At 40.9% G+C, this 144179-nt stretch overlaps 1 protein-coding gene across 1 annotated transcript; it reads right to left on the bottom strand.

The window, feature by feature from the left end:
* Nucleotides 1-39842: 39842 nt before the first annotated feature.
* Nucleotides 39843-112501, bottom strand: LOC117478925 (ephrin-A5b-like). Its single transcript, XM_034125887.1, has 5 exons — nucleotides 111659-112501; nucleotides 52816-53108; nucleotides 45221-45286; nucleotides 45019-45099; nucleotides 39843-44522 (listed from the first exon to the last, which is right to left on the bottom strand). Exons 1-5 carry the CDS (start codon nucleotides 111781-111783, stop codon nucleotides 44398-44400), a joined length of 690 nt encoding a protein of 229 aa, XP_033981778.1. The 5' UTR covers nucleotides 111784-112501; the 3' UTR covers nucleotides 39843-44397.
* Nucleotides 112502-144179: the final 31678 nt, after the last annotated feature.

Raw genomic sequence — 144179 nt, 5'->3', positions numbered from 1 at the left:
TGTTTTCAAACATGTGGGTTATCTAAAGTGCCGTAATCAGGCGGCGCTGAGCGACTGTGATTGCTGATGTTGTTGTTGTTGGCATCGCTGGCTCTCCTTCTCCACTTCTTGCAGACCTGGATCTATATTTAGAGAGCAGGGCTGTGGTAATGGGATGATAAATGGACTCGGCGAGGCCTAATTTCATGGGGCAGGAAATCACTGGAGAGAGGCTAAACTGTAGAGGCTGTAATTATCCCCAGAGAGAGAACAGTCACAAAGTACAATACAGGAAATGGATGGATCGTGATTCATGGTGGAGTAACATGTACATTCAAACAGTGACACCTTCACCTTCACGCGCTTGTGGTGTTCCTCAGGGGATGTATATATGTTTTTCCTTTAAATTATACACCATTTAAATGACCTCATCTCCTTCCACCTCTCTCACAGTTGGTCACTCACCACATGACGTTCATGCATGTATACGGTTTATATGTTAGCAGTGTTGGTATAGTGATATATTGTCTAGCCCGATGCATGTTGTTCTTTGGCACCGTGTGAGATTCTTTTGCTCCCTGTGTTTCAGCCTGTAAAATATCGTCTGTATGTTTTTGCATTAACGTTCGGAGGAATCTGGACATAAAAACCCAGTAGGGGAGACCGGGGTGTCGGTTGACTTCAGGTTTTTACAGCTGCTGTCGTGACATGAGCATTATATCAAATACTGTATGTACAGTAGCTACCGGAGAGCTTGGTTAGCTGGAGGAACTTCTCATGATTCATTCCTATAATTTGTCATTTGTACCATGAAATGTCTCCTCCAAATGCATTACATTTCCTCAGGTTAACAATGCATGTGCTTGAGCAACCTAATCTGTGTCCTTAAGGAATAATTGCTACGTCCATAAAACGTTATTACTATATTGTGCTTGAAGCATTGTTGAAGGTTTTGCACCGTAAACAATTATTCTATATTGCCTTGAAAAGACTGTTGCACTGGATGACGTGTTCCCATCGTTTCACGTGAACACAACAGGTTCCTGCTGCTGTAAAAACATATATATTTAGTTCTCCTTAAGTTGACCAAGCCGCCGCTGTATAGTCCACTAGAAAATGCACAGTAAAGTCTGGAAAAAATCCTAGTTGAATTATCTTCTAATAGCGTCACCGTTATTTCATTACAGTATTACATTAAAAAAAGGTCAACAAAGTGTTTATGCACCAAGACAATAGGTCAGTAAAATGATCAAAAAGTGGATTTTAAGAGAATAAATTCAGGAATTCTAAGGTATAATAAATCAACTCAAAACGACCAAATTGAGGACACGATGTAGTAATATAGAAAATACAGGACTGAAAAGAGATTCATCTTAACTAATCTAATCTTCCTAATCTTTGTAAGATATTTTTAAAAGTTGTGAAATTATGACTTTATATATTTTATTTATCCTTTTAAATGTTTTTAGTTTTGGCAATGTAGTTGCACTATATTGTTATAGAGTGTGATGTTGGGACTTGAATGAAGTATAATGAGATGTGAAAACTATTATGCTGTTATTTTTTAAATGGAAATTCATCCAAATATTGGAAAACTGGAGCCTCAAGAAAAAAATACATTACAATTCTATTTATGTTGATACTATTTTAAACATACGTTCAACCAAATGTTTGCATTGCCATAATACACCTGCAAAGCCAGGCCACTCAGCTGTTCTCTGTGTTGTTACACAGATAGATAGCCACCTGGATTTTACTCCGAGATAGACTTCATAAAGATAAACTTCTGAATTTAGAAAAACACCTATCTGATCCAGCAGAGGGAGCTGTTCCTCAGTTTGATCTCAAGTTCCTGACACAAGTGTCAACCTTATCTCTGCCAGCTTTTGTCAGCTCTGCCTAACAGCTATGGTAAATGTTTCACTCTGTTGGTGTGTGTGTGTTTGTGTGTGTGTGTGTGTATGTGTATGTGTGTGTGTGTGTGTGTGTGTGTGTGTGTGTGCACTATGTAATCCAAGCTGGCTGGTCAGAGAGCTGTTTGGCCTTCTGATACTCTGGAGTAAATATGAAAATAAAGCTTCACGCAGGAAAGCCCTAATTAGTCTGTCACTCTAAACTTACCGTTCAACCCCCCCACCACCTCATCTCCCCTCGTCCAACTCCCCATTACATCCCATCTTCCCCCTCCTCACCAGGCAGTATTTTCTCCCCCTGTCAGGGCTGGTCATGAGTGTCAGATTTAATCTGGTGCAGGGGTCGAGCGAGCCCCGGGGTGCGGAGAGAAACCCATCATTTTGAGTTTGTTTGTGTGTGTGTGTGATGGATAGAACAGATAGAGGAAGGGATTGGGCCATGGAAAAGGAAACAGCCTGACAAATTCAATAAAACACCTCTGAAGAGCGCCCGCCGCCGCCTTCTGCTTCACTTTGCCTCTCGGAATAAATATGAGTTTGTCTAAATTACCGTAGCGCATTACCGTTGTGCATAATTGTCTCATTTCTTTCCCCAAGACGTTCCTCCGTTGCGTTGTTTTCGCAGAGTGAATCCAATTAGAGGTGTCACCATCACTCACGGAGCGGATGATGCAGGGATCGGGATAGTTGATTGGTGGTTTGCGCCGCGATCGCTTCGATTATCCGTGAAAACCGACAGTTTCTATCACTCACCCCCAAATGAGGCTCCGAGAGCTAAACTTGAACCGAGAGGGGAAGTGAGACGTTATCTACGTTGCTAAAAGTAGACCCCATTTATTTGTCTTCCGGTTCCTTGTGGGGGTTGAAAAACAATATATTTATGGAAACCACATTCATCAACCAGTGCGAAAACAGATGCTGTGATTTTCCCAGATGCAAATGTAGTGGGTTCCTTCAATTATTTTAAAGTAGCCAATAACCTAGCTTTTTGACACAATTCACGTACGCACATCAGTTTATGCAAGCAATTTTACAGATATTGTAAGAAAAGGATCGACTAGCCCCATCAAATAAACATATTTAGGTAGAGCTATTCCATTTTGTCCCGTGTACCAACAAACACAATTGTGTGTTTGTGGAAGACCGGGGCGCAATGACCAAATGAGTCTTCTTGAAGAATCACAAAACTGCCAGTAGTCCAGGGTAGCTGACTGGAACGAAACAATATTTATAGTTTGAATAAGCGGTTGTAGACACATGATTTTACGCGCTCAAGTTCCATGTTGTCAATTTACATGCACATACTGGCACTACGGCTGTGCCCAGAGTAAAAAGTTACTTTTTCAAGTCAATAAAAGTCTAGGATTGTGAACGCCACGGACATCTCCTTCACAGAAAAGCAGAACATACGTAATAACATAGAGCATCTGATGTGTGTAGAGTTTGGTATGGTCATACTGCAACAGGAGCTGTCGCTTTTAGCAGATCTAATGAAGGTAAACAGTGGCTGACGTTATGGCACTGCACATCTCACAGGTCGCAGGTTTATCGTTCTTTCTGCCTTCACATGCTGCAGGGATTTCATGAAATAAATGAGTTTTTTTATATACTATCTATTGGAGAGGTGGGGCAGCAGATCCTGAAATAAATACCCACATTCAGTCATAGATCAGCGAAAACTGGTTTCCTGACTCTCCTGTTATGCCCATTTTGTCAAAGTAAATTGACAGTGGTTAAATAACATTTGAACCACAGCCGTGACACGTATGCACCCGTCATAGTTATGCTCCGTTACATTTGTATTAGGCTGGTCTGGGTCAGAGTCCAGGGCTGTACTTCAGTTATACTCCGTCCTTGGTGGAAGGGAAGCCATTGAGGAATCATGTTATTTCTTGATGCTGCAATGGCAAATTCTACTGGTTGTACAGGGCTGCTGCATAAAGGCTGGAGGAGAAAATGTGTGGTTGGACCAGGTAATAGAGGACATCCCAATCCTGTACAACTGAGCACACAAAGGTGAGGTGTGAGGAAGGGAAACTTTAATTGTAAATCAGAGTGTGGAACCATAGGTGTATTTTACGATTCCCCCACCATTACATTAGCTGTGGAAACAGGATAAGTGTTGCCTTCTTTATTATCCAAAAGGGGGTTCTTTTTTTCTTTTTCTTTTCTCTGCAGTGATATAGTGAAACGAAAAATAGTTCCTACTTAAAACTGGTCACAACAAGCTCAATGGATTATTTTGAGTAATTGGGTCATGATTTCCGGAAAGAGACATCGCTGTTGAGTTTTTAGAAAATTATTTCTGTGGCGCTTTGAGCACGACAAGCAGAGCTCCATTTAGTTCCTTCATATTGGAGAAAAAGCAGATATAGCATCTACAACCAATATTTTACACTCAGCAGCTCACACCTAAACAATCTAGATAGATAAATAGCAATGCTGGTACTGTAGGAGAAAATATATAGGAAATTGGGGCTAAATGTCCCCAAAATCATATTTTCTTTCATCGACCCAACCAAGTAGTTTTGTGGGCTTAATCCTAACTTGTTCTCTGGTGGTAGCAGATCGTTTTAACACAGTAGTTATAACCACCATGCATTATGTTGTTTATGCCTGATTTTCCTTTACTGTAAGATAGAAAAAAAGATGTATACTGTACTTGTAGCCTTTCAAAAACTACGGCTTTATTGATTTATTATGCACTTTTGGCGTGTGGCTACCCTTCCATTCTGTTTTTACACGCACATTTAAATTCTTAATCATTCTTAAATAGCTGTTATTTACATCGGTCACATTTCTTACTGCTCTGATGCCAACAAAAAAAAGGTCTGTAATTTGTAGTTAAATCAGTACTCTGCAGGTGTCAGTTCTTCAAAATTGTGTCCTGTGAATTTTAATCACTCTGAAATCAAGTGGAAAATAAAAGAAAGTCTGCTATTCTGTATCTGTAATCCATCAGTTTAAGAAATGTAAATTGGCCTCCACATTGACAACTAAATGGGACACAGTGAACCTATCATTGTGGAAGATAGTGGGAGGAAAACCAAGACATTTTCCCAGCATCTCTGTACGCCAGAAGAGAAAAACATGGATCCATTTTGTGAACTAAGCGTAAACACAACTGTGGGGGTCTGTTTCTGGGGGTCACAGATAAGTGGGGGGGGTGAGAGGTGCAGAGAACTGATGTCAGGGGCCGAGGGCCACGGCTCTCTCTAATCAATGGGCACCAGCCTTCAGGATGAGTGTGTAGAGCACAAACACATTAGATCCACTGAGATGAGGATCAAACTGACACTAATGATCCCCCCACAATTCTTCATGTGGAGTTAATTTCATGGTTTTCAAGTGTTTGTGTTTGCAAATTAATCAGCTGCTCTGATTCAGCATGCTCCCGTTGCTCTAAGATGACTGATCGCATTGAAATCTTGTTATTATGCACAACTTTGCACATTATTTAATCAAAAAAACACATGAGTGGAAAAATGGGGATTGTGCTGATGAGATCAATCAAATATGTGCTCACGAAGGTTTTAAACAATGTTTATTCTTTGTCGAAATCTACTTTTTTGGGAGAATTGGGATTTCTCCATGAACAATAGATCACATTGTTGTGTGTTTTATAAACAACTCGTACCAACAGAGTCAGGATTATCACCTGACATCTCTTTACGTGTTACTGAAAGTTGTAGCCTCTTTCAGCCAATTTCTTCAACCTTACGACCCACAACGTTTTGACACATTGTTTTTTTATAATTTGCTTGCGCTCTCATTAACATCATTTCCTGAAGCAGCAAATCGCAGACAAAGTTAAGGACTAGCTGGTGAACATAGTCCAACAAATGGGAGCCAAAGAGGCCGATATTTCCATCAGGAGATGGTGGAGACCAAAACAGAGCTAAAAGAAAAGAAATATTTGACTTGTCTCATCAATGTGTAAAACGCAACACATTCATTCATCAAGGTAAACATGAACTGATGCTGTTTTCATTTGTTTTATTTTCGAAATGAATAGTCTGTATTAACAATTGTACAAAATACTTTTCAAATAAGTCACATTTTTTGTCATTTTTAATCCAAATCTTTTGTCTTATGCTATGTTGAAATAAGCACAAGTAAGTAAGTAAGTAAGTCAGTAAACTATAACTATAACAGTTTTACAAAAACACAATAGGATATCCAACCCGTTATGCAGTTTGTACATTCCTTTAAAAAAATTGTATATGTATTGATAACACAAATGTGTGATTTTGGGCTTTATATACAAAAAAAACTGATTATCTTGACTTAATCAACTGTAAGCAGGCCCCAAGTGGTCTTCAAATATTCAATTGTTTATTCATTTGAACAATCATTTAATGTTCTAAAAATAACATCTCCAGAGATAGCAGAGAAACCTGGGTTGTGAATTTTAACTTAATTACAAAAATAGTTTTACTCAGTCTGGATTTTCAAAAGCTTCAATTTGTTTCTTTCATATTTCCTCTCAGACGTTTCATTTTTCTCCTCCACCTGTGAATTCTGCTCAATGTGCATAAACTACCTTGAACTGTTGATAATCAATGTTCACCCATAAAACTCGGTTGAGCTGCTCCCCGGGGCGAGGTGTGGTGGTGTCTTATTTATGCAATTCAATATGCGTGCGGAGAGAGTGGACTGCGGCCCCCGGGGTATCAGTAATCGTCTGGAATAACTTCCAATTAATGAGCCAGATGGTATTTTCACAGTAACACCTGGGATGTCCAGGCGCTCAGCAGGCAGGAATTAATTCCACTTAGAGTAATATTTCAAAAAGTGTTATCCCCTACATCCCTGTCTCTTCTTTTTCCCACTGCTTAACGCTGTAATAAATATCTTTGTCTAATAGAGCCGGTCTGATTCTCGTGCATAGGCCTCCTCGCGTTTCTTTAATCCTTTTGAAAGACATAACTGTCTGGGACGACTTCCAGGGAACTACAAGGGCTACAAAAATGGAAAATGGCAAATTCCATGTGTTGGTCTGTTTATAACTTAATATGCCACTCAGGCTCCTGCAGGGCCGAGTGAGCGCACACGGGATAAATCATGTTAGTTAGAAAAACACTGCAACATGACGGGATTAACCAGGAATGTGAGTGAAGGCTCAGCAGCGAGCTCAGTATTTTGTCTCGTAATTATGACTAAGGCCAATCAGTTTGCTGACCGACAAATACGTACGTCACTTGTTATGAAGGAGTCTCTGAGGGGCCGTTTGGAAAGGTTGTGTGCCACTGACTCTGTGCTTTTAAGGTAAGTTGAGTTAAGTTTCATTACTTTTAAATCATAAAAGAACCAAAAAAGATCAACCATATTCGAATCGGAAAACTACTTTGAAAGAGCGGCGGAAAAATGAAAAAAAAAACAGAAGAAATCAGCTCTCAAAAAAACCCACAAGAACATAAAAGAAAAAAAGATAATTCAAATAATATGTTAAAAAAGAGAATTATTTTCAAAAAGTAAAGAAAAACACATTAACCAAAACAGAAAAAAACAATAATCAAACAAAGCTCAGAGGGTAGATGTAACAATGTTGTAACTTCAGGGTATTAACCAAAACATTAGATTGAATACAAATGAAACTTGGGCTCCATACAAAACAAAAAGATATTTAAAAAGAGTCACGAAACTGCGAATCGTGTTAAATTACATGTTTACAAAGTCAGGGCCACGACCATAAAATCCAATGCTACAGTAGGTCTTTTGCTCCAAAAATCACTTCAGTATGGGTGGTATGAATGTCAGAAACATTACACACCAGACAAATAAGAGGATAAAATGACCAACTGGAGCTCAAACCGCAGCGCTGAGGTCCATGTCTTCACCCCGGGCTTCACTGATCTCTGACCAGAGAAATTAAATGAAAGGGAACACTTTGTAACATTTGTACAGTTTTATTTTTACAATATTATAGATTTTATGGCCACGGGGAGAAGAGTGGGGTTGTTCGAGAACATTTCTCAATTGATTTACCTGCAATAACACTATGGTTTTAGTTCAAGATAACTTTAGCAATGCTGTTGTGGCTCAGAAAATGAGCCACAAAGATTTTGTTTTTCTTGAGGCATTATCAAAAGGAAATAATCTGAGAGAACATCACTCTCTGTAGCCCCTTTCACACCGGCGCTTTTCCAGCTCCTGCTGGGAGCTAGAACCTGAAAAGCGCCGGTTTTTCCTGTTCACACCGCAGCGGCGGCGCGTCATAGCTCCGGAATGCGGTTCACTTCCAGCTCCAAAAAGTTGTCGGTCCAGAGGCAAGAGCTTTGGAGCTATGACGCGGCGTCGCTTACGTCTCTCTTACGTCCGTCGAGGCGGAGGCGGGGGCAACCTTTTGGGTATGCACTATTTTTATAAGAATATTGTTCATACCTGTTTATCTGTTTACATTCTGTGATTTGTATACAAAAGAAAACACAATTCAAGTCTGATCCAGTGATTTTATTGTAAGAGGCATGATACAAAATAGATCAGGTTTAACTGCAGTAATATTAGTGGTCCCCCATGTTGAAATACTCCATCAATGCAGATCTAACGTCAGCTCCTTCTTGTCTACCGTTCTCTGGAAAGGGGTGTAAAGGGGGTTGGTTGTACACAACTTCATGGCAATATTCAGTCGTCCCTTGAAAAGTCGTCCGATGCCTTCCATTTCGTCTCGTAAGAGGATAACCACAGCGAACAGCGCTTCAATACAATCGGCCATTGTTGTTGTGATTTCCGCGCGGTTTGGGTTTTAGGAAGCAGGCACATAAACGGTTACGTCATGACGCAAACGATGAGGCAATGACGCAGTACCATCCCGGCTCTTGAGCGGTGTGAGCGGTGTGAACAGAGCGGGAGCTGAAAAGGGAAACGGGAGCTGAACCAGAAAAGCTCTCGCGAGGAGCTAGAAAGTGAAAAGCGCCGGTGTGAAAGCCGCATGTATGAACTGCTCACAGATAAACTGGGGCTACCTGCAAGAAAAATATTACAGCAACAGTTCTTTAACAGGGAATCTAATGGCGCGTTTCCACTACAGCGCGGAGCACGGTTTAAGAGGGCTGTGACGTCAGCGGCCCGTTTTTGGTTGCGTTTCCACTTGGCCTAGTACCGGCCGGCGGGTCCTAATTCACAGTTTTTCTGGCCTCATAAAATCGTGGGTCTAGGGCCAGAGACAACGAGGCTGAGTCGGGCTGAGTATGCTAAACTAGAGAGAGAATCGCTGGCAAGGGGGCTACAACTACAACAAGATGGACATATTTGACCGTGATTTAATTGTAATACACGTTTCAAAATGATGCCGAAGTAACAACATACTGATACCGGTTAGTAAAAACCATGAATTAATGCTTTGACAAGTCTGCAGACAGACGGCAGGGAAAAACCTTTTAAAATGCGTGTTTTCTAAATGGAGATTGGCTAAGCTAACGCAGTATATGCTCCGACCGTCCACACTCACAACAACGGCCTATACAGACATAAATAAAGCAGCGACTGTATTCGCCATGACACAGGCAGTCTGTGGTTTGTACTTGTTTAACTTTTGTCTAGTTTCTGAACATATATGAGGAGCTGTGAGCTCTGAGTGCTAACAGCTAACGGCTGTGTTGTTTTTCTGGGGTTCTCATTGAAGATGACGTCACGGCTCCGCCTACACTGCGTTACTATAGATACTACCCCAGTTCCTAAACTGTAATGGAAATGCGCCATAAAGTGAGCCAGTCCTAACGAGGCCTAGCCATACCGAGCGAGGCCGAGCGAGGCCGTGTAGTGGAAATGCGCCATAATAGAAAACTGATGCCAAAATGAAACCTGCTGTTAACGCTAAACTCTCAAAAATGACCGCCATAAAGAAAAGGAATTAGTAACCATCCGGATCAGATAAAACACACACACAAACACCCACACACACACACACACATACTCTAGATGTGTCCCCTCCCCTTATGTGCCCATCCCCCCATGTGAATCACACCTGGCACACACAAACACACACAGAACAATTTGACACATTTCCCGCTCTTATGTGCCCATCCCCCCACATGGATCACACCTGGCACACGCAGTACATGTTCAGTGTCTATTCTTTGTATATTTACTGCAGTTGTTCATGTATACCAGTAGTCTGATACAATATTTACAGTTTGAAAGGGTGTTAAATGAAATTTGGTGATGATTAACGGTTTTTGTGTTAATGTAATAGCAGTTTAAACAGGACCGGTCAAATTTGACCGCGAACACCAAAGTAAGGGGGGGAAACGAAGACAATAGGAGGTTTAAAGCAATAAAAGGAAAAACACGGAGAATGTATGACTCCACTTTGCTAACTGCATCATCATTTGTGCGAACCGAAATGATTTCTCCCCGGGCATAAAGACATGTCAACTGCATAATACTGTCATCACTGCAGAAGTATAATCATTACACTTCAAGAGTAACATAATACCAAATATCTACACCAAAGCATTTGCCCCTGCTATGAATCTGAAATGCTTCATTACAGGAAAAGTGAGTTCCAATAATGGCATGTTTCGCCTTGATGTCTCTTCGGAGCGACGTTCACTTTATTGTCAAGTGCACAATAGGCGTGCTGTGATGAGCTGCCTTTGATGATCATAAATAAAATCAGAGCGAGTTTGTTGATCATCAGCAGGCTCATTTGAGTTTTTTCTCCTGCTCGTAATGATCAAAGTCGTCTGAAACACGTCTGCCTGGGAACTTCTCCATGTTGCCTTCTTGGTGTTTCCAGAGGCAAAGCTGCAGCCCTCCATATGGACGACATATGCAGCCGCTTATTTGCTCATGTAGAGACAGGCTTGCCTCTCAGCCTGCACTCTATGATGTAATTAGTAGCTTCCCCTGTCAAGAAAGAGGTTACTGTTTATCTTTGTCTAAGCCCGTCCATTAAATCATTATTAGCTGGCTAAATGCTGCAGGAGGAGTTTGCTTCCTGCGTGGCAGCTTCACTGAGTTATGGCCAAATATCGGCGGTGTCTGACTAAATTGATGGCTCTGGTTAAGCTCGGGCCGATCCATAAAAGAGCAGTTTGTGCACTGTGGGTAAGGCAGGCCTGGAAACATGAGGAAATATGAGATGGAGGAGGCAGTGAGTCACAGGAGGACACAGAAAAGTCCCCACATGAAAGCCAGAACAGACATTACATCGATCCATGTAATGTAATGTCCACCCTGAACACCGGGTATTACTTTTCAGAAGATTAATAAGAGAAAAAACTAGAAGCAGTTCTCCCAAGACCCTTTTTATGGCTGCATTTTTATTGAGGTGAAGCACTCAACATTTATTAAAAAAATATTAACCCTTTGAACCCCCTTTTACAAGCTCCAACTATTGTATCTAGATTTTAAGATTAAAGGCAACATGTTATACACAATCTTTTAGTTAAAATTGGGTTTGGCGTTTCTGTATGAACATGTTTACATGCTTAAATGTTCAGAAAGCACTTTATTTTCCTGTCTGAATATACCTGCATTCAGCCTCGGACTAAAACACTCAGTTTTTGCGCCTGTCTCTGTAAGGCCACTTTCCCAAAAAGGCGTCTGCTTTCAATGGCTTGTGAGACCTTAGGTAGTTCTCAAGCTGTGGGTGAGAAACTTAGAGGGGGCTTGGGGGGTTATATATTTAATTGAGCTTGCATTTGACAAACCCTCACCCTAACCCTTTTCACAATTAGCTTTGTTTATTGTACACAAACATTCTAGAGATGCATGGTCAAAATGAAAAATCCCACTTTTGTTGTTGCATGGAGAAATTGACCGACTTTTAACATTGTCAAAGATATAATTAAACAGGTTTTTTTGAAACAACGCAAACTTTTTCAAGAAGAAATGAAACAGGGAGGCTGTGCTGTCTGGGTATAACGAGTACCAGATAGGTTCAAAAGTTCTTAAAACATCCCATTTAGACGGCTGCGTCTGAAAGGGAATATTAAGAGAATATTGGAATTGTTATATGTGGAAAGCTAAGGAGTATTGCCTTTTTGAATAAGGTCAACATCCCAATAATGAAGTGTCTGTCTGAATATACTTTACCGGTAATTAGTCTAGAACTAAAATGCTCAATTTTAGGGCCTGTCTCTCTAAGAAAAATATGGTGCACCTAAGTTAGTTTTGAATGCATTGGTGGAGGTACTCAGATGGTTGGTATATTTGATTGAGCCTCCATGTGACAAACCCTAACCCTTAGCCTATTAACAATCAATCCCTAACCCCAGTGAAAACCTTAACCCTTTTTACAATCAGCTTTGTTTATTATACAGAAACCATAGGGTTCGGGTTAGGGTTAAACGTGTCCGCCATTGGTGGATAATAAAAAAATAAATCCCATTTAGACAGCTGCGTGTGGATGGGAATATTAATGGAATCGTTTTTATTAGACATTAAAACATTTTTGCAGGAATATTGTATTACGGATAAGGGCAAGGACACATGTTTGGTGCATGTAATCGAGTCACTATTAAAAAGTTAAAACTGATTTCTTTAAAAGGGACTGGTGTTGACAAGAGAACAGCTGTGAGTCATGACAACCTTTTGATATAAATGTGAAATATTAATACTTCCTCTCACTGTTTGATATCCATGGCTTCTTAGCAGACCTGCTGAGAACTCACGTGGAAATGTGCTTTTGTTTGTGATCATGTGTGTCCCTGTGTTTTTCCCAATTTGCCAGGAAGTCTGGCTCTGTGGGCAACATGCAGTGATGCATGCTGGGAGCCTAAGGCATGGAGATATTAATTATCTCAAGAGGAAACAAAAGATGGCTGGTTAACAGAGAGCAGAGAAGACGGAGACTTTTAAACCGGGTCATTTCTATTTGAACTAAATGAAATATATATACATACCATAGAGTACTCTGAAACAGACTTCTTTCTTTTATCTACTGTAATGGAAAACAGACTCCACCATCTGTCAGATTTATGGTGGTTCAGAAAGAAAAGCTTATGTTACATTTTCGATGGTCGATGAAGCAGGAAATGCCGCTTTGGGAATACGGTGGCCGACTCCATCGGCCAAAAGCACTTTCATTAGGAGAAACACGCTGCAGAATCAAAATTGATGCAAAAAAAGAAACATCTTCACCAACATGCGCAGAGTTTAGTAAAAGGGCTGCATCGATGAAACGCAACAAACACAAAACACTGCAAATAAAAAACGCTACAAGAAGCTCAAAACTAAATGGGGACACTAAAAAGTGACGCACACAGCTGGGACCGGAGCGCTTGTTGACGTTTGGGGAATTAAAAGTTGGCCAACTGTCACTCTCGCAGAGTTAGTCTTAGTTTCATTATTTAAAGGGGACCTATCATGTAAAATGCACTTTTGTACGTCTTTTATACATGAATATGTGTCCCCGGTGTTCCAGGGAACTCACCAAGTGTCAGAAAACACAACCCTCTCTATTTTCCTCCATACCCAAATCTCTAAAAAAGGGGCTGCAACAGATCTGATAAAAACTGATCCAGATTTGAACACTTTACTGACGTCAGGAAAGTGGCGCTATGGCTATTGGGCCAACTCTCCACCTATCTGGCGAATGTGGGGTTGGGCCACGGCCGGCCATTGCCACTCGAAAGCGCTGGAGACGCTGTAGTACATATGCCAGGCCTGTAAGTGGCGCTGTAGTCTGCCACAAAAGCAGCGAAGAAGACTTCCCGCGCATGGTTGCCATGGTTCCCCTTCTGTTTATTCTCCGCTGTGGCTTTTTTTCTCCCTCCCCGAGGCGGAGAGGTGGGTGTTTGTCATCTGCTGGTGGACTAACCGGAGAGAATTACAGTGCTTGCCTCGATGGGGAGGGATTGCTGCTGCTGTAATTCAATGCAATCCCTCCCCGTCGAGGCAAGCACTGTAATCCTCTCCGGTTAGTCCACCAGCAGATGACAAACACCCACCTCTCCGCCTCTTCCAAGGAACGAGGGGACCGTGCGGCAGAGTTTCAGTTAGGTTTTCTTTCGCCGGTCAAGATGTCCGTTAAAGTTTAAAGGAGAGGTGTCATGGCCATTTCCACTGATCATAATTCTATTGTTGAGGTCTACTAAAATAGATTTATACTGTGCATTTTTCCAAACTCACATTGGTTTCTCATACAGCATCTCTGTAAACTACGTGTATTCACTGAATTTCACTCTCTGCCTTTAACGGCTCGTTGTAGCTCCAACAGCTCCAGCCCCCACCCTCCCTATGAGCACAGTGTGCTCTGATTGGTCGGGAGGTTGTGAATCGCGCTGAGCTCCGTGGAGGTGTTGTTTCCTTGTTTAGGATACATAGCGAAACACAGCCAAACTCATCCTGAGCACACACAAACTCACATCCGAAGTAAAACCAATAAGTGTGGCTTGATATTGAGTAAGAAAAAGGTTGATAAACGCTGTGAGAATGGGTCTGCAGAGAGAATTTTGCCGCGATCCCAACTGTCTGTTATCAGCCTGCAGCCAGGGAGGAGAAATCAGCAGAGCTGCCTGCTCCCTGCACACAGATGTGTGTGTGAGGAAGTCCGTGGATTGGTCAATTTGGACCAATCAGCGGGGGCTTAACGTAACGGCTCCGCGGACGTAACGTAACGGCTCCACGGATTGGTCCATTTCGTTCCGGGTACGGCATGACATCATGCCGTACCCGGAAGAATCAAATGGACAATGACGTATCTCCAACGAGGCGTTTTGGGGAGGTATTTTCTGTGTTAGAGTTTTACTCGCTACAGGGTGTACTTTGAGGGTTTTGACTCTGCACACCGTTTACATGCATAAAAACCTTCATAACACACAAGGGGACGGGTAATAACTGGAAAAGCATGACACCTCTCCTTTAAATCTTCCGGACAAAATTAGAAAAGTGTCGGTCAAAGGTCTTCTTTGTTATTTATTGAGCTTTGAAACAAATGAATAACGACTCTATAGGCCTATAATAATATAATAAAACACAGAGGACGGAGATCTATTTTTCTCCCCCCTCTTCTGACTTGATCAGAGCACGCTCCCCTCTCCTGCAGGGGGGCGTGGTCAGCTGCAGCTCACAGAATCAGCCCCCTGCAAAAACAGGGCTGGAGAACAGCAAATAGAGCGAAATGAGGCATGCAAATGCATGATCTGTTTGGTATTTTGAAAACAGAAACGTATAAATATACCTTATATAGGTATGGCCCTACAATATATCATTTAAATATAGCATGATAGGTCCACTTTAAGTGTTTTGCCAGTTGAGGTTAGCCACGTTAACTTACATCAGATCTGTAACAATATGGGAAGGATTCATGAGGTCACATTGTTAAAATAAGCCAATAAAACATGTTGACAGATGGCCAACTTTATAATCCCTGAACGTCAACAAGCCTCTGTTGTTCCCTGCTGTGTGCGTCACTTTTTATTGTCTCCATTTCAGTTCAGTTCAAGATGCAGCATGTTTTTTGTTTGCAACATTTTGTACTTGCAGCATTTCGTTGATGCAGTGCCCTAAAGTAAACCCTGCGCTTGTTTCGTCAAGATGGTGACTGTTTTCAAAAATATTTCGCATGTGTTGTCAAGTTGGTGAAGATGTATTTATTTTTTTTTTAAGATTCAAGGCTTTTATTGTCATTCGTACATAGCTACAGTGTAGTTATGTCGATGAAAATCTTAGGTCCGAGGCTCCTCCAAGAGTGCAACACAATAAAACAGATAAAATAGTGCAAGTAAATACAATTCAAATTCATTTGCATGTGTTTTGGCACACTTGTGGTTCTATTTGCACAGTTTTTGAAAGTGCATCACGTTTCCCCAATGGAAGTGTTTCGGGCCATTGTAGCGTGTTCATATGTGTCGGCCATCGTAGCAAACAGACTAAACAACCTGTCAGATATTTGGTGGTACAATACAAAAAGCCCATATTACATTTACAATGGAATATGAAGCAGGGAATGCCACTCTGTGAAGATATCCCTGAACAAATAATGTTAAAAAAGGCAGAACTCCAAAGATGTAACTGAGTCTTTAATACAAGTTTATAAATTATTTTCCAGAGGAATGGGGGGGAGCCGTTTAACATCAGGTTTCCCATCAGGCAGTACACATTCATTAAAATGCTCTGAGCAGTGAATCAAACACATCAGCGTGTTTTCATCTGCTGTGGTATTTAAATTGATCATTATTTTGTAACATTAATATTTCATTTCCGCTGTCAGGGATTTGAAACGGGGACATTGTTATACTCAATAATTACTGAATGAGATTGATTTTTAATGCATTTTTAATAAAAGAGAAAAGAAAAAAGTGGGATTGAAACAAATGTACTCAATTAATTGTGACCGTTATAAACATGGTAATAGTTTATATTTATGAAAGTCATAACGAAATATGACATTTTGTAGTTGATCTGACGTTTACAAAATACTAATTTCTTCCACCAGTTAAGGAATAAATGTAACTTTTGTACCATTAAAGGAAATGATGCTGTGAAACCAAATTGACTGCATAAATCTAATTTTCAATGTAATTAAGGTGTCCAATCCAATCTAAATGGTTTAATTCATTGTCATTTTCATTTTCTTTGTTATCCTCCATACAATAAATACAATAGAACTTGATTGCTTACACAAAGTAGAATTTTGTCTCTATCTACACCGCCAAGATAATTACAAATGACATAATTATATATATCATTTAAATTGAAAACAACTTTTTTTTAAGTGCGAGGAAAGGCAAGGCAAGTTTATTTATGTTTCACATTAAAACCAATTTAAAGTACATTAACAAAATGAGTGCAAAAGAAACCGTTAAAAAATGGGCAATGTTTACTTTTCTATTTTGTAATAAAAGTTTACTTATATTAAATATGTCACCTGTCCGAACTGCACCACTTGTTTCCTAAAAAAAAAGCACCAAATATAAACAGACAAACTGTTCTTGAACATGTTCTCTTGTGCAAAATAAAGTTTTAAAATTGATTACATTTCTTTGGGCATCCTTTTTTTCCAGAACATTTAATTTGTGTGTGTGTTTTATCTGATCCGGATGGTTACTAATTCCTTTTCTTTATGGCGGTCATTTTTGACCGGGAACACCATGGGTGTTACAAAGTCGACTAAATCATCCAAAATTCAATGAAAGTTGTGATCAGCAATTGTATATGTTCAAATGTCTACTGTGAAGGATATCATAAAGCCTTAATGCAATCGAATGTAAAACTAAAAAGTTATAATTGATGAAAGTAGTAAATCGGTCAGATTTGACCCGGAGACAACAGGAGGGTTTGAACCGTAAACAATAACATTTTATATAAGTCTGAAACAGCACTAATATGCCCATAAATAGATTAAATGCATTGTATTTGTTAATCCTGACCATACTGCCAAAATAACTCAATTCTTGAAACTATCTCAGAGGAAGGAAATGCTAAATAAAAACCACATTACAATTTCTGTAATAAAAAATACTTACAATGTTCAGCCTCTGCATATATAAGGATTGAGTTAGACAGGCAGGCATCTTCCAAAGTTATTGTCTTTTCAGTTTATTACTCCATCTTTTGTCCACTTTCATTCAGCTGCAGCTCGGAAAGGAAACTTTGGAGACCCGAAGAGGAAATGTGTTAAACGGACTGTAACTTGGTTTGTCTTCCTCTGCTGAAGCCTCACAGAAGCTTCGGCTCGAGTATCAGTATTGATATCAGCTATCTGCTCCAATATTACTTGGATCGCCCCTACATCCCAGAGGGCAGCGATTCAAAATTACTTACAGGACGTAAAATGTATTAAACCTCTTTCTTCGTTGCTGATCCCTTCAGTTGGGTCTCAGGTTTCCTAGCCTGGCCTGCTAAAGTGTTTTTTTATTTGAAATAGCAGGGTTTTAAATTAGATATTAGCTCACTTTCTACCAGCGCCCTAGATTTTCTGGCTGCCAAACTTGATCCATGTAACCGCCTAAGGTAAGGACACAGCATATATATCTTAAAAGATAGAATTAAAGCTGTTAGCAAACTTGTATTTATACCCGATGTGTCACTATATCCTAATTATCAGTATAGTTTTTTATCATGTCCTGTTTTGCACTTCGCATAACTAGATTTTTTGGTTTTCCTTAGGTTGATCTGTATTGTTTCAAATGTTTATATTATCAAAGGCCTTTTCAAATTCCTTGCTTCTTTTTCACATGAACCAACACAATGTCAAAAGACGGCAGGAACAGTCATACAAAATGATTTTGATGATAGAAAATATGATATAATACAAATAAAAACAATTAAAAAAACAATAAGACTCATCAAATATATATTAAATTAAATGATTAATAAAACTGTTAATTAAATTATATTCTAATTTAATAATACTTAATTACTTGTCTAACTTCCCCATGTTAAATTATTCCCAAAAATATTGTTGGTCTACAGAATATATATTTGTTATTGTCGTTGTTTTGCATTTGTATCATGTACTTGTTAAATGCTTTTTATGGAAAACAAATGACTTTCGTCAGTGTATTAGCTAGTCTAGTGAATTCAATTCAAGATACAGTACCTTTGGAGGTCATGACCCCTCCGTCACACTTTCTGCTGCTTTTTTATAATCCAGACAGACACCTGTAACATGTCTCAAACTTTTCTTTAATCACCGTCATTGACACCTCCGTTCACTGAGCAGGTTCTGAGGAAGGGGATTTACTGGCACACTAAAAACCTGAAAGGTGGCAGCAGGATGCGGGCGGGAAAAGCCTCACCGATGCTCCGCAGTGACGAGGTGAGAGCTGCTCCCATGAGGCGGCGTAATGAGTCGGGCCGCAGCGGAGATTTCCGGCCATTAAAACCGAAACCCCGTGTTGGCCCCGGCCGTCGTTACGAGGCAGCTGCGTCTGTGGAGGCAGAGCTGACGCCGTTTGATAGCGTGTCTCCAGCTAATTGTGAGAACACTCATTGTGTCTGATAAAGAAGAACATAAATCACGAGCACAGGCTTGACCTGCGGCTGGCCCCGGACGTTTGGTTGTGGAAATTCTCAGGGGCCGACTCATAACGGCTAAGATCTCATTACGTCTCTGTCTTGACAAAGAGCCAGCAGCATCTTTGATACTGCCGGGAGACATGCCTTTATACACACTGCCTCTGTTCTTTGTGAAAGGATAAAAGCAACCCGAGACTGACACCAAATCTGCCGCTGATGCTGGCGGCCGGGAGTCCTGCCCACCTCCCTGATAATATCAAAGATCTGCCTGAAAGGAGGCCTGTAGTCCTTACAACTACCACAAGTGTCCCCTACAAATCACATTCAAGTGCAACTTACTTTAGCAGTTGTGCTTGAGGAGAAAAAGAGTTCTGCCTGGATTAAGGATCATTGGACAGAACCTTTTTTAGTCAGGAGTTTTCATCGGGATGTGCTGTACTGCCAACACTTGAGGGTTCTGTCAAAACTAACAGATTTGGTTCATTTGAGATTAAACAAAGTTTATTTGGGCTGGCTCTGTTGCGGAGCGAAAAACTGGACCAACAACACTTGATGAGTGATAGGATCTATAACCATAGCGAGGTAAAATCAAGAAAATAATGGAAACTCAAGGAATAACAATGTATGAATGATGTATATATATATATATTAATGCATTGGTAATCATTGTAACACACATGCATGTCAGCATGCAGTATTGGAAGAAATACTCAGCTCTTTTACTTAAAGGGGACCTATCATGCAAAATGCACTTTTGTACGTCTTTTATACATGAAGATGTGTCCCCGGTGTTCCAGGGAACTCACCAAGTGTCAGAAAACACAACCCTCTCTATTTTCCTCCATACCCAAATCTCTAAAAAAGGGGCTGCAACGGATCTGATCAAAACTGATCCAGATTTGAACACTGTCCTGACGTCAGGACAGTGGCGCTACGGCTATTGGGCCAACTCCACCAATCAGGAGGAGACAACCACGGCATTGCCGTTCGAAAGCGCTGGAGACGCTGTAGTACATATGCCAGGCCTGTAGGTGGTGCTGTTCTCACTGAATCAACCCTTGCTAAAACAGATCTAAAAAATGTCAAATTGAGCAAAATGAGGCATGGCTAAAATGCATGATCTGTTTGGTATTTTGAAAAAAAAAAAGTATAAATATGCCTTACTGTATATAGGTATGGTCCTACACTATATTATTCAAATATAGCATGATAGGTCCACTTTAAGTATTAAGTAGCAATAACAGAGTGGATACATATTTTCCATTACAAGTAAAATAATTAAATTTAAAACAAATGATTGAGTAAAAGTACACGAGTATAGCATTAAAACATACCTGCTACACCAAAGTTCTAATAACATCTTAAAATCAAGCTATGGGTCGTTAGGCCAGTTTCTAACATTTGAGGTGCAAATGTTTTTACTCCACTGCTGGGTGGTTTGTAATTATACTTTATATTGTATTAGTTTAGTGCACTTTGTGTTCATACCTTAAAGGCCAAAATAAATGGTCAAAACTTTAATGTATTCCTCTATAGTAAAGGAGAAGTATGAAGTAGCAAAAAGGATTTAATTAAGTAGGTAGGAGTACCTTCGAATCGTACTTAAGTAAATATACAGTTTACTTTCCACCACTGTCATATTAGTGATGGATAATCAAAAATAAGTTCCAGTAAAACAGATGGACAGATTTCCACACGTGGGTAAATGTAACCTTTTGATGCAGAAACACATCACCATTTATATCCAACCAACAACTTCAGTGAATCCATGTTACTTCCTACTACTGATACATATTATTGAACCAGAATGAGATGTTCAAATCAGGTAAAATCCCTGTGAATGCAGAACATATTTTGTATCGATGTGTCAACATGCTATATATTCAGAGAAAAAACATGGTGTTAAAGGAGAGGTCACATCTGCTTTGTTAGGTCAAGGCTGAAAATGAAAAATGCAATACATGACAACCCTAATCCCAACACATCACTCATGATTACGGCATATAAAAATACAGCCTTGAATGAATAATTGACAACCTAACAGAAGATGGATTGCTAAGAAAACACCGATTTGTGTTTATCACTGCTGTCATTGTCAGCACCGCTTCCTTCAACACAGATCACATCTTTCAAACATTTCACCTTTCAGCAGCTTCACAGATCATTGGCTCCTCTCTCGTGTGCATGGGAATACAGAGAACCGGGGAAATAAAATGTAAACATTTACAGATACACTATTGAGACATTGACCTTCGATTGGGTGTGTTTTTCAGAGTTCTGAATTTGAACTGTAGCAGCTGCATCAGAGCGATCCTTCACAGCAGCACATATTGGACTGAGGAAACCCAATTGGCTCAGCGTTAACTCCCAACTCTCCACATGCAGATGCTTGGTTAGGATCCCTTGGTTTCACTTTTTAAACACAACTGATACTCCTTTAGCATTCTTTTAACATGTAGGGTAGTTCAATAGACTTATGTAAGTTACATATTTTGCGTAACTTACATAATTTAAGTTTCCATTTCAATAAAACATGAAAAAGTGGCAGTACTCCACTACTCCCTAGGCGCTGTATAGCTGCTCATAATACATGGATCGGTAAAATGCAGAGGCTAAATTTGAGTGTGTGTGCAATGCTGTGTACATGTATGTGGACAGTTTAGAGGAATGGATTGGAATCCTTCTCTATTTTCATGCACACATACCTTACTTAACTTAAAATATGTCAACGTTAAAGGTGGGGTAGGTAATTTTGGAGAAACCAGCTTGAGTGCGCTAGAATTTGAAAATACACAGCCGGAAAAAATCTGCCACTTCCTTATAGAGCCCCTCCTCCAACACACACGAAAGCGCACATGACCAATGAGGGCACGAGATAAGTTTGTGCACAGATGGAAGGCTGACAGGCAGGTAGGCCATCCAGTTATTTTAGCCGGGCCGGCTAAAATTATTGGTCGTGCTTTTTACAGTATTACGGCTTCCACAGATGAAATTTTTTTATGTATTTATTGTCAAAGCACTTAAGATATTCATTGCTATCGGGATGTTAAGAGCATTCCATGGAATATAACAAAAAGTGTATCTCGAGCCGGTTTCTCAAACTTACCTACCCCACCTTTAAGTTTTGGACAGTGATATATTTGTACTTTGTTACCTTAGTTTTCCTGCCACTAGAGGCAGCCCTGCATGTACAAACCTGACACTAGAGCAATTTGTGGAGCGCAAGCTAACATTTCGATAAGAGGAAACAAGAACTGCTGATTTCACAGTTGAGGTTGGAGCTGGGTTTCACATTTCACGCTATACGTTGACTGAGAATGTACCTTAAGTTTGACTCATACGTGCGTTAGGTAACTAACAATAAGTCAACGTTAAGTTTTGGTTTTACTAGGGACACGGACACTGGCGTTTTTATAATACACCTGACTTCCTTCTTTATACCTATCAAAATAACAAAACTGACACTATAGGGGTACGTTGGGAATTGTTACGTTCAGGTACCGTACATAATGCTTTTTCCCCATGTAAACCTGGGGTTGTTATAGAGGGAGGGTCTCTGTTCCGCACAGGGAAGTATTGGTTTGAGGAAATGGTTGACCTTTGACTCTGGCTACATGCCTCCTAACTGCCAGTGGGTTTGACAGCACATGACGTGTTTCCAACCTCTCTTCAAACACACCTCGGCTGTCTCTTCCTCCTCCTGTACGTTCCTCCAGGACTTTGACACACGCTGTTATTCTAACACAGCTAATTTTCCTCCTGACACATAAGAAGCCAAGACAAATATTCCCTCTCACTCTGCTGTGTGAGTTTGGATTAGAGACTGGAGTTCTGACAGCATGGTATGGAAAAAGCACACTGGAACATTTCGCCACTGCGGAGAACTGCCGAGACTCATCTGGAAATAAAAGGAAACTTAATTGTTTTTGACGTAAAGTACACTCTCATTAGAAATGGTTGTGACCGTGTCTTTAGACGGCATGATTCACTATAAACTATGAATTATAAACATTTCCAGAACATTCCAGCACTGTGAGAATCAAGGCGTAGTAACATCTGTGAGACCAACACCCCTCATAATTTAACTTTTGACTACCAGACATAGGCAAATTTATCTTGAGTTTAAGAATGTTCTCGAGAATTTAGCAGCTTTTCAACATGCATTGAAAAGTCAATTTACTACTGTATGTGATTTATGAATTCAATGGGAGGCAGAGAGAGACGTGGGATATTTAATATAAATAGTTTTTCTCCTTCAATTCACTTTGAAGTTTTCCTTCTTCAAATGTATGAGAGAGGGAGACCTCAGAGGATGAACTGACGACCAGTAAGGAAATCAGAAAGAACATTTTTATTCAGAAATTCATCTGACCGTCAGAAACCGTCGCTCCTGACAGCTTTTCAACATTTTAGTTCTACATTTACTGACAGCTGCAGTCAATTGTTATGGTTAATTTAAACTTGGTTGGCTTAGGTTCGCTAGCGTGTGTGCAATGTGTGCTTTAGTACTGCTATAGTCTCTTTTGGATACAACTAAAACGTGCATACAATTATTACATAGGGGCTTAAGCATGTTTCACAAATAATTAGGGCTCACTATGAAAATATAAGTCAGGTGATACTGTAATTGTTTTAATAGACCAACCTGAAGAATAGTCTAGAAATATTATCAGATATAGCCTAAGCCTATGGTATTCCTTTATATTTGTCCAAAAACAATGACTATTCCACTCTGTTTTCATGATCCTTCATTACCAGGGACACATTTGAGCTTATTGTGACTCAATCCCACATCTTACTGCTTAAAATACCCAACCCTAACCCTAGACCCAATGCACCAAATGTGTTTTCATCCACCATTGAAAATAGTCTCTAACAAAAGCCCTATTACCTCCCTTTTGTGTATTGTCTGTTGAAATTACACGTCCCCATATGTCATATATTATATCATTTGTACGGCACGGCTCTAGTTGTGGAAAGTACCTGGTACTTTTTTTGGTAGCACTTTGGTCTTTCCAATCAAGCTGAGTCGATACTAGAAGGTTGAGTTAAAGGTCACCTATTATGCAAAATCCACTTCTTCATGTCTCCTCTACATCAACATGTGTCCCCTCTGTGTAAAGAGATTCTGAAAGTTTCACGAAAAAAGATTCTCTCTCTTTTTGTCCTGATCCATTTATATAAAAACCTGTCTGAAAATGAGCTGATCAGATTTTGGCCACTTTATGTCATAACGATGTGTTGGCTTGTGTAACCATTAGCCAATCAGCAACCAAGGTAACCCCCCCCCCCCCACCTTATCACCTGAATCTCCTCCTAGAGCACCATTGTGTTCTTTTTAACCAAATCTCTCTCACAGGGGCGTGGGGAGGGGCTCCTTATTTTCATCTAAAGTAACAGACAGAGAATCAGCACTTTTGAAACAGGGCTGAAACCAGTTGCGGCTCCAGAGTATTTCTGTTGGGTAATCTATGGTAGGGCTAACCCATACAGTGGTGGGGCTCAAGTCAGTATTTGCAATGTAATTACATACACGCTATATCGCCCCGCTTGACAGTGAAACGCCACGCGTGAGGTTTAGATTATTTCCCTGTCTCAATCCAAATTGAACTGTATGAAATAAAAAGGCACATTTGTCTTGTAGTAAATAAAAAGGGCGACCTGGAGCCAATCCTGCAATTTCCCCACAGGTGAAAGAGTTGACATGCTGAAAACCCAACCCCTGCAGGGGGGTCTGGGGGGATTCTCCCACAGGAGATTTTTTGAAATACTAACATAAAATACACATTCTGGTACTCTCTTGAGAAGAAAAATAAATAAATCTATTACTACACGACATATTTAAAAAAATGAATGCCATTTTTGTTTTGTGTTACTTTGTTCTGAAAGCTGAACCTGCTGCTCCTCATTGAAGAGGGAAGAGGGAAGAGGGAAGAGGCTGTGTGAATTACTTTACATTGTGGATAAGGGTGGATAGCCCCCATTGTTCTGTGTGTCAAAATGAAAGACAGCCCACACACCTATCAATCATCAAACCGTGGGGTCTTATTTCATTACGTGTTGATTTCTATCAACACGTAATGTTGTATCGATGTACAGAGATGTACTACCGCAAAAGTATTCTCCGTCCGGACTTCCTGCAACAACACCACGCCGTTATCGTGATTCTGATTGGCCAGAAGACATTATCAAAGATGTTTTATTGAGAAGACGATCACTACGTGACAAAAGTTTTCAAAACCGTTTCTAGTCTTCGGTATTTCCAGACAAGTGGCTACTGAAATCAATCTTACTAACTGCTGTCTGTGCAATTTACTCTGCGAGTTGACGGACTTTATTTAGCCTACTTTAACATCATTTTTCATGGTGGGGCTAAGGTGGGGCTAAGCCATTTCTTGGTATGGCTGTAGCCTATCCCAGCCATACCCTGGCGCCGCCACTGGCTGAAACAGCGGGTATTATGGGATGCTGCAATAATCTGATTGGTGTTTGGAGCCAAACACTTCAGAGACATGTTTGTATATATCTGAGACCTATAATATATTGATGAAAAACAGTATAATAGGGACCTTTAAAACACTGCAGACCACTGGGGTATTTGTCACCAGGACATTAGGAACTTTATGCTCACCCCTCCATTTAAAAGAAAAGCCTTTCAATAGAAACATATTTTTTTTATTCAGCAGTTCAAGACTGTGAAAAAGGGCAGCCACGCAACGCCATGCCATGCACTACACATTGTACAAATTATGAATTGCAGATGTTTCTCTGTTTGGTTGTGGATAAAAGGAGGATAATGCCATGGTAGTTTTACATGGCCATTGCTATGGTGATCTTCAGAGAATCCTGCCTACACAGAAGGGGGTCATGTGAAGTGGAAAATGATATAGAGAAAACGATTAGCGCTGAGCCGAGGCCAAAACCCTGAGTAAAATGTAGGCTTATCAGTCACGTGAGGTGCAGGACAAAAACGTAGCATTTCCTGCGCTTGAACAAAATGTGGCCCTGGGAACATATTCCAGACAGCAATTACATGTCCTTTCAAAAATAATTGGCTCAACAAATTAGTAGAATATGAATGTGAAACATTTACGTCACAGTGCATGTTTCACTTTGCCTTTTTTGGCAAAGGATTGGAATTGTTTGGGAATTTCTAATGAGTTCATTTGTTTCCAACACAAGGGCTAAAAGGAGTTGACAACACACAATATTATAAGAAACAAAAAAACTCTCAATACAGTACAGTTACAATAAAAATGGAATAGTAGGACCCAGATGAGGGTGTTGCACTTTTTCTTTGTACATGTGATGTTTCGGTGTGTTTCTTTCCGTTAACTGTCAAGTGGGAACTAAATATTTTTTGTAGTAATTCTTCGTGTTTCTCTTATTATCCTACGATACTGTGTGAATACGAAAATATGAAGAACAGACCATCTATTTCCATTTATTATGGGGTAGGTAATATAAGATTATTTTCTTCTCCCTGCTCCTTTTCGGTCAATGGTGTGTTAATAGAGATATGTTTTGTAAACAATTATTATACATTAAGTTGTGCATAGTACCATGAACGGAAAACAAATACAAATTAAATGAAAAGGCAAGAGAACAAAGCCCTACCACAGGTCCTTGACCAAGTTTACAAAAAAGTAAGTGAGGTTTCATTTTTCACTGGTGATAATTGTCCGTCTCGACCTGTTGAGCCCTGGGAGTGGTGCCTTTAAGTGCCACTGCATGACTAATGGAGCAAAGTTACTCATCCATCAAAGCATGTGAGCGGGCGTCTGCGGGCCACCATACGCTCAGTGGCACTGTACTGTAGCATGGGAAACAGAACCAGGTGTCACTTCACTGTAAAGCTATGCTAATTAGCCCAGCAATAAAAACATTCTGGCTAATTAACAAAGAAAAGGCATATAAAAGGAAGGAATGTCAAACAGAAGAAGCGGGGGATTTTGGGGGGGGGGGGGGGGAGTCGAAGTGCGGCTCACAAAGGGAAGGAATGTAGGAGACCAAACACCAGCTGAGGGTGTGCTGAGCGTGCTGCTGTCTGTGGGGGTTTATTTGTGTGTGTGTGTGTGTGTGTGTGTGTGTGTGTGTGTGTGTGTGTGTGTGTGTGTGTGTGTGTGTGTGTGTGTGTGTGTGTGTGTGTGTGTGTGTGTTTCAAGGTTGGTGTACAAGGCTGAGGTCATAGCGTCTGAGAATATACAGCCCTTCGACATGGGTCATTTAGAAGGCCTTTCAAAAAGCATATTTCTGGATGTAACAATGAGATGCATCTTCAATTTATTTTAGGACGTTTTTTCAGGGCTGTTTTTTTTCTTTTATATTATCACCACATACACAGTTAGAAAGGTTATGTTTGGTGGTTATATGTTTCTGCTCTTGAACCCAACTGCAAGAACCCAAACAGGGGAAAACCAGCTTCAACAATAAGAAGCAGTAAAATGGACTTACAGTAAACGTACGAACAGGAAGAACTGGATTCCTACATCTGTTTTTTAAACATGTGCCCTAAGTGTTTATAAGAGCAGGACAGAGAAACTTCCAGCATGTTCTGGCTTCGTAAGTGTTTGGCAGGGTATAAAACAAACAGGATCTATAAAGACCACGCCCACTCAGGTGACAACGGATCACAGGTGTGTCTTTTCCGAGAACTATTAGACACAGAAACACCTCAGCAATCAAAACAGTTTGTTTTTTTAATATGAAGGGATCACACAGTTTAGCTCAAATGTGTAGCAATTTACAACAAAGTGAGAAGATTAAGAAAAAAAAGTCTGAAAAAACTAGATACACTCATCTTTGTAGGCAAAACCCTGATCCACAGCTACAGATTAAGACATTTGAAAGATAAACAAAATTACAAGAACAAGAGAAATATATATTACAACATACTGTAGGCCCTTTTTATATCAGGCTTGCATTTTTTTATTACTTAACAGGATATATTTTTGTCTTTTATAAAATGTTTTTGTATTTTCTTGTATGCCATTTTGTGAACTAGGCAATCATACCGACCTGAATGAGGGAAAATATATCTAAAAATATATATATATCATGAATGGATAACCCCAATACAAATTACAAATTCGGTAAAAATAAGTAATTGAATACATTTTTCTATATAGGAAAAAGAAATCCGGAAAAGTATGTGAAATAAAATAAAATATACAAATTGATGCGTTTAATTGTATTAATTCGTTTATATATAATTCATCAAATGTTTAAAAAAAAAGACCTCTCTTCTTGAAATGTTTACACCTGGCATACATTTTTTATTTCGCTTCTAGTAAAAGAAAAAACATTTTGCAAATGTTCTTGGTCTGAATGCCAAGTAGAACATTTCCTTTATTTTTTCAAATGTGTTTCCCTTCTCTTCATCCGTTTCTTTACACATAATATATATTATAATATATATATATATATATATATAATATTGGAGCTGGTGTTTAACTGAGTATTTTAGCTGACAGGTAGAAAGTCTCTGATGAGCTGTGAACACACACACACACACACACACACACACACACACACACACACACACACACACACACACACACACACACACACACACACACACACACACACACACACACACCTGTGATCACTTGCCCTGATTGCTCGGCCTGCAGGTGTGGTCTTTAAAAGGCGCTGTGTGTTTCCTGCTCTGTAGAGCAGCCAGTGTGTTGGTGGTTTTCCTTTGAGCTCGCTTGTAAACCCACATGTGCCTGCTTTTAGATTGATATACTCAGAAAAACAGGGTCATGTTGAGCCCACTGTAGGATCCTTCAAGGTTTTAAACTGGGGAACATTGCAAGTGAAGTTTGAACATGTTTCCTGATGTATTGTGGGGAGGAAACATGTCATTTAACCAGAACAACTGGCGAAAAGCTCCAGCTGTTACAGCACCCCCCCCTCTTTTATTGGTGACTTTTACCAGTATTCTCCAGCCCAGGGGGATCTTTTAAGGTGTTGAAGGGCTCCTAATGTTTTTCTTTATAATAGTGAAAATAAATGAAGTAAAAATCCAAGCAAACGTTAGTGGTAATGAGGCAGTTCACTGAACAAACAACTGTTGAAAATGGAGCCGAGGCTGCAGTGATGTAACTGCCTGTTCAAAAGCAGCAGCACCTGTCAGCTGATCAAGATTCATTATGTCTTAGTAGATATTAAAGGTCCACATTAAGTGCAAAACCTTAATTATATGCCAATTAGTTCGCAACAGATCGGACAACTGTAGTGTTTTATTTTTTGGAAAGTTGCCTCAGATATCCACTGCAAAATAACCTTTAATATCAGCTTATGTTTTAGAGTCCTAGAATAATGAGGCATAAAGCTGTACTAGAGATTTAAAAATGATACAAAACATGTCATTATGCTGTCAGGATAGAAATAAATAAAGAAGAATATTATGAATAAAGAATTAAGCATATAAGGAAGACAACATTTTAGTTTTTGCAGACCTCCGTCAACATTTCTGCCCCTTTTACTGTAGCAATCCTTTTGAGTCTCTGTGCATACATTATTATTATCCTTGTGTGAATTCATATCAATCCCATCCTGTGTTTCACCCGTGTTGCTGTTGCTGCTAAGGCACTTGAATTCCCCACAGGGCTCAATAAAGACTTATCTTATTTAATCTTAGAAAATAAATATCAACCTTTACATTTTTCTTAAAGCAAATACATATTACCCGCCACTGAAAAAAGACCCCAAAAGATTAGTTGTCCTCTCTAGGTAATGTTTGACAAAAAAACATTTGCTCAACATTTTTAGGAAACATTTGAGCCTTTTATTTAATTCAACATTCTATATTTGAGACACGTCTTTTCCTACAAAACCCACTCTTAATTGTCAAGAAAATAGTTCATAGAAGTTTTGTAACAGTGTGTGTGTTTCGGTGTGTGCATTTGACCATTTTAACACATTGGCTAAAATGTGCATTAGTTTCGAACGACATGATACCAAATCCTAGATCTTACAGAAATTAGATGAAAGAGAGGACAGACAGTAAATAATCTCAAATTATACATATTTAACAACTTTAATGTGAGTTGACAATCTGTTCATACAGTGATTAATCCAAATACACTCACCTAAAGTTCAGTAGCATTTTCAGACCAGTCTTTCAGGTTTTCATCTGAGAGGTTTGCCCTTTCTCTGTTCCCTTTGACATTAACATTAAATGTATTTCATTATTTACTGAATGCATCACTGCAGAGTTTGAGCCCGGAAGGCTTAGCAAAAGAATGTACGTTCCCACAGAAAAAATAACATGTGACCTCCTGATGTTCTTAAGAAATAAGTCAACAGTTCAATAAATACTTTATATAGCTGTTTACATGCTTAAACAACATTTAACACATTGGCAGTACTGTACTCAAAACCATAAAGTAATGTGTGAATAATCGAAAATGGTGTCATTTACAAAGTCCACATAGACTGCACACTATCAGAACAAAGACCTTACAGTGTTGTGCAAGTTAGCATAACACATTATTCTCAGATTAAATAATACTTTTTTTCTTCCGCAGAGCAAGTGTTTTTATATCTCTAAATAATAAAGATCACACTTCAAATGTGTCCACAAAATAACCGCTTAAGCCATTTATTGGCCACTTAATAATAACGATAACCACTTAAAACCTCCTTAAGGCTGACAGGTCAAACTTGTTGAGATAAAAAAGTAAATGGGCTTAATTCGTATAGCGCTTTTCTAGTCTTCGCTGATTTGCCCTTTTACAACTCAACTAAGCTTTTACACATTTACACACACATTCATACACTGATGAAAGAGGCCATACAAGGCTCATCAGAAGCAACACACATTCAGATGCACTCGCACACCGTTGGCTTCACCATTGAGAGTTCAGTATCTTGCAAAAGAACACTTTGACATGTTTTAACGCAGGGCAAACTTATAACCCATGGGTTAAAAATAAATATGCTACTTGCGAAACTACTTGGTTGCAGATGTCGTCTCTCAACACAAACTCCAGTCTTGCATTTCAAGAGCTGGTTGGACTTTAAAAAATGCCCAGAGCTTTGTGCTGTTTCTCGAATCGTTACTGTACATACATAATATGCTATGTTGAGTGCATAAGTGTGTCCCAATGCAAAGCATGGCAAAAAATGCAATGCACTATGAGTACCCGGATGGTGCACTCATCAGTCAAAGAGTTGAGGTTTGTACGCTGGACACCTCTCAATCTCAATGAGCGCCATCTTAGCTACGTAACAGAAGTGGTGCGACTAGCCACGATTGCAGAAGCCACCCTTAATTAATTAATTGGGTTAATTGGGTTGTCTATTAAGGTGCATTCACATGACAGGCTCTGTGTTGACGTTGTGTTTCTTTGGAGAGAGCTACCCTCGTCGTAGCACACTGCAGGAAATTGACAGTTCAAATTATTTCGACTTTGATCTTGTTTACCACTGATCTATCGGTGCACATCCAATCAGATGAAATTTGAATGAAGCTGCGGAAGCTAGCAGGTAACCAACGAAGCACAACTTCGCTAGCTGTTTTCACAGCAAGCCTCTCCGCCAAACTTTGAAGTGAGCAAAGAGCAAACCGCATATCATGTGAATGCAGCTTTCTGATTTGCTACTGCGAAAAATATCCTTTATAGTAGGCTATAGCTTGCTAATGACGCTTTATCTAGCTAGGTAGCTAACAGAAGAGGTTGTCAGTTCTGGTGATGATTTGAGACAAGGAGTGAATGGGTTCTTACCCAGCCCATACTACATCCTGCAACCAAGTTTTATGAATATTCCAAGCTGAATAAATAACCCCTTTTCTGGAGGTAGCATTACATTTTTGGAAGAGACCATGGAATAAAAGACTGGGCTTCATACTGTGGCATGTTTACTCTGCGTCCATTTGTTATTTCCATAAACTCTGTACTCTTTTATTGCTGCCTCCAAGTGGGGTTGTGTTTCAGTCCATTTCAACATTTCAGCACAGCATGTGGCCTCATGAGTTTGTATATGTAAAAAGCTTCTGAAAGCTCCAAGTTCAGGACTGTTTTTTTCCCCTCTATTCACACACACTACTTTTTGTTCTAGCTTCTTACAAAACACTTTAATGCCAAACAAACCAAGGTAATGACTGCTCATTAAGAAATCCGATCTCATGAGTTTGTTTGGAAGGCAGCAGTTTACTTCTTAAGTAATATTTATCAAAGATTTGCAACCAGCTGCTCCAGATTTGATTCCCAGAACTCCAGTGGCTGTTCCAGTTACTTTGTACCACTTTGTACTAATTCTACCAGGGTAGCGGTCGTCTCCACGGTGACTGGTTGTGTACAGCGTGTATGTTAAAGTCTGTGTTGCAGAGCTGCCCTGTCTGTGAGCCGGCTCCTGGGATCTCATGCAGTGACATTGTTGAGAAGTGTGTGTCATCATACAGTAAGTGTGTACCTGAGCGCCAGGTGGCCCTCTGAGGCCCCGGGCTGCGAGAACACCTGCCTCTGCACCGCCTGCAGCTCCGTATTGTCCCATATGCTTCAGCTTCATGTTGTTGTTGTTGTGTAAGAGTTACTGTAACACGCTGCTGAAGGCTGTATGAAAGCATTAGCTGTATCACACCTAGTAAAAACACTGCATCAACCTTACCACTACTACTGCTGCAACCAGGGGCGGACTGGGACTACAAATCAGCCCGGGACTCTCGACTCTCGACCGGGGGGTGCTAGTGACTTATCCGAGCGGCCCACATCGTCCGACCGGCCCACTTCAGTACCGGCCCATCGGGATTCGTCCCGAACGTCCCGATGGCCAGTCGGCCCCTGGCTGCAACTACTTCTACCCTTGATATTCCCTATCAAAACTTCTACTATACTTCAGCTTTTGTCAAAGGTTGATCTTACAGATATCTGGTACTTTTTCACACAGCCCATTGGATTTGAATACATTTCACTTTATTTTCAAAATATGGCATAACCTTACTGTGTATGGACACTTTTGCCAAAACTTTTCAGAAAAATTGCATTTATCTCTGCCAGGCCTAAACGTGCCTTCAAACCGGTCTCGAAGCCAATTTATTTTTGGTGTGCCGCACTAAAGACATTGCAAACGCGCCAATAGACACGAATGCTGCTTCATTTAAAAATGTGTGTGGCGCTGTCTGCGAAAGCCAATAAAAGCCAATAAAAACTGAGATTTGCCTGCTGTCTACATTGACGTATTGCGTTGCTGAATCAGAAAACAAAACAATGGCCGCTGGCTGCATATTTTTACAGGTACCTTTAAGAAAATCGTCAAAAATGTGTACGAACAATGGACTGTCACTGCCTTATGTATGTCACATGATGTTATGTTGAGTTACATTACATCATTTGGTGTGTTGGAGCTTTAAATAAAATTTTAAACATATCGAAAAATTACTATTACATTAGTTCAAACGGTCACATTGTACTTTATCCCATAAGATTCTGAAAATGGCCTTCAATTATGATATTGTACAGTTTTTCTGACTTACTCCCTCTCAGCTCCATACAGTGTTGTATGGCGGGAAACTTCAGACATAACTTCCATTAACAATGTTCACAATACAGCAGCTGCTGCAGCAAGTCTTTAGGCTTCATTTTGCAGGGTTTCATATAACAATTGTTATTCCAACAGGACAAAAACACATAATAATGGGATCAATTGTAGACAAAATATCCTTATTTTGTGGCTCTATTGTAGAGAGGACTAACTAATAGCCGTACTCTTGTTATTGTTCTGCAGCAGAACAAGAGGACATTTAATAATATTGATTTTTTTTCCCCTCCCAAAGGTAAGGACTTTACCCTACAGTCCTGTATATGTCTGAATAATAGATTTAGCCCATTTCAAAGGCCTTGAGTCAATCACAGAGGCGTGCTCCGTGTTTTCTCTGGCTCTCTCCTTTCACAGATCCCATTCAGCTCGGAGCCATCCACAGCGAGAGCACGGAGCAATGAATATGTTCTATTCCACTCAGTCTTTATTTTTAGGATTGAGTAGACTTACAGATGGCCTACATAAAAACTGAATAGGGCTTCATTTTAACAGGGGGGCAGAGAATTGGCCGGCGTGCCATTGTGTGGTCTCTATCATGGGAATACGGGGGAGTCGAGTAATACCGCCTGTCCCCTCGCTGTCCGTATTCACACGGCCAACACGATTTTCCGTGATGATTTCTGAAATGGGTTTGTCCCCGGGGTTTGCGTCAGCGCTGCCACGTGGTCGAAGGTCGCCGCTTCTGAAGAGGTGGTGCGATTGTTTGGCTGCTTGATATTACATCTCACTCAGCATTCATTTGAACCCACGGCCCGTCGCCCAATTCCATCTGCAAAATTGAAGCGGACAGGAGTATAACTTTGAAGAGGAAGCAAATTAAAGTGGAGAATTAAAGTGGAGATATTAAGGTGGGGGGGGGGGGCTCTCCCCGTGAGATCAAATTAACACGAGCCACATGAGACGTTCTTAAGACCGAGACGACAGGAAAATTAATCAGGAAAATGAAGGGTTGTAAATTAGAAGGTGTCAAACTGGTAACATGCTAGTCCGTAAGTATCCGGAGATTTAAGTCTCGCATCTAATTTTGACCTCAGTGGTAGTCCGTCTATCCCCTAAGCTCTCATTCATTTTATATTAGCGTACATAAGTCTTGAAAATCCTTTTATCAGACAATTTTCTTCTCCACTTCCTTGTAGGCCGTCCTCTCTTCTCACTTCACTCCCACTATGGGCAGAGACAACCAGTATTCACTATTCTTATACAAACAACATCAGGCCTTTTGCTTGAGTGTGCTCTTGAGTCGCCCTTCACTTCTTTCTCACCGGCATCTCAGGCTGGAGCCACACGAGGACGATAACGCAAACGGACCGTAATCGTTATCAAAAAAGTATTCCGTCCACACGCAAGAGGCACCAGAAACATGTCTGTTCACACGAGACCGCTCGAAGGCGCTGGAGAAGCTGTAGTACATATGCCAGGCCTGTAAGTGGTGCTGTACTCCTGCCACAAAAGCAGCGAAGAAGACTTCCCGCGCATGGTTGCCATGGTTGCCCTTCTGTTTATTCTCCGCTGTGGACGCTCTGGCTCTTTTTCTCCCTCCCCGAGGCAAGCGTGTGCTCCCGCTGTAAATCCTCTCCGGTAGTCCACCAGCAGATGACAAACACCCACCTCTCCGCCTCTTCCAAGGGACGAGGGGACCGTGCGTCAGAGTTTCAGTTAGATTTGTTTTCGCCGGTCAACATGTCCGTTAAAGTTTAAATCTACTGGACAAAATTAGAAAAGTGCCGGTCAAAGGTCTTCTTTGTTATTAATTGAGCTTTAAAACAAATTGATAACGACTCTATATAATAATATAATAATAAAAAACAGAGCCTCTCTTTTCCTCCCCCTCTTCTGACAGCCCAGCAGCTGATCTCTGAGCAGGAGAGGTGGGGAGAGGCGGGGCTATTGCTTCAACGTTATCAGGAAATGATCGTATAGGCGTAAACACGGAGCCGTTTGCCCCCCCAGAGCGTTTTGTTTGCAGATCTACCCACCTTGGAGCCCGTTATCGTTATCGTTATCGTTTTCTGCGTTTCCATGTCGGCCTCGTGTGGCCGAACCGTCTATCTGATAGTGAACTGTAGCGGATACGACCGTTATCGTCCTCGTGTGGCCGGGGCCTCAGTCAATCATCATGGCGGATGTAAAGGGTGTTACAATTACAATCTATATCCTTTCAAAATAAATGCATGCAACAGGAAGTAAAACCAGTTAAAATCACACAATGTATCACTTAAAAAATAAAAGCGCACAAAATCAAATTAAAGAGCAGAAAACAAACCTAAAAAACATGCAATGTAAACTCATACTGCCTGTGCTGCAGCACCTCTTTTCACCCTCTGTCTGAAACCAGAGGCCAGTCTGCTCTGATTGGTTAGCTGGCCGGCTCTGTTGTGATTGGTCAACCGCTTACGGATGTACCACCCCTTAGCCTATCATGTACAAAGTGTTCTAGCACTAGCCAATAGAAACACAAGTGTTACGTAGTGATGTCATTATGTTACAGAAGTAAACAAAGGAGTCCAATGAAGGCGTTTCAGGCAGGGCGGGAGTGAAGGGATTTAGGATTTAAGCCTTTGAAGACCATTTACATGCACAAAAACCTATATAACACACTACAGGAAAGGGTAAAACCCCCGAAAAGCATAATAGGGCCCCTTTAAAGTTATTATTATGTGCAAGCTAGTCCAGTTCTTCCACATCAAAAGGGCCTCCCAAACTATTGAAACAGTGCATAAAAACCTTTAAATAAAACTATATACAGTAGCATTACGATTTCCCTTCATTGGAACCAAGAGGATTTAACCATTTAAAACAAGAGCACCACAAGTACAGTGTCCTCATACGTTTGGAGTTAAAGGGGAAAACCAACCCTTTGCAGCTGCTGTCCGTCTACACTTCATCCCCTCTCAGACCAAACAACAGCGACCAGCAGGCTCCACTCCCTGCAGCTGACATTGTCTTAAGGTGGCAGGTTGCTTCACAGCTTAGTTAATGAAAGCGACAATTCTGGCCTCCCGCTAAGGCTTCCACTGAGTGAGGCGTGCTGAAGATGCAATACATGACAGAAAACAGCTGCTAGTCCTGGACGGGTTTAGAGAAGAGGATGGAGCAACCTATTCTAAGGTTGTCTAATGCAGGATTACACACAGATGATCTGTTGTGAGCTCATGCATAAACACTCAAATGATCATATTGGTTAAAATGGCTCCAGATTTAGACGTTTTGTTTTGAATGGTTATGGCAAAATGTTCCAGTAAAACCGATCAAAACATTTTGAAATGTTTAGAAGAAGGCTGTTTTTATGCGGAGGTTCAGGGAGGAGCTGCATCCCTCATGATAATCAGCAGCTTTCACAGTCTTAAATTGATCTCTCTGAAAGCAGGGAAAATACAGTGAGTCTGTCTGCAGCTAATCCTGCGCACTGTAAACATGTTCCAGGTTTTATCCTCCATAATCTTACAGTAAGAGTTTTAACACAACAGGAATCCTAGAGTCTTAAACAGTCTTAATTGTATCCTCAAGAAAAAAGAGGCACGCAACATGATTTCGTGTTAACTGCTTTACACTGTGCTGCTAAAGGTTTACTGACAGAGACACACAGATTTCTAAATCAGAGAGGGAGAACAGGAAGTGGAAGTTGTAGACAGATATGTTTCCCTCAGACCCAACACAGAGATAACAGGAGGCTGGTTATCAGTGGGAAGTCCAGGTTCAGACATTCCCACAATGCAACATCTGTCAACATGGATCCCGTGTGGGAGGTAGCCACAATAATGGAAACGGCTCAGGGTGAAAGGACCAGTTACTAAAAAGTCTATAAAAGTTGTTTTTTAAGTTGATTTGAAATAAACGGTATTATTAGAGTTTCCATAACAACAGGAGACAAGAACTCAACAAGGTCAAAACATCTAAATATACCGATTGCAGATGCAATGCTAAAAATATTGTGAAACATTCAGAGTTTGCCCACAGGCACATTTTAAAGTATGTATACAACTTTGCTTCGGGTTTGAAACCTGAATCCCTCCTTCTATCCTACTGCATTGTAGGCCTAAAGATAATAATGCTTGCTTTACTCATGCTTAAAACTCAGATGAAAAAAGTAAATGTTGCATGTCAGTCTCTCATTTAAGTGTTATATTTTTTGTGTAATTTTTATGAATGTTCTTTATTTCAATCTGACAAACCGTTATCTCTGGAAAAGTGCATTTTACAGAACAGTAACATTTCGTTCACACTTTTCGAAACCTTGTCTCCTAGAAACAACCTTTATATGAAACTAAGTTGCTGGACAAAACATGATTTGAAGCAAATGTAATGCCAGTCTGAATTTAACATAGTTAGGAAATATCGTGAAATAAAGTATCTAGTTGTTGATGCTAAAAGTAACAGTAGCATATGGTAATACAAAATCAGATTGTACAGCATTATTAAACCAATATGGTTCTGTTTAGGCACTGGCGGCATTTTTTTAGTTTGCCTTACAAGTTTGATCCTGATGAACAGAATTAGTCTTTCTAGTTAGACATTTTCAAGGGTGTCTAGGTATAAATAACCTTTCTTCTTTAGCCACGGATGTTTGTTTTCTTACAGTTTCATGCTAGCTTAATGGAGTCATCATATTGACCCCCACTTGTTCGCTGTTAATGCCTTAGACAATGAACAGCTCTATTCACACATGGGATTAATTGGACATTACACAGATGTAGTACAAGAGAACTGCAGAGTAAAGTCTGTTTCATGTCTGGTTTACCCTAACCCTAATTCTTAACATTGACTGACCCTACGATCTTACCCTAACCCTAACCAAAGTTCCTCTGATGCCAAACACCTAAACACACATGAGATTCAAGAAGCACATCAGACACAATGTTTCATTCAGTCAAATAAAAACTGCCTTTGATCTTGATCCAACCAACGATTACATTTGTCTGCACAACAAAATTGGCAGAGCATCTCACTGTAGTAATATAAATGTCATTGCAGGCGACAGGGTTGTACCAGGATATAACTCAACTGGCGCAATACTGAACATTCAATCTCCTTTTATTGCATAGAAACAGTCAAATTAAAAAACATTGAAACCCCATCTCCTATAAATTACATTTACATGCTTTCGATTTGTATAGCAAAAGAACATGTAATTGCTACCTAGGTTATGTTCTGTGGCAGTGTTTTGTTTGAGTGCAGGAAGTCAAACATGTATTCACTGCGCAGAGCTTGTGGTGAGTTGGCCGGGTTGGATGTGGACAAAGAGTTTGACAGCAGAACGTGGGGCTGACATCTTGAGTCCTAAATGTGGTTAAATAATTGTTGGTAACACATCAATAGTAGTAAATATTTCAGTCTATTGCTTTGGACTTTTTCTGTATGAAAAACGAAAGACCGTGATCCTTCCCCAAACTTTAACCAAGTGCTGTGAGTGAACATCTCTATCAGCTTGTGTTTAACACAGACCTGCATTTAGGCCTCTAACCAAAAACAGGTTGAAAAAACCATTGACTTTGAGACGAGGGAACGAGGTCAAATCCTTAGTCATTTGTGTTTTAGGACTCATTCCTGTCTTTAGGCTACTTTTACCGCGTGTGATTGGTTATATTCAGAGAGAGACTCCATTCATTTATTTTAAACATGAATAAAATGTTGTTTAGACCCTCATCATGTCACTGTGATGTCACCAGATCATCCTGGACTTAGGAAACACAAATGTATAACTGAGATATAAACTGGAAGCATGATGTCTGGAAGCATTTCTCCTTGTCATGGAGGGTCTAGTGACATTTAATTTACAGTTATAGGATCTAATGGGAGTTTGACTCCTTGGAGGACAAGAAAATGTAGGATATGTTGCATCAATTATGAGCATCTTCTATCATCCTGTCTCTTGTGACAAGTACTGAAAACTATTTCGTCCAACACTAAGAGTTCATGGTTCGAACCATGACGAGACATATTTCCATCAGCAGCTCACTTTCTTTCCCACACCTCGGCTGCACCTGCATCACAATTGATAAAACAGGTTGTCACAGCGGACCGAAGAACAGTATGTTCATGACCTTCTCCTGGAGATGTCCCATTGTGTTCAAAAACACACAGTCTGAACATTATGAGGAGGTCTTAGTGACATGTTGTTGAAAGGTGGGGAAGTCACCAAAGAGACAGAAGGATGGAGAGAGATAGGAACGTGAGGAATCGAAGAAGACATCAGGAGAGGCAGGAGAAGATTGGGAGTTTTTCTGGCAGAGATCCCTGCAGCGCTGCACATTCTCACAAGATTAATTGAAGCTGTTTCTGTTTTTGTTTTTTCAGGCTGTGAATTACTGGTAGATTATAGAGAAACAGCTGTTTCACCCACTTCCCCGGACTTCGCCTGTGTGATTATGCATCGAGTGACAACCAAGACAAACACTCACTCTGCGCTGCCTTCACGCCTCCTTCGTGTTCATCCCGTTTCACAAACTGTCACTCATTTGCATTGCGATTAATAAAACAAATCAGACACGATCATTACAACGACAAAGAAATATTTATTAAATCCTTTTTTTAGTTGTTTGTTTTAGTTAGTCATAGCTGCTCCAACACGTGTATTTACAAAGAAATGGCATTTTTGTAGAAAATTCTAGTGAGGGATTGAGCAGGAAAAAAGACATTAGAATAGTTTGCAAGAGTACAGGAGAGGGTGGGGGGGGGGGGTCATATAGGCACAAGTTACACTTACTACAATGTCAAAGAAATATGCATTTTTGTGGCACAACCATGACAGGTTTGGAAAAAGAAACACAGTTGTGGCTGATAAAAACAAATGTAATAAAATGACAAAATGTAAAAAAATGATCACATCTTTATTCCCCGCTTTGTAAAAACAATATTACATATCACACTGGTTTGCAATGTGTACTTTCAGAGCAATGGCTGTTCAAATGGGGATGTCTGGCTTCGGACAAATGGGCTTTTGGTCCAATGGGACATTTATCTGACTATTGGGGTTTTGGAATAATGGGCAAACCCCCCACAATGCAGTGCAGAAGTTAAAAGCAAGGTCTTCTAAAAAATCTCTTGAAATAACCCTTGCAATATGTAATCACTTATTACAAAATGCGGGGAAGTTACAAAATGATGTGAACATTTATTACATTTTGTCAAATTATTAAACAATGTGTGCTTCCTTGGCTAACGTCAAATACACTTTCCAATGCTAAATGCATAACAAATGCACACTTTCGGTTTTTAATCCAAAGTCCTGCGACAAGGCGATTTAAACTGCTGCTTAGCTCGGACACAGCTGGAGGCGAAAGTTAGCAAAAGACCACAAGAAGACAAAGGAAATCTTGCACTTTAAAGACACTTTTGATGCAACAATACATTGAACAAGTGTGTTTTGGAGGGAAAAGAGATATCTTTGTTCTTGGATATCCATCTGTTCCTTCTTCAGACCCTTTAAACCATGATCATAACGCAACCAAACTGCATGATATGTGCCGTGTTCGCCCTAACGCATTTACAGAGGGGGAGGGGGTGCAATGTTAATCCTGTTTTTTTTTGTTTCATAAAAAAGACATATAAAATGAAACGAAGCATTTCCTTATATCAAACATTGATTTTTTTTTGTTTTGCTAAGAACATTAATGTGCCCTTCAAAAGAGGTGTGAAAAAGAGAAAGTATCTAACATTGTATGTTACAACAGACTAATTGTTGGATACACAGTATCCACAAAACTAACTGATTGGTTTTTCTCATCGTGGCCCGAGGCAATGATTACAGTTACAGTGGACTTTGAATGTTGGACTTAAAACATGGAGACTGGTAGGTGTGAGGAGATTTCTAATAATGTGGTAATGTGCACCCAGATTTGCTCCCAAACCTGAGTAATTCCTACCCTCAAAATACTTCATTTATTTCTTAAACTACTAATTCCTCCAAACCGTAAACTTATGAGCCAAAATGTCTTCAAACTGAAAGAACTGTTTTCAGTCCAACCCGCTACTTCAAGCTCAGAATTTATGACATTTAATTTGGGATAAGTCTATAGAGTGGTGCAGTAATGAGTCCAGTGGTTTTTTAAATGCAGTTGTGGAGCCTGAAATAAGGTCTGTGGTTAACACAAGCTTACAAACATGTGTATGCCACAAAGCTTATTCTCTGCAATATATCAAAATCCAATGGGATTTCGATATATTGCAGAAAATAAGCTTTTTTTTAGAGCCCAGGTCAACTTCCAGGTCGGCCTATAAAAACCCGTCATCACTGCACCACTCTATGTTCTTTATGTTTTCATATATGAAACAGAATAGATAGGCAATGAAAGTATCTGAGCTTTTTTTATAGAAAGTCATATCTCTGCCTCTATATAAATAACATTATTATAATTGGTCTCAAAATGATAACTATTTATTTTTGTATCAATACTTTTTCTAGTATATTTCTTTTTTTATGATATGACTTTGGTGAAATTATCCATTTATTCTCATTATGTCACAACCTAATACTCAATTGCACCGTATTAATGAGCAAGAACGGCAGGTATTTAAAAAAAACGACATGGGAGCAGGGTAGGTTTCACCTGGCAGTTATTATAATTAAATGTGAAGAGGAGAAAAGCTGGTTGGGCAAGCTTTCCATATCCTCATATTGTCATTATCAGAGATTGCAGATATTGGATCTGATGGCCTCAGGCGACAGATTGGGCGAGGGGAACGTTCTCTTTGATCAATTTAAAAGCTCACTTTCATTAATCCAACAACGTGATAATAAAATACTACCAGGTTTGTAATGACTGCTGGATAAGGTATAGGATTACGAGCTGTGATCAAATGTCACAACTTCAACAGAAATGCGTGTAATTGAAAACAATTATATTGTGAGTTCAGCTAACACAGTATACGTGATCATGTGCGATCACTTCCATCGGTCTCTCCAATTACAAAAACGAAAAAGTAGCTTATGTATACGCGTTCAGACAAAGTACCGTAACAAATGAAATGCGTTAGGTCATCTGTCCATAAGATTACGGGCATTTATATACATTCACAAGTGAATTTGACGCTTCAGAGGCGCGAGCCGGTCCGGAGTAAAAGGCCCATCGCTGAAAGGATAAAGGCGGGGTCACGCATGGCTCACGGACCCTGGTGTGCAGAGCAAAGCTTTGGTGAGCAGGCATATGGAGAAATGCAGATGTGGGGGTTTGTAAGATTGCGCAGCGTACTTGTCGGGATGATTGAAAAAGGATCACGAACGGGTTGCTTTAAATTAAGGAGCAGAGTGACACGTAATAATTAAAGGTGATCATCACTGTGTGAGACATTGAAAATTCCCTTTAAATTCAGATTTAATTTTTACAATTTAGTCCTTAAATTGACGGGGCTAAAAGCAATTCGCGACCGTTTCTTTACCAGCCATAATCAGTACCAGATTTCTGTGAAATATAAGTTAACCGCATGTTCCTGATTGAAAATCAAGACTATTGATCTCAGCATTAGCACTTCAACTCTTCACATGTTGCTCTTTTCCCCTCGGATCCACTTGCGCTGAATATCGGGACACATGCTGTGTGTATTCCATCTCTGCCAGTGGTTTTCCTTTTCTTCATTCTAAAAAAAGTATTTTACGATGGTTCCCCTGGTGTGTTTTCTTTCAGCTGCACTTCACGTAACATCAAAGAGGGCAAGTGAATCACTGCCCCCCCCACTACTACCACCACCTGCTCTGTAACTCGCTCACTCTAACATCTTTCGCCTTAGAAAACTTGTGCTGCTTGAGTCGAGGGAGAGTAACCCTCCTGATTAGAAAAAACGTGTATTTTTATTTTAACCTCATATTAGTCATGGACACATCCCTGAACTTGGTAGGAAACTTGTCTCTATATACAATAGTCGTGTTATGACAGTGATTCACAAAAGCAATAGTGTAATAGTAAAACTACGTTGGTGACATTTTTAATGACAATCGAAACACAAATATTCAACGATTTTTTTTTCTTTTTTTTTCGACACCCTGATAGCACATCAGACTTTTTTTTTCCTTCCTGGACTTTGTTAAAAAATTAGCGATCAATTCCAACAGATACATAAACTGAAGTGATTGTATCAAAAAAGCTGTGTAATATGAACTAACTTAATGGGTAACTGTATTGCCTTTCTACTGTACTTACAGACTAAAACCAGAGCAGAAGAAAGAAACACGAGGACTTCACAATAAATAGGAAAATACATTTTGCCTGGCAAAAAAACCATAACCACTTCTTCGCTCCGTTCAAATATTTTACTGTACACCCATGTTGGCTGCTACAATTGAATTAGGTGACATATTAAAATCAAAACACATTAATCGGTCATTAAATCGGCCCTATCCCAACACTAAAAGATGAGTGCTGCTTTAAATGTTCTAATTCTCAACAAGGGTCAGCTTTTAAATAGGGAGGGTTGAGTCATCAAAGTCCCGCCCTGCGCCCTTGGTGACCGTCTCCTAGCAACAACATCGTTCTCTTTTTTTTCCGTTAGCATGGTGGTGATGCGTTACTTCCAGGTCTTCCTCGAAAACATCTTCCATTTTGACGTGAGATATAATCATGATACATGTCGGGGGGTTATGTGATGTTTTCCTGAACACAAAAAAAGGTCTGTAAACTTTTTAAGGATCCCACTGTGCTTCATTGCCATTCAAGCTGTGTACTGATTGTGTAGTGTGTGTGTGTGTGTGTGTGTGTGTGTGTGTGTGTGTGTGTGTGTGTGTGTGTGTGTGTGTGGGTTTGAGATCATATGTGTGCTTGTCTTTAATATCTGTATACTGTGAGTAGTAGCAAGGCGAAAGGGTACGCATCTTTCACCTCAGGGTGCCTTGACCATCAGCACGCAGCAGAAAGTCATGAATCACTCTGGTTGGCAAGTCAAAAAACATCGAAGGCTTCAACATGGAAGTCCCTTCCTCTCTCTTTTCACATAGAGAGATTGTCAGTTTTCTTTTTTGTTTAAAAAAGTGCTCCTTTGAGGGGAGGGGTTGCAGGGTAAGGGCGGCCTGTGGTCCAATCAGGACAGTCCATTCCTGGCGGATTCCTCAGCCTGGGCGCTATAAAGACAAGATGGCCGCCAGCAGAATGAGGGCGGCGCTGAGCAGGAGGACTGAAGTCTGGCGTCGGCCCGCAGAGTTCACATCCCGTCGAGCCGCCTCTGGAGACTCGTGGCCGATGCCGTCTGAGGGGAACGGACGACAATGAATATAAATAGTTAGCTTAGCACGAAACACTTCCTTTGATCAACATCCTCTTATACATGTGCGGAATAAGTATTTGCAAAAAAAATGTCTTAGCTGAGTAATGTTGTTGCTGTTTCAAAAAACATATATAGATGATACCTACTAGATGAAAATAGATTAAATCTATTAAAATCTATTAAGTAAATACTTGCGTTAATGAATGATCGCAATATTTTTGAGTTTTTTTAAAATATATTATATATATATTATTATATTACAATAAGGTTAGTCAGGTTTTTTTTAGGGTCTAAACTGAATCCTCAACTTTTTGTACAACAATAACTAATCAAATACACACACACACACACACACACACACACACACACACACACACACACACACACACACACACACACACACACACACACACACACACACACACACACACACACACACACACACACACACACACAGTACTATATATTGTACACCAACCTCTGGGTTCTAGGGAGTTGTGACTGTTGTCGTCAAAGTCGACCCCTTCCTGAACGGTCCCGGGTTCTTTCACACAATTGTCTTTGGAAAACAAAGAGGAGAGAGGAAAGATTAGAGAAGTCCAAACGTCACTAGTCTAATGCCTGATCACAAGCTGGTGGAGGACCGAAAGGCAGAGAAGACTCAACAGTCTGAGACTCACTCTGAGGCCGGACGAAGACTTTGAGGCGAAGGCAGCTCCGTCTTCCTTTCTCGTCAGTGATGGAGGCTGTGGAGACATTAGACAGTCAGAAACAAACAACTCTGAACACGTGACTTTAACATTTCAAACTTCCTTGATCTCATCTAGGGTTTTGTGTTTATGGTTTGAATGGCAGTTTTATACAAAACACACATCATTGAGAAAACAGCTTTAGTGTACAAACCTTTAAATGAAACTACAGCAGCATTGCACCCTCTTTAGTAAATGTACATCACACTAGGGCTGCTCGATTATGGCAAAAATCATAATCTCGATTATTTGGGTCAATAATTGATATCACGATTATTAAAAAACGATTATCCATTTACTTTGAAAACATCAATTTATTGGAGAATTTTTTAGTTGATTACCCTAAACTTTAAGTATAATTCAACTGAAAAACCAATAAAAATACAATTTCATTTGAAAAAATAAAAATAAAAGTAATAATAATAATAAAAAATAATCGTTTTATTTCGATTACGTTGTTTTCGTAACCGTTGCAAGCCATAATCATAATTGCGATTAAAATACGATTAATTGAGCAGCCCTACATCACACTACATTACATTTCATTTAGCTGATCCAAAGCATTCAACCATGATAAAACCATGTCAAAAAAGCAAGAAGGTACATTAGCTATCAATAAACCAAAGCCTTGTAAATGCTCCTGCATTAGCATTAAAAAAGCTTCAGTAGTACATTCAGAATGTTTAATTAGCAGGTGCAAAGGGCTACTTTATTTTTAGATTTTACCATTCAAGACTTCAGCTAGTTTGTTCAATAAAAAAAGGGTCTTGTGAAAAATGTGTTTATATTTGTCGTAAGGGGAAAAAAAGTGTATTGGTATAAATACCGAAACTCAGAATTGACACCAATGGGGGCTGACCAAGCCATATAAGCCAAATCCATATAAAAGACAACCAACAAACTATATTTTGTACATTTCACCTCAAACTAACCTTTTGTGGCCCTTCATTTGCCTAATTTGACAACTCTTCTTTCCATTTAACCACAGTATTTTCATGGCATGGAATGTCTTGACTCAACCCAATCTTTTTGGTTTTCTGTTAGCAACAGTTGTGGATGATACCTGGCACCAAGCGAACTAATCAAATGACAAAGGCGAACTGATTGTCTAGTCTGATTGCAGCCTACGTTTTGTGGTCCACCTGCAAAGCCATTCAATATTCTCCATTTACATTCCATTCACAACTTCACCTGAGACCTCTTCACTCTAACACCTACCGTCCTAGAAACGAACAATCAGACAAGGTCAATTGTTTCACTCGAGCTATTCCACAAATATCTCCTTTAAATACAGTCTGAAGAGCCTTATATCACCTCCTGAATCCCCCTCTCATCCTGTCTTTCGGCTCCATATTTTACTCTATCAAACATCTCAATGTCACCCTCATATTCCCAAGTGTAATTTGACCAGGGGCGGTTACTTCTGCAGGTGAGTGGCATGCTGTTATGCCCACCTGCAAAATCTAATTTCCTCTGTTTCCTGCAATGATTAAAACATTTTTGTGCTGTGATTGTTTTGCAGAGCTAACAAAACTAATTAGTTTTCAACCAGTGCAGGGGGCCGAGTCGCCAACGGAGCGCTGAGGGTGTCTCCAGCTGTGACGAATGACTTCAACTTCTGTCTGAACATTTTTACGTTATGTCTGACCTTATGTTCATCCCAATATAGATTTTTCCTCTTTTCTTTTTCAGACTTTTCCTCTTGGGCCTCAGCACTCCTGACCCCTGTCATTTCCTGCTGCCTGCCGAGTCTCTCAAACTGCTCTTAATCTTGCCACAAACACAACCTGGAGAGTGTTCCTGACTGTGTGTTTTGGCGCATGCATGTATTGTAGTTGTGGTTGCATTTGAACAAAGACTAGCTGTAGTTTGTCCACAGACACCCATCTATCCCTCCTCCGTGTGATGGATTCTTTCCGTGCGGTGAATCCTGATAAAAGTAAACCATCAGAGTTTCCACTGTCGCCCATGACTCTCATGGCTCTTATTTCAAAAGCCACTTTATCAGATGCCGTGCGGCCGCTGGAAGAGATAAAAATCATCTTTAAGACTTCACCATGAGAGCGGGATTGGAAGTGAAGCAGCAGAGGGAGGAAATAAACGAGAGAATCGGTGTCAATCTCGCTGCTTCTGTCTGTGTCAGCGGGTATCCAGTAACTTACCTCACACTCACTGTCTCCGTTTCTGTGTCTGAACTCCACTGGCCAGAAGCCCCGTCTTTGTCTCCCTCTACGCCTCTCATGCTCCTTCTCTTTCCACGACTGTTGTTATCTCCTTCTGACTTACTTTAACTGCTGTATAAAGTCTACTCTTGCACAAAGAAACTATTGTCCCAGGCTCTTATCCAAGACGTTTCATTTATTTATAAGTGGATTATTATGGTTTCAACTAACAATGATTATGGCTGTCAAATAATCTCTTAATCAATTATAGATTAAAGGATTGATCAATTACTCCATTAAATGTAAACAAAAAAGCAGTGGCATGTGCTGGGGATTGGTCCCCTAGCGAAGGGCAAGGGGTTCGAATCCTGCATGTCACTTAAATAAAGGCACTGGTTGCCCAAAAAAGCATTTAAAGTAAAGTAAAAAAAAGTCAAATATGTCCATCAAAAGTTCAAGTAAACGTCTTCTAATTGCCTTCTTCGTTTGACTGATGGTTTATAAACCAAACTCAATACCTTTACAATGATATCAAATAGAAATGTATCAATTTTTAACATTTCAGAAAGTTTAACGAGTAAAATCTTTTCTTTTGATTGAAAAATGACTTTTCTTGAGGGGTTCATCTTTTGGTGACACATTTAGTTTTGATAGATATTTCTATAGGCCTGTAGCCAACAGCCTGAGAACGTTTGTGTTGTTTTTAAATCACAGTAATTAAATCAGTGAGCAGGATATATTAAGGTCCCTATAGCAACCATAGATGTATCCCGCTACAACCCAGACCTAAAACAGACTGACTGTATGTGTTAACTTAAATGTCAACATATTGAAATCAAAGTTAACAGCCGCTGTGACAAACTGTTCCAATTATGTCTATGAATAGCTTATTGCTCTAACACCTAAATACAAGCAGAGGTTTGTGTGTTAAGTCCTGCTATGCACCATTAAGTTATCATTGACAGAAACACAGTATTGTATGTCATGATTCAAGACTTCGCTCTCGGTGCAACAGGTACATTTTCTGGCCAATCAGCATGGGACAGGAAGTAAGATTTAGACCCCAGTAGCCTTTGCAGAGTATTTTCTGCGCACAGAGACGTAACGTATTATGACATACAGTAACAGTAGCTGCAGTTGTTTTTTGTAGATGTTAGAAAGGCCAAAAACAATTTCAATAAAAACGCAGCTGCTCTTGTTTTCCTTTGGAAAGCGACCATGGTATAAGCAGGATAATGCACCCTGGGGTGTCAGATATCGGTACATATCTTATGGACATATTGTTATTGCTTTGATCTAGCTTTTCTTAATGTGAAGACTGACAGTAGCACATGTGTTCAACCCTTTTGTGCAAGGAACTTTGGAATTTATTTTCCTGGAAAAGATTGTCAAACTGTTTAGCTGAGTTTTTTTTGGTTTTTATCAAAGTATATTCAGTATTGAGATACATGGCACTACTACTATTATATTTTCTTTTTAAGGACAAATGGCTACATCCCAGAAACTAAAAGGAGTACATTTAAATATTTGGTTGTCGAAGCTTTTGGAAGTTAAATATCTAAGATATGCACACATATGCAAAGTAAATGTATATGGTAACACATTTAATAAATTAAATAGAAAATAAATAATTTGTATAATTTGTTTACACATTTTCTTAACATTTTTCTAGAGTTTCGACTGGAAAGTCAGATTTCTATTTTTCTATTTCTCACCCTTTTAATCTTTTTCTGGCTTTGTGTCACACTGTCTTTTTCCCTTATCTCACTTTCTCACCCCCCCTGTACCACCATCCCTTCCTAAATGCAGACACACAATTACCCAACTGTCTCTCTTCCTTTCTCTCATGTCTGCCGCTGAGGTCAGAGTCTGGCTTTTCTATCCTCGAGCAACACAGCCGTGCTTCACCGGGGACTGTAACCCCATCTCCGCCTGCAACTCTAAACCCGGGTCATCCCGCCGCCCCGCGTCGCCCTGACAACGGTAAAACTCCCGGTCACACGCTCAGACACATGTTGCACGTTCGGTCATGTGCTGCATGACTCGTGATATTCGCACGTTCGGTACTGGCAGTACATGATCACAGAGAGCGGCTGGCGTGCCTGAGTAAGGCCTGGCTTTGGTGTGACTGTGAGCTGAATTAGACAGATCCTGAATTAAATTCTGTCGGATCAGATGTTTTTCTTCTGATGATCGGTTTATCTTAGAGAACAAAGCCCTTTGTGTCCGCTTCAGCCGCGAGAAGCTGAAGGGAAAGTGGCCGGGGAGCAGTGCTGGCGGGGTTCATGTCATTATCGATGTAGATCTGCACTGGCTGTACGGAGCGGAGCCGAGCGTTTGAAGCACGAGGGCTTTACAGGGAGACAGTCCTCTCTCTCACACAGGGAGAGCCAGACTCTCAACTGTCTCCTCTGAAAATTGGATTTCTATCCCCTGAGATTAGGATCAGGCTTTCCCCGCTCCACTGAGGCTCTATTAGAAAAACATGCCGCCCTCTGAGGGCCACGAGAAGCTCGCAGCGGAGACCTCGCCGTCATCCTGGTGACCTTTCACCTCCTAGGACCAGCCGCAGGACTGATCCCACACCGGGGTGGCTTTCCTCCGGGTGTTTGTCTGTCTGCCGAGGCCCTCAGCCAACTGCAGGTGTCATCTATTTGACGTGGCCCCCCCTCGCTCCTCTCTTTCCCTCCCTGCCTGCGGCGGACCATGATCACCATAGAGGACAAAGGAGTGTCTGTCTTCACTGACACAAGCACACATGAAACCCCCTCCAATGTGTCATTTACATGCCCACTTAACAGATTCCAAAACCATACGATACAACTCTGCTATTGTCGGGCTTTGTTAGTGGAGGAGACAGTGGACGTGTGATTTGACACTTTACTGTAACACAACCAGCATTTCTGGATGTGTATGATGCTGCCGGGAATACATGGATGGAAAAGAAACCAAATGGAAAATTAGTTTTTCATGTGTGACCAAAATAAAATTCAAAGCTCAAAGAAAGACTCATTGGGAAAGTATTTGAGCGATTACATGATACACTGTAAGCAATCAAAAAATCAAGAAAGAAGAAAAAAAAAAAACGATGTTGCTGTCAAGGTTTTTCTAAATGATTTTTAAATGAATGCTTTCTGTCTGACCCAGGGCCTTTGCTAACCTTAACCGGCTTGTGAGAGTTTTGCAAACAAAGGGATATATTTTAGACACGAGCATGGCACTCTGACTAGCCGATATACTTATATAGCCTTATTGTATTTATTTATTGAGTTATTTATTTAAATGAGTTGTACTCATGACAATGGAGACAAAACAATTCACAACATGTTTACCTGTCTGTCAAATACATATGGTCTGTCAATCACAGGTGCTTAGCATCCAATGCTTACAGTAACATGAAAACTAAATAATGTAACGCTAGAAAATCGGATTACCTGACATCGTCATATTGTCTTATTATTTTTCGTTATACATTTTCTTGAATCTAAAGATATTCATACAGCTCTTTACTTTTTTCTATATAACATTACACAGTGTAACTCTTACTACTACTAGACATACACATCTGCTTTAAAGTAGTAGTGTATTTACCTAATGTCTGCCACATAAATCAACAGTTTAACCCAGATGGATCAAGTGTTTCTACGTGGATCAAAAGGATACTTTCAAATGGGAATTCATTGGTATACCTAATTCTGGAAGCTTCTATTCGTTCCAACTTCAAAACGATGTAGAATCTGAATACAAACATGGGCATTATGTGAATTGTTGTAACCATAAGGCCTTCATATCTCTCCGGAGGTTTCTTTGTCTTTTGTTATATGGCTTTCTATTCTCAGATCCCCTGTTCTCAGAGGGAACATTAGTGTCTTCAGTGAACAAGGATCTGATGGATGAGTCATGATGTGAGTCAGCGAGAGATGGTCCATATGGCCACAAACTGCTTGAGGCCATATGAACTGTCTCTCTGCCTTTTCTTTCTGGAAGATCAATCATGATCAAAATCCGCAAGAACATTGTACTCACTCAATTTTACATCAGCCGGAGCCAACTTAACAAATCAAGCCGGATTAGGAAATCTATGACTGTTCTTATCAACATCCAAAGAGTTGCGGCAACGTCAACAATTCTCTGGCAGAAGACAACTACCCCAAACAATAGCGTCACGTGTTTGCAATGGAGACGAGGAGACTAGCCAATAGACACAGAAATCCAGCAGAAACAGCTAGTGAAGGGTAATACATCACCACACAAAAAACTGCAACCAAAATACAGCTTTTGATTCAGGTCTCATGACGACAATAATTTTAATGATCGTGTGATCCCAGATGCTCGTTTGTAGCACCGTCCAAGATCAGTGAGATCAAGTGTTGAATGACATGAGGAGGAGTAGGAGGAAGAATGATCCAGTGGGTGGTATTTTATCATCAACAACAATAGAACATTTTAATGAAACATCTTCCTTGAGATTTTAAACTCTAGCCGGCTTCAATGCAATCCTACAGAACTCCATTTGAGGTATTATTGGAGGTCAGTAAAGGGAGAAATAATGCTCCAAAGATACCAAATTCTGATTTGCATTAAATAAAAAACATCTCCTGGGTCTAAAAGTCAGGCTGAAAAGTTACTCCAAAACAAGACACTTTGTTCAAACTTCCCCTATCCAGTCACCGGTCTCTTTGGATTCTCAAACTTTAATTTGTACTTTGTTTTTTTGCCAAGGCTGTACTCCCCTTTCTCTTCCCATGACAACGTTCTTAGGACCACTGTGGGCTAAATACCCCAAAACCTACCATGGAGAGCACTGTATCTCCTTTAGCCCTTCTTTTGTGCCCCTGCAGGGCATTGACTTCACTTATAAAAACATGACTTCCCAGCTGTTTGTTTTCCTCGCTCTTCTCACGAGGAAGAGAAAGCTGAGCTCAGCCAGTCGGCAAAAAAAAGACACTTCAGGCGAGACCTCAACACAAGATATGTTTTGCTCCCTCCGGCTTGTATTTTGCCTTGACCTCTCATTCCAAGCACTTGCAAAACAAAACCAGAACTTTGCTGCTGTCTCTTTGCAAGATTCTAAGATGAAACATGTATTGATTTTCTGACATGACTCCTAGTTAAATGGCTGGACGTCATTATACATCTTTATTCGCTAGTGCTGATACCTGAGTTTCAGTCCTAATACCACAACTTTTTACCCTGCTTTGAGAAAACTAAACTTATTTCCTAAGCCAAAAGGTTAAAATATCTGACTTCATATTCTTTACCAACTTTGAGTAGACAAGTTTTTGATACTCTATATGCATTTCAATCAGTACCAAAGGCACAATCCTTTCTGCAAATAATACAAAGAGGTAAGAGCATACTCACAGATATAGTAGTACTCTCTGCCGGGGCGAAATTCAAAGCCCAAAGAGAAGGGGGTGAAGAGCTGGAACTTCTCTGAGAACTTCAGCGGCCCGTTGGGCGACAGAGGCCGGTTGCACTCCCAGCGTTTGAAGCCCTTGGCGGTGTGGTCGCAGGAGCTGTAGCCGTCATAGTTCACCATGTAGAGGACGTAGCGCTCGGCTCGATCGTCAGACACTGGGACGATGTAGTGCGGACAGTAGACGTCCAGGTAGTCGTTGATGCAGACGTCAATGTGGTAATCACCCCGGTAAAACCTTTAGGAGAAAGACAGAAAGAAAGGAATTTGAATATGTTGTTGAGCAGAAAAACATCAAATCTGAGTGAAAAAAGCCCCACAAGTCTTCTTCAGTTAAGAACAAGTCAGTTGGAAGTCTTTCAGGTCTGTAAGCCCTGATAATATTACACATTAAATTATTTTCTTACAAAGCTGTACATTTACAGGTAACACCTTTTTTTGGTTTTTAAGATAAGTATGAAAAGTCTGATGTAAATGAAGTCTAAAGTCCTTATTTGAGGTATTCTATGAAGTTTTTGACCACTAGTACCGCATCGGAGGGTGACGCAACATCCTTTCTTCCGGCTGTGTATTTTCAAATTCGAGCGCACTTCTCCAAAATTACCTACCCCACCTTTAAGGAAAAACATAATAAGAAACATACGGGCCCTTGTGCTTACAGGACTCATTTTTATTGTGGTTATAATACACAGAGTGGGCAGTTTTCTGAATGTCAGCAATAATACTAACATGATAAATCTATACTGGGAGGGTGATTGTTCTACATGTTTATCTATGCAAGACAATCCCCACAATACCATCATACAACACCTGCTCTTGACCCTTTTTAATGATTTATTTACCCAATGGAAATATGCTGAGCATACATGCTTTCTGCTGCAGCCTGCATTGTGTTTTCTAACATCCAGATCCCTTGATACAACGCTTTGCTTAAGGGTACATTGACAGCAGCTGCTTAAGTGGGAGGCTAGTTACTCATTGATTTGTATGGGGAGTTTCTCGCCATTACGCACCACAACGACGCGTTCTCCAAAGACTTGTGAGTGCTCAACGAGATGATACTCAGGGTATCTTAGCGAGGCCACAGCTGAGACAAAATGTCCCATATGTGAAACAGTGTGAAAGACGCGTCCGGGCTACGGCTCTGGTTCTTGTTTTCAGGATCTCATCATGTCACTCATAATCATCCCGAGGCTCCTGTGAGATTCAACAGTCTCCCCTTGCAACACAGAAACCTCTAGCGTGTGGCGTAAGCCATATATCAATGTTAGAGTTCAGCAATGACGATGACTTATGCTGGTGCTGAAATTAAAGTCCCCTAGCGTTACAGGGCTAATCCCCTGGTTAGCATGTGCCTTTAGCAGCTTGAAGAGGATCCCTCTGTAGAATGAGATTTTCATTAGCCCGATATGACAGCTTGATGGAGGAGCCCCTCGTGGAATCTCCGAGTCTGGGAAAATGAGGGCCGGTTTCTCAAAGCCAGAGAGATATTTTGCGCCTGGTGTTTACTGTAAAACGATCGGACAGGAGGAGGGAGAGAGAAATCCCAGGTATTCCTGAAGAGAGTGATTGGAAACACATATTCCCATAGGCGCTGTATAAGGTTGCATTTGTGAGGCTTTTAGCAGAGACAGATTAGGCCTGGACGGCAGGCCGGGTTGTGTCTCTGTAGCTGCTAATGGCCCACGGTTCGGTATCACTGACATACTGCGGATGTCTTCAATACTCCACCTCTGTTCATTGACATAGTGAGGGCCGTCAAGGGAGCCAGGACGGAGATCGTGGTGGAGCATGCAGACGGATGATGATCCGATACGGGGTGAACTCGCCGAAGCACCGCAGGGTTTTTTTCACCCTGACGTTCCACGGGGCCTTGATTGCCACGGATCAGATGCTACACCTCAAGTACCCGTCAGCTGATCTGAGGCCAGGTGAAATGAGGAGGGAGGGATTGAGACACAGCTGTTGCCTCTGACACATACGCACTGTGGTTCTCGGGAGGCAGCATAAAGGGAGGTGTGTGCGGGGCCGGCTGGGGGTATCATGTTGTCGTTACACATATTGTAAATGTGCTGCAGGATTAGTAGCCGTCCTACTGGGTTTGCATGAGCGGATGTGTGTAGCGGGGTGTCTTATGCCATATTCTAATCTTTTTCTCTCTCTAATTATAGTCTGGTCAGATGTGAAACCAAAGCCCTTGTTTTCTCTTCTTTCCCCCCCCCTTCAGCACCAGCTGAGCGCTCCGGCTCCAGGCAGGCACAGCATGGCCTCCCTTAGCCTTAGTTTCAGAGCTGCTTGCTGTTATTATGACTACAAGGGGTCAACCGGCTCCATGGTATCATGTCCTCAGCCAGGAGCGCTATTGGGTAGCCTGCTTTGTCCTCCCGTGTCTTTTCTAAGCCTCAAATGTTGGCTTCCACCTCACGACTGTCAGCGGCTGTCAATCAAACCTGACCCAGGAGTACCGGACGAGATTAGTTGGGATTAAGAAGAGTTTGTAACTAAAGCCTTTGTTAGGGAAATAAATTTAGGAAAGTGATGATAACCATGATCAGATACTTGTATTCAGATACATCCTGATTGTGTCTGACAGCATTTAATCCAGGCATCAACACGCATCTCAAATCAGTCTCCAGTGACCAACGCTCATCGGATTTCACTTCTGCACTCAATAGAAATATAAACACGGTTCGGAGCAGAACAGATCAGCAAACACTTAGGCTTCAAGCAGTTAGGCTTTTACAGTCTACACCTTTTGTAAGGTTCATAATGAATTGTTTTTGACGCAAACAGAATTCACTTTCCCTCCATATTAGTGGGGAGGTGACAAAAACTCAACATTGGATACATGGATCTATGTTGCTACCATTTCCAGGTACAGTAAGTGAGGCAATAAGAATAATATAACAAGAACAAATATTAACAATTAAGATAAGATGAGGCAGGGTTTGAGTTTCTATTTTATTTCGGGAAAAAAGGACTGTGGTGAAAAACAGGAGCTATGAAGATTTGTACGTCATGTTCTAGAATAGATCATGAAATATATCAGTTATTACTGCACTTGGACATTTTGAAGCTTTTACGTGTAACCCTAACGTGAATAAATACGACAAAAATGGTTGACAATTGTTTAGTTTGTATATAGTCGCTCCAATATCTTTTTACTTCCATGTCCATTTGTTACGACTATCTTGCTTAACATAATATATGAAGATCATACTTCTTTTTTGCCACAGGGCTTATTTGTGGAGGGAAACAGCGTGGGACAAGAAGGAGTGAATGAGGCGTAACATGACTAAAGAAAAAAAAACAATACAAATATTTCTCAGGTGGCTGGGGGTTAAATCTACGGCTGCAACCAATGCATCCCTGAGTATCTGCAAATGTAGTTTGGGCTATCATTTTCACATTCTTTCCTTGGACGCATATTTATTATCCCTCTCGATGTATGATGGCTCCACCAGAGATGGATTTGGATGGCAGTTCTGAAGAGGGTCAAATGTGGCCAAACATATGCGGCAAAGAGACATCCTAAATCTTAAATATGGACTGTAGGTGTTTGTTACAAAAGATGATAAAACGCGTAGTGAGAGCGGAGATGATCCAGATGTTTGCCACATGGAGGCCATAAGGGCTGGAAGGAGTATATTATTGATAAGACCAAGGGCCATAAACACACAGCCTGAGTCAAGATGTTCTGGAATAAGATGACATTTCAGCTCTGGATGTTTAATGGTTTTGCCTTTTGAGGGCCAGAGACTTTCTCCTACTGATCTCTAGAATATAAGACTTGACTAGACCTGACTGAAGTGAGAAACCTTTATTTATCTACCAAGCTATACACCGTTAGTACTCCTCATTGTCATCAGGGTTTCTTTATTCATTCCTAGCGAGATTTATTCATCAGTTTTTCTAAATGGCCTTGTTGTTACAGGCTCCTTAGCAAGTCATTAAGCCTTCACGGGCAATTTCAACATTTGTATTCTTCATAGCAGCAGGACGCGCTGAAGGCTGATTGACAGTTCGGGGGTTTTGAAAACAGGAAGACCAAAAAAACAAAACAAGACCAGAAGATCCAGCAGTTAAAATGTGTCATAATGAGCCGTTACCAAAATAAAAGCACCTTAATCCCGAATCCATTTGTCGTGGGGATTAATTATTCCTGATTGGCTCAATGACTCACGGCCAGTTGGAGGGGCTTATCAATGAATCAGTAACTGGATCTCTTAACAAAGCACACATTTAGGGATAATCCCTCTTTTCACTGAGCTACCCTCCTCTTGTTTACTTTCTTTATCCCCTTCTGTTGTGTTTGTGTCGCTCTGTGGCCCGGCACAGGTACGGGACAGGGGGAGCTAGTATAGGGGGAAACACACAAAGTGGGAAAAGACAGATAATAGGAAGGAGAGAAGAGAAGGGAGGGCTGGTGTTGGTTGAATTATAGGGGAGAGAATCAAGAAGAGAAGAATGAAGAAGACAAAAGAGTGTAAGAAAGTAAAGGCAGTAGAGGAAAGTAGGTGAAAGAAAGGAAGTGAAAGAAAGGACGTATGGCTGAATCTCCTACTAACATGCTTATCTACTCTTTAACTAAATAAACTGTCCTTTGTCTTAATTTGCTGTATATTGGTAGACGAGCTATTTCCAAGAAAATAAGTCTAAAGGGTTAAATGTTCTTTTTGCATTGTCCGGAACATATTTGAATTCTTTATGTATGAACTATTGAATTTGTTTTCATGAAAGAGAAAAACTAATATACTGCACATATGTCTGCCGGACTTTGATCAGGAACATGATGATATGCATCATATTTAGCTTCAAGAAACGTTTCTTTCAATCTGTTTTGCTTATTAAAATGGTCCTAAAAAGAGATAGTTGCAAATATTTACTAGGTTTAAAACTGTTAACCAAATCTCTAGATAAAGGATTAGAGCTCAGTTTGCTTTGTGGTAGCCACAGCCCTGAATAATAGGGAGATGCAAAGGGGGGGAAGGTATAGCTGAAGAAAAGTTAGCTAAGTTAGCTATAAACCTGTGGTCCTTTCAAAGAAAATGAAACAAATAGAAAAGAGAGAACCAAATGAATAGAATAGACTAAGTGGGGGACAAAAGTAAAAATCAGTAGAGAGTAGAAACGGGGTAAAAGCAAGAACACTGAGGAGCAAGAAAATATAAGTGATGTGAAAGTAAAACTGGTGTATGGGATAGAAAAGAGAGAACCATGGGAAAGAAGGGGGGTGTCAGGGAAAAGAGGACGGAAGAGAAGAGAGATTGGAAGGAAGGAGAAAGGAAGCATGTAGGTGAAGGAGAGGAAAAGAGAGCACAAGATACAAGGAGGGAATGATAGAAAAAGAGAACATTCATAGGAAGACAATGAAGAACAAAACAAGATGTCAGAAGGAAAGGAAAGAGATTGAGTGTCACAGAGCAGATAGGAGAAGTGAGAAAAGTAGCAAAAAATGACATGGAAGAAGAAGAATGCAGAGGAAAGTAAAAGGGAGGGAGGAGAGGATAAAGCTCTCCTGTTGTTTTCCTTATGAACACTGTTGGGTCAGACAAGGGGCAGCTTCTCAGGGTTATTTCACAAAGAGGGAAAAGAGGAGATGCTTTCAGCCCCCAGAAACACACTGTCTTAACACACACACACACACACACACACACACACACACACACACACACACACACACACACACACACACACACACACACACACACACGCTTGTGTCTGCAAACACAAACCACAGACCTCACTGCTGCTTCTATATCAAGTCCTTCAATTTACTCCTCCACAAACCCATGTGCACTAACTGCCCTTTTACACAACATCGAAGGTGTAGTTCCTTCAAACAGCCTCTAGGGGGCACTCTTTAGGGGGTGATCATCAGGCCTGTGATGTCACCAAATGGGGTCTGTCCATCCTGTTGCCCTCGGGGTTGGGAGGTCTCCATCACCCTCCCTCCACCTGTCCCATCATTCATAGCTTTCCGCCGCTGGGAAGTTTAAGCCATTATTATTTAGTTGGCTAATTACAGACACACATCTGTCCGTGGACTCACAAATACACACATTTTAAACACATAATGTGTCTGCCAGGGGGCTCGGTAAGACTGGGCGTTGACAGCGGAGGGATGGGGAAAACGGAGCCTGTTGTAGAGTAAAGACAGTTCTGTTTCTGGGGTTCTTTTTTCTGCTGGGAACAGATCCAGGGGAGGTGAATAATTGACCTCAGATTGGAAACACATTGCTGCTGGTGGGAAGGCACCTCGGATGGTTGAAAAATGAAACTGGGGCTTGAGAGAGGAAGCGGGATGACGCTCTTGTTTATGATCCTGGTGGTCCTGACTGTGCCAATCGCTAACTCGTCCTTCGGTGCAGCTGCAGACCCGCTGTGTGCCAGGCTAAGTGAGTCCATGCACACAGAGAACGCCTTATGTATAGCTTCATGTAGTCTCTCGCAAATCAGCCCCTGTTGCCTTGGTGCATTGTGTGCCAGTACAGGCTGTGAGGAAAACTGGAGACGGACAAAACAAGACTTCCTTTGATCAGCGTACTTCGAAAAATATAGCAATGTTCTCTACAAAGACATTACCGAACGTTAAATGTTTTTTTTCTGAAAACAAGCACTTGAGGTAAGGCTTTAGTTTATGGTTGCCGAACATGTTTCTTGGGGAAAAGCGCAGCGCAGTGCAGTGCGTTGTTAAAAGAAAGAAGGAAGTAGAAGAAAAGCCCCATATAAAAAAAGTACTCGAGAGATTTCGTTTTGGAAAAAGTGTGTCTGTGTTTAATTGTACCCTGAACAAATGTTGTATATCCAGCCGAACAAAACTGGTTTTATTTTGCTGCAAAGGTTTCTCACACTGAGTAAACAGTTGTCCAGTCATTCATATTGATGACATAAACGCTAGGGCCCAAAAGCAAAGGGTGAAAAGAAACAAACAACTTGCTTATTATTAAATATCTGAGATGTTGTTTCTCACTAACCTAGTATTATCAGCTGACCATTGTGTCAACTCCCTCAATAACATAGCAGGCTATCAGACTCTGAGATCTGAGTGACGTGACCCTTTAAGATGAATATTTTGGACCTGTTACAGACTGAGTCCGACAAGAGAGTCTCCCTCTGCCTAACATGGATGAGGCAGGTTAATTACTGGCAACGCTATTCTGGTGTCAAAAAGGTCAAAGCAGCAACAGCAGCATGGGGTTAGTGTCAGTCAACACACACACACACACACACACACACACACACACACACACACACACACACACACACACACACACACACACACACACACACACACACACACACACACACACACACACACACACACACACACACACACACACACACACACAAACAGCAGGATTCAGTCATTCAGTCAGTGTAAAACCCCAAGGGGCCGACATAACGAGTCATAAACCCCCTCTGTGCCAAAGATGGCTGTTGCCCGGGTTGCCATGACGCCAGTTTACGACAGCACATGTTCCAACCACAGAAACTGCCATCTTTTGACAAACAAATACCTGCCAAACCACTTTCCATCCCAACACTTTACAAACAGAAGCTTGGCAAGAACAACTTACGCACTAAGGATCCTTTAGCGCAATATTTGTATGTAGTCCTTCAGACATAGACAAACACATGGTTTAAGTAACGTAACGTATGTGACATTAGATCGTGAGGTACATGACATGACTTAAGTAAATAAGGGTACTAATGCCACTCCCAACACTCCACAAACATACTAGGAACCCTAGGCGTCAGTTTTAAACCAACTGAGTGCCTTTTAGTGCCATCTTTTAAAGTACAATGTAGTCCGTTAGACTTGAACACAATGTTAGCGTTGTGTTGCGTACATGACATACGTATGTTTGGTACATGACGCAAGTTAAGTACGTTATGGTACGGTAACGTTTTAGTACATTATGGACAACTCTGTGGCAGCCCCGAAGCTCTGGAACTCCCTCCCCCAAGACCTCCGTGAGTCTGAGTCCCTCACCCTGTTCCAGTCCCGCCTCAAAACCCATCTCTTCAAGTCTTTATACCCATAAGCCCCCCCCCTCCCCCCCCACTTCCTCCTGACTGCTTTCCTGTTTTTGTTTTGTTTTTGTTTTTCTGTTTTGTTTTTGTTTTGTTGTTGTTTTATTGCCTGTCCTTGTCTGTCTACCCTTCCCCAAATGTAAAGCGTCTTTGGGTTTTAGAAAAGCGCTATAAAAATAAAATGTATTATTATTATTATTAACTTGGTATTAGGAAAGTATCATGGTTTGGGTTCGAATATAAGTTTGTTTGTACAATTAGGGTTAAGGTTATCACTAAGTTATGGACAAGTTAAGTAGGCACGTTACGTACGAGACGTGAGAACATTACTTAACTTAAGTATTTTACATAACTAATGCTCATAAATGTCAGACACCATGAGTTGGTTTCACATGGGAAATATACTGTGTTTGCTCAACCTACGTCACCTGACTTCCTCCTTTACTTCCATCATAATTACGACCGTCAATAAAGGCAGCACTGCACATCCTTATTGGACGCTAGAGGGGTACGTGAATGCACACAGCTTAATTTCATTTCATTTCAAACCTTTATTTAACCAGATTGGTCCCATTGAGATCATAGATCTCTTTTTCAAGGGAGACCTGCAGAGCTTGCCGCATAGGGCCATGACGATGCTGCCGTATTTGACTAGTTGGGAATGAGCAGGTTTGTACATGCAAGCACGCATATACATGACCCCACACACAGGAACACACACGTACTCCTCTACCACCCCTAATGCCACATAACTCCCAGAGGCCCAGTGCGGGTCCTGTTAAAATAACCCACTAAAATATGTCCCATCAGCACCTGCCGGACATATATACTGAAGAACAATTTGCAGGATGCTACAGATCCCTGCACACACATATAATGATGATAATGAGTTTAATTTAACTTAATGCGGACGCTCCTGCAGAGCACACAGTCGGTGTAACCTCTGAGCGGCCCAACGTCCCACAATGCCTCCAGTCAGACGAGCTGCTCGCCGTGCTCGGCTGATATCGATCTGACACTTTAGACTCTGAGCTGAGGTCAGGGGTTAGTGACAGCCCATTATTCAGCCTCCGAGCCGGTGTTTGGCCAGTGTCTGAGCGCAGGTGATGGACTGACCTCGCTGTCGTCCATCTTGGGAGTTGCTAGGGATGGAAGGTGAAGTTTAAAAAGTTCTCCATGAGGCTTGACGCTTCCTTCACGTCTTTATTGTCTAGGATGGATTCCCGTCTCTCTATCTTCATCAGCCTCTTCAGGTGTATTTACTTTAAGGTCCCTGTTGGCTGCATTGGAGCTTTAAAGTCCATCACGAGAATCTTGTAGCGAGGGACAGGTTTTTGAATTGCTGTACCGCATTATCATGAGTGATTACACAATTCTATAGCTATTAAATATAATTACAGCTTCAAAGTTGTCTGCCTCCTCATATTAATGCAAGTGATTAGACACATATCCTATAATGGACCAGTACAACCAGAGGTATTTACGTGAGAGCTGCCACAGTACGGAAAAGTCCTTGACAGTTGACGAATGAAAAATGTCTCATTGTGTCAACACATCATTCTTATGGGTCCTGAATTATAATGCATCGCTAACTGCATAGTAAAATAATTTAAACATGTTAAGAAACAGCAAAACCGCTGTAAGTATAAAAAAAACATTGCTCAACACGAACAGGTTTTCTCTTTTTGTCATCATGTGACATATTTTATAAATATATTTCTCCCTACAATTGCTTCCGTATGTTGCAGTTTTTCCCTTTCCAGTAAACATTTAATTTGCTGTACTGTTGAATTCATGTTCATTTGCTCTGAGTCACTGCCATTCAAAACTAAAGGCCTTGTACTGTAAGTGGTTCTGTTTGTATCACATTGTCTGAATGGCCTTCATGTGAATGCAGTCGACCTGAATGGCCTACGCAGACCGCGTGGGCATTCGAAAAAGAACATTCAAATGATAAACAGAAGTAGAAGAAGTACTCAGATCTTGTACTTAATGTACAGTAAGTAAAAGCAAAAGTAACACTGTGTAGGAATAATCTGTTACAAGTAAAAGTCTAATAAAAGTATAGCACCAAGAATATATTTCAAAATATTGTTGCTGGTTTATAAAGCACTGAATGGTTTAGGCCCAAAATACATGTCTGATCTACTGCTAAATTATGAACCATCCAGATCTCTCAGGTCTTCAGGGACGGGTCAGCTTTCTGTCCCCAGAGTCAGAACTAAACATGGTAAAGCAGCGTTCAGTTGTTATGCTCCGAATATCTGGATCAAACTCCCAGAAAGCTGCAGGTCCGCTGCAACTCTTACTACTTTTAAATCCAGGCTGAAGACTTTTCTTTTTGCCGCTGCTTTTAATTGAAACTGAGCGGTTGTGTTTCGTTTTTGGTTAATGAACATTTGGGGCTAGTAACCCCAGGGAATCAGAGTCTGGGGACTTTGTCCTGGCTGATTTACTCTGTGTCTGCTGCTCGGGACGTATGTGCCATACAAGCGTGCACAGCTCATGTTCAGAGACACCTTAAAGAAAGGCATCAGTAAAGTGGAACTTCTGTGTGAACTATTCATATCTTAAACTGCACTGTAACTTTTTATTCATGTATTTTTTCTTTTAATGTTTATATTATTATCTTTTCTTTTTAATGACTGTTTTTAAATGCCTTTGTCTGAATGTCTTTCATTTTTGTAAAGCACCTTGAATTGCCTTCAAGGTGCTATATAAATAAACTTGCCTTGCCTTGCCTTACCAAAATATAATTAAGGTAAGTAAAAGTATACTCATTATGCACATTGGCCCATTTCAGAATAATATAGTGTATATCATATGTTTTATCAACATTATTGATGCTTTAAAGTGTTTATCAAAGTTGGTAAAGGTGCAGCTCATTGTAATTACTTTGTATACTGCAGGCAGGGTAGTTTGTTATTGTTACAATAGGTGTAATTAGTCTTATTTAAGTGAAGATTATATTTAACATCTTTATTACAGATCTGCAAAGGAAAAATGTTTTACCTCTGAATTGTAGTGGAGAAGAAGTACAAAGTAGCACATAATTGAAATACTCAAGTAAAGTCCCTCAAATTGTACTTAAGTACAGTACTTGAGAAAAGGTTACTGATGATAACTAGCATTCTATAGGGAGAATGAAAGAAGAATGCGTTAACCCACTAATGCACCCCCCCGCCCACACACAGCAACACAGGAAGGCCCCACCTGAAGCGTGCAAGACTAACATGGTCCCGATCCTCCCTTGCAGAGCCGAGACTCCGACCCCTGACCTCTCTCTCCGGGGGCGATCCGAGCCCCCTGCACTGCCCTATCACTTTACTGCACCCCAGGGAGCCGCAACACACTCTGAACCCACAACCAGGAGAGGGGGGCGGTGGAGAGAGAAACCCGCAACGTCTGGACTCAATCACCCGCCCATGACAAGCCTGCAAAGCTTTCACACACACCACCGCTGCATGCGCACAAACACACTCACACACACACCAACACCAGCACTTATCCACCAGTGAGGTCTCACACACATCAAAGTGCGGTGGGCCTGGCTCGGTTGAGTAATAGGCGTTCAGTGGGGAGATGGTGAAATGCTAAAAACTCGGGCTCGGAAAATGTGTTGTGTTCAAGGCCCTGAGAAGAAAGGGGGAGACAGAAAGGGTGAGGGAGGATTATAGAGAACGAGAGAGAGGGTTGGAATGGCAGTGGAGTGAAAGATCGACTGGTGAGAGAAACGTGAAAGAAGAAGCCAAAATGATGTGAGAACATTCGAGGGATGTGAAAAAAGGGGAGTGGGAAAGAGCACATCCCTGATTTAAAACTCCCATAGGTCCTGTATAAGAGCTTGGAGGTCTGTGTGTGTGTGTGTGTGTGTGTGTGTGTGTGTGTGTGTGTGTGTGTGTGTGTGTGTGTGTGTGTGTGTGTGTGTGTGTGAGAGAGCTTGTTTCGAAGACAGTTGAGTTTACTTGTATGGAATGGTAGCGGCAGAAATTGCAATAAGTGGCCTTGAAATGTGACATTTCGTAAAACATATGTGCATCTCACAGCTAACGGAAAATAAAAGAGTATTTTCTGAAACAACCGCTCTCTGCTTTTTTACCTCTGCACTAGTTCCATGATTACAGTGATTACTGCGACTCGCACCTCATGGTGGTCCCGCTAAGTTCTCCCGGTGAGAACTCTTCACATTTTAAGGAGATCTACATTGTTTTTATTAACAACAGAGGAAACAACCACAGCTCAGCTTAATATATGTATATTAAATACACACGGTATGTCTTCCAAATGTATGCATGCTGTAAAACTGCAAAAGAGAAGGATCTCTTGGAAGTTAAACTCTTAGAATATTCGTCTGGGGGGTCTTACTATATACTCAATATAACTCTTAGAAGTGCATTCAAGTAATCGTTTCAATTAGATCAAGTCAGGGGACCACAGTTATTCACAGTGGTGGCACTTCAATGCTTTACTTAAGTAAAAGCAGACTAAATCATATAGTCTAAATCCAAATAAAACTCCTAAATTCTAAATGGAATAAGCACATCATATGTTATTCATGTAAAGAGTACATTTTCTTTGATACATTCGACCAATGGTGATGCATGGATCTGAAAAAGAAACTAGAAGTTCTTGAATTAGCTTAAAATGACCAAAACTGTATATTCTCATTATGTTAATTATACATTTTCAGATAACCTATAAAAGATCAGTTTGGCAGAAACTAAAACCAGTGTTAAAATGTTTAAAAAACCCTCTTTAGTGCCCATTGTAAAGGGCCACAGTGGGAGAACGACTTAGGAACGCAGCTCCGTCCCCTCTACATCCCGCAGCAGGCCCAGAAAAAACAGCACATGTAACATCATGTAAGGGCTAAACATAGAAGTTCCCCGCATGCCAGCGCCGAGCCGTGCCACCTGGCATGCTCAATCTGCCCCCACAGGGCCCCGTCATCCCCGCCCCTTCCCCTTGACACTGAATGTCTGTCAAAGTCTTGTCCATCAGCCTGCAAACCGGAGGATATCTACGAACTGCGCATACCGCCTTAAGAGAAATCCGGCTCGGATTCACACACCTTTTAGAAGTCCGAGGCTCATATTCACGCCGTCCACCTTAAGATGCTGTATTTCAAATTCACACCGGCAGCAGCATGCCAGTGGAGGCCATGTTGCTCATTCACATATTCAGCATGGTGCAAGGCGTACAGTCAGTGAGGTAATGGCCGTCTTTTGGGACCTCCACTGGGCACATTTCAATGCATATAAAATGGTTTCCCACTGCTACACAGCATAAGTGGACCTGAGGGGTGCCTTAAAGTTTCAAACACACCAGAGGATATTTACACCAGAGGAAAACATTCAGAATTTATGACTGAGAGGTTGTTAGTTTGAATCCCTTATGAGGTGGACAATATGTGGCATGGAAGAGAAAGGGCAAACAAAGGGCCTCAGACAGACAGTTAATTCATTTTATTGAAAGTGAATCCCGTGTTAAAGCTAGTCCTCAGATCCTAATCCTCTTGAATCCCTTATCCAATCTAGGAGGATTAAATGTGCCAAATATTCAAATAAACTGAAATTGTTATTAATTAAGTTTTAAATAACTAAAACATAAAGACATTAAATGAACTAAAATATTTAAATATTTCTATGACCTGAACATTTCAACCAAATAAAAAAAAAGGGACACACCATTTGGAATCAGTTCTCGATTCCAGTTCCTAGTGACAGGTTTCTCAGAGCCTTTAGAAAACAAAACCATAACAGTCAATATGGCTAGATACCACTTGAGTAACAACATTCAGAAGCAGATCCAAATTAAATCCACCTCAAAACCTGACAGCATGTGCAATGTTAACTAAATGTCCATCTACAAACCGTCTCTGAGCCTAAAGCAGGGTGTTGCTAGCAAAAACTACCCTGGATAAATAAAGTTAAAAAGAGAAACAAACAAATCAGTCCGCCCACGTTTACATGCAGAAACAGCTTATATAATTCTGAGCAAAAGGCCACGAAGATCAACAGAAATTTGGCCCGGGACTAAACGAACCGGTCCGACAGGGCGGACTGGCCCAAACAAAATATGACCAGCTGCTTTCCAACAGCTGATGTGCATTAACCAAACCAAGCCCTGTCACATACAGAAACACGCCTTGCAAGTGTTTGATTAAACTCACATCCAGGAAACATCACGGGCACGTCATACAATTTATATCCGCTGCTATCTGAACTTAGCAACTGACCCTAGATCGGCTATCAGTGTGTTCCTCGCCACGTTGAGCGGCACCTCGGCTCAATATGGGCCAGTTGTGAAATAGCTAGATGGGAACCACATGTCAGCAGCTGCATGTCAGGTTGAGGAAGGATTTACTGCTTGGATGTGATGATGGAGAGGGCCATAAAGGAGAGATAGATAGCCGACTGATTTCTATCTCCAAGAACGGCTTCTTCACACCTCGCCTGAAGGGAAAGAACTTCAGACAGATGTGTTTCTATTTTCTGACTCAAATCACTTCTTCATTCCATTCACCATGCACCACTTTTCTTTTACAGTATGTGCCTGGGTTAAATTAAGCATTTCGCGGCAACCGATTCCTCCCCTCTGCTGGTCATTATCGCTGTGTTTTAGGGAGCAGACTGCAGCGATTAGCCCCTGCCGCTGAACCGTGGGCCACCTCATTTAACACACCACTTGATGTAATTGTTATTGGAGTGGAGATACTAGCCTGCTGTTCAAATGGCAACACTTCCCTCCTCTCTTTCTCACTCTGACAGTTACTGGCGACACCGTCACCACCTGCCCTTGTTTGTGAGTCAGAAGATTAGTGGACCAAAATAAAAAAAGAGAATTTGAGATTCTGTAACTGAGCTTGAACTGCTTATTCAATTAAAGCACGGAGGCATTGAATGGCATAATGTGAACATTGTCCATGCAGCAAGTCAACGTTGAGTTATCCGTAAAATAACCTAACCATATCGTTTTTTTTTAATTGACACAGAGACAAAGGGAGATATGAAGTTAAAAAATGAAGGAAGGAAATTGAAAATAAAAGATTTAAAAGAGGAAAAAGATCGAGCTCAAAGAGGGATGGTAACATATTCAGCGGGAGTCGGTGGAGACAGTTGGGTGGGAGGAATGGATAAATATACTTCCCTTCACTGAATGACAGGCATTCTCATCTCTAATCTACCCCCTGGGGAGAGAGAAAGAGCGGAGCATTGCCGGCCCTGCCATCTTAACCCTTCCTCTCTGCTCATTTTACACCACGGTCCCCGTCTTCATCTCTCCGCCTGCTCTTCATCCACTCGAGCTTCCATCGTAACCCTGCTTCTCTAATCGTTTTAATACTAGCCCTTACCCTCTGTCTCCTTCCCCCCTCTCGCTGCCCTTCCACTGCCATTACTAAACTCTCCCTACCTTCCTAAATGGCATGTGACCGCCATTACCGCCCCGTGGAAAGAGCGGCGTCATCATCTGTGCCATCATTTTCATCCATAACCATTAGGAGCGTTGTAAAAAGATACGACCACTCACACGGCCGTCTTCAAATAATGGAGTGGAGGCTCACAGTTGGAATGCAGCCGCTCGCCAGCATCAGCAGACGCTGTCATTACTTTTTACGACTTTGAGTACTTTGGCCCCTAATGTACATCCTTCCTGTCCTTCAGCGTTGGAACTCCTGGTTGGGGGGGGGGGCAAATTAGCGCCGGGAGAGACCGTTCGGTTATCATAACAGCCACAGGTTCGATCCCTGGACAAATGCGCAGAGCTGGATCCATGAGGACGTTATACGACCGGGGCGTGGCAGAAACTCAATAAACTGGTGATCATGTTTCAGTAGAATCACATCATGATGTAGCGAGGGTGTCAACTTGACATGATGCATGATCCGCTTGTGGAATTGATATGAATACAAAGAAATGCTGATGTTGCGGTCCGGGTTTGTGTTTGCAGTGTACATAAGAGGATGGTGTGTGTGTGTGTGTGTGTGTGAGTGTTCTGCTGTATTGTTATTAATGTCAGCATGGAGGATCAAAATGTGCTCTTGCACAGTGTACTAAATGTAATAGGCCTACAGAGAAAGAATAATAATAGAACCCATGGAGACTTGGTACGTTTCTCATCTACTCTTACACTTAATTACAGAAGAAGACGAGGAGGCTCTGTGAGCTGCAGGAACAGGAGTGCTAACACACCCACAATTATATGTTGACTATAACCACAAATAAAACAAAATACTGAAGTTAAGTGCAAATATATACTGTACAAGACATTCAACAATGTTACAATTAACAATTCTGAAAGGGTTTAATGCCTGTAATAAATAGAAAAATGCAGTTGCAGTCAAAAGGTAACCACGCCCTTAAGGATCGATGTTTTATTGTCTAATTTGCTCTAAATGGGACCAAAACTTACAATGTGAACATCATGCTGAATTGAAGAAGACTTGAATGTAGCGATTGAGACCATCAACTCTACTGTTAAAATGTTTACTCAGGTACTAAATCAAGTGAGAAGTAGGGTGAATTGTTTTCGTAGACTTCTACAATTGGACTTCATTTGAGAGCAGTGAAGTTCTCCACTGCTTGCCATTAGAAAGAAAGCAGGGTATAGGCATGACATTACAGACTTAAAACTCACAATATTAATACACAAAAAAGTCCTCCAACAGCACAAGCAAATCACACATACAAATCTGTAAAGGAAATACATAGCAAAGTCCGGATAAAAAACTCAAACATATGGAGTTGACTGAAGTTCGGCAGAAAAGTAAAGCATATTTTTTGCTTCCCGAGGCTAATATATACAGCATAATAAATGCCCCAGTGCTTCTGATGATTGGTTTACATCCAATGACCTCAAAGTGAACTACGGCCGCTCCAAAGAATTACGTCGGTGTGCGTGAAAGAGGCGGTTTAGGTAAGAGGGCCAGAGTTTAAAATCACCCTGAACCAGCATCAGTCAGCACACACACACACACTGCTGTACAAGGAGTACACACACTGCACTCACCACGATAACAGACACACACACTTCACAAGCTCAACACTTCCCAGAGAGTGTTTACCCTCCGCACAACGGGCAATTACATGGACAGAGAGGCTGGGAGCGGTTAAACCAAACCCATTATATCCCAAAGGCACAAATATTATGACATATTTCATGTTTTTCTACACAATGCTGTCTGGTTTAAATTAAATAATATCAAAGTGAACTACATAACTGAGTGTAGAGGTATATACAACGTTACAAAATAAATCCACTGAGGCTTTCATGAACTCTGTCAGTGTTAACATTTATCAAACCTACCATTTTCTCTTATTTTTGCAGTGTTTCTAAGGCACTTAGGTGAAGACTGTCATACATACACAACTGGTAGGATGGATGGGAGGTCTGGGACAAAAATGCACTGACCCCCATTTCTTTCCACCCTCTGTACAAGCCTCTGTGTTTGCTTTGAAGACACATTGTTAGGTAGAATTGAAAAAAAGTTGAGTTGTGTCCTCCTTAATCTCTCTGAAAATCATTCTCCATTCAAAGTACATTAAGCTTTTCTTTTATTATGTGTATCATTTAATTTGTATGCCTCCCTGTAGACACATGTTTCTGTTATAAAAGAAGTATTATGATGCTTTACTGCAGCAAAATGATTTATACACAGCATGAATATAGCAAGCACTTAAAGCCTTGCATTCAATATCCTACTTCAATCTTCTCTGTAACTGTTATGGCACGGCATTGTGATTTCTAAAAGTCAGCTGTAGACGTACAAATGATGTACCAGATGCTTAGTAGGAAATGAGAGAACATCTTTCAAGGCCCCATTTACAGATCAATCTTTTAATTTTCCTCTAATGACTATCGACTAATAACTCATTCTCTAAGAGCGTAAAAAAGGCTGCAGAAGTAGGATCATTATTTGTGTCTCTCTGAAAAATACAGTCATCCTTCATTTAGGATTTTGATCTTTATCTCATGTCTTTTATTGTTTCTTAATCTCTGGAGGAGCTGGTAGTCCATTGTTTGCAGCTTTATTTCTTAGTTTAGTTTATGTATTTGTCGGCCCCAAGTATGGCTGGCCCTTATAAGTCACTATAAAAAACGTTATATTGTGTTATTGTTGTATTTAACCATTTTGAATATTGATTCGTACTTGTACCTTTAATTAGACAATGATATGAGGAGATTGAAATGCATTTTAGACATGGGAATATAATAAAATGTATTAAAACAGAAGTGTATTAAACCAAAGTATCACAGAGAAGCAAACCTTTTCCATCCCTGTATTCACATGGACTTCAGCATCATTGCTAGTAACAGGTCAATGCATGGGAAAGCAGTTATGTGCTGCGAGGTAAGATGTCATGTCGCACATTCAACCTGTCCGGTGGCAGAGCCGGGTCATCACAGATGAGAAAAAAGGTCTCCGTTTAACACCTACAGGTCACAGTGTGCACCTTTCCTCTGCCATGAGGCGCTAGCTGAGCCTAACCCAGGAAGTAACCCGAGCCCGGCCCTGCAGGCGGCTAATCCGCCCCAACAAAGCCTCTGACAGCGCAGAGTGATCATCAGTCAGGTAAAGCAAACTGCTCTGGCCACTATACACACAGGTGGCTTTACTGACCGCTCCGTGTTTGAGTAGGTGTGTATTTGTGTGTTTGTTTTGGGGTGGTATGAGGTCCCAGGAAACGCATTTGATAAACAGTGTGTCACCGCTTGACAACGTGTGTGTGTGTGTGTTTGTGACTCGATCAGAGTGTGTGACATGTCCAGACTTGTTTCAAACAACATGAGACGGCAGAAAGACAGATGATGTCACCTTTTCTCACGGCAGGTACAGACCTAAATCCCCATAATCCCTCAAATGATTAAGCCGAGGTCAGTAGTTGTGACAGCACACACGCACACACACACACACACACACACACACACACACACACACACACACACACACACACACACACACACACACACACACACACACACACACACACACACACACACACACACACACACACACACACACACACACACACACACACACACACTAAAGCATTACTTTAAAATGTTCCCATATCTGTATTTCCTCTTAATATGATTGTATGCATCAAACACCGAGACACATTCCTTGTATGTAAAAAGCAGCTTGGCAATGAGCTCTATTCTGATCCTGATATTGATCGTGTCCTCCATCACTGTCTGCCCCTCTAAGACTGCGATCGAAATAAGTCTGAGACGTTACCATTTGATCCCTGACAAGTGTCATATGTAATAACTTATTATTTTGTCAATAAACCAGACCTCAGAGGGATATTAAACTGCAAAGACACTGGCAAAGATTCTTCATGCTATATTCTTATGAATCCCCCACATGCCCCATCCTTTGGCTGAAAGCAGTCATCTGGGTGGTGCACCTGTATGTGGGACTGAGTCAGAATAAACTACAGTGTGTGCTCATGGTAATGAATGAAGACAACAAACAGAAACAAGGATGGGCTAAATGAGGCTTTATCTGAACAGAAAATACTGTATCATTAATTTACTGTTGCTGTTTGTCTCATAAAATGCAAGAATAAGCCAAATGTTTTGATGGTAGGCGTTCATTATCTTTTATTGACCAATATATTTAGTCATATGAATCTGTCTGACCAACAAACTAGTTGTTTAAAACTGTACTTAATTTGCTTCGCCCTTATTTGCCTTTGAAAAGTTCTTATTTAAACAGCTAGTGTTTTAGACACAAACGACAATGACACCATTCTAGTCAGTAATTCAATCCTTCCTAAGTAAATAATAATTAAGATGTTTAAGGAGGAGCAGACCTTGGGGAAAATGGTGTGAGATTCAAAGAAAGTTATTTTCAGCAGGATGCTTGAGATTCTTAAAGAGACTCTGGTTAGCCGGAGGCAAAGCAACTATAGGAAAACAACAGATATAGCCTTCAACAAGCTCGTGAGAGCAATCTGTCCAGGTTTGTAAAGGTCATTTTTTTGGGCATTTTTGCTAGAAATTGGTAGAGGACCGCGCACAAATGATGGAACGTGAAAGACGTATGAAACGCATGCAATAATCGAACCCGGGACGTTGTGGGCTACCAATACTTCCATTCTTAACACATACAGGGAATGCAAGAACCCCCCCCACACACACACACTCACACACACACACACTGTCCGCTGCATTCCTGTGTGCCTCCTGGCTCTCGTCCCTCCACACTTGTCACCGCAGAGCGCAGGCAGCGCAGCGGGGCCCTCGGTGTGTGCCTGCCCGCCTGAAGAGGCTCTCACAGGCCAGTTAGCATGCAGATGGTGTCATGTGACAAGAGCCGGAGCACGATGGAGGCTGAAGACTCAAGAGTTGTTTCTTGAGGGTAAAATAAAAATAGTTTGAGCTTGTACTGACCCATATTGGATCTAAGTCTGGTTCATAGATGAATAGAATAAGAAAAATAAGCCTTTGTTGAATTTGTTTCTTGATTGAATAACTTATTTCTTTGATTGAGCTATAAAGCTTTTGCAATACAACTGCTGTAGCCAGAGGTGGAAAGTAATTGAGTACATTTCTTACATTATTTTTCACAAGGTCTTTACCACCTGCACTCTAAATAAGCTAGTAAAAAACCTTACATTATCATTCAGGTTAAATTTGTTTTGAGAAAGTAAACTATTGATATTACGTGAAATAATAATAATAGTGTTCATATTTCCAGAAAATATTGACGTTCATGCATCATTTGTTGGTTGGCTCAGACATTGCTAAATTCTACACGTTTTTGAATATCATTTTTTCTTATGCACTTAATTAAACAACAAAAAAGGGTCAAAACAAATCTGATCAAATATAAGGCTCTTCAGTGACACTATAGTCTGTAATGGGACAAATGAATACTAAACGCAGGGTTTGACAAGGTTGTGCTAAATGTGTGGATCCACAGTGTTTGATAACAGACAAACAGTGACATCTGGGTGGACAAAGCCAGGCGGACGGACACACACAGCGGTCGGTGATGTGTGTGTTGGAGGGTCTTAATTGGACGGAACAACATTGCTCTTTTCACCTCAGCAGAAGATGTGAAGCACGTTTCAGACAAACAGCACATGAGTGGAATGTAAATTACCTTTGTGACCTTTCACAACTATCACACTGTCTCCTCCTTTTGAGAAGTGGATATTCTTTTCAATAAATTGCCTGCCAATCACAAGGTATCACCATGTTTAAGCTAGCCGGCCTTATCGTGTTATTTTACTCTTAATATGACTTAATTTCCAAAATAGACAACGTTTTGTATAAAGAAATCCTTGATATAAGCAATTGAGACCATAGACTCATTAGGAAGATGTTTACTGAAGTGAGAAGTAGGGTCATTTTCTTTTCTGAGACTTCTATGAAATTCTTCTTGCAACTTTTTTTCCCATGTTGGTCTTATAAAAAATGAAGGTTTAAGGCATTGTTTTCACTCATCAGATATGTATGTTGGCCTTTCATCACCTCGAAAATCACACCCTAGTATTCCATACAGTATATAGTTTTCTATGGTATCAAAGTCATATCACGTTTTCTTACGAGTTCAACCTTCCTCTTGAAACCAAAGTCAAAATTCTGGCACCTGCACACGAGTGTCTGCCTTCGTGTCCAAGTGCTGCACTCGCTCTGAGATGAGGTACCCACAAAGGAGGGATGGATAGGGGGGATTGTAGAAGAGACAGAGACCCCACTAAAGGGTCACAAAGCAGCTGTGCTCACTTGGATTCATCATTCAAAGAGCGAGAGAGCGAGAGTGGAGAAACACTTGGGAAATAACAGACAGAGCTGAGATAATTGACTTTTCGGTGGTTTACGCACACAAACATTTGTCAACTAAAGAGTTTATACGACTTATGATAAGCAAGCTGTTACATGTATATTTATATGTAGCAGTGTATGTATAGTCTACGCTGCATGGTAAAGAATGTCCTGCTGTGTCTCTGTGTAGTGGATGCAGGGTCCTGTGTATGTGTTGCCATATGTTTCAGTATAAGCTGTTGTCAGAGAGTCCCTGTGGCAGCGTCATTAAGACAGATTCTTGCCTATTTAATGTTTCCGGGTGATGAATTGATGCTTTAATCATAAAACCCTTGCTTGTCAGACAGTTTGTATGCATTTCATTGTTCGCAAATGTAATGCAGAGCAAACAAGATGGATGATCACAACGCAGATGATTAAAACTTGTACATCTTAATAACTGGTAATGAATCTCTGAGAAGGGTCTTTAATTGTGAGATTCTTTCCGGCGTTGACTCATCCTGTATTTGTCTTCATAAAGAGGAATTTCCCCCTGTTTAGAATAAATATTCACCTCTCTGCTTCCTTTCTTTGAGGCGATGATCTGACACCGGAGATGAGAGCGCATACTCACACACACACACACACACACCTCCAGGCTGTTCTGCTTCTCATTAACACTGTAGTGAAGTTCACGGATGCATGCATACACAAAGGTATGCACACACACTTCCCTAGACATTTGCATGCACACACACGGAAAGCTCGCAAGTCGCAAATGAGGCTTCTTTCATCAGAATCAGTCAGCATGCTCATCGCCCAATATTTGACACAATTCTTCGCTTCTGACAAGCACATCACAGAAGGCTGCGTTCAATCACTCACTAACCTACTCTCGCAAACACTCCCGGGTTCTGCCAGCTTTGCCTCCGAGCCTCTGCTCTTGACGGAAGCACTCATTGCCTCGCCGTAAATGGATGAGAGCGTCGGGGTGGCCCGGCGGTCAACAGGACCGTCCCACAGATGACATGTCGCAGGTTTGGTGCCAGCAACGGCAATTTGCGCATCTGTGGCCACGCTAAGTGGGTGGTGTTGACAGTGAACGCTGCACAATAGGATGATATTACAGTCGATGAGTTTTTAAATGGCCCCGAGTGGATTTTATGGAACGGAGTTCGTCCAAAAGGTTGCTCCGACACCGTTGACTGTGGTAAAGAAACACACATGTCTAAAAGGGTAGAACAAACTTAGTGATAACAAATGATTCAGCTGTATCATCATTCTGATATCAGTGTTGATTTAAGGCCTTTTTCACGCCTTAGAATCCTGGCCAAGGTTTTCTGTTGTAACAATTGCGTGTGTCCTCTTTTTCTTTCTAGTCTTAGGGAGGTTTCACACATTTAGTTTTGGTTGAAAAGTCAGAAAGCCCAGACCAAACAAGGAAGTAAATATGTTCCTACTACCGCTACTCAAAATGTAAAGAGGAAAGCAAGAACCATGTGGTGCGTTCTCAGCTTAAGATGCTCCTGGAGCCGAACTGTTCTGGTGAAACAACATTTGCCAATTTCATCAAACTGTTTTGAACATGCCCAACGTAAAATGTCTTATATTGTCCAAGAAAATGCTCAAGAAAAGCTAGAAGACGGGCACATTTAAATGAGGCTCTTTAGGGGGGTTTTCTAGAACCTATTTTGGGTACTTTAGGCCACCCCAAGCTGCAGCAAACTTGCTGAACCATCTTTAATTTAATCCGTGAAGTGCCAGCTTCAGTTTCCATTCAGCTGAAGATCACCAGAATGCCAGGCACAAGGTTTCCCCCCCCCCCCCTTTTTAGTCTACTGTACCCCTCAAGAGTAAAGAATGTTGGCTGGTTTAAGGCAGGAGAGGAGGGAGGACTGGTGAGGGATGATGGGTGCCTGGGAGTCATGGAAGGGGGGGTGTCCTCTCTGATCGCTATAATCCGCATTGGTTTAGGAGAAGGTGTCGGCCCGGGGAGCGAGCCTGTCAGCAACCAGGGACTCCATCCTCTCCCTTTTATCCCTTCCCCTCCCTTTAACCTCCTTTCTCTGTCCCTCCATCCCTGGCCTTGCTGCATTCCCACATTCCTCAGATAAAACTGGCAGGTAGAGAGGGAGAAGGGGGAGGGAGAGTTAGAGGGGGCAGCTGTGGCTCGGGGCAGCAGAGGTGCCTTGGGTAAAGCCCACCACTGAAGCCCTGATAAGCGTATCTCCTTCCCTCATGTGTTTCAGACAAAACCCATTTGTTTCTCATCTGTTCCCCTGATTTGAGCCTGACAGCTCGGGGTGAGCTGTGGAGGACTTGCGACAGCGTGATGGAGGGGGAGATGGGGCAAAAAAAGTAAGATAGAGCGTAAAGAAAAAACGCAAAACGCCCTTCGTTTGCCACATCTGGTTGTTCGGCAAGTGTTCTCTACTTCAATCCATCAAACACAGCGTCAGACACCATTGACAGGATGGGGTTAATGTCGGTTTGGTGTCGGAAAACACACATTCTTTTGATGGACATCTCATGGGTTTTGTTGGATTTCTTTTGACTGCACCGCATGATCTTGACCATTGACAGGAACCAGCTCATTTGTTGTCATCATTTGACTGTGAAAACTCAGAGAAAGCAGTTTTTCTGGAAATTGGGTTAAGATTATAATCCCCACCAAGGAGGTTATATTTACGGTTAGATTTTCGGTTTGTCGGCAGGATTATGTATTAAATACTGACCTTATTTCCAAGAAAATATAGGGTTTAACATCGGCCAAGAAGCCATTGAAGCTGATTCGAATAAAGGAGTGGTTACTTACACTACTTTTCACTCTGCCTTGGTGAAGGTCTTTGCTTTCCGAATGTCCTTTCTCTTTGTTTAGATGACACACTCATGTTTTACTTTTGTTAGCATTGCGAGAAAGGGCATGGCTTCCCAGAGAACTGCACTAAAGTGTCCTTTCGTTTGTGTGTGGGTTCATCACTCATCATTCATGAGACCTTTTAACATTCCATATATATTTGCTCAATTGTTAATAAAGAAATGTAAAGACCTTAAACTCGGAAAAATGTGATAATTGAAGAAGAATGTCTTTCACCAAACAGTAGCTGTCCACAGTGTGTGCAGTCGACACGCACAAAAGACATGTGGTGTAACCTTGAACCGAGGCAGCTGTTGTGGAAAGCAGAAGGTTGCACTTATAATTTACAGTAGCGAGTGCAAAGAAGAAGAACTAACAAGGGGGGAAGAAGTGTGTGGTCCTCGCATACCTCAGCTGGCAGAGCATGGCACCGTTGGTGAGCCGGGGGCTGGCGGTGCATTCCTTTCGGAGCTACCAATGCTAAAAATGTGTGCACGCCTGGTACCATAAGGGACTTTGGATAAAAGAGCTTGCTAAATGATGAAGGGAACAAAGGAGAAGAAGAGACAGGAGGAGAACATGTTGGTGGTTAGTAAATGAACTCTCTCTCTCCGTGTTCCTGCCTTCATCCTGTTTTGTGTGGATGTCGGTCTCTCATCCCCCATAATCCCTTCCCCAAACACCGATGAGTAAATCTTGACACACAGCAACACTGCCAGCCTAGGCCCTGCCGCTGGGGATTTACTGCCTAAATAAACACACGTGCATAAAAAAATAATTGAAGCAATAAATACACTGTCATCTGTTACCAGGGATAGATCGTTGGAAGGGTTTCGATTCAGGTGCCAATATGACTGAAACCCTACCCTAACATAAACATGTTTTCTACTCGCCATTGTTTTCAGTTACTTAAGAGTCCAATGTTCTTATTGTCTGTACCCTTGGAATTGCTAAAAATGTGGATGCTAACAAAGCTCCATTATTCCGAAACCCCAATAGATTGAAACATGTCCGATTGGGCAGGAACCTCATTTATCAGTTATCCCGAAAACTACCACACATTCATCTGAAAACACACTGATTTTTATTCAAATCTAATGTTGAGAGGTGTAGTATTTCATACATCCTTCTTCTGTATCTTCTCTCTTTTACGTTGTAGCTAACAGTTTGAAACATCAATTAGGCATTGCTCTAAACTGCATTCACAACCATCAAAAGTTTTAAGTAATTGATGTAAAATGATCAATCTCACTAGATTTCTTAAAAGTATTTGGATTCAATTGGTAGAAATTGACAGTGGATTTAATCAATCCGCAATAAACCCTAATCCTTCAAAGAATATGTTAACACGATTACGAATTTGGCAACATTTGATGCCAACCTTTTGTTTTGGACATTATGCCGCGGACACATTTTAAGTTACCAAAAAAGTACCACGGTCCATTTCCATTACTTTTACAGATGAAATAACTGGTGGCAGAAAACCTGCATTCACTCCGGAGGTTTTAGCAGCCTGCACCTAAGATGTCACACTGCCTGAAATAATTTAATTAGCGTAGGTCTCAGTGGGGATTTTTAGCGGTGCATCAGCTCGATGCTTGTCCGGAGGCCAACATTCATTCTGAGGGCGACACCCGGTCTACAACCGAGTTAAAATCTCATCTAAGACGATATAAAGTTTTATCTTCCTTCTAACGTGATACACAGAGCCTGGAAAGACAAATACTTCCCAGGAGGTTACGGTTTTCAATGCAGTTTTCCTGCCTTCTTCTTCCCTTCTTCACCCTCTTCCCTGTAATGGCCGTGCCGCTTGCTGGCACATGGCCCAGGTCGATCCATAACCACCCATCTGGCATGTATGTGCTGTCTGTGTGGGTTTGTGATGAGCCTGTGATGAATCTGAAGGTGGACTTGAGCAGCGTATGAATGAATGTGTGTCCATGTGCATGTTTTCCAGGCACACCTGCTCCACATACAACCAGCGCGCGGCCTGTTAGCTGCTCTCAACACTTTGTATTGTGCAGTTAGCCAGCGTGGCGTTGCTAATCCTTAGTGTTCGGGGTTTAGCTGGAGGCTACCATGCCGCTGTCGTTACACTTGTGTGAATGGGAGTGGAATGTGGCACAGATGTTGACCTGACTGTTGGGCTGCATGTTCACTTGGCTCAAACATGGTTTGTCAATGTACCAAACTGTGTCACCATTTTAAACAGCAATGCATATTAAACACTGTGTTGTTGCTACACTGATTTCGTTGTTGGTTGCAGATCAAGAATTATCGTTGTATCAACACTGTGAAACAGCAGCATCGGAAGAACTTTATTATTTTAGTGCTAGCATGAATTATTGTAGGAATCAGAAGATGTTTCAGCATGTTTTCTTTTAAGTAAGCCCAGTCTTTGGTTGACATGCGGTAATGTCTCTAAAGAGGGATATCTAGGAAAAGCAACATTTCATTAAACTGCTGCAGTACCATGACTAAATCGTCAGTCTTCATGGCACATTTGGTGTGTGCTGCAGGCATCAAATGACATAACATGACGTGACACGGCTGGTGTGTGTTGCCCTTTAGCTACTGACATGTGGTGAAAGCCTTATGGGAGCTGTAGTTGTTGACTGTTTATACAAGTATACTGTGTTTTATGGTGAAAATGACAAGGAGTGTAATTTATTTTCAATTAAGTAGTAGACCAGTTTTCTTAGAACTTGAATACAAAACCCATGGAAGATGTGCCAGCTGAAAGATAAAAGAAGAAAAGGCTATATGAAAAAACTAGGTCTGTACCAATTGTCCTTTTTTACATTGGAAGACTTTTTAGAAAAAGCTTAGAATTTCTCCTTAATTGAAAAAAATAATCCTCCAATTGATTAAAGTCAGTCTTATTTTTAACTAATTAGTAATTTGACTGCAACATATTTTCTTTTAAAGGCTGAACACCAACAAATATGTATTTAAGTAGAATATTTCTTGAGATAAAAACATGTGGGGAATTTTGCAAATCATATCATCCGGTTAAATCTAAGCTATAATTCTATCAAATTATATAACTATGCAGAAAGTTTGGCTTTAAACAGAAAACATAGACATACAAAATCTGCACGGCATTGCATTGGTTGATTTTGAATTTGCATGTTATTCAACTCTTTATGATTTGGTATAACCCTACAGAAAAAAATAACAGTTCAGATGTTAGTTGAACAAAGGCTTGCTAGGAAAGATAGTGGCACTGTAAAAAGTAGTGGTGATTATAACACAGCCAGTTATTAGACCTGGTGTCTTCAGTGACAGAGCACAAATTAAACCACATGGTGTACCGTTGAAACCACAGGCCATCCGGGCACTCCTTAGACAAGCACCAGACTCGCAGCTCCTAAAACTTTCCAAGAAGAAAACACAAACCACTTCAGCAGGAAGACAATGAGGCCATAACTCTTCCTCCCTGAAAGCACGGCTATTATGACAGCGGGCCCATTAGCTAAATGGAGAAAGAGCATGTGCAGCATGTAGCTCCGGCTATATAAATCTGCATCCCTCACCCTGACCTCTAGCAGTCGCTCCCTGGAGGAGTCGACCTGGGATAATAACAGACACCCCCTGTTGGCCTTCCCTGGGTCAGGTCACCGTAAATCTGAGGCTGATCAAGACCAAGTGACACCCGGGAGCGTCCCTTATTTGCTCCATGGCTACGTGGCGTCGGCGGTCATGAGCTATGTCAAGGACTTTTTCATGACCAAAATGTGCTTAGCTTGGCAGCTGGTGGTCAGGAAGCAACCGGAGTCACGTGTCCTGGCTTTTAGTTTTCCACTCAGGATATTTTATGTGTCTCTCGAGTAGGGCCTTCAGCAAAGAGAGAGAAAGGAATTAACTGTGGCTAATAGCCATGTTAGCTAACGAGACACACGTGCATAGAGGTTACAGAATGACATCCCATCTCATGCTTCAAAACAGATGAGTCGCAAAGTAAAAAACAGGATGTACATTAAGACCTTCTTTTTCTGGATTTGGTGAAAATAAGGGTCTTAAATCAAACACTCCAGACGGCTTTAACCAGCTCTGGGAAGCTAGACCTCAGAAATCCCCAAGTAATGGCACAGATTCATACCAAAGACATGAGCTGGAATTCATGGACAACACATCCCGAGAGTGATGATGACAGCCGATCCCTTTCCAAGAGCTTCAGAGAGGAGAGGCAGCGCTAACATGTGCTCTGCCTTCTGTACATCTGATGTTCTTTAATATAATTAGGCAGGAATCGTCAGATGTATGCTGTACGCTTTAGGGCACAGACCCTTTGTTTGCTCAGTGAGCTGTAATTATTCACTGTAACTATTTAATCAAACAGTCATTTTATTTAAAGTCTCCCAGCAAATATCCAGTGACACATTATACTCACAATTTGATTATGTTTAATCTAATAGAGTATTAATTTAAAAAAGATGTAGCAGGTCTCCAAGATGTCATTTAAAATAGCTAATTAGGTCGAATCAAAACAACTTACTGGTTCTACTTGTCAGGATGGAAGTTTAAAAAGGAAACATTTCAAGTTAGCAATTAATATACTGTTGCATTAAGACAATTAATACTTTATCCTATCTTATATGATTAATTCCAACATTTTCGTTCATTCGGTTTTTTTCTTTTTCAATTATTTTCTCCTGCATTGTGTTGGATTTTCACGTCAACTATGTTTTTTAATCATAGGAAATTGGGTTGGATTCAAACAAACTGGATTTTTACCCCAAAGAGTGCTGTTCGCGTCCCGTTTAAAACCATAATTCAACATTATATTACTTAAATGTATGTCCAAAAGTTATTTAGTGTAAGAAAGGCATACATTTACAGCCAAAATCCTTACCTAACCACTACCTCACCAGATTATTTGAGTTTTTGTTCTGTTTCAATTGACAATGTATCAAACAATTTAAATCTGTACATTTCTGAGTAGAAAAAGTTACCCTTGAAACGTAATTGAGAATCTCGTTATGTTTTCAGGGTATTCATAGGAATCCAGGTTGCCAATGTGATGTTGCCTTATTGAACTACGCTAACCGTTGTTGAATAACAAGATGTAATAGAAGTTCAATAAATGATATTCAAACTAAAGATTCCCAAGTGTGTGTTCTTCCTTTCTCTAACTACTCTGCAGTACAGTACTGCTTTTTGGGACCACAGCACATCCCCATGTGCCGCTTCTCTCTAAGTGACCACAGTTCAATGACGGGACCCACCCCCTCCTCCAAAATGGACGTGGAGCATTTGATCAATATCAGCTGTCTGGCCGGGTCACCACACACTGCCAGCAGTCCTGTACCTTCAAAGAGCGTCGCTGACTGATGTATTGAACTGTTTTGGAGCATTTCCTCTGATCTGCTTTGTTTAGGTGTGAGTGTGTGTTTTTATTGACGATCTCAAGAGCAGACGGGGAGGACAGGGAGGAGGCAGAGACATTGTGATAAGGTCAGCCCTCTTACATCTCTGTGTGGTGATAAAGCAGGGCACACACTCACACACACACACTCAGAAACACTCAGACAGCCATACCAGAGCATCAAAGCCTGATAACACACGTCTCCGTTATCTTCCTGAGGCTTTGTATCCTGAGAATCCATCTTGGATCATCAATAGCCGAAAATGTAGATAATGGTACTGTATAACAAATGTAACTCTGCCTTCTTTTTGCTTCTGTCGTATATCACCGAAACGTATGTATGCTTCAATTTATCTGACATAATTAATTGTAACATCTGTAGCAGTTTTGGGCTTCTATCACTTGAAATGAATGATATGCTTCTGCCATATTACACAGTTTGTTTGCAAATGAACTCCTGTAATTAAACAATGCTGCTAATCTTTGTTTGTGAGAGGTAATAAACTGAAGGAATTCCAAGTCAAACCGTTTGCCTCCGTGTTGGAAACCCAGCAACAGAAACACCGACAAGGTAAACTGAAAATCCTTCGGCATTCTGACTAAAGCTCAATCCAGACAATAGTCTTATCCCTCATCCAGTACAAAGCCCATTCAGTCAGCTCTTTCATCTGCGCAAACAGGGCAGGGGGAACAGAAAACATTTGATCAAGTCAAAAGTTAATCTTCCAACAGTTTGAACTCGCTGAGCTTTGTTAAAATGGGACCACCAGAAAGTCTTATCGAAAGAAAATGTATTTTCTGTGCTGTAACCTGGTGTCCCTTAGTGATGTTTTAAGCATTTGTGTGCAGATTCAAAACTCTCCTCCTCTTTCCTCCCTTATCAACAGACACATCTTTAACTTATGGGGCTTGAAAGAAAATTCTGTTCATTAAAACGACATTTTAAAACGATCTACCTGGGAGCGTACAGTAGATCGTTCCCAGGCTTCTTTATAATCTGAGTCCTATGTTACCTGACTCCATATCCTCTTAATGTGACAGAGGAATTATGTTCCCAGCAATTATCTTCCCTATGTTCAATGTATGTTCCCTGGCCTAGTGATCCTTTACTACTAAATGTCCTCAAATGTGTAGGCAAGAACGTGTTTCTTGACCTTGATATCCATGCAGCAGTTGAACCGATTTGTACTATTCAGACCGCTTTTGTAATGTCCTCGTCCCTTTAAAGGTAGGGTAGGTAAGTTTGAGAAACCGGCTCGAGATACACTTTTTGTTATATTCCATGGAATGCTCTTAACATCCCGATAGCAATGAATATCTTAAGTGCTTTGACAAAAAATCCATAAAAAAATGTAATCTGTGGAAGCTGTAGTACTGTAAAAAGCACGACCAATCATTTTAGCCGGCCCGGCTAAAGTAACTGGATGGTCTACCTGCCTGGCAGCCTTCCATCTGTGCACAAACTTATCTCGTGCCCTCATTGGTCATGTGCGCGTTCATGCGTGTTGGAGGAGGGGCTCTGTAAGGAAGTGGGAGATTTTTTCCGGCTGTGTATTTTCAAATTCTAGCACACTCGAGCTGGTTTCTCCAAAATTACCTACCCCACCTTTAAGTTTAGAGCAAGAAAATAGAACCCCTTCGAAACAACTTCTAACCTTGCCGGTCTTTCTTTTAAGTGTATTGTCATACAACAAACTTAACAAGAAGACGCAAAGAGGTGGAAGAATTGTTGTGGTTATTTTCGTGGTGGTAACATATGTACAGTATGCATGGGGCCCGCAGGTTCTCGTCACACTGGACTCGACATATGTGAGGCCTTTCAGTTAAGTTGTCTACACCTCTAGGTACAGGAGAACTTGAGCTAACGAGAGCTCAAATATATCAACTGAACACGGGTGAAATAACCTTCCTCAAACTTTTTTCACACTCTTCTTATCACCCTGAGCCCCACTTTGGTTGATAAAGAAGAAATAATCAGCGAAAATTGCAAGTAAATTGGGATATACAAGCGTTATCTAGGTAACTCAAAGGCTTCCTTGAATAAAAGTCAAGAGAGACCCTTGGGTACCTTTGGGAAACCCAACTCTGAGCTACGCGATAAAAAAACTGGCCCTGGACCAGTTGATAAGGGCGTAGAAATGTAAGTTATTAAAGAGCATAAAATAAACAACCGGGCTAAACTCTTGTAGACTCTTCGGGCTCCCTGGCTGGCACATCGGGCAGCATCGCCACCTGATCCTGGAGCAGCCGTAAATCAAGAGGCATCCGAGACGCTGAGCTTGCGGGTGACACGAAGACGAGACCGCAACCAGACGGGCAGGAATGCTGATGTGTGTCTCTGATAACACACTCATTTACAGGACACACACACTCAGATCCCTGCACTTCTCTCAGCGTTCCCACTCGGCTCACAATAGAGCCCCACAAACTGTCGAACAAGAGGAGATCACAGGACGGCTGACATAGTTGTGTACACACTAATTAGGCACACTGGCACGACCACAATGGCCTTTTTCATATCCTGCATGCACGCTGTCCCACAAACAGGATGGGTATCAGGTTTGGGATCTCTGCCATGTTTGCTATGATACCCTCTTTGATCTGGGGTGAGAAGTTCTCTGCCCTCGATGAAAGAGGGAGAAAAAGAAAAAAAAGAGGACAGCCAGGGTTTTGGAGAAGGTGGCAGCGTTTGTTGGAGTGTTTGACAGTCGCAGTGTGAATGGAGGATGCTGTGTTTTGTTCCGGCTCTGGATGAACAGGCGTTTTGTCTGCCAGATGACATCTAGACAATGGCTGCAGGACGGGAGGGAGGAGCGGGGGGTGTTGTCGGCAGCGTTCATATGAGCGACGTGTGACGCTTTAGTGCACGGCTGAGGGACGGAGAGGTCGGCGGGTCAAGACCAAGTGACCTCTGCTGACATCGGGGCACGAAATAACATCCAAGGAGAGCAACCATTGACAACATTATGCTGGTTTTCCACCTTATTTAACATTATTGCCATCAGCCAGCCATATATCTAATGCTGTCAATGCTGCTCTGCATCGCTGTTACTGTTCGTCATAATTCTGTATAGGAGCATGAGCTGCATTACTAACATGTGAATACCGGTGTGATTTATGTTGCACCTTACAGAAAATTGGAGAGCAAAAAGTCCTAAGAAAGATCCAATTGTGATTTTTTGATTGGTTTGCCCTAATTTCCAAATCATAAATGTATTGCATTAACATCACCATGACACCATACATATCTAACAGCTTCATAACCACCGCTTTGTTGTTTTCCGAGTTGTTATGTCTTCAATTTTTTGACATTTTGGGGGAAATGCTTTACTGCTTTCGTGCAAACCGATAAATCTGAACACCAGGAAGACACGGCGCCTGGCCAAGAAACAGTCCAGCACATAACCCCCCATAAAAAGAGATTTGGTTACCTTTGAGCGTAACCAGGCTAGCAGTTTCCAGTCCTTGATTTACGGCTGCTGGCTGTAGCTTCATATTTACTGTACACACATGAAGGTGCTGTAAAGAGTCAGTCTCCAGATGTGTGTGTTGAGACTTCCTGCTGCCTGTTTGCCCTCTTATCTCACACACATATGATGATGACTGTGATAAAGTCAAAATATTAAGGGAACTCCAGTCAGGCAAGTTTTGTTGTGTCGAAGTTACTATGTGACTCAGGCAGGACTGCCAATGATATCAACAAACACACTTCAGAGACAAATCATCCAACACACACACTACCACACACACACACACACACACACACACACACACACACACACACACGTATGGATGATGTGGCGTCAGACATGAGATTAGGTCTTGATTCAGTGCACATGGCGGGACGTCGGACTATCTTAACTAAGGGTGACTCAGCGTCTCATTGGGAATGTTGACACAAAGATACAGGTCTGAGTGGATTCACTTCACTACACATTGTCAGAAAACCCCCACCCCCCACACAGTTTATCACATACTGGGGGGGGGAGGTGTTGGGTTTGAGTATAATTGTAACTGTACAAAACCAACAATCTAACTTTAACACCCAATCAAACGTGTGAAGGTGAGAAAGAACGCTGGGTTTGAACTCACACCTTCCATGTGTGCAACACTGTAAATGCCTTCCAGTAAAGACTGTCTGTTTGCCATCATCCACAAATTCAAACGAGTACAGTGTCGCCCACTCGATGATGACCGGCGTTTCACCCCAGTGAACCCTAACCCTGACCTAATTTATAAAGGGGGGGCATTGATTAGTTGAATAATCAATAACTCGATTGACAGATAAAGGATAAATGTAAAGCTATGTATAAGTATTTTCCATGGAAAGCTATGCTGGAAATGTAACGGTCCCCCAATATCAAAAGTAGAATGTCTTTTATTTTGTCCTTACCCTAACCCTAATTGAACGTGTTTGGACGTACACAAAAGGAAATTAAGAAATTATGATGTGCATTTCTCACTGAGGTTTTATAGACAAAATAGTAAATTAAGAAAATAAAGTGAATGGATAATGAAAAATGTTGTAGTTTTACACCTACTCAAATTATTTTAAAATGGTCCTATAATCACAAAAGTCCCACACATATGTCAATGTAACAGCCCTATCTCTTATTCAGCAGAAATGTGACTCGCTAATGGAGGAAAAGCTAGACCCAGTCCATCACGGGAATAGAGGCCATCATCGCGCCCTAATAATGGCCTTTATCCCCCCCCCCCCCGATTTAAACACCTCATCAAGCCAGCCTTACACCTCCTACGGAAATAGACGCTCTCTATAGATAGTAAATAAAATAAACAGTTGTGTCTCCGTCTGCCTGGCCGTAGAGAAGATGTCTGGGCTATCAGCTGCTCCGGGGCAGCGGTTAAAGGGAATCACATGTTTGGCCTGACATGAGAAAGCTATGTCATATGAGCGGGAAGACGTTGAGAAATAAGTGTGAGAGAAGAGGGGTGACTGGTTGCACTGGTTGCCTTCCAGCTTGACTTCAACTCCCACCTCTTTGACCGGCTAAGGGAGGTAAAGAGAACCAGATCTTTATGAGAGGGTTTACTGAGTGTAAAATATTGGGTGTTGATAAGGCGCCATGAGAGCCTGAGAAAAACGAACGGCAGAAAAGAAAAGAGCCTTGGTTTTATTTTTGGGATTAGTTTTCCCATCAATTTCACTCAAGTCTATAAAAGGTCCATTAAGGCGAGTCGAGTAGAACAGCGACAGAGGGCAACCTGACATCCATCACCTCTGCTGCTTCAGAGCCCCGCAACACACACCCCAAAAGAAAGCTAATGAAAGAAAGTTGGTGAGTTGGTGTGTGTTGGTGTGTGTTGGTGTGCACGCAAGCAAAGCGCCTTCTTTTGTGTACAATCCTATCAATGTCACAAAGGTTACGCTCCCTCAAGATAACCCGCGGAGATCGCCAAGTGCTCTGGCTCTTTTTGTGATTAGGTGTCAGCAGAATTTCCTTGGTGCGCAGACGACGGCTTTCATGTCGGGGGGTTCTCATGGGCTCACGGCCTATCGAGCGGCCCATTCAAACACAGTGCAAAGCAAAGTACACAATGTCTGTTTGTAGTCTGGTCACACAGGCGTGAGTCCATATTTATCTGAGCACAATGAGGTTTAATTTCTGATTTTGGCTGGCGTTAAAAAACAGCTATTTTATTTATTTTATTTTCCCTTTCACAAATCACATTGCGAGAATGTGTAGACCCTGAGGAGTCAAAAGTGCAAAATGTATAGCTAAATCCAAGGGCCTGGAATGACAGCTTGAACAGATTGGAGAGCAAACTGATAAAATCATAATCTTATTGTCTTAGAGCTCAAAATCCCCTTATTGAAAACATATCTACATATTTTGGAAAGAGGAATGCAACAGAAAAAACGTTTAGTATGTACAGATGTGGCAGGATTGGCCGTATGCTGTTTGGAAATGATACAGTCTTGGAGATATTTTGTTTCCTCAGCCACCACTGTGGACTGTGGTTTGGTTGGTATGTAATTTCTTTTTACATAAACTTGTCATTTAGTGCAGTAAACATCCTAAATAGACAAGTAGCTCCAAATGCAGGGCTCAGTATCCTTCATGCCTGCAGCTGATAATAATCACAGATCTTTTTTCCAGAATGTTTATTTTTCCTTAGTGCTTTAAAGTTTTATTGAACCCATGCTCAGCAAATAAAGATCTCACACATTTAAGAGTGTGTTGACAAGATTTATCCGTTGCAATCAATCAGCTTTCACACAGGGGTTTTTATTTCAAACAAAATGAAAAAGTGGGTCCAAACTCCTTACAAAAGTATTCTGTTCTGACACTAAATTATGATAAGTGACCCTATAAATGATGTGTAAAGTACTAGCTTCCTATAGTAATGGGCAGGCTAATGTCCTAGGTATTTTGATATGTATTGTGTGAATAGGTAAGAAAGAAAGTAAGCTAAAAAGATACGCAAAAATGTCCCTGGTCAACTTTTAGGGTACAAACAAAGTCCATCGGTTCCTCATTCATTTCAATGAGACTGCTCTGTTGGCACAATAAAGAATGCAGCACTATCGTCTGCAATATAGTGAAACCCGACTAACATTTGAATTGCAGTGTTGACCAGAATAACCTGCAAATACTGCTTTAATTTATCAGATGAAATGAGGATCATCATCATCTACTGTCGGAGTCGTTGGCAAGGAAGCTCCATTCAATCATGAGCTATAGTTTTATAAACACTGAGAGGTCTGGAAAAATTACTTTTTAAAGTCGTAAAAGTGTTCCTCATAGGAGTACACGCTGCTGTTAAATGTGTTAGTGTTTGACGTACCTATTAACGGTACTTTCTGGTTTGTTTTTACACCAGTGCAAGCCATTATGGTTTTTTAATGCAGTGCCACTGTGGGTCGTAACACAGTCTCTCCCTTAGCATTGGTTGCATTCTGGATGAGGCCTTCAAATGTAAATGTGAACGTGATTTACCATGGGAACTGCATAGCATTCTTCTTGTGTTGGAGGGCTGTGAAAGGAACCGGACTCGAGCCAGCTGAAAAGAACAGTGAGGTCTAACAGCTAAGGAGCGGCGGCAGTGAAGCTAAATTGAGAACGGCCATATAAATCTTGGCTTTTCAGCGAGCCACATCAACAGGCAACCTCACACACACATATTCAGATACATGCATGCACAGAACTTTGCACAGCTGATATGTTAAAGGGGCCCTATTCTGCTCATTTTCACGTTCATATTAGTATGTAGTGTCTCTACTGTGACACGTTTCCGTGCTTTAATGTTCAAAAAGCACTTTATTTTTCTCATACTGCCTGTGCTACAGCACCTCTTTTCACCCTCTGTCTGAAACCAGAGCCCAGTCTGCTCTGAATGGTTAGATGCCCGGCTCTGCTGTGATTGGTAAACCGCTTAGAGATGTCCCGCCCCATCACGACGATGTGCTATAGCCAATAGAAGCGTAATGGTTATGTAGTGATGTCACTATGTTACAGAAGTACACAAAGGAGTCCAATGAAGGTGCATCAGGCAGGGGGGTGTGTGTGTTGAGGAACACTTTGTGATTCTAGCCTTTGCAGACTATTTCCATGCACACAAATGTATAACACACTACAGGAAATCCCTAAAAGCAGAATAGGGCCTCTTTAATGGTTCAACCAGGGCCACTTTGGTAGGGTGCTCACACTGGACCCCCGAAAAAGCTCTAGTTCAAATGAAGATGAGTTCATGAAACTCTTTACCACTGAAGGGTGGCCTGTAACTGAACACTAGCCTGCCAGATAGCCAGTGTGTTTGCAAGCTTGGTGAAATGTGTGTGTGCAAAAGAGAGAAAAGAGGGAGTTGTTGGAAGACGGCAAGAGACAATGAGTATCAAGAGAGAGGGGGAAGTGTCAAATTCAAACAGCCTTCCTGTGGCTTATGTGCACCTTGACATGTCAGAGAAAGTGAGGCAGGAAGGAGCACGGGTGACTGTGTGAGAGCAATAAGAGCAGTGAACGAGTGAAAATGAACTAGCAGAAGAGGAGACAGCGAGAGAATCTCACAGTCGGAAGAGTGCGCGGCAGTAGGTCGGCGGGGAGGTGAGAGACAGCCGGCGGGTGAAGTGAGGATGGAGGAAGCAGGGGGGAGAGAAAGGGGATTTCCTGGACTGTGATGTCACAGGGTGGAGGCCTCCGCTACAAAGCTGACCCCTGAGTGCCCGGGCCCTTCTGATCCTTATCGTGCCAGCGGTGCTACTACACAGATCCAGACAGCTTCTCACACAGTTCCAGCTTGTATTGACATTGGCTTTATTTATGTTGATGGGGAATACCATTTTTAACCAAACTTGGCTAAAGAAAATCTCATAGTCCTATTCTTGTGTAAGATATTCCGTACAGACAGCAAATACGAGCTGCTGAGTGATAAAAACCACAGTAGAAATGACCTTGTTGAGATGTGGTATTTTTTTAAATGTGTCAACAAACTGGTGGCCAAAATAAAATAAATAAATGTAATTCTAACACTTTAGGTGCAGCACAACATCTTGGAACCAGAGGGTCACTTGGAGAGCGTGGACGTCCGCCAAGGCTGTTTCCATAAGTGAAAAAGTATGGGTGTATCTGCCCTGTGATTGGGATCTACCCCAAAATGTAATATTATTTTCCTTGGCCCATGTTATACCCTTTCACCATGTTGCATGATAATCAAGACTGTCATTTTTCCAATATCCTGCTGACAAACAGAGAAAAAAGCTGACTTCTTTTACCAATCTCTGCCAACATGGTGTGCAGCATTTACAAAGAGGAAACATGGACACCATCCAAGAGAATAAACAGGCTCAGGTACTTTTGGGGCTCATTAAAGAGTTTAACGATGTTATACACCCGTCATTAACATATTTGTGTGTTTTGTTCATCCGATTGGCAGCAGTGTGTGTTAGAAACTTCAACCTTTGCTACCACTTGTTTGTTTATTTCCTTCTCTGGGTTTTTCCAGCATGCCGCGGCTCAGTCAGCACATACTAACTGTAGGCCAAGGCCAAACACCCGCAGGGAGCGACCCTGTCCTCCACACCGCCGCCTAACACATCATGCGGCTTCCTTCTGCCTCCCACTTAACCCTCACCACACACAAATATGCTTCCTGCTGCCGAAAAGACACGAAATACGCCGAGACCAAACAAACATGGCGAGCTGGTAAGGAGATGCGAAAGAAATGTAGAACAAAAATGGTCAGAACGCTGAAAGCCCGGCAGGCTGGAGCGATGTTGGCAATGCTCCAACACACTCACACACACACACACACACACACACACACACACACACACACACACACACACACACACACACACACACACACACACACACACACACACACACACAGTCTGCAGCAGAGCGAGGTGTCAGAGCCCGTTAGAGGCCTTTGGCTGGACACAGCCTCAGAACAAGCTGGACAAAAGCGTTGCCTGTCTCCCCTCATTAAGTGATTTAAGATCCCGTGTTCCCCCGACTCCTTTCATCGCCGTCCAAAGTGAACACACTCAAAAAAGCCCAACAAGGCTGCCAGGTCCGGCTGACATGAATGGGGTGAAGAGGGGCAGGAAAGCCAAGTTCATGGCGGAGCACCGGGGTCTAAAGCCGAGCTATGCTAGCCATGCCTATTAGCTTGCACGCAGATGGATGTTAAAGGGGGGGTAGTAGCTTGAATAAACCGGGGTACGACGGAGGCTTGGCCCACAATTGGGAAACAGCGGCCACTTAATCCATTAACAGTTCTTCCTCCACAGAAGAAGCAACGTTTTCCCATGAAGCAGAAATGTGCTGTTTCCACATTCCTGGCTAACAAGACGGCGCGATCCGGGGAGGTTGGGAGACGACGGGGAGACGGAGGAGCTGGATGGAACATCAGAGCTACATCCAAAATCAACCTCATGAGAGTCGAGCCATGTCATAATTATGAGTGATTAAAGCCCACGATCGTATATCACACAGTTACCCAGATGTGCAATGAAAACTCCCATTTAGTGCCTGTGGTCCGGGTCGGGGATGGATTTGTCGGCGGCGGGGGAACGTATCAAAGGTTTGAGCAGCTGCTGCAAGACAAATCTCACTCTATGCAAGACATTTGGGTTTATTATAGAGCCCTTAAACTTTTTGTTCTGTTAACACAAGTGAAAAATCTGCGTTTTCCAAGAATTGTATGGAAATGAGAGTCAGAACATTGAAACGAGGCAGAACAAGGCCATTTCAGGACAGATCCTATCCAAGGATTATGCATTTACTGCAAAACATCTCAAGTTGATTTTGAAATTCAAGCCATAAAATAGAAATAACTAGTTTTTAGAATGTCAGTAAATCAAAACAAGATTAATACATAGTCTGCAATAGTAGGTTAAAGGAAAATGATACTTCAAATTCAGCCATTTTGTACATAAAACACATTTGTTTACAAAATAAACATGTTAAGGGCTAAATAATTGACAAAAAACTAGATTCAATTGAGTTTTTTGCATCTTTGTGTGTGTTTCTGGGTGAAAATACGGCAAAATACACACTCAGCTACACGTATAAACATACCACACACAGCTTCAATTAACACCTGAAAGGCAGCAGGCTCCTCTGGGTCATTATGTCATCTGTTAGCGCTTTCAGAAACGCCTTCTCAGATCCAGCACCCGAGCACGGTCTGCACTTAAAGGAGCGACTTTCTGCAGTGAAATGTGTTTGATGTCAGTCAACTCTTTGACCGATGCGACGTTCAGTGTGCCCCTAACTGAGCTGACGTCAGGAAACCTATCATTTCGACTGGTCTGATACCCCACAGCGCTGCAATGAAAGAAATCTTTACCATAAAAGAGGCTAATTGGAGTGGTCTGAAGTGGACAGTGTACAGAGAATGCACTTTTTGGATGTCTAAGACGGGAGAAAAAAAGATCCTGTGAGCAGCCAAGGTCCAATTAGTGCGGTGTACGATGTGGGATCCAAACATTTGTTTACAAGAGAGGTTGTTTTTTCTCTCCGGGACAGGGTCTGATTCCACGGTGCCTCCACAACAGGGTGGGTGTGGCTACACCGCACAAACCTCGGGGCCTTTTGACATTACACTGCGTAACCATGAGGTCAGAGGAAGGCTCTTTCTTCCGAGGCACAAAGGAGTGATTTTTCACTCGCCCCGTGAGAACAGCGGCAAATAATGAACTCTCGGGCCCCTGGTATCACGTTCGGTTTCACACGCGTCAACTCCATTCTGGAGCGGAACAAAAGGGCAGTAGGAGAAACATTTGTGGGGAGGGAACAGCGAGCACAGGGCATGCCAAACAGGGTGAGTTTGAATCATTTTAAGGCATTTTAATGGGAATGAGATTAGTAGGAAATTGCTGCTTTCGGACATACAGAGGAACATGGACAATAAAGGGGGATGTATAGAGAAGGCTTTGTTGAACATGCATATACAAAATAAAGGTTGCACAAGCTAGAAAACATTGTCTAATGTGATATTTCCCAACAGAAAATGGTCATATTGCATGTGTGCTGCTCTTTATGGAATCATTTCCTTAGGGTTTGGGTTAGGGTTAGAGGTTTGGGTTTCTTTCTTTGAAGCTACACACTTTATTACAGGCAAACAAGAGCACCTACTCATTTTGTGTGTAGCAGATGCTACTGAGAAATAAAATACTCTCCTTGATACACGTTTAATCAATGGAATTTATTGCGCTCAAGACACGGCTGGGACTAAATCCCCCCGACTTTCCAGTTCTGAGACACTCTATAACCAGCACCAGCACTGAGCCACCCTGCTCTGTGTCATCTGCTCCGCTCAACTATAAAGCATTTGGGAACGGCCAGACGGATTAGGCTGCAGTTACCCTGACATGAAAAGCTGCACTTAATTCAAAAGCTCTCATGGCTGATTAATCACAAATTATGATCAAACATCTGACTTACAGGATAAACATATGACACCCTGCTCACAAGTCTGCATCTCTGTGTGTGTGTTTGCCAGTGTGCACGCATGCATGGCCTCTATATATGTGTGTGTGTGTGATCACGCTGTCTCCCCAAAGTCTGCAGACTCATTTTCCACAGCAGATTAAATGTGTGTCTGCAGCCACAGAGCACACCGCCAAATTAAAGTCACCATCGCGCTGATATCCATCTGTGCAGCATCTGAGACTTTTAACTGTACGGGATCACAACCAAGAAGAAGAAGAAATGGCCCCTGCTAACTGAACAGGTCCAAATTCTGACTTGAGTCATTACTGTTGTATGGAGGCCACATGGAGGAAGTGACTTCAGCTCCAACCTGGCAGAGTGAAGGAGTCAGCTGACGTGGAGTTTTTTGAGGGAGAAGAACAAAGCTGTGAATTCTGAGAAGCTCTAATCGCCCTTCTCATATCTGATAGCAGCGGAGCGGCAGGAGTCAGCAGCTGGATGAAAAACATCTGGACACCGGGGTTAGCAACCGAATCCAAAGGCAACAAGGGGGCCCTGAATGTGCCAAAAACGTGAACTTTTTCTGGGTTCACCTGTTAATTTAGTGAATAAGATATCTAAGGATAATAGTATGAAAGGTATAAGACTGGATTGTGCTATAGCGTGCTAGCTCGGCAAATATTGTGTACTTTCCGGGAGCTACGTCAAATATTGAGGGTGCTTTCATACACTATTGGATTTCTTGCTGGTATTTACATTTTTATTTGATAGAGATAACACATTTTGGGAATAAAAGCTAATTTGGGGAAATTTAGCAAAGATGTTTTGGTTAAATACAAAAATGTGGAGTCTGTGTTGCTATTCACAAATGTATCTTTTATACGATTTTTTTACTTTTTGTATTAAAACAAATATATTTTTTGTGAATTTTGTGGTTCTGTAGCAAATTTGATAGGGAGACTCATTTTATCAAACTTAATTTTTCGGCAGTATACCAAATCTGGGGTACTTCTATGTGCTAAAACATATTTGGAAAGAGCTTTTTGTGGGACCTACATTCAATTATTTTTATTTTAACAAATGATGGAGCCGCTAAACCAAATGTACGAACATCTTTTGGAATTATTACACAAAACACATTTCAAAAACACTAATTCAGATTATAGGATATATATTTTGGGATGATGACAAAAGCATTTTGGTGTCACTGCACCAAGTTTAGGGATCGTGTGGTAAAGAATGTGCAACAGTGACAAATTACACATTTTATTGGACAGTACATACATTTTTGGGGATTAGCATGCAATGCAAAAAAATCATCGGGCCCTACATGCAAATGTTTTTATTTAACAAATGTTTATTCTATTTCTGTTCTTTTTTATTTTATGATTATCGGAAATAGCTGTTTCGAGACAATACAGCAAATGTAGGTGATTTGCACCATAACATATTTTGTATTCAATAATTGGAAATTTGCCGTGGTTTACAAACACATTTTAGAATTAGAACAGATGTTTGACGCTGCTTTAAATCTAAAACTGGAAAGATATTGTGATTATCTCAAATAGTTACATTTCTTGACACTATAGCAAATTTAGGAAATGTATTTCACTGATATATTTTTGACTCATGCCAAGGACGTTTCAAGGTCACTGTAACATAATGTGTTGTAGATAACACATATTCGGGTTATTTAAAACATTTACAAAGTACTTTTACAAGTTTCGGTAGTATCCCAATAAAAACAGTTTGGAAGCAACATTTTGTAAAATAGTTTGTCGCATAACATCCAGTGTATTGCCTTTTCGAACAGCACGATATAAAACATTTTAATTATGAAATCAAACAGTTAAGGAGGCACAAAAATAGACTTTGGAATATTACGATGCATTTGATGATGATGAAAATTATCTAGGGAAGATTTGTAAGTAAGCACAAAAACACAATAATGGAAGTGTATGGCTAAAAGCCTATTGTACTCAATTGTCATACAAACTGTACAGAACTTCAATATAAAGAAGTCGGAGGGATTTGTCATAGGTTTTAAGTTATTGCTGGGGGACAAAAGTAAAGTAAAGGAAGTGTAAATACAGAGGGAGGGTTGAATAGCACTGGAAGAGATAATGAGCTAGGGACCATGGAAGAGAGAAAGCAAACTCAGCTCCCTGTAACCTTCCTTCATTTATACTGAGTCCGCATTGCTCTGTGTGTGTGTGTGTGTGTGTGTGTGTGTGTGTGTGTGTGTGTGTGTGTGTGTGTGTGTGTGTGTGTGTGTGTGTGTGTGTGTGTGTGTGTGTGTGTCCTTGCCACGATGAATAGACACCATACAGATAGTGATTAATTCAGATAGTTGTTGGCATTTCAGTTTACATCCCCCAGAATGCAGCAGGCTGTGGCAGCATGAATTCAACATGCTGCATTAAGGGCTTTGCTCCCTCCGGGCTAAAGGAATTCTGGGTTATTTCTACCCTGGTGTATCTGGCACAGTTTTGGTTATCTGTGCTCAACGGGCCAATGAGAGCACAGCTGCCGCACGCCTCATTGGCTGCCGCGGGGTTATGGGTTAATCCTGATTGGTGATTTTCAGAGAGGACACACCCCTCGTTTCCCTCCTTTTTCTGGGGCGCTAATTTGCATATTATTCTTTTTTGCCTGCAGTGTGGAAGATTTGTAACCTAATTTTTGGACATTTTTGGCCCCAAATGACAAAGACGCAAGCCCAAATGTAACTTCTCAGTTGGTGCTCAATCATTTCTCCTACAAAACTCTAAATTCTACCAGGGGAACAATTATGAAAACAATTTTAATCAGCTAGAACCAATTTATAGTCATGCAGAGGCTTCACTTAACTTATGATAGTTCATTAGACTGTTTGAAAATTAGGAAATACGGTGATTTCTGATTGGAAAAGTGTATAAATGTGTCAAACACTGGTGCTGCACCACACCAGCACATGTCCCACTACGCTGCTGGGTTGCTGGGCAAAACTTAGAGCGGGCCTGCCTCCATACAGGAGTGGCTCATGGATGGTAAACGCGAGTGACGTCTTAGCCGGCGTCCCTCAAACCCCCCCCGTGTATCGCGTGTCTAGACCTCACCAGCACTTCTTCTGGAAGAACCATGTGACCCAGATGAGCCGTCACAGGACTTCAACATCCACACTTTTTCTACTTGGATCAATTCTTCATCCTATAGTCACACAGGGGGAAATAAGTGAAACTGAGGGAAGCTGACAGACGTGGACCCCAGCGCCATGTGTAGTGAAGGACACCAGATTAAACTCTGCTAATACCAAATCACTTTGATTTTCTTTCCCGGTTTTTTAAAGCCAGAAATATGCCTTAATTGCCTTTTTTTTTATTAATATGGCTGAACATTTTCATTTGAAATTTACAAACAATGGAATATGAAACACATTTACTGGGATGAGTTTTTTTCCCCTTTTAACACCGTATTTAGGATTAAATTATATTTAAATGTAATTATTTTGAATAGTTGTAACAGTAACGTCACACTACAGATAGGAAAAGATACATTATAATTGTACATATTCGTGACAAATATACACAATATGATATTAAAAAAAGGCTTTAATGTATTTGAATTCCAAGAAGAAATATATTAAGAAATATACTGCTTATGCTGAAAGAACAAAATAAAAAAAATAATCTGCTTTTAAAAAAAATTTGCACTTAGAAAAATATTTAGAGTCACTATAAATCCACTTTTTTATTAAATTGTCTGTAAGTCTTGACCTAAATTGTACAAGACAAAGACAAAATGATAAAAAAGAATACTGCTAACTCTCCGATTGAAATATCAAGCTATACATTGAAAGATTTGTTTTTTTGACGTTTCATATGGATTTTCTAACAGCTGCCATAAAACCAAACTGTATAACAGACAGTCCAAAGTCGTAGGAAAAACATATATTTTTTTAAAAGTCCATTGAGGAACAGAAACATTATTAGTGAACTTTTGGTGAACATACTTTTGCTACTTGGAAAAGTCCACTAAAAGTGAATAGTCACCTCCATCCAGAGACAGAAATATGAGCAGCGAGCAATAAAGACTTCTGATGGAAACCTAAGCAGCCGGCACACTCAGGAAACAAATAAAACATCTTTATGAGGCCGGTTTTATGATGTTAATCGGCACAGTCCCGGTCCAGTGGCCCTTTAAGTGCTGCAGGACAGGTCTGTGTTCAGGAGCCGACCTCAGCTACTGTCTTCCCCGCTCTCTGTTTTCATTACGCCGGCTGCTGGATAATTAAAAGAACACTTTCACTGCCTGCCAAATTACAATAAATTCCCATTAGCAGTGGCTAATGTACATTTTGCGTATTAAGACACGGAGTATAAAAACAAATGGATAAAATGCAAACACTAAATGAGGGAGTCATCGGGTCTAGGTGATAGGAGGTTATTTCGTCTGCGGTTTTCTGAGAGTGGACTGTACAGAAAATGCACATTTGATCATTCACTTTCGTACAAAATATTTATTTTCCTAACGAAAAAATATATATAGTTATGATAATCTGCTAAACGGTCAAATCGTCTCACTTTACAGCTTAGATGATAATGTAAAAAGCTTTTTGTACATTTAAATATATTTTATTTTGTGTTTTTCTTGACTTAATTCTCTTATTCCATGTAACAGATGCTGATGAAGTACATTTGTATTGAAAATAGGTATATATATATATATATATTGTTATTGATTAAGATGTTTAAAGTTCAGCATGAGGTTTATTCAGTTTTTGGTTGATTTTATTAATTTATTTTCAGTGGTCTGTGTTGTAATTTTTAACAACTTGTTTCTTCTTTTTGTTTATTTTCATTTTAAGAAATGATTTGGTGACAAAGAGTACATAACAAAATGAACTCTTATATACATTAAATAACTACACAAAAATCCACAAATCGGAAAAAAAATATGCATTTCTGCTGAAAAGTGACCAGATCAGCTACAGGATAAAATGGGATTTGGTTAATCTTCTTTATTTAAAGGTTTTTACATAAAGAACTAACTAATGGACTTTTTTATTCTTTACATTTCAAATATAAAGTACTACTTGTATCTTGTATCTTTTTTCCCTCCAATATTAATTTCAAACATAGCCTTTTATTTGCTTGAAACATGTTTTTGTTGACTTTAAATCTAAAGACATTAAATCGGAGTGAAACTTCAGGGGACTTAGGGGGAAGGGTGAAACCCGTCCCCTCCGTGTCCTGCAGTCTCTTTGAAGCAGGACAGGACAGGTGACCTGGTCTCTTTTGTTGAACAGACAATACGGGCTTGTTGGGCCATTAGTTTCTCTTTGTAGCACCTCGTATAGGTGCGATATCCACCCTGTCATGGCAAAAATCCACTACAGGGACAAAGAAAGCCTTCTGAGGCCAAAGACACCCCCGAGGTGATTTACAACATTCCTTTCTAGGTAAAGAGGAATCTCCAGTAAAATAATTATCTTAACTTAACATCAGAATCAGCTTTAAAACATCAAAAAAGAAGGAGAAGAGTCTGATTCATGAGAGCGTAGTACTCCACTCAGCTGCAGACATCTGATTGGCGGGAAGAGGAGCGCTCTGATTGGCTGAGACGCTGACATATTCAGTGTCGACTCAGCGCTGGGACCTGTTACGCCAGATGCCCTCCTCTCGTCCCCTTCAATGTTTGCAGCCCCACGCACGCGATCCCTCGCTCCGCTTGGCTGCACCCTCTCATCGCATTACTTCTGCTATTCTAACTCCTCCATCAATTATGCACTAGAATAACTCTGGGCCCTGCTGGGGCCAAGACATAAAAGGGGATCATCAGCAGCGAGCGCTCGCAGCGTCTGCCCAGCGTGTTCCCAGCATGCCGCGCTGCGAGCAGTGATACGAGCAGGGCCAGGTTGCCAGCTCCTAACGGGGCGGCCGGGGATGGCACACATCGACGGGTTGGTGCAAAAACAAAATACATCGCAGCGTGTGCAATATCAGCGTGTTAGGGGGTCAATCAGTGCTGCACCTCCATGCAAAATGGCCGACTCAGCAAAGTCATTAAACCTTATTTAGGGATAATTAAATATGTTTTTTCTTATTCATGATAGACTAACTTGTGACACATAATTTGCATTATTAAACATGTTTATTGATTTTTGGTTGGGTTGTTGTGCTGTTGTTGAGGATATTTCTTAGAAATCTGTGACGGCTTTACTTTTTTCAAGAATTACATCAATCGAAGCCAGAAAAGACAAAACCAATTATCCTAATAACTTCTGAAATTAGCTAAATGTAAGTTTTAATAATTTTATCTTGAATTTCTGATTTTGACCTCAAGTTTTCTAAACAGTTTTATGATCAGAAAGTGATTTGAGATGATGGTAAAAACAAATCTATATAAATTCCAGTAATAAATAGAATATTTAGCTTTTTTTCCCTTTTATTTTTACAGAACTGCTTCTTGTTTTGCCCCGAAATTTAGCCTTGATTTTTCAACCTTGACACAAATGTTTTAAGATCCTTAAAATCTTCAGAATTTCTTCTAAATTCATATATTTTTCCACTAAAAACCCAAATAATGTTAACAAAAGTAAAAACTCTTCAAGCAGAATGAATACTTTAACTTGATTAGAATTTTTTTAGAATTGTTCATGTAATTATATTGAAAGTCCATTGATGTAGATTTGTTAAAATTGTCTATAAGTACATTTTGGAATTACGGTAGACTAGATATTAAAACCACTTTTTTAAAAAGCATATACGGTTAAAATATTTACATTTCCTTTATAGAATTTTCCCAATTTTAGATATTTCAGACTTTACCAACACTATGGTTGAAATAATTGACTTAAATTGAGTCCCTTATGTGTGTAGAAGGAGTGTTTCTCTTTACAGTAGTTGAGAGCCGGATCAAAAGAGATCAGATGATGCTCATGCGACGTCCCAGGATTCGTAACCTACTTTTTTTTTTACTCTTGAAACAAAATGGAGTCGAATTTGGAAAATGGCTGCCTGGTTCTCCCCGCTCCGCCACACAGCAGTGAAAAGGCGAGGAGGAGAAGTCAGCCACGTCTGCGGAAAGTGCTCAGATCTTGGCAGCCCTGATTTCAATTAATGGCCCTGCAACTCAAGTTGTGTTCGCTGATAAAACACCCAAAACTATTTAATCGCAGTCATTCATCATCAAAGAACTCAGGCCAGGAAAATAACTTGTGAAGAAAAACAACGTAATGTCGACCCCTCTATTAAAGTCGTGGCGGTCCTGACCTGGATTCTCTCCTGGTTGCGTGTGAAGGTTTGTCCAAGCTCTATCGTGAGATCACAAACAGCTTTTTTAATATTTCATGCGTCCCAAAGCACCAAGTGTGCTGAAATCCAACAGGAGGAAACACTTTGAGTCCCGGCGGACCAGAGAGCCACACGAAAGGTCTCGCAAAGTCACACCAAGTTCATGCAACAACAACTGTTCTTCACACGCAGATACATCACAATCGTCGTTTAATATTTTGCACCACGGGAGGTTGGAAAACTCTGAAGCAAGCTCAAACCTTGTTGTGGTTTTGCTCCAAACTGGAATAAGATAAACCCACATACCCGAATGACTACATGAGATGTTTGAACTGAGAAACAAAAGCAATTAGACTACGGCAACAAAAAACATATTTTGCTTCATCAGAGATGTTTTGGTTTGTCTTCGTGGCTGAAAGGAAATCTGAAAATCTACATGCTCACGTCGTGAATCACACATGATTCACACACCCTTGACTGGAAAAGCAATGCACTCACACTTCAGCTTTGTCTAATTTCTTCCAAGATAAACAAAACGCTAAGAGTCAGCAGCCATTTATAATCAGGAAATATTGCCCTGACGACCAGGAACACATACTTTTAGTTTCGGGCCTGCCTCCAAAGCCGCACTGACCCAAATAGACACTTCCAGAACCATTTACTCAGAGGTTTGGCCCCCGCTGACAAAATTCAACAATTTGAGCCAATTGACATTTCAGCTCTAATCGTATTCCAATCTTCAGACGTGCCAACTTTTTTATTACCTCCATTTGTCTTAGAGCAGAAAAGACAGTGTGTACTGACATCAGTTAACAAGTCAAACCACACATTTGAAAGTGATTTTAGTCCAAAATGAAGCCTGATAGTAGCTAATAGAGAGTTCTAGTCTTCTTGATTATCCTTACATGTTAGAGAAATAACTGGGGACTCATTTTACTCTTTTTTGGAAAAACAGGGGGAGAACTTCTACACAACAAAAAATATAGTTATTTCTCTTAAAAGTCTGAAAAATAAAACTATACCTGTCAGTGTGAATCGGTTTTCAATGTGTTTCTAGAAATATCTTGCAAGAAACCCTTAACCCTAACTCCAACCCTTGATGTTGAAAAAAGTCAAAACTATGTGTGTACGTTCTAAAAACAGAAAAGACGACTTTTAGACCATTCTTGGTAACATTTCGTTTTTTACAGTGCAGCCATTCAATAGCATACAACAAAGTATAAGACACACATTCCTTTGATTCTTGTTTCCACAACAGTCCATGAAAAGCTACAAAAACTCATAAGTGTTGTTGTTGAGGAACTATAAAGGGTCTGCAGCACGGCCAGGCTCCCACCCTGCGCTCTTTGATACTGTGTGATGCCCTACAAACAGCAGCGGCAGCCTTGCCCTGTCTGTTAGCAGCTTAGCGGCTCTTTAGGACCTTTTTAGAAGCCGTTTTCAGAAGCTTTACCGCAGTCATTAGGAGCTAAGGCTGATTAATGTGAATGGTCAGGCAGGCCCTGGCTTTCTGAGGGGAGAACAGAGAGGGGTGAAGGGTCCCACAGGAAGTGTTTTGTGTCTCCACACAAAGGGAGGGCTGACCTCTTAAGCCCCTTAGAGCCTCTTTCCTAATACCCTCACCGGTGCCTACAAAGACACGGGGGATGCCATTTCACCACTCACATTTAAACAGCGTACACAAAAAAAAAGCCCCACTAAAGATTAAAACTGCAGAAAAGTGAAGCTCTGTGCAGCGGAGTGAGACTGCGAGATCAGGCCTGAAGAGTCTACCCCCGCTAATCCATTGACTGCCGCGCATATCAAACACAGGATGCTAAACTCACAGAGTATCTCTTCTGGTTACAAGAGATCTTATCACTTTGGTCATAAAAGTTTTGTTTTCTTAGCCAAGTAAAATAAATCTGCCAGGACAGAAAGCTGCTTTCAACCTGTTTCAAGGAGTAGTGGATTTTCTAGATACAAGTCAAATTTACCTTTTTCTAGATGAAATCATTTAGGATTGACTCTGGAAATTAGAATGTGTTGAAATAGTTGTGATAATTATACGACTGATGTATTTTGTAAAGGTTTTCTAAATAAATAAAAATGTAAGAATTGGATTTTGAGTGTTTTGTATCTGTTATTCATACAATTCAAATGTGATCTTTCTTGATTCTAGTGCAGAAATGTATAATATTTCGTTTTTCTTCCAACATATTCATTCTAGAAAATTCTTGTAACAAGTTGGTTAAATCCAAACATTTATGAGACACATTGATTTCCTTAAGCGGATCAAATTGGCAAATTATTACATTTCAATCATTTTCTATTTATCGGATTCTCTATTCTTTCAAGATACCCAAAATATGTTCTAAAAAACATTCTTGAAACTGGTTGACATATTTTCCGTAAATTAATATCTAGATTAAAATGTGTTTTTTATTCTAGTTCTGGGATTTTCTGCTTTATTTTTAGTTTCAAGATGCATATATTTAGTCCTAAAAAAATGCTTAAGAGAAAGTTGATGGGCATGTTTAAGTATCATGCACACCGTTTGCAGAACTTTTCACTTCTGCTAAATAACATTTTCTAGATTCTAGATTTTAAATCAGTCATTTTCCTTCTTCAAACATGCAGAGACTCATTACTAGGAAATTCTTAACACAAATTAATTTGTATCAGAAACGTGTTGAAAGGATCAAACTGAATGGGCAAATTATTTCACTTCAAATTCTAATTTGTACATTTGAGTACTTTGAGTCAAATTGCCATTTTTCAATTCATTTTAGCAATAGTAGGCTTAAGATTTGACTTAACATAGCATTATACCTTAATATTTATATTCTGACACACAGTTTTAGAAGATTGTTGAAGCAAATCGACTCCTAATCCAACCTGGTTGAGGTTATCATGATGCATTTGCCAATGTGTTGTTCCTACTACAGAAAAAACAGAATGTTAGCCCTACAAAACTGACAAAAGACATTTAAATCATTGTGATGAGCAATAAAAACTGCAAAACAGAAGACCAGCGGCAACTTGAAGCACAGTGATTGTAATCTCAGTGCTTTTGTTGTGCTAGTTCTTCAAAGGAACATTGCCGTAAAGTAATAAAAGGTCCGTCCTTATTAGTAACCTCCCGTCACTAGTTCCTGTCAGTCAGGCCTCGGCAGCCTGAGGGCCTCGTCTTATTAGTCAGAGCGTAAAGGGCGGGCAGGGCATCTCCTCTCTGCAGGGCTAGGGTCGTAGAGAGCATGAGGAATGACGGGCGTCTCCACAGGACCACTTCCCCCCTCTGCACAAATGTAGCTGAGGGCTTATTAAGTGCATTTTGTAAGGTACCACTGATTAAAGAACACAGAGTGGTAGGAAACTGACATGATATGAGGAAGTGATTTCCTATCCCTGATGTGACGCTCTTTCATTTCAGGCTCTGAGAGACTGAAGTGCTGTCAGGAGGCTTAATGCTCCTGCACTTTGTAATAAAATGAAAGGTAAACCTCAGATAAGAAGCTTCTCATCCTCTGTTTATTGATACTTTCTGAGCCCTCTCTGCAGGAAATCACATTCTGTCAGATCTCTTTGATGCCTTTTGAGATTGACACTTCCTCAGGGTGGATACATTGGTTCTGACCCCACCCCAGGACCCACACTGTTCCCCTGTCGTAGCCTCTGGCCTCTTATGAGGAAGTTTCTCCCACCCCCGCGACTGTATTGTCCCTCCCTGTTATAATCCCCCTGTCCCACCTCATATAACATATGCACACTCTCCACAACCACCTCTCCTTCTCCCAGTCTGTCTCCCCGCACAGCTTAAAGCCGGCTATGGGCCGCTGAGTACGAGCGGAAACAATGGCGTCCTTTCAGGGGCTCTGTGGCGGCGCTGGGAGAGGGCTGCGGTCCTGAGACCCAGTCAATATTTGGACGTGGTTGCCTTTTTTTGTGTCCGTTTTTAATCCAAGCGGAACCAAGCGGCAGGGAGTCGGGAAAAGGCTGAGAGGGGAAAGCGAGGGTAAACACTGGGAACAATGCGAACGGGGCAACTCACAATGCCACTGGGAAACTATCACAACATCAGCTCGCCACCAAGAGCAAAATGGAGCATTGTTTCTTTAAGTGGAGATTAAAAAGAGAGCAAGAGTAAGAAAAGCAAACAGGAGGAGAAATGTGTGCAAGTGTCTTCTCAAATGTCTGAGGTTCTACTTCAAGTATGTCCAGAAACGGAGAGGGGTAAGACAGTGTGGGTCATCAGAGAAGTCCGATTTAACACCCTGAAGCATGCCATGTCGGAAACTCAACCAGAACTTAAACTATAGTCTTCTCCCATGGGATAACAAAGATTCTATATAAATATCCTGTTTCCCAAAGGCATCAAGAAAACGCTTAGTCGCTAGTCTTTTTACTGAGATCAATTTTGTTGGTACTTATAGGTTTCTGTCACTGCTGTCAATATTCTAGCTTAAGAATCAATCATTGTACCTTTGACAGTACATCAGAAAGGTCATCCCTTGCAACACTAGGGTTGCAAAGGGGCGGAACATTTCCTGTAAATTTCCGGAAAGTTTCCATGGGAAGTTAAGCTGGGGAATTTTGGAAATATTAGATGCAAAATTAAACAAAAAACATGACATTTCAACAGATTTAAAAAAAAAAAAAATGTTAAAAGTATTTTATTGAACAATTATTTGTTTAATTGAAGAACGAAAACAGGAATGTTGAGTTAAATATTATTCATCTGTGCATGTGATGGAGGAATGCACAGTGCCTGTAGGGGGTGTGGTCTCAATAGCCATGCAGTAAGCAGTGTGCTATGGCATGGATATTCAAGTGTACTTGAATGGCATCTGTTTGTTTTAGTCAAGATTATGCTAAAATATACTTTCCCCAACTATATTTAAGTTCCCTATGAAGAGCCAACCTTCAATTTAGAAAATTCCCAGTTTATTCCGATAAATTCCCGTTAATTCCCATGGAAAGTTTCCATCTTTGAAAATTCCCGGAATTTTGCAACCCTATGCAACACTGATACATTTTAGTCTTTAAGATCATTTTAGACCAATGTCCAACTTAATTAAGGAACCCTAACCCTAACTTTGGCAAAGCAGCCTTAATCTAAGGTCATATAAATGGCTTCAGTTTATAATGCCAAGAAGTTTATTAGCAAAGAAGCTGGCCCAACCAGCCTGTTCCACTACGTCCTCGGTCCTGGAACAATCGGCCCGCCAGGCTTAAAATCTCTTTAAATGATAATACCCACACTTATATCAAACATGCAAACAGGCCATTCTTTGATTGTCTTATGGAGAAATATGTTGCATCTGCTGGGGGAAGCTTTGGATGGGCATTATCAGGGATTAAAGGAAACCCCTGGGGTGACAGTGCACTCCCTGAATCCTGGAATCCCTCTCTCCCCAGCTGTCAGCTCCTTAGTCCCACCCAATGAGGGTCTTTGATGACGAGGGGTATCAGTTTCCATGGCGTCGGAGACACAAACAGCTTGGGAGATTATGGACAGAGCCCGGCCCCCGATTCTCTGTTGATCCCACCTATCAGCAACAAATAAACACCTTGGGCCACGGCAACGGCTGCGTGCGGACCATATGGACCCGGGTGGGTTTTAATGAAGCAGCTAAATAGCTGGTGAGCTGGGAATTCACTAATAGCTCCTTGTCAGAGCAGCAGTAAATACCCCTCATACACTTATTCCATCGTTTGGTTCGCCGACACAGACGGCGAAGCTGACAAGAAACATCTGTGACTCATTTTTCTTACATGAGCTGTTCCACCACGAAATGCTACAGTTTTTATTTTATGGGTTTTGTCTTGGTGCCACTTTCTTATAAAGCTTACTTAATGCAGGCTTTATATGCTGTCACAAATGACTCTATTAATGGTAAATGCAGTTGTTAAAAGCTATTTATTGATCTAGATCTGCAGAATAAGTGAACTAACTGTCGATAAACAGAAAAATAATCCTGAATTAGGGTAGAAAATGACGTGAAATGTTGTTTTCAGCCTCAAATATGTTATTTCTCCTGCTTTTTTTGCTTTGTATCAAATAAAAGTTATATTCTTGGGTTTTGGACTAACAAAACAAGACGTTAAAAGACATCTCTCACTATTTTCTGACACTTTATAGACCAATCAATCAATATATTGATCGAAAAAATGATCAACGTGAGTTGCAGCCCTATTTTGATCACGCTAACAGGACAATTGTTTATTTAAATTCCTTTAATCTCTTCTTATAAGGCACACTATAAATTGTTTATATAATTGTGAATTGCTTTAAAAGTACTTAATCATCATTGCTTTACTAAATCTACTTTTAAAATCGTTTTACAATAGTTATTTATTAACATGAATAACTGAATCTGCATTAACTTTCATGAAGTAGAACATGTAACCAAGCCCTTCATGTGATTTATAAGTAAACGCTGTAGATGCTGCTAGCAATACCTTCTAGTACAGCCAGTACAAATTACTATTCATCATTCTTTGATCACAATATCTGAAACCTTTCTAGGTCTACGACTAAAAAGGAGTCACAAAACAGTTTTGTCACATACTCTACAGATGTTTGTGAAAATACATTTGAGTATATGCAAAGTAGGAGCATTGTACAACTTTCCAAACCTGCATAGCAACTCTGCACACTTCACTAATGGACTGACTCTAGAGTAGACTGAACAATGCAAGAGCTTTCACAGTGCAACAAATATATTTTACAGATAAATACCAAATGGCAAAATTATCTGAAGCCCTTTTTCTTGTTTTTGCTTAAAAAACGCATTAAAATGGCATCAAAAATAGCTAAATTGCATCAAAAATAGCCACAAAGACTCCCTTTTTCAAATCTAGATTCTTTCTAACAAGGCTCCGTGATACTGGAGTTGCATTTAATTTTATTAAGTAGCTTATACAAGCGCAGCGGCTTGCTGTCACTGTGGAAGCTTTTCAAACTGAACCATCCTCAAGGCTGTAAATCCCTCCTGCGCTCAGAGTGCTGCTCGCCTGCACCTAATCTGCAACAAGCATCAGCGCAGGAAGATGTTTCCCTGAGATTAAAGCACAGCAAACATGGATGCACGTTTATCTAAATTACTATAAAAAATGCTGCCTTTAAGCCCCGTTTGAAACAATAGAAAACCATGAAAATGACTTTGCATTTCCATTTTTCACGATTCACTTCCCATTTCAATTCCAGAGCTCCTGTAGGGGATTTCATGAATGGCTGAGTATGGACCGCTACTCCGGATGCCATTTTCTCTACTTTGGTCAAATATGCAGCGGAGGAGGCAGAAGAGGGGGGGGGGGAGCTCATCTGGAAGTTGGGACTGTACCACAGCAGGTTCCCAGTGCTTCACTGTTCTGTATGGATACATTAAACAGCAGGGATGCCGGGGCCCGCATGCTTGTGTAGAATACTGTTATAGGTTCTGCTGCAGGTCAGGGGCCCCAGGCTTTAAGAGCGGCCCTGTCTTACATTATACAGCCGGGGTCAGGTTTAGATTAAAGTCATGAATGAGAAAAGGAGACAGTCATTTAGAGTTACTCATTTATTTAGCCCCCATTCTGCGGAGACAAAGCCCAGGCGGGGTGCCTTGCCGGGGCCGTCACCGGGCCCCATGGCCGGCGGTACTGCCCTGGTTTTGACCCTGACAACGGTCCCCTCTGTGCTGCTTAACCCGCAACTCGCCTGGTTTCTACCAAGTGTGTGACCTCAGCATGTGTGGATCTCTCACAAGAGCGAGCGCCACGCTGGGCCTTGGCCGCGGCTGAAATACCCCTGTGTACCCCCTTATTGTTCGCCCCAGCGTGGGCCGGGAGGGGGGGGGGGCGGAGGAGGTGGAGGGAGGGGGGTAACACTTGGATGGGGGGAGGGGGGGGGGGGTAACACTTGGATGGGGGGGGAGCATGGCAGCCAAGAAACCAGACTTTGGGAACTGTGTGGAGGCCAAGAGAGAGAAAACCACCTGCGAGCGGTGGTGTAAAGTAACTAAGTGGATTTACTCAAGTACGGTATTTAAGTAGAAATGTGTGTACTACTGCAGTATTTCAATTGTGTGCTACTTTGTACTTCTACTGCATTTCAATTCAGAGGTTAATCATGTCATTTTACTCCACTGCATTTATCTAATACATTAAGCTACTTTGCAGATTTGGATTAATGATGTGAAATATAATCAACACTTAAAAGCTACCCTGCAGTATACAACGTTATTACCTCCACCTTTACCAGCTTGTTCAACACTTTACATACCTTAAAATCAAAACATATAATATATATTATTCTGAAATGGGCCAATATGCAGAATGAGTACTTATTTTGGTAGGCTACTTTAAGTATATTTGTATGCTAATAATTGTCTACTTTTACTTGAGTAACATTTTGATTACAGGACTTTTACTTGTAACAGAGTATTCCTACACTCTGGTGCTTCTACGTTTACTTAAGTGCAAGTACTTTTTCCACATGCCTACAAGCCTGCGAGCGGGACAGAAAGCTGTTATCACACTCAGATATCTGTCTTTTGGCGGAGCAGGAACTCCAGCAGCCTATGAAGTCACCACCACAGCATTTGCATTTGTATCATCAACAGTCAGTTCAGCAGACCAGTTTCTCATCCCAGAGCAAATGTTGATACACAGTATATTTCTTTTTTGACTCATGCCGAAACTGAAGCCAGCTTATGTCAGCGTGCAGTGAATGTATTCCTAATGAAACTAAGTGACACACTCATTATATCACTATGTGCTCAAGTGCCAAGATAGAGGCACTGAGTCACACGGGGAGCCGCCCTCAGGGGAAGTTTAGTATTTAAACTAGAAATACCTGGTCTTAAAAACGTTTAGAAAGTAAAAACAGGAGGCCACCGTTAGTTTTTTAAGTCACCTAACACAACAAAATACACTTTCTACTCACTTTATAAGCAGAGCAGCATGATAGTGTAATGTACTCTCTGTCACATGATGGATCTTCATTTGCCACAAAAACAACTGTCAATTATAATCGATGGCAGCAGACTGGAAGCGACTCAGCGTTATTCCAGCGCAGCTCAGCCGAATGCATCTCTGCCAGCTCCTGATATATCTAATTTGCAACCGGAACGTGCAGCAAACACTGTACACAAACGCGTAATAGTGCGTAATGGTGCGTAATAGCGGACAGCCTGTGTGGAAACGGCTCGTTCCTCTGTCAGGTGTGATTTATGCTGCTCGGTTCTCACAGTGTATTTCAAAGATGATTCAGATGTGGAGGTCTATCAAATAATCACAATAATCCATCAGCGAAGACCACAAATACAGGTTAAAGTCAAAAGGAAATATTAAAAAAGCTTAATTGTCAACATTATGTCTGCCGAAGAGTAGTTCATGGAGGTTGTAATATAAAGCTAATGTTACATCTTGATATGCATGGTTGTACATTAGTCTAATAACACGTTTGTTTTTTAATTGTACATATATTCGGTGAGGTTTGGTTTAGATTAATAAGTGCGTTTCTTGCATCGTGTGAAGATCAGAGTGTACACACTGTTTGTACAGTCACTCAACTATTGAACGACTGTAACCGGTTATAGTGCAGCTTTAACCGGGGAGCGTGGTGCTTACCTGGGGTTGGTTCGGTTCCAGAAGACGGCGTATCGGTCGGACATCACCTTGGACGCCGGGTCCTGGCCGTCCACACACATCACTATGATGGTGAGGAGGAAGAGGATCATTTCCACCTGCGGCATATCTGCTCTGGAACTCCGGCGAAGCCAAAGTGATTCAGGGTTAAAGACTGGGATGGATGTGGGGGTGAAATGTTGTGATGAGAGTCCACGTTCTTATTCCCGCACAAATGTTGCTTCTTTGTTGGTTTTAGTAATAATTGTATGTATCTTTCGGTTATTTTAAAAACAGCTTGCGTTTTGACAGTCAGATCATTGACTTTGCACCATATGATCACTCTTTAGTCGCTTGAATGAGAAACAGTTCTGGATAAACGCTGGAAATCCACAGTATAGATCTGCGTAAACTCAACTCCGCGAAAACTGTTTCACCAAGTCGCTATCAATTTCCAAGACAGGAGGTAGGCTACGCAGTGGAAAAAATATAAAAGCCACAGAATAAATGTTCCACAAGAGAGCAGAAAAGCAGTCGTTGTGCCGTCGCGCTTCCAGATCACGATCTCTGCTCCTGTTCTGTGAGAATCCCCGAAAGAAGAAGCCTCGAACCAGCAGCTCGAGCTCCGGCTGATCCCGCAGCTGTCCCGGTGCCTCTGTCTGTCCTGCCGAACGACCAGCACCGCGCACAGTGGATCAAACCTCCCCGCGTACACGCACACAATCTCCGGGTCAGATGTCCCCTGACGAGAGGCTCCGCAACATCACCGAGAGCTCCCGAGAAGCTGTTATCAATGAGGAGACACCGAGGCAAGTCTGCAGCGTTCCTGCGACCATGCTCTCCCAGACCAACCCCCCCCTTCTCTCCCCCCCTTCTCTCCCCCCTCCGATCCCTCTCTCTCTCTCTCTCTCTCTCTCTCTCCTACTGTGCCAGCCGGGGCACACTGTAAAAAATGTTCGCTGTTTTCCATGCTGGTGTTTTATCTCAGTAACTCTTGAATCTTATGGAGGCAAATTGAATACATTATGATGCAAATGTATTATTCAGTTGTGCTTGGTTTCCACTTTGCAGTTCTTACATTTTCAAAAGTTTTCATTAATTAATTAATTTATTTTGCATTTTTTAATACATTTTAAATGTAGAGAATTCATTTGAACTTTGATTATAGTCTTTACGCTAATGTTATTTTGATTAACTTTCAAATGTTTAACGTTTGTTTTCGACATGACAACTTTTTTATTCTTGAAATGGTGTTTTGATTTATTTCTCAACATTTATTTCTCAAATGTAAAAAAATCTTCCTTTGATTTTATTTTTCTTATCTGGCACTTACGGAGCCCTGGAGGGTTCATAGAGAGAAAAATTAATAAAACGAGACCACGTTTTATTAATTTGTGCGCACAAGATGTAATTCGTGGCCTCAATTTAAATAAAATGAGGCCACACTTTATTAATTTGTGCGCACTATATACTTTCTCGTTCGCACAAGATACTTTTGCGCAGAGAGCAGATACTGTGATACGCCTTCACTTTGTTTACCTTCATTAGAACAGCTGAATAGAGATTGAGGCTGCTACGTTTTAGCCACACACACACACACACACACACACACACACACACACACACACACACACACACACACCTCTACACACATCTAACTGCCCAATTATTCCCCCTATTACTCGTTTTATGAAGGAGATGTCCGGTCACCAGGGTGCATGATGTGTAAATAACCCAATTTGTGTTCTGTGAAACTGAAAAGGATATGACATTGTTTTTGTTACTTACGTTTCGTTTCGGTGTATGTGTGTGTCCGACGACACCGGCATTTGTTTTCAAATTACCATGAACAGTAATTTACACACATCTGGCTAACTCCATATGTGTATTCCCAAGTGAAAGAAGTTTGTTTAACCTTAATCTCGATGTAGGCTAGTGCTAAATGCTGTCGGAGTGCACCGGAACGAACGCCACTATCACTATATACACACACACACACACACACACACACACACACACACACACACACACACACACACACACACACACACACACACACACACACACAAACATACACACACACGCCCTGGCGACCGGACATCTTCTTCATAAAACTAATAATATGGCGTAATAATCGGGCAGTTCGATGTGTCTAACCATAAGATCTCGTGCGAACGAGAAAGTATATCGTGCGCACAAATTAATAAAGCGTGGCCTCATTTTATTTAAATTGAGGCCACGAATGACATCTCGTGCGCACAAATTAATAAAACGTGGCCTCGTTTTATTAATTGTTCTCACTATGAACCCTCCAGGGCTCTGTAGGCACTTCAAACTTATTTTGACAAGTTAGTTGACTTATTTCTAAACATTTTGACTACATTCTCAATATTTCAACTTTATCCTCAAACTGTTTTACTTTTTCTCAAAGTTATCTTAAAGGTTCCATGTCATGCTTTTCCGGTTATTACCCGTCCCCTTGTGTGTTATGAAGGTTTGTATGCATGTAAACGGTCTGCAGAGTCAAACACCCTCAAAGTACACCCTGTAGCGAGTAAAACTCTAACAAACGCCTCGTTGGAGATTTCTCATTTTCCATTGTTTACTTCCTGGGTACTGTGACGTGGGGATACCCAGAGGCCACACCCTCTGCCAGCCTTTCACGAAACAAAGCTTCCCAAACCTTTCAGGATTCATGCCGGATATGTACAGCGTAGGGCACTGAAGAACGATGCTGTTCCTACTTTGTTTGGGCCAGCGGGAGATTCGGGTACACAACCTGTAAGTATTCATTGTTGTTTGTGTATTTATGATGTTTAAAACAAACAAGGTATCTACCACGACTGTTTAAATGGGTAAACGTTTTTCGGGCTACTACGTTGGGATCGCGGAGAAATGCTCTCCGCAGACCCATGCTCACAGCGTTATAAACCTTTTTCTTACTCAATATCAAGCCACACTTATTGTTTTTACTTCGGCTGTGAGTGTTTGTGTGTGCTCAGGATGAGTTTCGCTTGTTCTCGCTGTATCGCCGACACGGAAGCCTGTCTGCTCCTCGCAGCAACGAGCCTCTCAACGTCACGACCAATCAGAGCACACTGGGCTCACAGGGGGGGGGGGGGGGGGGGGCAGGAGCTCCAACAAGCCGTTTAGGACAGAGAGTGAATACACATACTTTACAGAGATGCTGTATGAGAAACCAATGTGAGTTTGGAAAATTGCACAGTATAAATCTATTTTAGTAGACCTCAACAATGGAATTATGATCAGTAGAAATGGCCATGACATGAGACCTTTAATGTAAAGAACTTTTAGGAACAGGTTTCCTACTTATAAACCTGTCACTAATGCTTAAAAGTCGACCTTAATTTGCACATGTTGACTTTCTTCTCACCATTTCAACTTAATTTTCAAAATGTCGACTTTTTCCTGAAATTGTATTTTGCCACCATTTTTGACATATAGACCTTTTTTGTGAAAATGTTGACTAAATTCTAGAAAAAGATAAAATAAATCTTCCTCCATTTTTGTAAACGTGTGCCCATGGCCCTTATACCTTTCTTTTATATCAAAGTCAGTACAATTTCACCATTCTGTTTCATTCATTGATTTTTTTCACATGGGATTTATTGTAGAGCCGATATTTCTTGCAGTGTACAGTTTCACGGTTGCATGCAGTCTCATTGGCTTCGGTTTTGAATGACGGGCGTTTCGTTTATAAAATCAACATCCCTCCTCCAGGGGGGTATCAGTGCTTCCCAGGCCGGCAGACAGATCCCAGATCAGTTCATCAACATGCTGCACAGCAGGCTGCTTTCACCGGTAAACTCCATTATTCTTTAGCAGTCAGGACCCAATCTGTTTCACTTTCTAACTAACATGTGTGTTGAAATGTTTTACATTATAAAGTATAGGAATCAGACATGCCTTAAGGTTCAATGTTTACTTGTTTTATGTCCAATACCATTTCAAGTGTCCTGCTGCTTCCAAGTGTATTATTCATGATAAAAAGAGAAATAAAGATTCCAAAGTAAACAAACAAAAAGAAGTGAAAGGAAAATACATGGTGGGAAGGAAGAAATAGAAAAAACCCACAAAAGACCATGGACTAATGAACACATGTGTGTACATTAAATACTTTAACAACAGATAATTGGCACATGCAAATGTATGAACTCCTTTTATAACATGATTTTTATTTTGTTTTTAAATGCAGTCCCCTCCCAACTATCTGTCCATCCTCAAGGTTTTATTTTCTATTTATGTTTTAGACATACATTTTTCTTTAACTGGAAAGGACATTTTGTTTACATGACAATCTTCAATAAATGACAACACTAGCCACAAACTTCATTGTCAGCACAAAAGTACATTTGCTTTAATGACTTTTAGCTTTGTTCTTAATCATTTTGAAGCATTTTGATTGGCCTCACATCTGTTTCACAGAGATTTTAAACTGTCCTCAGGTTTCAGGGCTGCAGATATACAGTGAGCTGTGCAGTGAATGGATAGGTTCATGACTCAGTGCGCCACGTAGTGGTGATCATGGGAACACCAACATTACTGTCACAGGATGCACAGTGAGAACTTAATACACTGCTCATTAAAGAACAGAACATTCAACTATTTCTCTTGTGAATGTTTTTTCAAAGTATTTAAATTACATAAACATCACTGGTTGGCTCCCAGGGATGGTCCATTAGTGAGTGAGTGCAGATAGAAACAGACTTCAGTCTGGTAGCTGAACTAATCCTCCTCATAACAGCAGTACCATGAGGGAGCTCGCGCGAGGGCCGCCGGCTCAACGGCAGGATTGTAAACTTTACAGAGACACTGAACAGTCTCCTCTTCTGTGGCTCCTGTTCACAAACAGACTGATTTATTCCATCGTAACAGACTCCTGGAGCTCCATCTCGTCTGGTTCAGAATAACATCAGTTTAGCCCCTGATTTGACAGTTTTGGAAACTCTTAGATTCTCGATACCAAATAACAGAGCTTCTATATAAGTCACATTTAAAAATGGATGAGTATAACTTAAGTGAAATAAATAGGGCAAACCTACAGGGGTCCTTTAATGCCATGACTGAAACATATTGTTTGCATTTTATCTTTCATTCCTATGGCTCCTGTTGCATATTCTGACCATTTGGATGCCAGATAACTGTGTCTGTTTGCAGTCTGCAATTTCATTGTACATATAAAACAAAAATAATTACAGAACTGACATGTAAACAAATAGATAAACATATATTAAAAGAGTAGTATATTAAAGCAACACAACTACTGCAATTATTAACATGAAAGTCAACTGTAAGGTGCAACATGACAATAAACATCTTGTATGTATGGGATGGGATCCCAGACTCCAGATTTAGATATTTTCTAATTAGAAAATAAGATGATAAATTCTCCCATCAGTTTGAGTGTGCAACTTATATGGCAGCATAACAGTGCTCCCTTTGTATTTTAAATGAACCAATTTCAGGGTGTCTGTTTAGAGGACACACTGTGAAAATGTCTCTTACGGCCCGTCCACATGGCGGCGTGCGTTGAAGCTTCAACGCTTCTGCCCATTCACTTTGAATGGGGTGATGTAACGCTTTGCCGAACTGCAATGTGGTCGCGTCGCTTCGCTTTGCTTGCGTTGCTCGCTTCAAAAGTTGAGCAATGTTCAACTTTTGAAGCTTCGACGGAAGCCTCAGCCAATCAAATCATATGCCAGTACAAGCTCTAGCCAATCAAACCGCGTGCTTGTGTGTCCGGGGCGGGAGATTCATGTCATTGGTTGTTGGTCGAGTTTCAGACACGCCCACCGGCAAGCTTCAGCGCACGCCGCCGTGTGGACGCTGCGTAACTATTAGCCTACAGCAGGTTTTATATTAGCTTCAACATTTAATTGAAGTGTATTTAAAATCCTAAATTTGACTAAAGTACTGTGCGGAAACGAAAGGCTTGCACAATAAAACCAGTACATGTCAAAGACATAAAACTCATGGTCAGCAGTAAAGAGGATGAGGGAGGAACTTTGGAAATGTTACATTCTGACAGATTGATCGTAACAATGATTAATCCTGAGGTGAAGCTCTGCCTGAAAACCAACCCGACCTGGACCAGGCGGGATTTTCCAGTTTGACCTGGGTCAGACGTATTTAAACCTCCTTTTGAAACATAATTTCTTGAGAATAAGCCTGCTTTGCGGACCTAATCCTGGTTAAACTGGTAATCTGGCTTCATGAAACACCTCTATGGCATGGTTTGATTATTGAACGGGAGCCTTTGGGTTCAAGGGCATGGCCTCAACGTGTCAGGGGTCCTTCTGGCCTCGCCTACAAAGTGTCACTCAAACAGACAAGTAACGATCAGGAAGATACTCCTTAAAAGGACCAAAGCAGCATAACAAGACGCACAAAAAGACAGAAGTTGTCCACTAATAGACTAATAATAACGACAGGAGAGACACAATATAACAAAGAGACTTAAAAAACTACAAAAGCACAAATTACAATCACAGTCATGTTCACTACAAATACACCAAAAGACAACAAATTGACACAAAATTACTACAAAGTGACACAAAACGATTACAAAGTCACAGAAAATGACTTTAAATGGGCACAAAACGATTACAAAAAGATACAAAATGAAAACAACTAGACACAAAAATACAAAGAGACATAAAACAACTACAAAGAGACAATAAATTACTAAAATAGACAAAACATCAATACGAAGAGGCAAAGCAACCATTTAGTATGTGTGTCTTGGTCCTGTAGGAGAACTCATGGGGCCTTTTGCATGTCTCTACCCAGGGGCCCTTGTTTCATAATCTACCCATGTTCCCTGTACCTGTAACTGCCTGAACAGACATTAAAAAAAACATGTAACCCACCGTGACGTGCACCTGCTGTGCGCCATGAATCATGGAGTCACTGGAGAGCGAGGTGAATCCAAACTGCCAGCAGAGCGATCATCTTCCTGTGGGCTGTGTTTACAGTAAATCCCCCTCACAGTGGGTCTGTTTGGGTGAGGTATTGTGCACGTGTAGTGTCCTGTACATGCATGAATGTGTACACACAAACCTGCAGATCTGAGCGTGAGTGCACGTTTGTGTGTCCGTGCGCGCCATGCTGATCATCCACCTCGCCCAGGCAGACTAATCCATGAGCTATAATCACCTCATCTCCCCAGCTAAAGTGCCTGTCCTACTTCATTTACGCCTGATATACGTCTCTGTTCTCCAAGACAATGGAGTCATTATAAATTAGGGTCAGTGGGGCTGCCGGCACAGCGGTGCATCCTAATGTTTCTCATGGCCTTATGAGTCCACTGTCACATGCATCGAGGAGTCCCTGCATGGAGTGTATATCACCAGAGGTGGGAAGTAGTGGAGTACAAATACTTTGTTACTGTACTTAGATAAGATAAGATAAGATAAGATAAGATAGAACTTTATTGATCCCAATTTGGGAATTGTTTGTGTTGCAGCAGCATAAAAAGACATGGCATTGTACAAAACAAATTAAAAGACAAGAAATAAACAAGAAAGTAGAAAATATACATGTTGAATTTACAAATGAACAATAACAAGATATAAAGCAAGGTATTATGTTTACATGTGACAGATGGAAGTACATTTTTCTGGTATCAGTACTTTACTCCACTACTTATTTTTCTGACATCTTTTTACTTTCTACTTCTTACATTTTGAACACAAATACTTGTACTTTCTACTTCTTTCATTTTCCAAACAGGCTGGTTCCTTTAGTTTGAATGTGTGTTTGGTGGCGTGATCATTATTATCATTGCGTGCCTATTGATTTGAACACGATCCGTGTATCCATCATTTCCTGGTCTTCTCTAAAGAAGAGGGACCAATGAAAACGTTGTCATGTTGTCGTTGTTCAGCATGGAAACATTCATTAGCTAACAATGACATTATTGTTCTATTAATATAAAGGGAGGTCAGGTACTCTTTAAAACAGCTGCTAGTTATGGGTACTTTTTACTTAAAGGGGACCTATCATGCAAAATGCACTTTTGTACGTCTTTTATACATGAATATGTGTCCCCGGTGTTCCAGGGAACTCACCAAGTGTCAGAAAACACAACCCTCTCTATTTTCCTCCATACCCAAATCTCTAAAAAAGGGGCTGCAACGGATCTGATAAAAACTGATCCAGATTTGAACACTGTCCTGACGTCAGGACGGTGGCGCTACGGCTATTGGGCCAACTCTCCACCTATCAGGGGAATGTGGGGTTGGGCCACGGCCGGCCATTGCTGCTCGAAAGCGCTGGAGACGCTGTAGTACATATGCCAGGCCTGTAAGTGGCGCTGTAGTCTGCCACAAAAGCAGCGAAGAAGACATCCCGCGTTACCATGGTTACCCTTCTGTTTATTCTCCGCTGTGGCTTTTTTTCTCCCTCCCCGAGGCAAGCGTTTGCTCCTTCTGCTGCTTTAATTCAATGCAATCCCTCCCCGTCGAGGCAAGCACTGTAATTCTCTCCGGTTAGTCCACCAGCAGATGACAAACACCCACCTCTCCGCCTCTTCCAAGGAACGAGGGGACCGTGCGGCAGAGTTTCAGTTAGGTTTTCTTTCGCCGGTCAAGATGTCCGTTAAAGTTTAAATCTTCCGGACAAAATTTGAAAAGAATAACGACTCTATATAATAATAGGCTATAATAAAACACGGAGGACGGAGATCTATTTTTCTCCCCCTCTTCTGACTTGATCAGAGCACGGCTCCCCTCTCCTGCAGGGGGGCGTGGTCAGCTGCAGCTCACAGAATCAGCCCCCTGCAAAAACAGGGCTGGAGAACAGCAAATAGAGCGAAATGAGGCATGGCTAAAATGCATGATCTGTTTGGTATTTTGAAAACAGAAACGTATAAATATACCTTATATAGGTATGGCCCTACAATATATAATTTAAATATAGCATGATAGGTCCACTTTAAGTACATTTCAAAGCCCATACTTCTTTACTTTTACTTGAGTATTTTTAAACACGAGTATCTGTACTTCTACTTGAGTAAAGGATGTGTGTACTTTTGCCATCTCTGTATCACCCACTGGATCACAATCAGCACCCTGGCAAAAGACTGAGCGTTCTTTTCCCCTGTTGTTTATGAATGCAATCTATACTTAACCAGTGCCACTAAAGTGCCACTGAGTGTTTATGCCGTGACACGGCATTACAGCCCATCAGTCCTCTTCCATTAGCAGCCGGTAAACAAAGTGTGATCACGTACGGCTCTGCAAAGAAAAATCCATTTCAATATTTCTTTTTCTTAGAGAAGTTTAATACTGACTGTTGAGCTATTTATATATTGTTGATTAATTTGAGTTTTTTATTTCCCCACAAAGAAAAACATCAAGCAAGTACGGAGGATGATTGGAGCCATGTGGCAAACAAAATAAATCAATTAAAAGAAGGATATCTTTTAGAATTTTCTTTAAAAAAATAATGCGTTTTAATGATTTATTCACCAATGGTTTTTCATTTGCTTGTTGTTGTTTTTTTTATAGTATGAGGGCGTTTTGTCAAATTGTTCCCCAAAAGTTATTATTAATAATGTAGAATGTAGTTCAAATTCTGATGGAATCCAATACAACAAGCGGCAAAACATTTTGTATTGAAGTCTATGAGAAAATGACTCAACTTCTGTCTTGATTAACTACCTCTAGTTACTAGTTTTACATTGTGAGATTTGAATGCAGCATTTGAATAATTTATCTTTATTATTTAAACCTATTTTTATTAATTTTTTGCATTTTAGCTTTGTTTTTATTTTGTTCAATTTGCTTTCCGTTTATTTGAAACTTGACCGTATGTCGACAGGAAGTTTCTCCCAAAATGAAATTGAGAATGCATTTAGGTTTTAAATGATTTGGCATGCAATTTTTTAGGAGACAGGGTTGGTCAGGGGAAAAGTAAGGCTGCACCTGCTCAAGGTTTAGATTCTAGAGTTGTTGGTGCATATCAGATGCAAACATTGCAACCTTTTTCCTACAAATGCAATTTCTCAGAGATCAGACTGGGCTGCTATTTCAATTTAAAACTAATTACAGCTTGCAAGGCTTCTTCTTCTTTCCTCGAAGCCCACAGTGGGTTCTAGTAGCCGCTGCAGATCAATGCCTGGTCGGGGTTATGGTCACTTAACATTGTTCAATCCCATCTCCTGTAGTTTTCAAAGGGTTTTTAAAGGGAAAAAACGACACAGGTCAGCCATTGTTATTGGAATACATGGTGCTTTAGATGAGTCATGTACTTCCTATTCTATCCATCTCTTCTTCACTATCCCACTGAGTTCCTTTTACTTTCCCCTATTTTTTCTTTCCCTCCTGCATGTAATGTTACCGCCCTACCCTCATGGAAAAGTAAATGTTTATCTCTTCCCCCAAGGGAGCGATTTATTCCTCTGTCTCTCCTTCTTCATCACTCTGTCTAAAACTCCAGCGTGAACCGTCCCGGCTGGCCGGTCTGTTCAGGATGTTGAGGTCAGAAGAAAGAACAGCATCTTATAAAAGATTTGGCGGTGGTGAAAAATATACAAATTAAGGTGAAACAGGGGTTGAGGGAGGAGCGGTGTGAGGAAGATGCACGATGACAGGCCGACTCACAGCCAGAAAGTCCTGGGAGGTCCGACTTATTCCTGTCCAATCCGCACTTGTGTGGCACCTGGTTGAACTCCTTTTGTATACATGACCTTGAGAACACAAATACACAAACTCACACTTGCACACAAAAGCCTGAGAGTGTGGGTATGCTCACATGAAGACAGCCACACACACACACACCTCATGTGTTTCTCAGAGGATAGACTTCTCTCCATCTCCATCGGTGTTTTCATAGCGATGTCTCCCTGCGTGTAGGTAAGTAATGTCTGTGACCCGTGGAGCCTGCCCTGCTTCAAGTCACTGGAACAGAGGGCTGCTGACACTGGAATGCTAGCTATGTAGGTGGGGGTTGGTGCTCTCCATATGTGTACATTTATACCAGTGGCGTTCATAGAGAGTGGTGGTGGGGTCATGTGCCCCTTTTTGCAGTCTTTATATACAACGTGTATATCTAAGTCATGAAGGGAAGGTTTCATACCTTAGTTTTGCCCTCGAAATGGTGCAGTGATGTTGTAATTTTGCGTGAATGCAGGCTTGCGAATGATATGTAAAGGGGTTAGGTTATCAGGATACAAAACAGTTACATAAACAAAGTTGTAATCAGGTTAGTGATGCATTTAAAAAAAAATGGGTATCACTAGCAGGATTACAATGTTCGAATACATTTTAAATCAAGATCAATTAATTTATTTTAGTTAGACGTACTGCCTGATTTTTCTTTTTTTCACTAATAAATTATTTGTTCATGTAATGGATTTTTTTTTTATTGTAATATAATACTTTCTGAAAGGAACCCCCCCAACCCTGCGTGAATGCTATTGCAAGGATTAAATAGCTAACGTTACAAACAAACTATATCTCAGTTGCACAACTTCACGTCAACTTCGCTAAGCTATAGGTAGCTAACGTTTGCCGTGAGGTCGTTAGCATATTTAAAGACACTTAAAAAGCTTAAAACATTCACAAGTGGGGTATTTTTTGTTGAATTTAATGTCGGAAAACGAACTGTAAAAATCTGTCGGCTTGTGTTTAACCACAGACCTTGCTTCATGCATCTAACACGTTCAAAAAAACATTGACTTCCAGACGAGGGAGCCCGGAAGTGCTAAAATGCTAACTACTCTCTGGGTTTAGGACTCATTCCTGCACCACTCTTTTGTCACACCACATAGGATGTGACCGCCCCAAAGACTAGACGAAAGGATGGCATCCATATCGAAGCCAAACCCGCCTCAGGGAGTCTCTCACTGTGGGGCTGAAGGTCCACAATCATCTGCTCATTGATCGGCCCTTATTGCCCTTTCAATCAATCCACTCACTCCCATTCTCATAACACAATTTTGCCAGCCTGAAATTAGCTTATTTCTAAAACTGTAGGAGGCGAGATTAGATTTGAGGAGAGGAATAAAGACAGAAAGGAAAATTGCTAAAGAAATTAAAATGTATTGAGTTCTTTGTGGCCAGTGCCAAGGTTGTATCCCCCGTTTGATAGAGTGCTGTACAGTATATGGGACCTGTAAACAAAAGCAGAAATCATCTCAGCAAGAATTGACATTTCTAAAGTAGCTATTAGAGTTAGTCTCCGGCAAAGTGATTAATTATCCACACAGCAATTAAACCTTTTAGTCCTTTGAATGAAAAGATCTTTAAATAAACCAGCTTTTAAATATTAGCCTTTTGATCTTAGGCATTTCAAGCTGAAGTAGGGACTTCAGAAACTGGAACAGACTGCTAAAATAAAATTGCTTCATGCATGGGCAAATTGATCTGATGAAGGCCTCTTCAGCTCATGTGTCTCTGCTGGGTAAATGGGGGGGGGGTCCTGCGCTGGTGGGTTATGATCCCAACCTAATAGGGTCATTGAAGGGAGGGGGTGGGGTGGGGGGGGGGGAACACAACGTCTGGCCCAACTTCCGACAGATATCTGATCCCCCTCTGGGTAGATCTGTGTGAAAGAGAAACAGACACTTTTCAATAAAGCTGGTGGCCTTTTGAAAATAACTGTCATGTAATGCAGCGTGAGGAAGACTGACCAAATCTAAATTGAAACATCTAATAATGTAACGAGCGATTTCAGGGTAGAGCACGCAAAGACACTCAGTAACACAAATAAACTATTGAGATGCGGAGTGTTGATGTAAGTTTGACCCAAATATAACAAGCGCATCAGTTGAGAAACAAACTGATTTTCCCTACAAGATTCATAACTAATAGTTAATTTGATTAGGAATTCAGCTAATTTGTATATAAACATTACTGATTGTGTGCTAAAATAGCTAAAAATCTGAAATGTTTATTTTTAAAATTATTTCTTCTATAAGAATTTAACGCAAGTTTCATTTGTTTTATATCTTTTCTTATTTTTTTCATGTTCAAAAATGATTCTATTATGATTCATGCTCTTTTGTCTGGGGCTGTTTTCCATGGTATGACCCTCTTCGTTCCAGTGAAGATTAACTAATACTATTGTATAAAATAATATTTTGGACAATATCGTGCGTCTCATTTGAGGCACCGGAAACACTTTCCTGTTTTACATGCATTAAAGGTGGGGTAGGTAAGTTTGAGAAACCGGCTCGAGATACACTTTTTGTTATATTCCATGGAATGCTCTTAACATCCCGATAGCAATGAATATCTTAAGTGTTTTGACAAAAAATCCATAAAAAAATGTCATCTGTGGAAGCCGTAGTACTGTAAAAAGCACGACCAATCATTTTAGCCGGCCAGGCTAAAATAACTGGATGGCCTACCTGCCTGTCAGCCTTCCATCTGTGCACAAACTTATCTCGTGCCCTCATTGGTCATGTGCGCGTTCGTGTGTGTTGGAGGAGGGGCTCTGTAAGGAAGTGGCAGATTTTCTCTGGTTGTGTATTTTCAAATTCTAGCGATCTCGAGCCGGTTTCTCCAACTTACCTACCCCACCTTTAAAGCACAAAGGTCCATAAAACCATTCCTTTATATTATACAAACACTTTCCCAGTTTGTTGTTGGACTGGTCTGCACAGAGCCTTGTCCTCAACCCCCTCCAACACCTTAAGAGATGAACTGGAACATTGCGTGAGAGCCCTATCACCCACAATGGGAGCAATAGAGGAGAATCCCTGCAGCCATACATGTTCAGCAATCACATATGGATGTAAAGTTCACACGTCCACATTCATTTGGCCGTGTTTTTTGTGAAGTGCAGCCCCCAAGCGGTGATGTTCCTACACAAGCTCATACTGGAACTGCAACACAATCTACTTGATGTTGTCAAGAGCCCAGTGTCATGTCACTAGAGCTCACATCAAACAGAAGACGACCAATTAGGATCCACTTCATCCTGAACTTCAGCTGGCAGCATTGTGTACACAAATGCATGTTACCTTAGAGAAACTTATTTTGTTGATGTAGCTCATACTATAGCAGTAGATTTTTCATAGATAAATACATTTGAGAATGTTGAGATAGTATTGTTTTTGTCATGTAAATCTTGCTTAATTACTCAGTTTCTAAAGCAAGGTGGCCGACAGGTGCAAACACGCTTTCAAAAATAACCCAAACATAAAAACACAAATGTGCCAAAACACATGCAAATGAAGAAACATCTTCGCCAACTTCACGAAACATGTGCAACTAAAAGTTCTGCATAAACAAAACGCTGCAAACACTGCAAATAAAGAAATGCTGCAAGAATTTTAAAACACAAAGGAAACTGGAACACTAAAAAGTGATGCACACAGCTGGGACGGGAGCGCTCGTTGACGTTCATGGTTTATAATGATGGTCAATGGTCACTGGAAACGTACCTAAAGTCTTATCGGTTTATTTTAATTCAAATTCATGTGATTGCATGATTCTTTCAGATATTATTTCACATAATTATGCTGTAACCCACAAGGGGTACTTAGTCCTTCCAAATATACTGACAAAACACTTACAAATAGGAAACAGACTAACTCAGTTTTTGCACATTTGTGTTTTTATATTTGCAGCCTTTCGTACGCTTTTAGTAAACCATGCGCATGTTTTGTCAAGTTGGCGAATGTTTTCTAAATGCTGCGCATGCTTCCTCATGTTGGTGAAGATGTTTCTTCATTGGCATGTGTTTGTGTTTTGATATTTGCATCGTTTTTAATGTGCATCTTGTTTCACCTTATGTAAGTGTTTGGGAACGTTGTGGTGCTTTTGCCTCTGTCTGCCACCATACTAAAGTTCTGAAGACTGGTCAATTAAGAGAAGAAGTGCTGGCAGCAAGTACTTTTCTCCCAGGATTGTATTGACTTACGACATTTAGACTTGACAAATATGGAGGTAAACATGATTTAATCAAATCCAAGAGTAAAAGTTGTCAGCTCTACTGTTTTTCGTTTGTATATCTGAGGCATTCAAAGTTTGGCTCAGGTCCAAGCATTTTTGCACAGCATCCAACGAGCAACCAAACCAGGAAACTGTCAAACAGCCAACAGCAACCAGACGCAACACCGGTGGTGTTTCAGCAACTGGTGGGACTGGTGTGTGGGCGACACAAAGATGTCACGCAGAAGCTCACCTGAAAGCAGTCATCCACAGTTACTGACGTTTCTTGGCTCGTTGGAAGGAATAAATTGATGTCTGGCAGGTGGTTTGTAAAGATGTATCCTGTATCTAGATGTCATACAAAACACAGCTTGGCCGACTCAAACATGTGCGTCATGTCTTTAAGATTAAATCCTCTCATCTCATTTTAATTTTGTTGTTTTTTATTGGAAGTTGCCTCATTCTAGGACACAACTTTTGATATAACAGCATACTTAAACATCCCCTCTCTGAGATAAATCTAAAATATTACTGCTCCATGTTGGGCATGCATATAGCTTGTAGATGTTATTACACCGCAGCCACTTCCCAACTCTCCGCTCCTCCTAATTAGCAGACGGCCTGCAGAGAAGTGCTGGGCTGAGGTGACTCTACATCGCCTGTGGCTGGTAATGATGGATCACAGGAGTGTGTGCCAGCCCAGCAGAGCGGCACAGCCTGGACTCAGTGGAAACAGAGCGGCAAGATATCTGCATGCTATACCAGCTTGTATGAGGAATCTCTCATCATCTTCTGAAAGGGTGCTTTAAAACAACCCGCTAAGAAACAGTACAACAATGTAAGATTCAACAATGCAGAATTGGTTCATTACCAGCCACAAAATCAAAGCTGGTGTTGTTTCCACCTTGTGATGCAGGGTGAGACGCCTACTGTAGCGGGAATACCACAGAAAAAGGTTTGGGTACTTTACCAGGTGTTCATATTTGTGTCTGTCATATTTTTTGTCATCATGATAACAATCACAACCCTGCAAAGTTAAGGCAAAAAACAGACTTTAATTTAGTTTTTGTGTCAAACTGCATATTATATACTGTATTTGAATATAAAAGTCGAGCTTGAAGATAGCCGTAGTTTGCGCAACGTACACACTTTTACCTTAAGAATTACATTTGATGAGTTGATTCAACATTATAAAACAGCAATGCCATTAACTCTTACGTAATGCTTACTCATGGCTTACATTCACAACATTTAACCTATAAGCTATCTGCAAAACCAGCCCCCCGGTTCATTTACAAGTGCTGAATAAATGTTTCACACATTCTTTACAGGTTGTTATTTTTCCCCCAAGATTTGTAATAAAGTCCCTGTATCCAAATGCAGAGATTTTTCTTTTTCTTCCTGGGTACAGTGACGTATTGGGTATAGTGACGTAACGTAACGTCCAAATGGACCAATCCGTGGAGCCGTTACGTTACGTGCGTGGAGCCGTTATGTTTGTGGAGCCGTTATGTTTGGACCAATCAGCGGACTTCCTCACACACACACACTCAATCTTTTCTCAGCTGCAGCTCCGCGGATTTCTCAGCCTGAGACGGCGGGCAGGTGCAGGTGTGTGTGTGTGTGTGCACACACACAGACTCACAGCCAGGCTGCGGGTGTGTGTGTGTGCTCGGGCTGGGTTCGGGCTGGGTTTCGCTGTGTCTCGCTGTCTCGCAGACCCCACGCAGCAGCCGGGAAACAACACCAGTAATCCAGCTCACACTGTCCACTCCTCGCAGCAGCGAGCCCCGCAACGTCCCGCCAACACGGCACCCAGACCCCACGCAGCATTCTCATCTGTTTGTCATTGCTGGTGTCATTTTCTGGTTGCTAACAAACGCCATTGTAACACATAAACACACATCAGAGCACAGTGGGCTCACAGGGAGGGGGGGGCAGGAGCTCCAACAAGGCGTTTAGGACAGAGAGTGAATACACATACTATACAGAGATGCTGTATGAGAAACCAATGTGAATCTATTCTAGTAGACCTCAACAATGGAATTATGATCAGTAGAAATGGCCATGACATGGGACCTTTAAGGCTTTCTTCCAACACAAACGTTGTCTGGGTCAAGACCTCTGTATACCCAGAGCTAACCAACATCAACAGACGGGGCTAAGCAGTTCCCAAGCTCCTGTTAATCATAGATAGCATGTTTTTTCTATACCTGCCAACATCATTGCTTAAAACCAGTGCAAAACCAGTATGTTGTCATGACCACACATCAGTGTCTACATTCAGTTGGATGTGTTGGTTTCTAGTGATTGGTTTGGGAAGATCCAATTCCCGTTCCCAAGCAGAAATCGATAAGAGTGGAAGCAAGGTGTGACTGAAGATCATCACTTATCAGATGAACAGTAATGTCAGAGCCTGACTGCCATTTATAAGTCTTTATTCAGGAGTCCTCAGAGCGAGGTCTGAAGTCAATTAAGGATGAGCTGAAAGTTAAGTTAATCTGCCACATTCTGGAAGTGTTACGATCAAGGCCTTCAACTATTACAAATGTTCTTCTTAGAATCTTTTGAACAAGTACATTGAGTATGTCGGCTCATCTCGATCTGGTACATCTTTTCATATACACAATGCAATGCGACTTTGTATAAGCAAGACTGAAGTGCCCTTATTAGTGCCTAAGCAATCATTTTTTAACTACCTCCAACAGCTGGATCAATCAAAACCCAAGCATTATGACACTTTTATTCTTGTATGTAATACCTGCAATTATAGCTCAACAATTCAACTGCCAAACCAACATCCTTTTTTGAAGAACAAATGGTAAAAGCAGATACAGACTTGACTGACCCCACCGAAAACAAAAGTGAAGATGTAGAAATAATTATGTGAACACAGGAGGTTGGAAATTAAAGTTATGAGATATTTCTTCTACAAAATTCCCACGTTAAGACAAAAGCAGGCAGTTTTGTTTACCTGAGAAGTACCATTGGAGGAAGATCGATGTAGTTGATGGCAGAGCTTCCTATAACGGCTTTTGCAACCACAATGAAACACATTTATCTGGAAGAGGCATAGAAAAGATATAAGGAGGAGAAAATCACAAAGCAAATTCCCAAAGGAAACATATTTTGTGCCTGTACAGTCACAAATAACATAAAAAAGCCACAGCCTGTGAAAAGATGACATAGAGGTGTTATTGTGGAAAGAAATAATGGCAAGGTGTTTCATCTGCTTCCAAATGATCAACTCAGATTGGCTTTATTCTTGGCTCTGTTACTTCATATTAATACCCCATTAAAGGGACCGACACATGGAGATTTAGTGTAACATATTACCGTGCTGTCTCTTGTGTTGGATTATGCTGAAGACTACATACTGTACTCAAAAATAAAATAAATATTTGGGAAATTATACATACACAGTCAAATTGACTCAAATTGAAGAAAATTTTACTCTAAAAATATAACATTTGGTCCCAACCTATATAGAGTAAAATGTACTCTTTGTTCAGAGTTGTATTTTTAGAGTTCATTTTACTCTATTATGTGCTTAGATTTGACTCTGCTTAATGGTTATTTACTCTACGTAGTGTATATTAAAAACAACTCTACTGCCATTTTACTCATAATAGAAGGTCATTTTACTCCCAATCGAACGTAATTTCACTCCAACTAGAAGGTAATTTTACTCCCAATAGAAGGTAATTTTACTCAGAATAGAATAAATGAACCATAATGATCTTTACAATAAAAAAGGTCAATAAACCAAAGTGCTTAAGGAACATGAGTGGGCGTGTGAGAAGCTGACCATTGAGCGGCCCGACCAAGCAAGGAGGCAGAGGCAGAGAGTTAAAATACAACCCGGTGTGGGCATGTATTCCTCTTTGTGGTACAGGATACACACACAGCCTCAATATGACTGTCTCACGTGAACACAGTCACCAGCCACCAGGACCTCACACACACACACTAACAGGAAAACAGAACCTAAATACACACAGGACTAATCAAACCAACAAGACACAGGTGAGGAGGGAGGAGAAACACAGGGCACCAGGTGAACGCAATCACCAGCAACAGACAAGACGGGAGGGGGAACACTTTTCAAACTAAAACAGGAAACAGAGACAGACAAACTAAAACATAGACAGATCGTGACTAATATATGCATAAATGACATATAATCACATGCTTCCTGTGCAATGTTTTAGCGTGGAACAAATGAATATACTTCGCCAATAATGAAGCTATATAATCCGTAACGGAGACCGAGATCTATGGCCCCAGAGATCACCTCCGGTACAGCGTGGTCATGGTTTAACTCCAATAGAATTGACTCTGCATGTTTGATCGCACTCTAGAAGCTATGAGTAATAAATACACTCCAAAATGATTAAATATCACTATTTCAGAGCAAAATAGTAATTACTCTGGAAAAAATACTCACCAATATTTCCTGTGTATTCTCCCTCTTTTCAAAATGTAAGTATACTGATTATGTCGGCCTTTATCCATTAAAGTGGACCTATCATGCTATATTTGAATAATATAGTGTAGGACCATACCTATATAAGGCATATTTATACTTTTTTTTTTTCAAAATACCAAACAGATCATGCATTTTAGCCATGCCTCATTTCGCTCAATTTGCACTTTTTTAGCCCTGTTTTTGCAAGGGCTGATTCTGTGAGAACAGCACCATCTACAGGCCTGGCATATGTACTACAGCATCTCCAGCGCTTTCGAACGGCAATGGCCGTGGCTGTCTCTTCCTGATTGGTGGAGTTGGCCCAATAGCCGTAGCGCCACCGTCCTGACGTCAGGACAGTGTTCAAATCTGGATCAGTTTTTATCAGATCCGTTGCAGCCCCTTTTTTAGAGATTTGGGTATGGAGGAAAATAGAGAGGGTTGTGTTTTCTGACACTTGTTGAGTTCCCTGGAACACCGGGGACACATATTCATGTATAAAAGACGTACCAAAGTGCATTTTACATGATAGGTCCCCTTTAAATATTATTAGCAATTCTTGGCCAGTAACTTCCTGAAATCTCTGGAGATTGCGTCAGAACTTTTTATTACCAAGTTCTAGTCTGCGACATAAAGCTCATAAAATAACGTGTTTTCTTTTTATAGATTACATATTATGTATATATATATTATTATTTATATTTGTATTTTGTGCATCCACTGTGACATAATTTTACCTGCTTTTGTGTTCAAAAGGGTCTTTCTATTTCTCATACTGCATGTGCTGCAACAGCATTTTCAGACCCTTTACATCCACAAAACGTATATAAAACATACAGGGAAGGGAACCCCCCCCCAAAAAGGCAAAGAACAGGTATGTTTGTTACGTTTTTTAAAGTTGTGTCCGTACTTTTTTGGTTTCACACAGCCATTGGACAGCAGTCTCCTGAGTGAAAGTCCTTTATTTGTTTGACCAGGACCCCAACCTCGTTCCCTCGAACAGTTTCGTTAAATTTGTCATTTCTGGGAGACCAGGCTGGGTTTTTGTGCCACTGGAAGGCAGTCTCCCCTGTTTCCCCGTCTCCAGTCTTTGTGCTAAGCTAACTTGCTGCTAAGGAGCGCTATTGCAAACTTTTAAACCTTTTTCAGAGTCTTCAACAGGAAATACATTTTAATATTTATGCTGCTTATGTGAGAACAGATTACACTTCTTTTCTTTTATGCTTTTCAAACAACTGCTGTTTTGAGGCACCAGCTGGCTGATATCATGCAAGCATTGTGGCTCTTTAATTGTAATGTATTAGAGTTAGTCTCTGGCAAAGTGATTCATTATAATGTATTTATATCCAGAGGTTTCATAGCACTTTGCAAAGCATCATAAAGAGTTTATTTATATGCAGTGCTCAATAAAGGGTCATGCATACAGGAGGGGCAAAGGCTCCTGGCAGCAAGGCTTAGTTTTTTCCAACTATTGCTCAAGGACACTTCAACAGCGAGTGACACATTGATCGCTGTAAAAGATGAAATGTGTGATTTCGTGTGAAGTCACAGGACGCCCTCAGTAGCTATCAGATCACCGTGCAGTCACAACCGGACACCTCGGTCTCATTCATTGCCTTTATTTCCTTCCACAGAGGCTCATCCCTCTCACAAGTCTCCTTGAAGAAAGATTTAGCCTCTAGAGGTGATGTATTTGTTTAGTTAATCTCCTTTACAATCCTGAAAGCCCTCGCTGGTGAATTGTCAGCAAGGTTTATAGGGTAAATCTGCCATGAGCTGCCTGCAGAAGAAGCAGGGGTCAGGAGAGGTCTCCTCTCAAATATATTTGCAGTGCTATCGTTCATGTTTGAACTGAATGATTACATTTAAAGAAATCTTCACCGCCTCGGGGCTCGAGAGCCATCGATCTGAAAATATCAAATTTTTCCTGTTCACGCAGAAACTGACAAGTCGACATTGACATTTACCTGACAGCGAGAAAACACAAATTGAGTAAATTCCTCTCTGTCCCTGGTTTGTGTCACACAATGGATGCAGTGATTCATAGAAGGGATGAATGGGAGCTGGCAGTGATAGCTCAAGGTAATCAGTGCAGCACAGCATGGAGGCACCTGGTTATTGTAACCTTGTCATGGAAAAACAAAGGAACTCCATAATGGACTGCAGTGCACTGGGTCATACAGAACAAAACTCAATCTATCCCGTCTACAAAGAGAGGGTTGGTGGTGTTAGATCCTCCAAGAGTCATTTTCTAAGCTTCGTTCTTTCATGGTAAAAGTTTCTTCCTACGGGGCGATGAGGACACATTCAAATAACGATCCACTAGTGAAGGTGATTATTAAACCAATACAATTAGTCCCTATTTAGTTGTTGGACTGGCGCAGAGAACTGGAGAGGAAACACATCGATATTCCAACAATTGTTGAGTTGACCATTGCTGCTTCCAGAAACCATTAAAAAAAAACAAGATTTGTGAGAAACAATCAGCCTGGTAACCAGAAAAAGACAACATTAAGGCCAGATATTACGAGAACAATAATCTTTGACAATATTTGCCCGCATTTCACAATATGTAAGGGATAATGTTCAAGTATCAAGATCCCTTCCTGTCGGCTGTTCTTGTTTCATTAATGACTCACTCGTTGCACATTATCCCACATGGTCATCTCTGGAATATATTGCTGCCACTTTTTTCATGTTTCCTCAAATTGATTTTTCTCAAGCCTCATGGAAAAAGTGATTCTTTCCATAACAAATATGTAATGTATTGTATCTTACCAGGTTATTACGTTTTTGCAGCTACAGTCAGAATTCCAAAGACGTGTTTAGTTTCAAGTTTGTGGCTATTGAATGTAAAAGACCAAAAAAAAAAAATATTCCCAATAAAAGTGGATTTTAGCCTCCAGTACAATGACTGATTTCTGAATGAATCTTGTGCCAAAAAGTGATTATGTAAGGACATGTGCAGAACAAATGGTAGTGAGTGGCTACCTGGGAGACACATTTCCTCCAGCAGCTTGAAGAGCCTAAATGATTGGACGACTGAACAGGAGTGATAAACCTGCTAAGCATCTTCCAGCTAAACATTGTATAAGTGCCCCAGCTAGAGAGTCACAGTCTTTTCACCAAATAACATTTTTGGTTTAATATTCCCATTTACCTTTTATGTAGATGCTTCGGAAGAAGATGATTGTCTGTGGATTGACCAATATATGTATTTAGATTCTTTAAGGATCATATCTGTTTTTGGCAACTTTACCCGACATTTATAATAAATCACAAAAAAACAACCACTGAAAATAAAAAGGAACGCAGCCAATGTTGGTTTCGAACATGACAATGATTTTTCACTTACCATAACAAACTAGTTTTAGTTAACGTAACATTTTAGTACAACCTGGTCTCACCAGAATACGTGACTCCACCACGACTCCTTAACACCGCACTGCGTGGTGGGGTCACGGACTCTGCTACATTTACGTGTCTGCACCATGGAAACAACCCCAATGTAAAGTGAATGAGGCTCCTTTGTCGTGGTGCACACACGCATTTCTACAACGTCCCGCAGTGAGCTTTTATTCTATAAAACGTTTTTAAAATCTACTTTATAGCTTGTAGTAACTCACGGGAGGCTTCTTCTATTTTATTTGTATTCATAATAATTTTTATTTTTCGTCAGAATGTATTATGGTGTATTAGTTACGAATTTTTGTTCTCAAAAAACAGTGCATTGTGTGTAATACAACTGTGATTTTTATTAAATTAGTTAGTTTTTAAGGAAGGCCAGAGCTTCAGCTGTGTCAAATAGATTGTTCCCTTTAGTTAACGTTATTTAAAAGATAATTATATTCCTATTTGATCATGTCCCCTTTATTGTATTATAGACGCAAAGAGCAATGTGAGCGTCCATTCCCATTGGATAACGGAGGATTTTACACCCGGAAGTAAGTATTGTACATCAATCATTTGGCAACTTCTCAACCATTCTTCTTCTTTGTTTTCATCTAATCTCACATAGAAGGACAACTAATGGTTTAGAAGTGGTTTTATGGTTTGTGTTGCTCATATTATTTGAAAGAAACTTTTAAATTTATTTGAAAGAAACTTTTAAATTTAGCCAAAATGCAAAAATACCCAGACAACGTTTCATCTCTAAGAATAATTATGTGATTTTCAGCAGACATTAGGGCCAGTTCTGAACACTGGTTTGTCCTTGAGAGTCTATTACTGCAGTGAAACAATAAACCCTGCTGCGCTAGCACAGACATTACTTTTGTATTGCCTCTGCCTCTTATTGCCACTTTATGAATATGGTTTGCATTTCATCTGCCAATTTGGTCAATGAATAAAATTACAATATCCAGTTTGTTTGTTTCTCTGTGATTGAACTCGACTGATCTGATCTCCATCAGGTTACATGATCAGGTGATTTATTCTCCAACATTATGACTTCATGACCCAATGTGTATGCGGTCATGAATACATACATTTATGTTTTTCTTATGATAAGGAGACCATTATATTGTGGCTTCTCTGAGAGTGTACATATCTCTCTGTTATTACAAGCTGATGGCGACTCTGAAATTATTCTTCACTTGCCCCCCATCTGCTCACAGGTCACAGCTCTTATTCACACGGGCGGATAATGAGACAATGGGGCCCCGGGCAGAGACATGCCCCCCCCCCCCCAAAGGGCCACCCTGTAGTCATTTTCAGTCTCTTTGTGGGTGTTTCCATTATCACTGATAGTTGCTTTTCAGTGTCTTTGCAACTGATTGACATCTCTTTGTGGTCATATTCTGTGATATCTGTTTTTTTTAACATTTTGTCACGTTATTCACCCTTTTTTCTAGCTGTTTCGTGTCTCTTTTTGTGGTTGTAATTTGTGTTCAAGGTTCAAGGTTCTTTATTGTCAAACTGACATAGCTACAGAGTAATTATGTTGTTGAAAATCTTATGTCACAGGCTTCTCCAACAATGCAACATAATAACAATACAGATAGCAAGAGCAATACAAAAAGAAAAATAGTTATAAAATAAAGTGCGCATGTGGAATAGTGCAGTACGAGTCTATATACAAGTTATTGGAATGATATATATTAGATATTAGATACATATTACTGAGTAGCAGATGAATGTTTTTGAAGTTGTTTCAGCAGTTCAATTGTTTAACAGTCTCACTGCCCGCGAAGCAACTGTCTCCGAATCTTCTTGTCTTTGCCAGGATGCTGTGTTTCATGTTTGTCATTTCCCCCCTTCTTACCTAAGAGTTCTCTTTGGTCTTTGTAGTTTATTTTGAGTCTCTTTGTGGTTGTTTTGTCTTTCATAGTCTTGTCTCTTTGCAGCTGTTTGGCATGTCGTCATTTTGTGTCTCTTTATGGTAATTTTGTGTTACTTTTTGTCAACTTTTACCCCAATTGAAGAAACTCGTTTCAGTTTTCTTGTCACTTCTTTTAGTTCCTGGAGTCTCTTTGTGGTTGTTTTTCCCCTTTTTCTTTGTCTGTTTTTCATTTTGATTAGTTTTGAGTCCTTTTAATATGGAAGCAGGACACCTTGCTTTGTATTACTGACTTCACATCGGTGTCTCATGCACTGCCTCGTGTTCATTAATGAACAGCAGCATGTTCTCACAACCTGGCATGAGCGTGTCATTCTATTAGCTTTGATTCAACAAAGAGCGTAACAAAATAAGACGCTTGGAGATGAGTCAACCAATCTGTTTGTCTCAGTGACTCCGCAGCCCTCCACCCTGCCACCCTCTCCACAACCATCTTCCTGTGTAAGGGGCGACAGATAAGAGGGGAGCGGATGAAAGATGATGATGATTAAAATAATACGCCTCTTATCATGGCACAGAAAGCCTCTCTTGGCCCAGTGGAGGAGCGGCCTCTACGCGGTCGATATTGCCTCTGTGTTAAAAATGAAAAGTATTGATCTCTTTTACCTCAAGCCGCTCAGCGGATTGAGCCTGAGCAAATCTGTATCAGCTGCCAACCCTCACAAGCGGGCGTGAGGATGATAAACCAAACGCCCCGAGAGTTCATCTGAGGGAGACGCACTTCCTGTCAATATGATTTCAGAGAGGAGAAAATGTCCCGTCCAGTCCTGTAAGTCACACTGATAACAGCTTTATCGCCGTCCTCCATCACACCTGGACATCCTCCAGGTTTTTCAGAGAAGACCCGATGTGACCCCTTGTTTACGCTCCTTGCTGGTGTCCAAATTGAAGCAAAAGGCCGCTCACTCCCACAGTAATCAGTCTGGGAAACGGCTGCGGGGCTATCAGAGTCGGCACAGACACGGTTTGTCATTGAGGGGAAGGTAACGTGGTGACAGACCCAGCTCTGTGCTCTACGGTGCCTTTCATAAACGAGTCTCACAGCTGGATGATTAGATTAGTGTGACCTGTAATGGAATGACAAGGTTTGCCCGGTGACACACAAATAAACACGCTCCATATCACATCACATGGGCATACCAACACTGTTATGTGGGATAAATCCACCGCCTGGCAATGGATACTTCTCAACACTGTGTCCATGTGTGTTTGAATGGGAGATAATGAGAAAAGTGGGGAGTGGGACGAAGAGGCATGCAGCGATCACCTGCTCCATACTGATGAGGGACGATCGATCGCTGAACGCTACTTGCAATTATTTATTGAGCTAGATGGAGACGTGTCTAGACGATGTGGCTCCTGCTCCTTAAACCAAAGATACCTGCTGCTTGTATTTCTGTTACGAGATTGGTGATATTTTATACTGTTTATTGATTACACTGCCACTATAAAGCCATTATTTCAGTGTAACATCCAGAGACACCTGCGGCCTATGCACGCAGTTAAACGAACAAAATCCCTACAAAGTCTATTAATCCTTTATTGAAAATATATTTACTTGTTATGTTTATACTAATATTTTATTCTCACTCTGTGGCTTGTTAACACACTTTTCTTCTGCACAATAAAGGTATTTTATCACAATCTCAGTGGCTGGGACTAGGAAGAGCATGAGAAGTCCTTTTTCCTTATTCTTGATTTTGATACCAGGTGGCTTCGTCAAAAGAAAATAAGTGAATATTATCTTTAATAGCATGTTTAAACACTATAACACTATACAAAAGGAAGCCCTGATACAGAAACATTGTAGATGAGTGATTGAGACAACCGTTTACACGTTGAAGATTTTAGCATTGATTTTTCCTTGAAGTTTTTGGTGTCTAAATCCTGTAGTGTGAAACTTGTTCTGACCGGGAAAGAGAGCATTGATGACCTAAGCACAATATATGGGGCGATGGAAATCATGGGGAGCAGTAGAAAACAGGAGCGGACTGGCCATTGGGAATACCCCCCCCCCATTGACAATTGACTAGCGGTACCGTGTTGGGCCGGTCGGCCGGTCGAGTTTCCCGGGCTGATTTTTAGTCCCAGTCCGCCCCTGGTAGAAAATATATTGTATTGATTTACCTCCCTGCATAACTAGAGACTACCCCATTAGCTCCATTAGTTGCCATACATGTGCAGCTGAATTGAAAAATGCCCCTGAAGTAACATTGTGCACCCCTGATGGTAATGTGTGACGGGCTAAGTAAATACCCCCCTTATTGAATGTTCTCACCCTCGTCTGTTTTTAAGTGTGCGTTCGCTACAGGCACTTCAATGATGATGGAGTGAGCCTTAATGTGTGCTATCTAATTAAGTGGGAGAAAGAAGGAGGAAGCGGAGAGGCAGGAGACAAAGGAGAGTGACTGGTGAGAGAGGGAGAGGAATGGCAGGACAAGGAGCAGCGAAAGGTGAGAGAGGGAGAAGAGGATCAGGGGGAGGAGTGGGAGGTGGAGGGGGGAAGAAAGAAAGAGGTTTGTGAAACTCGAGGAGGAGAAGATGGAGAAACACAGTGGTGTAAAGTAACTAAGTACTCAAATACTGTACATTAGTACAATTTTGTGGTACCATCCCCACTACAATTCTGAGGTAGATATTGTACTTTGACTTCACTACATTTATTTCATACCTTTAGTTACTTTACAGATTTGGATTAATGATGTGGAATATAGTCAAGTCTTGAATCAGACTTTAGTTCCACCTGGAGTAAATTCACAAGCTACCCTGCAGTGGCATTTCGTGTTATAGTCACGAAATTAATCTATTGATTCGTGTTCACCAACACGATTTCCCCATTTTTTTCGTGTCACACAGACCGATTTTAAAAGCAATGTAAATAATATCAAATTAGAAGGAAAAAGAGATAAAAAAAAATACAGATTTCAGTATTCTGACAGAGAACGATTTTAGAAGCAATGTATTTCTATTGGTAGTATGTTTCGTGCCTGCACCAAATAATAACAAATTAGAAGGAAAAAAATATTACAAAAAATACAGATTTCAGTATTCTGAGGCTCTGAGCCCCATTTATTTTCCTCACGGACGGCAAAACAACTCCGACATTATACAATTTAAAATAAAAGGGATAGGGTTAGGCTTAGGGTAAGATATTGAGTAAGAGAATGTTTTTATGAACCACACAGCTTCCGGTCTTCCAAGACCCGACCGGACAAAAAGACGTGGTGTAGGCACGAAACACACTACCAATAGAAATACATTGCTTTTAAAATCGTTCTGTGTGACACGAAAAAAATGCGAAAATCGTGTTGGTGAACACGAATCAATAGATTACATTAATTTCGTGACTATAACACGAAATGCCGTGAGACTGGGTTGGCAGTACACAAAGTCATTAAAACTAGCTGCACCTTTACCAGCTTTGATAACACTTTAATGATCAATCATTATAAAACATGTATACAGTATATTATTCTGAAATGGACCAATCCGCACAATGACTATATTTTGATGCTGATACTTTTGTACTTTTACTTGAGTCACATTTTGATTGCAGGATTTGTACTTGTTTCCTACACTGGTACTTCTACTTTAACTGAAGTACAAGCTCTGAGTACCTCTCCCACCTCTGGAGAAACATGAGAATTAAGAGAAATGGCAAAAGGAAAGTGTTTGCGAAAGAGGAGGAGAAAAAGAAGGATGAGGAGGAGACGAGTGACGAAGGGTAGGAGGACTGTTTGGATCCTCGGCAGCTCAGCCTCAGGTCATCAGGCCACAGCTGAATCCACAGACGCTCCTCAGTCAGACGATCTGACGGTGACCTCCGTCCTGAAAGAGGAGGTGATTTATCACACAGGCCATAAATCAGCATGTCTGACCTCCCCTGCACACAGTCACGCCCCAAACTGTTTATTCTGCCGCCCCACAGATCCATTATGTGGCGACTGTCAGCAGATACCCTGATGATACACTTGGAAAAGATGGACTGCTAGATGATCACTGTTTGAGACAACTGCTTTGGCACGTTGATTTACAATTTAATGGAGGTCTAATGACTGGTTACTCAGGAAGGGTAAGGGGATGGGAACCTCCCGTCTTTAAAATGTACATCCTGAATGGTTTTGACAAGTTGACGGAAAAGCTTTTACGCGAAAACCCTTGATTTTTTGACAATGAAATAAAACGGAAGTCATAAAACAATGTGTAGTTAAAGTTGTGTGTGTGTCATTATAGTATTCATTATTTTCCAGAAATCAAGCTCAAATGGAGGTTTTAGCTTTTTAATAGGGCATCTTAGGCAACGATGTATTTTCTGTTGCAGTTAAGAATTATCCTGAATATATCCTCTTTTTTTATATTAATAAGGCAGCATGACATCATATTGGGTGGGGGCATAGGCCATCTGAATGTCCTCTGATGGATAGGATGAAGAGATGCAAGATCAATATCGAAGGTCCAAAATGTCTCTGGGAGTTCAGTAAGATTAATCACGAAGAAGAACATTTTAAGACAGAACAAAAATCAAAAGTGTAATTATTTTTACCCTGTAGTTTGCCACAGGGTAAAGCTTTTAACAAGTTGATTTATTTCTAAATATATCAATATGATATGGAATGACATGTATGTTTCCTTTAATGCTTTTCTGTGCAATGTGTTTTAACCTTGGTGATTTTCGATAACTCTGATTCTTATTATGGTAATTGTCAATATGTGATAGAGAGGAGGGGGAGGGGCCGGTTCGCTCTTCCTCTTCTTGTGAGGAATGCAATGAACAAAATAAAATTCATCCTAGGAAGAAGAGTTTTATTAATACAAGGCTGACCTTTTATATTTTGCTCCCACTTAAACCTTGTTGGCATCCAGGTGTTTGCTCTGTTCCTGTTAGGATCAGGTGTCAGTGGGAATTTCCCTCACAGGTTTACCTAACATCCATGAATTGGTTTGGCCCAATTAGGAGGGGGGTATATGAAGCCACTAGGCATCAACTGTGTGAGGGTGTTTGTTGGCAGTAGCTTGCTGTGAGGCTATTTCAGTTATTTCTAAGCCTATTTGCTCTTTCTTTTATTCTTCTGAGATTGTTTTCCATGACCTTTGTTTTATTTGGACTTTCTGTTAATATAATCACTGCCCTTTCTAAGTAAATACTGGCCTCCTGATCCATTCTTCAATGTAACGTTCATTTTCTACCCTCATCCTTGCCATACAGCCACACAGCCAATCTCGATGTATTACTACCAGTAGTGCTACAAGTTATACCGACTTTTCTGCAGCTAGTTCCTTTTTTGTGTTTGTTAATGTATCTAATGAATTCAGCCCAAGTGAAAAAAGAAGAGATAATAAACTGCCATTGGATTCCTCTTGCTGTCTCTGCTGGGGTATCAGTGTCTTAGTTTAGATAAGCTAACCTCACACACTTAACCGAATTAACCTTCATTATCAGAAACTGGAGAATGTAAACTTTGAGTTATCTCACGACTGAAGAGGGTCAGATTATATGCCTGTGGCCCTCCTGTCATCAGTTAAAGTGCACCTATCATGCTATTTTAGGCAATAGCATAGGTCTCGGATATATAAAAATATATAAAAAACATGTCTATGAAGTGTTTTGCTCAAAATACCAAACAGATCACCCATTCTAGCCATGCCTCATATCCCTCTATTTCACTTCCTGTTTAAAAAATGCTGATTTTGGGTATAAAGCTTTAAAAAATTGTTTAAAAAAAAAGGAGGGGGCTGAGCTCATGCGGGACCCGGCAGCTACTGTCTAAACTTAATACTGCCGTGATGAAACGCCATATCATGGATTATCAAGGATTATTTCTGAAACAGTATGGAGCTCAAAGGCTTTCTCTCTTGCCGGTTATACCACAAGGTGTGTTCCTTTTTATTTCCTGCTTCTTCACGCACATGCTCTCTCCAGTACAGGTTAGCTCTGAGTGTTAGCAATGCTAATGTAAACACTGACCATATTACGTCCAAAACAGTCGGGCATTGTTTCTGATAGCAACTTTCTGATAGTGCCGTGGGTCCACATTTCCGAAATTACGTCATATCGGACGCAAATCTGGATCAGCTCCGTTGTACCCCCGCTTTTAGAGATTTGGGTACGGAGGAAGAGAGAGAGGGTTTTCTGTGTCAGAAAAAAAGTGCATTTTGCCTTTAAGGGGACCTATCATGCAAAATGCACTTTTTGATGTCTTTTATACATGAATATTTGTCCCTGGTGTGTCGGGGAACTCACGCAGCGTCAGAAAATAAAACCCTCTCTCTTTTCCTCCGTACCCAAATCTCTAAAAACGGGGCTACAACGGAGCTGATCCAGATTTGCTGCTGATATGACGTAATATCGGCAATGTGGGCTGGCTTTACACCCACGGCCCTATCAGAAACGTTGCTATCAGAAACAATGCCCAACTTTTTGGGATGTAATATGGTCTTTGTTTACATTAGCAAGCATCGTTAACACTCAGAGCTAACCTGTACTGGAGAGAGCATGTGTAAAGAAGCAGGAAATAAAAAGTAAAAAAATAGCATGATAGGTGACCTTTAATACATTTGACCTTGTGGACAACAGAATGATAAAGATTTTGCTTAATATGTTTAATTTATTATTAATTTTTAAAATTATGCTGCTGTATATTAAAGGGGACCTATCATGCAAAATGCACTTTTAGATGTCTTTTATACATAAATATGTGTCCCCGGTGTGTCGGGGAACTCACGCAGCGTCAGAAAATAAAACCCTTTCTCTTTTCCTCCGTACCCAAATCTTTTAAAAACGGGGGTACAACGAGCGGATACAGATTTGCTGCCGATCTGACGTCAAATCGGTGGCGGACCCACAGAAAGTTGCTATCAGAAACAATGCCTGACGTGTTTTAGACGTAATCTCTTCTTTGTTTACATTAGCAAGCCTCGCTAACACTCAGAGCTAACCTGTACTGTAGAGCACATTAAAAAGCAGGAAATAAAAAAAGAACTCACCTTGTGATAAACCCGCAAGAGAAAAAGCATTTGAGCTCCATACTGTTTCAGAAATAATCCTTGACGTGGTTTAAACAGGATGGCGTTTTATCACAGCAGAATTTAACTTTATCTCCGGTAGAATTCTGATCAGGCATTAGCTCCGCCTCCTCTTTTAATTTTTTTCAAGCTAAGGACCCAAAATCTGCGTTTCTCTAACAGGGCTGCAAAAGAGGGGTTTGAGCAGTATGAGGGATGGCTACAATGGGTGGACTGTTTGGTATTTTAAGCAAAAAACTTCACAGACATGTTTTGTATAGCTATGGCCCTACAATATATTTTTCCAAAATAGCATAATAGGTCCACTTTAAGTCATATTAACCACATACACAACCAGGAATATATGGTGCCATGTTTGATGTTTTCTGGCTTTTTTAGTAAAGCATGCAGCATGGATATAATGATTGCAATGTTGGCTGGTAAATAGTTATTTTAATACAGATGGCTTTAATGTGTTGGTTGGTACATCGTGTTTAGTGTGACCCTTCATTAAGTTTGGACATTTTGCATCTCATTTACTCCTAGAAGAGCCTATACAGTAATATATGTGACATTGAAACCAATTCCCATGGCAACCTCTGATACATACACAAAGGGTCATATGAGGTTTCGTGCCAATTAGCATGACTTCTTTAACCTCTTTCCAGTAAACAGTATATGCTCCATATCTATTTGTTTTGCTGGTGTGTACATAGTATCATTATTCTTTACTAAAGGGCTGCAAACGTGTTTTTATTTTCACTATTGAAGTGGCAATAATCAAGAATGTCTTTATTTGTATTTTACCATCGT

The sequence above is a fragment of the Trematomus bernacchii genome, unplaced genomic scaffold, assembly GCF_902827165.1.
Source record: "Trematomus bernacchii unplaced genomic scaffold, fTreBer1.1, whole genome shotgun sequence".
Lineage (NCBI taxonomy): Eukaryota > Metazoa > Chordata > Actinopteri > Perciformes > Nototheniidae > Trematomus > Trematomus bernacchii.
This window is presented reverse-complemented; position numbering and strand designations above follow the sequence as displayed.

Coding starts and splice junctions, on each gene's coding strand:
- LOC117478925 (XM_034125887.1), bottom strand. CDS start 111,783: ATGCCGCAGGTGGAAATGATCCTCTTCCTCCTCACCATCATAGTGATG. Junction 45,100..45,220: donor AGTCTTCGTCCGGCCTCAGA/GTGAGTCTCAGA, acceptor TGTTTTCCAAAG/ACAATTGTGTGAAAGAACCC. Junction 44,523..45,018: donor CAACTCCCTAGAACCCAGAG/GTTGGTGTACAA, acceptor CGTTCCCCTCAG/ACGGCATCGGCCACGAGTCT.